The following is a 137,194-nucleotide window of genomic DNA, read 5'->3' as shown; positions in this document are numbered from 1 at the left end:
AGCCACCTTTTGCTTTGATGACAGCTTTGCACACTCTTGGCAAAGTGTGTCTAAACTTTTGACTGGTACTGTATATACATATATATTGCGTGCTTGATATCCTTCTCTATAACCTACCTGCATAAATAAAGGTCATAAATACATAATGTAATACCCGTTTTACAATATTGTCTGAACCACACCATATATGGATATTCTTTTTTCACATGTCCTTCCAGCGCAGTTCCAGCAACTATGGTGGAATGTGTAACGAGGCCTGCGCTGTACAGTTTGGCCTGGCTCCGCTTGGCTCAGTTCAGTAGTGTGAACAGGCCATAAGGGAGAAGGACACTGGTCAGGGGGGTGGTAGTTAAGGTCTCACAGGGAACAGTACACACAGGTCTCTGCGTGGGGGATGAATGTGTCTGATGTCACATCCTGTTCTCAGGGACCCAGACGGGTGAGTCAGTGACAGTGGCGCGTGGGAGTCTGGAGTCTAAACAAGCAGGAAAGACCCCCGTCCATCCGACTCTCTCCTTCACTACTCATTGTTTCCTATATTAGCAGGAGACGGGCCTAGACAACGTCCAAGTTGTTGTCTACCATTAATTGTTGACAGACCATAGTTGGGACTAGTCTGCAGTATGGCTCTAACCTAAAGCAGCTGATCTCCTCTCTTTTCACATGAACTTCTTCACTTTCCGGATGTGTGTGTGTGTGTGTGGGTGTGTGTGTGGGTGTGTGTGCGTGTGTGTGTGTGTGCGTGTGGGTGTGTGTGTGCGTGTGTGTGTGTGTGCGTGTGTGTGTGTGTGCGTGTGGGTGTGTGTGTGTGTGTCCTACCCAGCATGTGAATGGTAGACCGAGAGTCAGACAGTGACTCACCTGTGTGGGAAGACTGGACGCTGTAGAACCTGGTCTTGAGGGACGGGGGTGTGGTGGCGGTGGGTGGTGGGCAGTGGCGGTAGGCGGAGGCCTGAGGGGATTTCACAACTCTTCTCTCCGTGTGGTCTGATATCGGTTCCGGAAGGCTCTGAAGGCTGATTGTACCTTAGACATGGTCTGGCAGACAAGGAGGTGCAAAAGGGGGGGCGGGGGCGAAAGGGGGCAAAACACCCTGCCTCTTTGACCTGCTACTCACAAAATGCCCTCCTGGAAGGGGGGGGTGGGGGGTGGGTTCACAACCACAACCCCCCCCCCACGCTGTGCCCTTTTTCGGAAAATGCACCTGCCCTTTCATAAGTCTGTGCACGTCCTTGATCACAGAGGTGGACTTGAGGACGTGGTCTTGTAGGTGTGAATCATTATGGTCTGATCCTATTATTCTCCCTACGGTATTTTTTCATACGTGAATGCCTATGAATGAACGAATAAATGACTCTTATCATCTGTTAAGAGGAAAGTCTCTCCCATCTTAATTCCAAACATATAATAAATAACAAACATACCCTTGTTGATTTAGATAAATAGTTTGTTTTTGACTTTGATCCAGAAACGGCCGTGGAAAATGTCTAGTAAAGTCCGCGTAAACGAAACCAATGTCTCCGGCCACAGATCTGATATGGAGGATGTTTGTTCCTCTATGGCTCGAGTTGTTATGAAAAGACGCGGTGGTTTAATGTTTGCACAGCAAACCCCCATAGAGGATTGTTGAAACAGTCCGGCAGTTTCGGTCACCTTATTGAGTTTCTACGTCTAGCCGAGTGTAATCCCTGTCAAAGACTCACCCTCTCCTGGGTTGGGAAAGATGATGTCATGGTTCATATGTTGAGGTAAGGTAACTCTGTGGTGAGGGGTGGGGGGCTGGGGAGCTGAATTACAAGCAGCTTTTGTTACTTCAGAACCCACAATTGAGCTGTAAAATGGGTTGTTATCCTGACAATTGAAGCCATGGCTGTTTTTCAGATCATGTTTCCAACCACACGTGAATCACACACAAGTAATTTAACTGCAATACCTGTAAAGACTTCAGAAAATAGAAAAAATGTACACAGGTCTGTTCTTCCTACTCTGCTCCTCTATACTCTGGATTTATATTAAAATTGATTTCTCAGTCAAAAAGTGAGCTGGCCATTCATCTTCCTCTGAGCTATCATTAATGTTTGATCTTCAAGAATGGGATGGGCAATCTGGTGATAGCGCCACATGATGATATCCTACAATTGAGCCATGGTCACTTAGCAGAGAGGGTGGTCGCATATGCAACCAGACAATGGCGCAGCAACACAGAACATTAAACAGATTTTCTGTCTGAAAATTATGGAAATAATGTGACTTATATCGATAGATCATATCCAAACGCGCTGTTTTACTCTTTTGTTTGCTTTTCGCTTTTCGCACACAATGGGGGAATTCTGCTGAGTCTGAAAAATCGTCTGGAGGTCAGAAAACCTTGGATTACATCATCGCCCATGATGTCATCCCTCCGAGGTGACTTTGGCACGTGTAACGGATGAAAAAATTAAATAATGTGTGAGTGATTGAGTGAAGTAATTTTTTACTCTCAACTCACTGCTGATATTGATGCCTCTGATCACTGCTTTCTTTCTTTCTTTCTTTCTTTCTTTCTTTCTTTTTTTCTTTCTTTCTTTCTTTCTTTCTTTCTTTCTTTCCCTCAGTCTTTTTTTTGTCTCTTTTTATATCTTTTTCTTTCTTTTCTCCTCTCTGTACAGAGAGCTGTCCGAGAAATGGCATCTCTGCTTTCAGAAGTGAGGAAGCGTGTGGAGGCTTCTTGTGTATTCTCTGGAGGGACATAATAATGATGTGATTTATAACCCAGTGATAGTCATTTGATCAACCGCATACTCCAAACCCTCAGGCCTCTCTCACTCTCCTTCACTCACTCTCCTTCTCCCACTCCCCTCTCACTCCCCCTCTCTACTCCCTCTCCCTCCAACACCTCCTTTCTCTCTCTCTCTCTCTCTCTCTCTCTCTCGCTCTCTCTCTCTTTCTATCTCTCTCCCTCTCTTTCCCTTTCCCTTACATCCTCCGCATCTCTCCCCTCCTACCCCGTCCTCACTCTCTCCCCTCTCTCCCTTACATCCCCCACTCCCAACACCCCCCCTCCCCCCCCTTCTCTCTCTCATTTCCCTCTCCCTCTCCCTCTCCCTCTGTGTGGAGAGTGATCTGGCTGTAGCTGGAGGGTAGTAAGGACAGTGCAGTCTGTAGACGTTTAGGAAGGAATCACATTCAGCATCATTAGGGTCTGATCATGTCAGATGGAGGCGGATGGAGCACGGGCCAAACCTATAAAAACCCAAACTGCCTCCGAGGCATTACCTCATACAGATCAGCTCATACACATCAGAGCCACCTTCTCTTATTGAGAGGAAACAAAAATGGCCATCAATTGAGGCTTCATTTAGCATAGCAGAGACATATGGCCAATCAAGTAGAACGCAATTTGTACAACCCAGGGACCAATCATGAGGACACACCACCAGTAGGTCCCGACCCTAACATTTGAGAACCTCTCTGCACTACAATGGCTGTCACATACAGCGCAACCCTCTGATCAACGTGATTAATGGTCGTCTATACCAATTGTCCTGAGTGGGTCATTCAGCAGATTAAGACCAATCAGGGAGATGATCAATTACAGCTGCATCAGTCACGCAGACCCAGTGGTGATGTCACCCGGTACTGTATAGAGTGGGCCAGTGGAAGATAGACCTGAGTCATCACATTAGCTGCCTTTGACTCATGTCTCAGTTCCCTCCCTGGGGTTTAGAGTTTGAAGCGTGGGGTTCATGTGATACGGTGCTGGGCAACCCCTACAACAAAGATCAACGTGGTGGCCATGTGGTAAGAATGGACAAATTAGTCTACTTTTTTAACCCCCTCGAGAGTCTATGAATTATTGAGCCCCGCTGGGGATATCATACCACTCCCCTCTCTCCATATAAACAGGTAAACATAAACGTATATATATATATATATGTCTGAAGTCTGCGACCCATTGACCCCACCAGACGCTGGGTATCTGGTAATGCTCTGCCAGGCCTGTTCTGCAGTTCTTCAGTTGTATCAGGAGGTTTTGCCTTGAGTCTCCTCTACAGAAAATTAAATGCATGTTCAATAGGATTTAAGTCTGGAGTTTGACTTGGCCAGTCAACAACTTTCCACTTTTTGGCGCTGAAAAACTCCCTAGTCACTATGACGGTCGGTTTTGGGTCACTGTCCTGCTGTATCCAATGAGTTTGGAGGCATTTGCTTGTACTTGGATGTAAGATGTTTCTGTACACTTCAGAATTCATCCTGCTGCTGCCTCAGCAGTTACATCATCAATGAAGACAAGTGAGTCATTTACATTTACATTTACATTTATGGCATTTAGCCGATATCCAAAGCGACTTACAACAGATACATTTGTTTAAGTAAGTGAATCATCTATCCATCAGTCATCATAAGACAAAGTAGTCAATGCTCAGACCAGGGGCCATAGGCAGTCACAATGCTAGAATGTGTTTTTATTAACAGGAGAGAAACTTGTACAGGGGGGTAGTGGGGGTGAAGAGGTCTTTAGGAGGCAAGAATAAGTCATTCTCCCCGTTGGGGAATTGAACCAGTCTCCTGCGTGACAGGCAGGGATACTCACCACTATACTAACGAGACAAGTCAGTTCCAGCAGAAGCCATACATGCCCAACACACCACGTTTCACAGGTGAGGTGGCGTGCTCTGGATATTGGGCTCATGATTATGTTAATCATTGTCTCATCTGTCCACAAGACAATTTTTCCAGAACTCTGCAGGCTCTTTTAAGTACTTTTTAGCAAACCGTAACCTGGCCATCATGTTTTTGTGTCTAACTAGTGGTTGTGTGTAGCCTTGTAGTTCAGCTGGTGAAGTCTTCTGCGGGTGGTGGACTCTGACACATTCACACCTACCTCCTGGAGAGTGTTCCTGAACTGAGGGACAGTTGTTTTGGGGGTTTTCTTAATCATGGTGAGCATTCTTCGGTCATCCACTGTAGAAGTGTTCCTTGGCCTACCAGGCCGTTTGCGATTTCTGAGCACACCAGTGCTTTCTTTCCTTTTAATGATGTTCCAAACTGTTGATGTTGGTAGGTTTAGGGTTTTGTATGTTTCTGATAGATTCCTTTCTGAAATTTCAGCCTCTAAATGGCCTCCCTGACTTTCATTGACATCTCTTTGGTCCTTATGTTGACAGACACCAATAGCAGACTTCAAAGGCAAACACGAAGCCAAGAATCAATACTAGACATTGAGAGCTCTCTTATGACTGCACAAAGGAACACACTTGACGAACCAGATACATCTGTCAAGGCAATTGTCCCTTTTATGCATGGGGACTATGCATAAAAGGTGTTGTAATTTCTTAATGTTGAAACCAATAAGTACACAAATGCCATCAAATAAAAGCTGAGAATCTCTACTTTAACCTCGCAGTAATTGTTTGATTTTAAATCCAAACTTTTGTGTAGCACCAAAAGGATGCTCAGACATTTACAGTGCAGTATGTACCTCAGAGAGAAGTGAGATTAAGATTACGATAACCATGGTAACTAACTACTCTTGTGAGAAATTCCAGGGATGCTTTGCAGCTCTGTGTCACCCCACAAGGAGCAGTAATTGTTCCGAATGACCTCATCGGAATGCTGAGGTGATTGTTTTCCCGTATTAAACTAAAATAGAACGGGGGATTCCAGTTAGGAACGTGAGACATTTGGTAATGGATTCCAAAGACGGATTGAGGAATTTGAGGCTCGAAGACCCCAGACTGAGATATGAGACAGAGAGGGAACAGCAGGATATGGGTAATGTCTTGTTAGACTTATGGTCTTTGTGTTTGTGTGTAATGCTTTAACAGCAATCCCCTTAGGTGAATCACTGAGTAACCCCGCGCCACACACACCCACTCCCTCTCTCTCTCTCTCTCTCTCTCTCTCTCTATCACACACACACACACACACACACACACACACACACACACACACACCCACTCCCTCTCTCTCTCTCTCTCTCTCTCTCTCTCTCTATCACACACACACACACACACACGCACACACACACACACATACACACACACACACACACACACACACACACACACACACACACACATTTTAGACAGGGATAGGGGTTATATTGTCACCAACAACTGATAGTCACGCAGATGACAGAGGGAGACTTTCGTGACATGCTGTGCTATAAAGGTGACCATGCCAGACATCTAAACCGAGACAAAGTGGCTGTGCGGCGACACACTAAGGTGGTGTGTGTGTGTGTGTGTGTGTGTGTGTGTGTGTGTGTGTGACACGGGTAACGAGTTTTTCAAGAGGCCAGAACACAAACAGATTTGCTTTGATATGTGGCTGTTTGTTAACGGTGTCATATTCTAGGTCTCTAATTTTTTAGTGCCGCTTTCCCCCCAGGGGCATTCTGGATCGGTTTGCTGGCAGAAGTAATTGCGGTTAGAACAGGCTATGCACTGAAACAGGAGACAGGGAAGATGTTGTTGAAAACAATAATTAGCAAGCCAGTTTGTGAGATGTAGTGTGAGACTGTTCATCTAACGAGATTCATCTTTTATGATGTGCCCTGCTTAAACGCTAAGGAACCGAGAAAGCGGTCATCTTCTGAAGCCTTTAGGATGGCTGCTCAGGGCCTGTGCTCAGGGTGCGTGAGCTTTCATTCAGATTTTTTTTTTCACATGTTTGGGCCTATTTTTCTCAAAGGAATCCTAAAAGGCACACGGAATATTGTACTATACACCAGGTACACTGAGGTTAGGTCTATCTCTGGCAACGGTGATTGTGATTGTTAAAATATTTATCAATGATACTTCTCATATACTCCTCATCTACTCTCACTCTCACTTTCAAACAAGGAAAGAATGAGAATTCTTTCAAGAGGTTACACATAAACATTTACTTTAAACTGGGCGATACACAGAGCAGGCTATGAGCATGTGAGTGAGAATTCCTCAGATGATTTGGAGAATGCCAGACGTTCCTTTCACGTTTTCCACTGATTTCCTGGCAGAATTGTTAGGGCTGCATTAGATACTGGCCCGTCGTCTAAGCAACAGAGGATCCTGTTTTAAATTCTTTCCTAAAACTGGGCCTTCTGACTCATGCCCATATTTGGAGGAGTGAAGAAAGGAATCCCCGGCTATGACATCATGTGTTTATCATGGCAAAGAGGATCTTACAATCTGGGGGATGTCTTTAATGGATTAGATTCATTGATTATTAAATGGGCTGTCCTGGAAATCTCTGCAATGGTTTTACTTTGATATTGTTATGAGATGTTATGTTGTGCTATGAAGTGTGTGATAACACAGTAAATACAATGCAACAAGCCATGTAATTACTCACTGTAATTACTCACTGTTAGGCCCACAAGCCATAAGCTCATGTCCTTAACTTCAGACTCCCGGTTTTAAAAGATGGCTCCTTCTAAAAGTAACCCAGGGTTTTTTTTTAAGCTCTGACTGGGCAGACCACCTCCACCCTTCAGAGCTCCCTCTGTAAACCTTGGTGGGCTTGAAAACAAACAGACAGTAAAACCAAAGATTATAATCAGGGCAGATTTTGAGTAGACGAGGACACAGAGCCACTCTTGTTTTTTCCACTCTTTGGCCAGGCCCAGTCCCAGAGGCCCGGGGCTCTTTTGTTGTGTTACGATTGTGTGTGTGTGTGTGTGTGCGTGTGTGTGTGTGTGTGTGTGTGTCTGTGTGTGTGTGTGGTTGGGGAGGGTGTCTACAGAATCTGTAACTGTATTTAATTCCAGAAAGTTGTCCACTACCCTCTGCTCACTTTTACTGCAGTGTGTTTCAGACCTGACAACTGGATATATGAACATCTGCTCGCCGTCACTGACACCTTCCACTGCCTCTGATCTGCTAATGGGAGTGAAGTAAATGAGGGCAGAAAGGGAGTGGGCGACTTAGTGGAATGAGACTGGGCCTTGGGCTCCTCTGTTGGAAGCAGAGAGGCAGGCCTGTTATTTCCTTGGCGCCCACAGGGCTGGGCAGTGTTAGAGAGGGAGGGACGGAGGGAGGAAGGGAAGGAGGGAACAACGTCTGTCCTTTAATTAACTTCTCCTACTCCACAACGGGAAGGAGGCAGGCTCCCTGGATGCCCAGACCAACACACTGCGTTGTAGTGTGTACTGAGGAGAATACATGGAGCTCTGTGCTTCGCACCACATCGGCTCTCGGAAATCCATGCTTACATTGTTGACTACTATGCATCACTATAATCCACTTATTTATGAAAATATACTTATAATTCTATGGTTTTATCTGTGCTGCATGAGAGGTGCTACACGTCTATCTTACTCTCTACTACACTCCTCTTATATGCAACAGCAAATTCTATTGGTCCAGAGACAAGCACCTATAACACTCATGTGAGCGCTGTTTTTTGTTGTTGTTGTTACGAACCAAGTTCGATTGTTCTGCCATATTGCTTTCAGCGCATATTGGGTGGACCATTCAAAGTCATGTGGTAGAAGAGAGCGTCTGTTCTATACATTCAGTTTCTATGATCGGAGCTTGGCAGGCCTTCCTGTGAATTCAGGGTCAAACCAAGGCCTAAATGTAGTGGAGTCACTGTCTGTTTGTTTGCATGCTAACGAGATCCCCTCAGCTGGGTCTGCTGCCTCTCGGACTCAAACCAACTCTCAGCAGAAAGACCTCCTTTGTTCTCACACAGGCAAAGAGAGTGAGAAGTGTTTTTAGAGGAATATAAAAGGCTCTCAGACAGCCTCCGTCCATCTGCAAATCCCCAACTTTCTCTCAAGATGAAGACATCTGCAAGCTTGATCAACAACGCAGTTTTGATACATGGAATATTTATTTGTAATGTTTACCTCTTGCTTTTAGCACATCGAACTACAAAGTAACTATTCTGTAATTAATTTCTATTATGTTTTATGTATTTTATCTGCAGTAACCTTGTACAACTAAGTCATTCACTTTTGTTTACCAATGCCCCATGTATCGTGTGTGTGTGTGTGTGTGTGTGTGTGTGTGTGTGTGTGTGTGTGTGTGTTTACTTTCACAAGGCAGCCATATATTTCATGTTTGTAGACAAACACAGTGCAGACCAGACAGAAGTCAAATAGTGTCCTGTTCTCTGTTCTATAGGTCACTATTCACTTCGGCTTGTGAATGCAACAGCAATAAAGAAATGTATGCAGCTGTCGATGTCAAGCGGACATGGGTTAGAAACAAGAGAGACAGAAGGAAAACAGGGTGACATTAGTCAAATCAAAACAAATCAAAGTGTATTTATCATATGCAGAGGATACAGCAGTAAACAGTACAATGAAATGCTATTGACGAGCAACCTCTCAACAGTGCAGTGAAACACAAGGATACGAATAAAATATAAGAGTAATAACAATACAAAACACAATATACAATCATGAGTAATAACAGTGAGACAATAAGTGTGTGTGTGTGTGGGTGGGTGTGTGTGTGTGTGTATGGGTGTGTGTGTATGTGTTTGTGTGAGTGTGTGTGTGTGTATGTGTCTGTATGTGTGTGTGTGTGTGTGTGTGTGTGTGTGTGTGTGTGTGTGTGTGTGTGTGTGTGTGTGTGTGTGTGTTCCCCCGCACTGTAGGCTGTCTACAACAGTGGTGTCATCAGCAAACTTGGTGATAGAATTGGAGTTGGTCACGCAGTTGTGTGTGAACAGGGGGTACAGGAGGGGATTGAGCACACAGCCCTGGGGGGCCCCTGTGTAGAGAGTCAGTGTGGAGGAGGAGTCTGATATGAGTAAAGGGATACTGCAGTAGAGAATCTTCAAGTGGAGAGAGAGAGAGTGGGAATGTTCCCCCTACACATACTGTAAATGTTTCCACTTGGCTTTTGTGGTGTGAATAGCTTGTGTGGGATACTGCATTGAAAGGACTTCGAAGCTTTATTGAGAGCACGGGTGTCTTGAGGAGAACAAGCTAATTACTGGGCCAATCAGCTTTTTAGAAGCAGATGAGTGCTGTGTTGTAGTGTGTAGATTCATACAGTAGTACAGTGGTTTACAAATGGTCAGGGCTTTGAGTGCTGTGTTGTAGTGTGTAGATTCATACAGTAGTACAGTGGTTTACAAATGGTCAGGGCTTTGACCCACCAGGGAGGGTGGGGATGACACTGCAAGATGAGGTCATCTACCATGACATCATTGTCTGGGCAGCAGCCAGGAGAGAGCAGGCTTTCAACTCCTCAGACAACTTGAACATGCTTATCTCTCTCTCTCTCTCTCTCTCTCTCTCTCTCTCTCTCTCTCTGTCTCTCTCTGTCTCTCTCTCTCTTTCTTCCTCTCTCTCTCTTCCTCTCTCTCTCTCTCTCTCTCTCTTCCTCTCTCTTCCTCTCTCTATCTCTTCCTCTCTCTCTCTCTCTTCCTCTCTATCTCTCTTCCTCTCTCTCTCTCTCTCTCTCTCTCTCTCTCTCTCTGTCATACCTATTTATTTAGTATCTTTGCACTGCTTCCTCCCAAAAATATATACATATGAAATGCCAATATGAGATGAAACATTGTGTGAATAGTTTTTCATGATTTAGTATTTTAAATAACAGCTTTTGTGTGTACCTATTTTTACCCTGGCCAGGAATCCGGCGGTGTGGCCTTGTTCAATAGCTAAGTTAGCTAGTAGCCTACTTAGATGGTAGCATCAACAACAATACACATGTAAATGTATCTAGCTAGCTAGCAAGCTACTTTACCTAGTAAATCTGGCCACCTTGAGCAAATCAGAGACATTTTATTGAAACCAACAATGAGGTGATGTCAACCATTTGTTTCAGATGCAAGCTTGATGTTACATTGTTACTTGCACTGTTTCTCACATTTTGCTACTGCAACAAATACAAGAACGGTTGGAGTCAACAACATGTTTTAAGTATGATTTGTCAGAATATGAGCTTTTAAAACTATGGTTTTCAGTGCACAGATACTTTACCTCTTTCTCTCTCTCTCACACACACACACACTCTCTCTCTCTCTTCCTCTATCAAACACACCAACCACACACTCACACACACACACACACACACACACACACACACACACACACACACACACACACACACACACACACTGTCTCTTCCTCAATCGAACATACCAACCACACACTCACACACACTGTCTCTTCCTCAATCGAACATACCAACCACACACACACACACACACACACACTGTCTCTTCCTCTATTGAACATACCAACCACACACACACACACACACACACACACACACACTGAATGACAAAGCGAAAACAGGTTTTTAGAAATTTCAGTAAATGTATTGAAATTGAAATACAGAAATACCTCATGTACATAAGTATTCAGACCCTTTGCTATGACACTCTTAAAATTAGCTAAAACAAATCACTCAATAAGTTGAATTGAGTCCATCTTAATGCAAGGATAATAGTTCATGTCATTTTGGAATTAATATCTTTGTTTTTATAGGGTCTCTGATTTGCATAGGAATCAATTACACACTGTGTGGATCAGGTTGTCATTACAAACTGAGCAAATGGAGAGGAACAAAACTGCTCAGGAATGCAACCCTGAGGCCTGGGGAGACTTACAAAAATCTACAAAGTTGAATGGTGGAGAGGAAAAAGCACAGTCGATGGGACAACATCATCTCAGTCACTCTACAAAATTGGTCTGTAACCAAGTGGCCAAAAAGAATCCCTTTATGGAAAATAATCTCATATCCATAATTGTGTTTGCAACAATGAATTCAAGTGATACAACAAAGAAAGTGGCTGGAAATGTGTTTATTTGGTTTTACTACAAAGCATTAGGTTTGCTGCAAATCCAGCACATGCAATGCAGTTTCCGCACCATCACTCGTGTGAAGAATAGTGGTAGCTGCATCAAGTTATGGGTATGTTTGTCACTGGCAGGGACTGGGGAGTTTGTCATGATCAAGAGAAAATTATGAAATTGAGTTGGTAGTGACATCCTAATCTACACAGTGTGTAATTGATTCATATGCAAATCAGAGACCCTATAAAAAGAAAGATATTAATTCCAAAATTACATGAACTATTATCCTTGCATTAAGATGGACTCAATTCAACTTATTGAGTGATTTGTTGATGACATTTTTGCATTTTAGCTAATAAGAGTGTCATAGCAAAGGGTCTGAATACTTATGTACATGAGGTATTTCTGTATTTCAATTGTAATAAATGTACTGAAATTAAAAAAAAAAAATATTTTCACTTTATCATTCTGGGGTATTGTGTGTGGATTGATGGCAAATTCTTTTAATTGAATCCATTTTAAATTTAGTCTATAACACAACAAAATGTGGAAAAGGTGAAGGGGTCTGAATACTTTCCGAAGGCCCTGTATATTGATCAATAATACCATTACAAGCCTCCTCTCACTGTTGTATATACGGTCACAGCCTTGTAGATAGTTTTTACCATACCATGTTACAAGTCACATGTTACAAAATACAGTCAGGAAAATAAAAATATTTGTTGGTTCTCTTGTCAGTGGTCAGTCTTCCTCTTTTTGAATCCAAATAGTGATGTACTGAAAATCACAGGGCTTTGCTCAGGCAGCAGTTACTGCTGTAGCTGACACACAGAGACACAGTGTTGGAAAAATGACTTCATTCATCAGAATGTAGGGAAACCCCTGGTTCCCTGATAGAGTTAGAATTAGTAGAACACACACTCGTAACCCATAAGCTCTAACACTAACCCTAGCTCCAGTCCTAACCCTAGTTCCAGTCCTAACCCTAGCTCCAGCCCTAACCCTAGCTCCAGCCCTAACCCTAGCTCCAGTCGTGACCTGAGCTCCAGCCCTAACCCTAGCTCCAGCCCTTTACGTGATATTGGAAACGGTGTGATGAAAGTGATAGGTTCTGTTTGCCTGATGCTTACTTAGGGTAACGTAGGTTACAATCTGTTCCAGCGCAAATGACTCCAATGCCACCAACGCATGCCCAAACTTGCGCCACGCGTCACATTAACAGGGTGGAGCTCAATGGCTGAACGAGGGAATATTTCAGAAGTCAGAATTTCAGGTATTCGCTGTCGTTTGCTGCGGCAGCTTGGTTATGCAGGGAGAAAGCAGCTGCTGCTGCTGTTTCTAACACTGTGGGGGTCTGTCTGTGTGTCTGTCTCCCTGTATGTCTCTCTCTCTATCTGTCTGTCTCTCTGTTCGTCTGTCTTCCTGTCTTTCTGTGAGCCCTACACACAGCTGTCCCTCCCTACCAACAAGCTGTAAGGCACTAACCAACCGTTCCCATTCAGGGAGTAGGTTGTAATTATCTGTAGACACTGATCTTAGATCAGCTGTGTGTTTTACCTGCAACATGGTTAAAGTTAGATTTGGGGGAGGGTAAGCTGATCCAAGATCTGTGGTTAAGGGCAGCCTTTATGCAGATCAATGGAGTGATAGGGCAAAGGAAATCAGGCTCAACACAGCCAAGAGAGCAGAGTTGTGGTCCTTATAGGGAAGATCTTGGTTCCATTTAAAAGAACTTGCTATTTCACTTCATACATATTTTCATACATATTTTCACAAGAGAACGTAGACATAACAAAAGGCTTATTCAAACATAAATATGTAGATTGACTGCAACATCGGTTGCACCTGCTCCATTCAATAACTATCTCTGAGTATGTTCCTACCGCTGTTTGGAATCGACTACTGTACATAGATACCAAAGACTACTATTAAAACCTAACAATGTCGATCTCAACACACACAGACACACATTTTCCCACATTGACTGCCACAGTCACACCACTCTGCTGTGCATTCCCCAGATTTAAGAGTTAAGACCTGATGACAACTTGTTCTGGTTTTATTTCTGAACATCGTGTCGTCCATATTTGTTTATGCTGGGGTGTCCAATGCACACAGCCCCACTGGATCTAGATCTATATCCTGTTGCGTTTTGCACTGACGAGTCAAGCTGCATGGATACAGTTGAGCCAAGTCTGAAAACAGTTCTAGCTTCATTGCCCTAACACCTTAGTGTCTGCAGATCTGAGGGCATCGACATGTACAGTACAACCAACATGACGGAAGTCCCCCTACGTCCATTGGAGAGCAAAGTGGAGCCATAGACATATTGCTTACACCTATCTGGTCCCCTGAGATCTGCAATCTCAAAAGGGGAAGGGGTTAAGGCTAGGAGGACTTTTTTCAGACATGGTCGTATGGGAAGGGATGAAGACTGGTGTAATCGAAGAGGGTAGCAACTAGTGTTTTATAAATAGGTGGGAAGCGAACGCACATGGAATGATTGCTCAGAAATGCAGACAAACATTTAACTTGATGGGACATGAAGAAAGATAAAAATAGAGTGGGAAAGGACGGGGCAGGAGACAGGGGGACATCAGACACTTTTCACTCCTCTGTTGTCTCCATAGATTTTATTCCTTTCCCTCACCAGTTCAGTTGCCATGAAGCTATCACAGAAATTAGCTAAATATCAGATCGTTTTTCTTATCTGTTAATCATTTATTCTAGTCATTACAGGTGACCACATTAAGATTTAAAACTTATTCTGTCATGAGACACCTGTTGTAATATGATAACAAACACTTGTTGACACAATTATGGTATCCAGAGTCTATTGTAAACCTAACCCTAGATAAAATTACATATTACTATCATATTCTTAATGTGTTTCATGATGAATATTAATTTTGATTCAGAACATGCATGTATTCTGTATCCAATAGCTATATAGTCTATCAAAACGTTTCTCTCTCAACAGAAAAACAGTCAACACACTGGTAGCAACGACTATGGATAATAATGACTCAGACACACACTAAAACCAAACAATATCGACTTGCAGTTGTCAGTGTTAAGGGGAAAAAAGAGTAGGCCTACTACTTGTCAAAAGTAGGTCGAAGTTCAGTGTCTAGCTGTCGCGCGAGGACGGCTGATGAACTTGTGAACATGCGGTGATTTTATTTTGTGTTCTTTAGCAAACACCTATCAACAGATCACTTATCCATAATATGTTATCCACTCGTATTCATATGCAGAAAATTATGTGCTAATTATATTGTACGGAAGGCCTTTACTATAGCCGAAAAGAGTAATCGACCCAGGTCGGTCCGATAGCCTACCCAAAAGCGTTCGAAAAAAAAAATCACATTTTGATAAAGACATAGGCTATTTATCACTTCGTTGTTTGACTATCGTTATTATAAGTCTATATAGTAGGGTTTTAGGCCTCGCTCTAACTAACTTATTTTAGATGCTCATTCAAGTTGCAATTGAAAGTATCGGCAATTATAGGCAAATCCACACTGAAACACTAAAAGCCAACGTTGAACGTACACGAAAAATAAATCTTAAAATTTGTTTTTGGCCGAATATTGGATCCAATAATGCCTTCAAATATTCAAAGTTGGCCTAATATTACATCGTGAACTAAACTGTCCATTCCAATGTGTATTTTGTATCTACCCTATTTCAATGGTCATCATGATTTAGGCAAAATAAAATATATACGAGTATATGCTATAGGTCTATATCTTAAAATGTGTATTTGGCCGAATATTAAATCCAAAAATGTTTTCAAAGATTGAAAGTAATGTTATGAACTAAGCTGTCCATTTCAATGTGTCTTTTGCGAAACCTTCTTACCTAATTGTTTTGTCGCACTCGATCCAGTGAGACGATGCTCTCCTTCTCTCATTTATCACGAACGAAATTTTAGGTTACAACTATAGGCTATTTGATATACACTACCCTATATACAAAATCGTTTTAAAAAAGCTGTGTTTTCATCAATCAGTTAATGATTCATAGGCCTATGCCTATTCTATTTAAGACTGAAAATGAATCACATCATGTTTGAAAAATGTTTACCATCATTGTTCTCCAAGATCCGTTAACCAGGACAAATTATGCTGATTAATTCAAATCCATAAACATTCGACCTTCATACCCCTCGAAATCGAAATATGATTGAAATATGATGATTACACCATTGCGACAGTAAACACATCTTGTTTGGCATTTCTAAAATGGGTGCGGATATCAAGTTATGATATTCAAACTACTTTGGTAACAAATTACCGGCTGGGCATATTTCTATTAGGCCTATGTCACTGAGGCCTTGAGTAGGTCTATAGCTTGTTGGCACTTAATGGACGTATTGCTGGAGATATTAACTCGATTTTGGCTTCATCAACATATGACCATTTGATTTCCTAGATATTGAAGTGGTCCTGAAGTATGGCTAAACTTATTGGCCTAGCCTATAACTGAAAAGTGAAGAGTTTATGAGCCTTTAGACAGATAAACACATTTTTGACACAATATCAGGAAAACACAGTACGTGAAATCGACAAAAGTCGCCTAGATTATTGGGAACAATACAAAATATTTCATTTTCCTTGAATCTATGTCTTATAAGTAACTCTCTATCTCTCTATCTATCTATTTCAGCTCTCATGCACGGGCAGCATTTAGTTAAATGGTCGAAGTGCATGAGTGAGAGAAGTTTCCCTCATAACCAATATGAGGCTAATGCGTATCCAAAGACACACTGAAATGTTCATAAATTACTAGGCTCCCTCTGACTTCTATCATCTATGTATCTGTAAGTAGGCTACTCCATCTTCGTGCTTATCTCCTCTTATTTCTCCTCTCCTGAACATCGAGAGCGCTCGCCCGGTGGCGGCGTGGCGCGTGTCTCCAGGATGTGCGGTATGGACCGTAAGCTACAGAGAGAACTTTGATCGCTTGTTCCAACGCACGTGTTACACCGTGGATATGAGATCCATCCTACTGTATATGAGTGTGTATCGATGGGCGGACCTCCTATTGTGCACTCAAGGTCGTGTGCTTGCCTGTTTCCCTCCAAGTAATAGGCTATACCGCTCCGCCTCCCTCTCTCGCAACTGTGGCGCAATGTAGTCTATAAATACCAGGCTACTGTGACAAAAGGACAACTTCCTTGAACCACGATGTCACTGCAATACTAGCAGACGATATCGTTATTGACAGACTGATTGAAGGCGTGCGTTAAACTCGCTGGGATATAAATTGTCCTTCCGTGCGTATTCGGTTGGGCTACCGTCTCCAGGTTTCGTACAGAGAGAGTAAGTAGCTTTTCATTTGTCCTGTCAGTACATTTTTTTTGCATCAAGCCATTCAGCAAGTGTTTTGATGTGTATGGGATGGTTATTCTAAGTCTATTTAGGGAATGGAGCTGGGTATCGAGGTCCGATAGCAGCCCAATCTAGAAGATTGAAGTTGCCTTGACCGGTTCTCATGCGAGTGACTGGCAGTAGCCTACCAATCTTCAAATCAAAATATTTTCATAACACTTAGCCTACTGTTGTAACATATACGTCTATGATTGTAACCCATATCATTTGTTATGCCACCGCTTTAATAGCCCAAATGTAAACAAAATAGGCTGTAATAAAAATCGAATTAATGAACTACATCCACTCTGCACATTTAGATCAAATTTGTAGGCTACAATAGATATATGACAGCTATTTGATCAACTTCGTCTAAATGTTGTTTGGTGAACAAAGAGAGCCTGCCGTAGAAAGGGCGACTGTTTACTATAGGCCACTGTAACAATGACGTCGAATAACAGACAGCGGTTTCAACCACCAGAAACAAGTTTTGAGCCATCAACATAACCATGAATTTGGAAACGGGTTACATCATCGACTGTAACCAATAAGAGGCGGGATTTCCGTTTCAGCGGAGCCCAGACTATCAACCCAGCGATCAACTCTTGAATTTTCAATCTACTATGAAACATCAGACATTTGAGGGATGGAAAACAACTGGAAACATTTTCCAACTATAGCTATGTGTTAATTCATGAATGAATTGTTTATGAATGCAGTGGCTGGACTTTCCTGGAATTAGAGTATAAGTAACCTAATAGCCCATGATAAAATATCAGCTTTTACATCACTTGAATAATGCACAGTGGTGGAGTATTTCCAGTTAAAAAGCTTTAAAAATGCCCTCTGCTGATGTATTGTTATTAGATGCATATGCACTGGAAGATGTTGACACATTGTGTTGACACATTAAGCATAGTTTTTTTTTCCATGACCAGTACCATCCCAAACTTATTAGCCTATTTCTTCTTGATTTTATTTCAGATTAAGAAGAACTTTGGCCACCCTTCATCCCAGACGTGTGTGTGTGTGTGTGTGTGTGTGTGTGTGTGTGTAGCCTTGCGGTGCTATAGCAGCACAGAATGGTTTGTGGGTTATAAGGGGATGCAGGCCATACTGTGCTGTTGCAGTAACGCCTGGAGAAAGATGAAACGATGGAGATAAGGATCGGGTTACTCTAAGCATCATGTGTCTAATGCTTGGGATGAGTTCAGACTGGGTACACAAAAGATTGTGTGTGTGTGTGTCTGTCTACCATAATCTGTGACTGGCTGCCTTGCTGTAGCAGCACGTAAATATTGGAGTTACACCACTGCTGAAGCCTCCAGTATTGACGGTGCTGTTGAAGCAAAGTGTTGCCATTTGACATCTTCTGAGCCCTTGGTCCTCAAGTGCAGATTGTTGCCTGTCACCCTATGCATGACTGCTGTACAAGGACACATCCAGCTGGGATGTGAGGAGCCGATCAGAAAAGGAGTGAAGAGTGTGATTGGTGTGTGTTTTAGGCAGGTCCATAGATAAATAATCTCGGGTTGCATCTCAATAGTGAAGTGACTTCCTCACCTCCATTCAAAATTGTTGAAAGCAATATGGCATCAGTCTAGTGAAGATTTGGTTTCGCTCGGTCACGTCTTTCAGATCGGTGTGGGTGAATGAAAGGAGACAAAGAGAGGAAGCCACTTTGGGTTATTGAAATGCAGCATAAACATCTATGACTGCATCAACAATACACGCAGGGATTCATTGTGAAGTCAAGTGTGAAGTTTACATACAATCAAATGTTTGTCAGACCATATGACATAATCATGTTATGATTTGTGATTATTGCTTGTTATTGTGATTTTGTAAATATGGTGTATATGTGGCACCAGGACACATTGAATTAATAAAGTATAATTTAAATAGAATAAGAGATTCATGCCTTTGCATAATTGATCAATTTACAAGTTAGTGAGGTGAGCAAAAACACATGTGATATTTAGGTTTGTCAATACAGTATGTTTTGTAATGATTAGCCTGATCAACATATCAGAATTTGACAGATATTCTACTTCAACAGAGATACAGTAGTCAGATAAAAAAAATATTGGGCCGGTTTGACTGACAAGGCTTAAACCTAGCTCTGGACTAATTCACACGTTCAATGGCAAATTGCCAATGAGGATGCTTTTTAGTCTAGGACTAGGCTTCAGCTTTGTCTGTGAAACCAGCTCTTAAAGTCCCTTCCCACATGTCCTACTATTTGTCGCCCTCTGTTGGGCAACTTGTGTCTATCTTTTTCTCACAGAGAAACTGCATCTAATCTCAATCTAGAGTGGCTTCCTCTCCTCATTCCCTTTCTCCATCTGCACTGTCATTACAGAACTGGAGAGGTAGGCATCCTCCATCTTGTTTTCACATTGTGTTTTTTTTTTTTTTTTTAATTTACTGATCTGTTGACATCAAGGAAAGGAGACAAGCAGAAGAAGCCAACTCAGACTATTGAAATGCACCTGACAAGTGGGATTCACTTCTTTCTGTTTCCTTTACTCTTCTTGCTGCTTTGTGCTACCACCGTGACATCTGTTGTAGGATGATCGGTACTGGGTGTTTCATTTAGTGCAACAATTTGGGTATTCTTTCTCCTCTCGAACGTGTAGCACTCAATCTTCTCCTCTGTAGAAACGGTCCTTGTGCTTATCAGACGGAATCCATCCCTCAAAAGGGTGTCCACGAGCAATCCAAGAACGTTGGTGCTATTCAGGAGTTTTCTGTCATCAGGCTCAATACTTACAAATCTATAAAGTGTAAAACAATGCATGGTTTGTTCACGTCACATATTGTTAATCTTGTGTAACCATGTTTTATAAAGGCAAAATGTAACAGTGAAAATTACTGTCCATTCCTAAATTCAGAAATATACTGTAGCCTACTTGAACAACATAATATACATAGGAAAATGTCCCTAATTTGTATAAGATTGGATATTTTATTTGGTAGCAACCCAGTCAGCCATGTATGGCCTTTATGGTTTTGCATCTGAATATACATAAAACAAGATGTAAGGCAAGATATGCCTCTAGTTCTATAGCCGTAGATAGATTTGAATTGGTTTCTATAGAAACTTTTGGTATCAGCTGCCCTGGAGGCCTCTCTCCCTGCCTTTGAGGAGAGCAGGGGGAAACACAACTGAGATAAGGGACCTCCCCTCACCTGGCTGAGAAGTCGTCCCTGGCAAAGTGGTCGGTCCCACAGTAGAAGACCAGGTCGTGGTGAGAGGGCCGTTGGGCAGGTACAGGTGCTGTGGAACTCTGAGGCAGGTGTGGGAAACTCCCTCTAAGATTTGGATGTTCAACATAAACTGATATTCTTGTGGCCAAAGCCTCCAGAGTTTTGTTGTTTGAGCAGAATATTCTGAAGAAGCCATGAGTGTCCTGGACAGAGAAGCGCACCTCCAGGACCTCAGCTCTGGAGCGACAGCAATTTATAACAGAATGAACCAGTGCATGCAAGCCATAGAATTCAGCCTCTTGGGCCAAACCATTGTAGTCACAGAATTCTGCTGATAGTGTGATTTGACCAGTCCTCATGTAATCCAGGATAAATTTAAAGAGAGTCCAATCTCTATCTATGAATACTTGTCCATTCACCACCTTATGATATGGGTCTTTGCCATCCAATATCTTTGCTAGTCTTGAGTCTGGGTGTCTTCTGAGAGTTGACAAAGTGGTTGTAAATTTTTTATCCCCAACATTAAATATTATTAAATCCTGGGCACTCATGTCTAGTTGGCTGACAGTCCAGAGTGTTTCAGATTAGAATGGTGTCTAGGGGAGGAGTAATGTTCAGTTGATTTATCCTGGCAACAAACTGTAAACAAAACAAAACTCATTTTGGTTGTTAACCGCTTAGGGGAGCAGAGCAGAATAAAGTTAGCCAATAGCAAGCTTCAAAATATGATTTATCAATGAAGTAGGATATGTAATAAATGATTTATTAATAAATGGTTAACCCACTAACCTATTAGCAGTAAATATGGTGGAATGTCAGTTTGGGATATTGAGGTCAATACAAAATTATATCATAAGGGTAATTTAGATCGAAATTTGAAAAGAGGAATCCTCTTTGATAAAACGTGGAGAGTTCTGCACATGTCGATGCCCATCCATCAATCAATCAATCAATCAATCAATCAATCAATCAATCAAGGAAGGATGTAACCAGATAAAAGAATGGTATTGGGCACTCACCTGTAACAAGAGGATAAAGCAACAAGGTGGCTAACCCATCAATCAAACAATCAATCAATCAATCGATCAATCAATCAATACATAACTTAATTTTCCCAGTCGGGAAATTCCTTGTGCAGCTAGGAGTTACTTAACGGGGTTACAATCATTTGTAAAAAAAAGTATTGCCAACATAGTGCAACTTTGTTCCAAGGTGTAACATACATTAAATGTTGCAAGGTACTCTATCGAGAGAGGGCACGCACGCCTGTTTACTCCCGTAAATCTATGGTTACTCCCCCAATTGACTGACAGACCCCTCCTTCTCTACGGGATTATACCTAGCGCTGTATCACGTCTCTTCTACCACCCTTCAGCTCAACGGCAGTACGATTTCCCGTTTTCCCCACCGGAGCTCCAAGCGCAGGACTAGCTTGCTAAACATCACGAAACACACAGCCATGGCAGAAAACGCCGGCTTGGATAACCACCGAATCAAGAGCTTCAAAAACAAGGGGCGCGATGTCGAGGTAAGAATATTAGCTAGCTGGCTAACGAGCTAACTTTAGCAACGCTGCTTGTTAGCGAATCGTCAGCGCCGTTGGCAACGGCTATCCTCCGGTATGGTGTTGCTGATTCTGGTACGCGGATCACGAAACACCCTCCGCCTACACAAGCTAGCAGGCGCGGCCTTTTCTAACACACGGGAAGGCCTGGCCGTGATAAGGGTCTCTCGCAACTAGTAAGAAAGATATTAGATCGGTAGCTAGCCATCTATAAATAATGTTCGATCTCTTGTTCATGGCCTGCCTGACGTCTCTCTGAAATGTTACAAATCAGCCTGTTGTCCAACCAGCATGATGATGCATGTAAGGTTAGCTTCCTGACTTAGCTGGCTATCCATGTTCTCTGATGTTACCCATGAGAGCTAACTTGGTAGCTAACACAGCTGAAGTGAGCTGCGATGATGAAAAATATTGTAGCTAGCTCTGACAGCTAGATTGTCTATCAACCGTACCCATATTTATTTAGAGATTGTGTAGCTAGCTAGCCAAGTATGTTTTATTTTTATTTTTTTACATCCAATCTTTTTTTTTTTACATACAATTAATTCATAATGGTAAACTTGCAAACTTGTAACGTTACTTCACCCTAAGTGATAGGGTTGCTGTCAGACGTGAGTCACAGCAGATGCACCATGAAACACAGACTCTGACAGAGAGAAATGCTGTCACTGTCTGGAGTGCAGAGTCAGTTAACCTCAAATGATCTGACATGTTGTCTATTGTGGACACCCTCCTTCTTGAATTAGGTAATGAAAGTTGTGGCTAGTGTACAGGCTATCATGCAGCTCATTGCTGCAAGTATGGTCAATATACCTTCAAAGTTACAGCCAATCCAATTATAGCTTTGTCATCAACATCCTTACATGTTTGTCTATAAGAGAGGCCTACACGATCTATTTTGTTTCTCGGTTCACACTTGGAAGAGATGACAGATTACACTTTGGTGTCTGTGCTGGCAGAGGAAACAGAAGTGCATGGTGCTTTTTTTTGGGGCCCAGCTCCAGTGTGACTTGCACATGTCTGTGGGGCATGTGTGTAGTCAGACAAGTTAAGAGCACCACTGCAGCTATGCTGGGAATGCAGGATCATAGAGCACTCAGTTTAGCATCAGAGATGTAGGCTGTGTCCCAATATTTTAAAATAGCCTCCCATCCATGCCTCATTTCCCTCCAGATCACTGATCTGACTGGACATGACAGGTGAAGGTAGTGTTTTGGAAACCTATCCATTTGATTCATCTATCAGTGGTCCTGAAGACAGGGAAAGGAGATGAAGTACAACCAAGCCTTTATGTATTCAGATGCACATGGGCAATGTGAACTGTTATGGTGGCTTTTGTAAATGGCAAGGAGGGGGGGTGTCATCATTGGACACTTTGGGTACATGGAGTGTGGCAGTAACTCAGACAGGTCCAGTAGACCGAGACTAAGTAAATATATATGTATGTATGTGTGTATATATATATGTGTGTATATATATATGTGTGTATATATATATGTGTGTGTATATATGTTTTTTTAGGGCATTTCCGCTTTATTGGGAAAGAAACTGTAGAGGTTGACAGGAAGGGTGGGTGAGAGAGAGGAGGGATGACATGCAGGATATGTTGAGGGTCGGAATCGAACCAGGAACCTTGCGGTCAAATGGTATGTGCTTATTGTGCTGTGCCACTAAGCACCCTAAGAGACTTTGTTTTAAGCTAAATATGACGCACCTCTACACGGCCCTGTTCCCAGCGTGCGCTCACTCCCAGACTTCAATGACATTTGTGTTTACAGACTTTACGGAATGTCAGGAGTAGGTTACCAAAATTAATCCCTTTCACAAGTTCCAGCATCTGCTACCAGCCTGCCCCTAAGGGGGCCACAGTTACCTTTGCGAATTATGGTTTTAAAATCAAAACCCAGTAAGGCTACAGGCCAAAACGTATTGGTTTTAACAAGGAAGAATCATTTTAAATCCAGTTGTCCATTGTCCTCCAAGCGTTGCTGGATTTCCTCTTCTCTTCAGTATGGTCCTCAATTCATGCACTTGGTTGTGGAGTGAGAGGTTACACTGCATTATGAATTATTCCTGTTACACTGAATTATGGTTTTAGCCAAAGCCTTAACACCCAGTTGGACAACATAGGCATTCAACATCAACAAAACAAACATGTACACTAGCCTAACTAAAGTTCCAAACAATTTACAGTAAACGGGAGATTCAATAGCCGTGTGTGTCGACCCAGGCTCTCTCTATCCTCTTCATTTGATGCAGTAATCTCAATGCTCTCTCTAGCCCTGGGCTCACACCCCGGGCTGTCAGGATTAGCATAAACTAAGGCAGCTAGCTCTCTCTCTCTCTCTCTCTCTCTCAAGGGATGAGTGTCTAGAGATTTGCATGGAATTCCAAATATTTGATTGATTGAGTTTCAGAGGGGTCACTTCCTCCCTCCTCCCAGCAACTCTCTGACTGGCCTCTTCCTACCAATTGTAAAGCCAGGCGAACACTGTGGGGCTTCAGCCACGAATTTGCTTCAAGCCACATCTTCACGACATAATATAGGCCTACGTATCTGCTGTGAACGCAGGTCCTCTGCGGTGCACACGACACCTTTACTCGCAACAGTGTGAGTAGGTAGACAACAGGAAGAGAAGACACATTCACGCCCAATTTGAATTTTGACATGTCTCTATTTTAGGGTCATGGATCTAAAAACAGCCTACATAATTTATTGTCCTGTTTTGTAAATTGTTTTGCTTTTTGTTTATATATTGTTGTTTTGTCCTATGCACCAACCTCACCAAGTCAATTTACTGTGTGCAAATATAAATAAAACAAATAATTCTAATTCTGATTCTACTCGTGAAGTGTGAGAGGTGTTATAAGGCATTATAAGACAACAATCCAAAGGGACTCCACACTGTAAACAATGGCAGCGCACAAGACCTCCACACAACACTGTGTTTAGAAATGGAATATTTCAGAATACATTCTGATTCTATGTTTGGGTCCATTCCATGGAGGGAAGAACTTGTGGACCTCTGGCAGGACCACAGCTGCGTTTTTGACACGCAGTATCTAGAGAAAATTATCATGATCTTTACTAATTCCCCTTCTTTCTGAAGAATGGACCGCCCCTGTGGTCTGCACCTGGCTAGTCAATTGCATGTCATGTCTTGAGTTGATTGGCCTTTTCTCGGTGCATAGGCAGGCTTTGGCTACAGCTGCAATTTGTTGCTCCTTCGTTGCCAGCACCTTTTCGGCCGTTCCCCTGCCAACGTACAAACACTGAAGGAGAGGGTGAGAGGGGGCTTGGTCGCTTAAACAATCGCCTCGTGGGATTTCCTAGTGCAGTCAAGACATCGCATCAAGACAATGTGACGTGGAGTATTTATCTTGCAGTATGAGACTCTCATCAGTTGGGCTTGTCTGCGATTTATAAAAGTCCATGGCTTTAGGTCTCATTCACACCATCCACATTCAATTCATTGCGTGCAAAATATGTATTTCAGTCTAGAATGCTGCAGCTGGTTTAAGCTCAATTGAAAAATGGATCACACCTGAGTGGCAGGTCTTGACGTGTTCTAACACTGTCACAATGCAAATAGAACCGTCGCTTACGTAAGTGAGGTCTGATGTGATCCTCTGCTGTCACAACCATACAGTATACACTCTAATTCTAATTCTTGATACCACTGTGATGGATAGGGGTTTAGGTAGGTCAGTATTTAATCTGGTGGCCAATGGCAAACATTGACTTTATGTTTTATTCCTCAGTGCATACTGTGTTGTGATAAGGTACGTTGTGAAACTCCTTCAGTGACTAACCAGCGCTCTCTTTTCTTTCCAGACTATGCGAAGACATCGCAACGATGTGACGGTAGAGCTTAGAAAGGTGAGTGGAGAGACCCCGGCGACTGCCTGCCTGTTGACAAAGGGACGACATCTTCTCAGATAGTATCAGATATTTACGTATTTACATGCTATGCTAATATTCACTTTCTGCAATGGGCCCAACATTCACTCTTTCCTGACCCCCTATAGACTGAAAGAAGATCCCCCCCCCCCCCCCACACACACACACACACCCTTTACACCCTTCTTTCCCACCTCCCCCCTCTCTCCTCCCCTCTTCCCCTCTCTCTGTTTGTACCCTGGTTGGCCCCTCCACAGATGCCATTCCAGTCTGGCCCTGTCACATGCCTCTTATTTTGGTAACTGTGAGCATTGCTCTTTTACAGCTCTGCTTCACACTGCAACCACCCTCTCTGCTATCTCATCAGTTACACGACAATGTGTAGTTCTAGGCCTGTGTGTGTGTGTGAGTGTGTGTGAGTGAGTGTGTGTGAGTGTGTGTGAGTGTGTGTGAGTGTGTGTGAGTGTGTGTGAGCGTGTGTGAGCGTGTGAGCGTGTGTGTGTGAGCGTGTGTGTGTGAGCGTGTGTGTGTGAGCGTGTGTGTGTGAGCGTGTGTGTGTGAGCGTGTGCGCTTTAGGAAGTTGCTAGATACCCACAACCTCACCGCCTCAAGTTGGTTGTTGTTGATGAGTCAGGATGCCCGAGCTGTATTTGGGTCAACCCCCCCCCCCCTCCCTCTCCTCAGAGGGGGCTTCTCGCCCTCCCTGGGGGAGGATTTCCCTTTCTCTGGCCAACGGAGGGCTTTGGCCAGAGACCAAGTAGTAGGTGCATCGGCTGGTAGCACATTCCCATGGACGTGTGGCTCAAGCCGGATACTGGTTGCCACTTGTTCCAGTCCAGTTCAAGGCTATAGCTCCAAGGTTAAGAATAGACCACTGTTGTAAGATAAGTGACACAGCACACTGTGGGTGGGCCTGTCCAGAAGCAGCCCCTACTCCCGAGCCTCTTGTGTAGGCTAGATCTGCAAGGGTTGGATAGGTATAAACCATACAATGACAATTCCACCTGGACTATCAGAGGGCCACATGGAGTGACTACGATCCTGCTGAGCCGATACTTTTGCAGTCTTTTCAGATCTACACAAGGGTCTGAGGAGAGGGGAGTAAGGGGCCTCGGGGAGTAAGGGGCCTCGGGGAGTAGAGGGTCGGACAGATGCATTCCTCCCATGCGGTATTGGTCACTAACGTCACTCAGGGGTTATGGGAGCATTCTTTACCCTCTGGAATGAAGCAGGGAATCTCCTCTGTGTGTGCGTGCACGTCTGTGTGTTGCCAGAGCTAGTGGATTAGTTAGGGGTATAACATTGCTTTGTCCTCCTTACACAGCAAATAGTTTGAAGCTGACTCAATCCCACCCGTGTGTGTGTCTCTGGTTTGGTTTCACAAAGCTCACCGCATAATGGTTGCATCTCAATAGTCTGAAATGGCTTCCTCTTCATTTGAAACCTGATCGAAAAGATGGTCCAGTTCAATCACACCAGGGCAGGAGAAGGACATGAGATTAGACGATAGGAAGCCACTTTCTATTACTATTCTGATATGTACCACTGGTTCAACACAGCAGGTTGCGTCTTCTTGGCTTCTTCCGGAATACTCCAGTGTTCCAGTGTTCTTCCAGAATGCTCCAGTGTTCACTTTCTGATTCCGTTTCCCTCAGAACAAACGAGATGAGCACCTACTGAAGAAAAGGAATGTCCCTCAAGAGGAGAGCCTGGAAGACTCTGATGTAGACTCTGATTTTAAAGGGGTGAGTTGGTTTACAAGCAGAAAATAATAACCTGTTATTGTATTTATTGATGCATTATGAATAATTGATCCTTTATTTATTTTATTTTATTATAATATATATATATATATATATATTTTTTTTTTTTTTTTTTTTAAATCAAAGCACTCTGTTGCAACCGTAACCATGACTTAAAATCTGACCTGACTCTCTCATTTTTCTTTCTAGCAAAATGTAACGCTAGACTCCATCTTACAGGTGAGCCTGAGTTCTGAAGGTTGTTGCTACATGGTCTGACTGTGGTTGTGTAGACGATGGGCAGAGGAGTGTGCTATCCCCGGCAAATGTTCATTTTTCTCCCATCTAAACTATATTTATCCTGTCTCTCGACAGCAGTCAGATCTGATGCCATTTTGTTATTTTCCTCTCTCTCCTTTCAGAATGCTATCAGTGACAACGGACTCGTCCAGCTCAGTGCTGTGCAGGCAGCCAGGTAGGAATGCTGACCTACTGGACCACGGCTCTGACCCTCTGGAGAAGCTGTTTGTATATGTAGTAACTGTAGTTAGGATCTGGAACTATTGAACTACTTCCTTCCCTCCTTCCTTGTTAGCAAATTCCTCTGATGTGACTGAATAAGTGGGTGAGGGAGTGTTGGCCACCATAACGCTTTCATTCTGCTCAGTGTCATGGAAGGAGGTGTGTAATTTGCCCCCCCTCCCCCCTTTCCTCCCATGCAGAAAACTCCTCTCCAGCGACAGAAACCCCCCCATTGACGACTTGATAAAGTCCGGAATCCTGCCCATCCTGGTCAAATGCCTAGAGAGGGACGACAAGTAAGTCTGGCTTACAGGGTGGTGAGAGGGGGAGGGGGGAGGAGAGAGGGAGAGCGAGACAGGCAAAGAGTCTGTGTGAACTGGAGCGTGAGTGAGTAGGCTAGCCCTGTAGGTGCCGCCCCCCCCCCCCCCCCCCCACTCTCTCTGTCTCTCCTGCTCAGTGGCTGCTGGTAAGCCCTCCCCCCTCGTCTACATGGCTGGGCTAATGTGAGCACTGTAGCAGGCTGCAGACACAAAGTGTGAGTGTGCATGCGCATGTGTGCTCTGCCCTGGCTCTCCACTCGGGGGAGTGGTGGGAGGGGAGATTAGGGAGGCTCTCACGTACAGACTAGTGACATGAGAGGTGGGATTATGTGTTGTAGACAGTGGAGAGTAATAATGTGTGTGAGGTTTGTTGAGATGTGTGTTTGGGGGGTTGGGGAGCTATATACTGGGGATGGGCGGGGGGGGGGGGGGGGGCGGGGGTAGAGACAGGGTCAGGCCTAATGGCTTGAGGGAGATTTATGTATTGAGGAGGCAGGTTAGTAAGGCAGGGCAATGGGGATTTGGGCTACTGATGTTCAGTTGCCCCGGGGCTATCATTTGTGTGTGGACAGCCAGAATCTGACCCCTCTTTCCCCCCATCCCTCTATCTCTCTCTCTATCTCTCCCCTCCAGTCCTTCTCTGCAGTTTGAGGCTGCCTGGGCGTTGACCAACATTGCATCGGGGACGTCTGCACAGACTCAGGCAGTAGTCAAATCCAGTGAGTTGAGATTGTCGTAGTTTCTCATTGGACCACTACCTCTCGACAACCAGACTTCCACTCCGCACGTTCTCTCCTGGTCTGCTCTCATCTGTGCCTCCTGCCAGACCTTCTGCCTGTGTTTGTCTGTCTCTAACAGGCTCTCTCTCTCTCTCTCTCTCTCTCTCTCTTTCTATCTCTGTTTGACCAGATGCTGTTCCCTTGTTTCTTCGGCTGCTACACTCTTCTCATCAGAATGTGTGTGAACAAGCCGTTTGGGCACTAGGCAACATCATTGGTGAGTTATGGCACACACACACACACACTCATGCAGCCTCTCAGAGAAGAGAGAGAGACACACACACACACACACACACAAACTCTCACTCTCACTCAAGCCTATCCAAGCCTATTAGATATTAACACATTTTTGTCCCTGCAGGCGACGGGCCTCAGTGCAGAGATTACGTCATCTCTCTGGGCGTAGTCAAGCCCCTGCTGTCCTTCATCAACCCCTCCATCCCCATCACCTTTCTCCGCAATGTCACCTGGGTCATCGTCAACCTCTGCCGCAATAAGGACCCACCACCACCTATGGAGACAGTACAAGAGGTGAGAGGTGTGTGTGTGTGTGTGTGTGTGTGTGTCCTGTGCCCCCCCCCCCCATGGAGACACTACAGGAGGTGGGAGTGTTTGTTTATAGATGGAAGCGTCAAGCCTCTGTGTACTCCTACGCTGATTGACTTCCACTTGTCTCCTTCTCTTTCAGATTCTACCAGCCCTTTGCGTGTTGATATACCACACTGATATAAATGTATGTATGACCCCAATAACACAACAACATGAATGCACACACACTCCCTCCATATGTCAACACACTGGTTGTGACCCCACTCCCTCCCTTCCCCTGTGTGTGGTCAGATCCTAGTGGACACAGTCTGGGCCTTGTCCTACCTCACAGACGGAGGCAATGAACAGATCCAGATGGTCATCGACTCAGGGGTCGTCCCCTTCCTCGTCCCACTGCTCAGCCACCAAGAGGTCAAAGTTCAGGTAGATGTCTGTCTGTCTGTCTGTCTGTCTGCTTCCTATGCCCTGATCCCCAAACCCTATTGGTTTAGGTAGGATGGAGTTGCAGAGGGAGAGATCCTGTGATATCACTGACTTCCTATGTTGTCATTTCCTTCCTGTGTTGTCCCGTCCTGCAGACGGCTGCTCTGAGGGCCGTGGGCAACATTGTGACGGGGACGGACGAACAGACTCAGGTGGTGCTCAACTGTGATGTCCTCTCACACTTCCCCAACCTGCTCACACACCCAAAGGAGAAGATCAACAAGGTAACCACCTCACACACACACACAATCCTTTACACTTACCCCTCTCACACACACACACAACCTATATGATTATAGGTTTATCTCAATACATTTGTGTGATGGCTTCAGTTCAACTCATATGGTCCATGGTGTGCGTGTGTGGGTCTCAGCTGAATGGCTTCCTGTGTGTGTGTACGTGTCCCTCCTACCCACTAGGAGGCAGTGTGGTTCCTGTCGAACATCACAGCAGGCAACCAGCAGCAGGTGCAGGCTGTTATAGATGCAGGCCTGCTGCCCATGATCATCCAACAGCTGGCTAAGGTGAGAGCTCTCTCTTTCTCTCTCTCGCTCGCTTTCTTTCTTTCTTCTTCTTCTTCTTCCTTCAGGTGGCGTCATTCCTATGAGAAGCTATCTAGTTTCTCCCTCCACTGACAGTGCATTTCAAGTCTCACTATTTGACAAGAGAACGTTCTTTGAGGGCAAATATTAGCATGCGCTTCACGCCCCCAACATCGCCTCTCTATGTCTGTGTACAGAGCTAGGAGTGAAAGAAGCCTCCTGCGGAGGTTTGCACTGTACACATCAGACAACTGACTTCGCTGTCTTATCTCTGCAGGGAGACTTTGGCACACAGAAAGAGGCAGCCTGGGCGATCAGCAACTTGACAATAAGTGGAAGGAAAGACCAGGTAGGTTTCCTCGCCATATACAACCTTATACACAAAAAGGTGACTGAAAGAGAGAGAAAAAAGGAGAGTGCCGATTGGCTGAAGTGGTTTTACCTGTCCATAGGTGGAGTACCTGGTAGAACAGAACGTGATCCCGCCCTTCTGCAGCCTGCTGTCCGTCAAAGACTCCCAGGTAGTGCAGGTGGTCCTGGATGGGCTGAAGAACGTCCTGATCATGGCCGGAGATGAGGCCAGCACCATCGCTGAGATCATAGAGGAGTGTGGAGGTAGCCATACGTAGGAGTCTGCTTTCAAATGTCCACAACCAAATGTAGATCATGGAGAGGAGGAGTGGAGAGCACTATTGAGATGCATCCAAGAGCCTCTGTTTAAAAACGTGGAATTGCATTTCTCAGTAATGTCCTAAAGCTGATAATATTACTACTAATATTGATACTGTCAAATAACTATATATTACAGTGATAACACTAATGTTGGTGCTGTGTATCTGTATTGGGTTTCTTCCATTGACTTCCATGTTTATATCACTCTCAGGTCTTGAGAAAATAGAGAACCTTCAGCAGCATGAAAATGAGGACATCTACAAACTAGCCTTTGAGATCATCGACCAGTACTTCTCAGGAGATGATGTGAGTGCCTCTGCTTGAATAAAGCTGCATCGTCCTGAGTAAACGGTCTATGAAATGGAACCACTGATCCATACTTTCTTGTTTACTTTTCCTGTGACCCCCTTTTTAGATTGATGAGGATCCTAGTCTGATTCCCGAAGCCACTCAGGGTGGAACCTTCAACTTTGACCCCGCCACCAACCTGCAAACCAAGGAGTTCAAGTTTTAAAGTCCCAACTCCCATTTACTGGGTCTCCCAGCTGCTGTGCACCTCCTGTCCCCTTCCGAACGTCACCCAGACACAGACTCACCAAGCAGACCTACACACAACCAACAAGCACTGAAGGAAGGAAGGAAGGAAGGAAGGAAGGATCATCAGACTTTTTTGAGCATCTATCAGCAATGCTTCTTAATGTCACAGAAAATGAAAAAAAGCGTTGTCCGACATTCTGCAGTTGCCAAAAAGTTGCTCTTATTCTCTCTTTCTCACACACACACACTCACACACACTCTCTCACACACACACACACACACACACACACACACACACACACACACAGAGACTGAAGTAATATGAGTGCATGGACCTATGAACCTGTTATACCAATCATAATACCAATCATCATATCAGCGAAGATTTATTTTCTGTTATTTGAAGGCAGGGACTTTTGTTTAGGCGTTTGTTCTCTGGAGCCGAGCTGGTTTTACCAGAAGGGATCAGAGCACGTTGGATCCCCATCTGAGGACCCTTCAGCCTCAGTCAACCCTTTGAGGAGTACGGGCAGCACAAGCTGTCTTCTGTTGAACATTCTAACTGATTCTAATTGATGACATCACAAAGGGCTGCTGATTCAGTCCTAAATGAACTGTAGTATTCCGAAATGGAACACTTGAGAACAACAATCTTAAAACTCCCTCCTCAAAGGGGTTCGTTCAAGTATGGAGAATCCCTACTAATGTGGAGCACTGAGCAAACAAATGCCGAAGTGGACTGTCAATTCAACCGGGCCACCACTTACTACTCATTTTCCTTTTTATTCGTGAAATCATCATGACATTTATGAACATACAAAAAAAAAATGAAAATCGTACAAAAACTAAGACAATGAACAGGAAAATTCTGAAATGTACAAGAAGGAATACTTTGTAGCATTGATCTACCGATTGCTCATGGAAAGTGAGAAACCTGGGTAAAGAACTGTGCAAGGGACGTGGTTGGAGAGGAGGGGGGGGGGGGGACCGCTAAACTGGATTCTGGATCAGTCACTCTAAGAAGTCCTCACTAAGTTCTCCTCTGAAATGAAGAAACTCCTCAAAACAAAACGAGCCTTAAACTACTGGGCTTTCCAACAAAAATATTGTCTTTTCTGTTGGAGGGGGAAGACATGAATTAATGACTCATGAATTTGAGGCAGCATTTGGGAAATGTATCGGGTAGAGAAGAAGAAAAAAAGACAATGTAACACTGATCTCATCCGTTTTGATTCCACATCTGCAGTTTCTATCCAGTCTTATGCACACTTCCAGGTCGTACCTCTGCTTACTGTGCGTGGAAAGCAATGTTTGCTTCAATAAGTCAAGCTATGGATGCAGTGGTTCATTGACTATACAGTTGTGCATACATATTTTTCTCTTGTTCAATATGCTACAAATCTAATCATACAATGTAAAAGTATTCTCCCAACACTCTGACGTTGGATCTGTAAAAAGCAGCTGCGTTTTGCTAGCCATCGATTTGGTCACCGCGGAGCTGTACCATTGTATTTACTGTTAAAGATTAACAGGGAGTTTTGTTTTTAACTTGTAACGTGATGATCGATTATGACACAATTGAAAATGGGCTTTCCGGCTCTTGTGGACTGGACTTTTGTCTTGGTTTTCCCAAGCATGTATTTGTGAAGGGAAATGGAAACAAAAATTACATTTGGACTAATGTAGTTATGTTTTTGGCTGCTAACTACTGAGGAGGAATGGGGGATTTGTGGTGAGGAGCCCATGCCTTTTTGGATTAGCCGTTCATAATCAATGAACAAAAGTCTAGCAGAGGTGTACAGTCATGGGTCTAGGCACCAAGATAGAGCCACTTTAAAAGAATGGAATTTTAGTCTTGTATCAGAAACTGATACAAGTTTCAGCTTTTTTGCAAGATTTTTACTTGCTGACGAAACGTATACTAAAGAAGAAAAAGCAACAGATGGCATTTTTGGCCTCTGATTGTCTTACTTTTTATACATTTTAGAATCCATTTCTCTTTAAGGTGGCTCACAATGTTTTATTCAACTCAACGCATATTAAAGAAAATTATGAGTTGAAATTCATGTGGCCTTTTTCATTTGTGAAACAAGTCTTTACCTTGCTCATGTATTTTACAAATTAATTTGATTTGAGAGCACATTTTCATAAACTTTCCCATCACTGACATGTAGGGCCACTTCTTCAAGACAGAGGAACACTGTTTGATTCAACTTGTATTGATCTAAGTTAACAATGTTACAGATAAAAATGCAACGTTAAAAATGTATTAGATTTTCTCTTCTACATTACACAGGCAGACTATGTAACTTCTAAAAACGTAGCATCCTCTTAAAGAGGCAGTGTTGTAGTCAAGACCACCTAAATCGAGACTGATTCAAAACCAAGACCAGAGTTAATCGAGTCTAAGTCGAGACCAAGACTGGGGTCAAGACAGCATTCAGCCAATCAGGTTGCCCAAAAATAAAATGTATGAATGTTCCAAATAAAAGCGAAGCTTACTGAACAAGGGGCCAACAACTCAAAAACACTAAACAACTACTTGTTTAGTAAGTAATTTTATTTTGAAATAAGCTGCAGTGGACCTGGGACAACCTGATATTTTCATATTTTCGTTCATATTTTCTCCAGCTGATCACTTTTATAATTAGTAAGGAGGAATCCGACGCCTTTACTGCCTTAGTGGACCATTTTTAAGGTAGGCTAACTCAAGGGCAGAATGGATGTATGAGCCAGAACACTTGCAGAGTTCGGACGTTAGTGAGTACGTCAAAAGACCGGGATGAAACAGCATCCACTAACAGCTGTGCGGCCTAGAAACACCTAGTTGTATTCACGAGCGGGAGCCAGTCAGTGAGCACCAAAGCAAAAGCAATATTAATATTTATGAACGGTTGACAGTGTCGTGCCAACAGGCACAACTCCCAATATAAAAAATGTCTCAAAGCAGTAGCGACGCGACGTCCTTGCTAACTCATACAGTACCTTCTAACAACCTAGGCATTGGTAAAGTGCAAGTGGCTTAGCTAAACCCAATTTTATTAATGAACAATAACAAATGTGTTATGATCAAGTGCGACACTGTGCCATAGTCTTCCACTCATAAAACACCCGGGGAGGGAGAACAGGCGGAGTTGCGTCTCCCTTCGTAAGTCCTTCACTGTCGGCTGGAGTGGAGAGATTTCCACGACAGCCAATGATAGAGAGTTATCACGGCCTGACAGGGGCGGGGTATAACACTAGCAAATCGAGAATGGACTATTCACAAGTTCAAAGTAAGTGGTTTCCATGTATTGAGTATAGTCGTACAGTTCATTGTCGTGGTTTGCACGGTCCCGTAATGGAGGCAGAAAAGGCACCGACTCTGTTTACACCAGTGACTTTTTATTCTCTGCTCGCGTGCGCAGCCCAATTTGCTGTGGGTTACATACTTGCGCAGTTATGGGGTAGAAAATGTTCCGGTACTGACAGATGGGTCCTTGTGTGGCTTTTCTACGATGCAATTGTTCACATTACTTTGGTGAGTGAATGAGTGAGTGAGTGGGAGCTGCATCTTATCAGGAGTCGAGTCTCTATCAACTATTCATTCACTTGTTTTTTTTCTGTTACAGGAGGGTCCCTTTGTTTACATGTCACTTGTTGGAACAGTTGCAACTTCTGACAGTATTCTTGCTGAACTTTGTAAGTGTGCAACTGTGCATGGAATGCATGTTCTCCATCTCTTAAATGTGTGTGAGAACAATATACGTACACTATGTATCCTCAGTTAGTCATGTGTGACGATGGATGAAATCAACCTGGTTATCGAGCGACATCTAGCGAATATAATTGTTGCCGCAGAGATTAAACTGACAGTGTCAATGAAAGAAAGGTTCGGTATTGATATGCACCCTAGCCAGAGAATTTTACTCCCTGCACTTGTGTATGAGACGTAACAATAAACTTGCAATTTGAAAGGGATATAGTTAACCAAAATCCTGGTTAAAGGATTTGTCTAACGTTTCCATGCCTGAAAAATGTTTTCCACATTCTACACCATATTTGTTGTGTAGCTATCGTGTCTCTTATGTATTAGATGCATCATATCTAATGTGTGACAGCCTTTATTCTGTGCACAATACCCCGATGTTACCCCCTCATTGTCTCCTTTCCTTCATTGCAAATATAGGTAAATATAATGTTAGGAATGCTCCATATTGCTTTCACCTGCCTAGCCTGTATCCTTCAGATCAGGGACAATTAAGGAGAGGGAAACACTACAGTATTGATATGCACCCTCTGTTCTTCTGGCCACAGGGAAGGAGTATGGAAAGGCAGACGTGCGTTGGCTTCACTCGGATCCCACTATCGTCTCCCTTGAGCTGCTAACGGTGGTCCTGGATGGGTTCCTGGCTCTGGTGCTCGTCTACGCCATTGTCAAGGATAAACACTACAGGTGTTACTACGAATACTATTTAATACGACGGGATTATATGTACTCAGTGTATAAAAGCTAAGCTTATACTGTTCATAACCATGATGATATTCTCTATTCTGAATTCAGTAAGCTACTTAAAAAAATCGACTAACCTATTGGTCTGTTTTTTCAGGCACTTTGTCCAGATTACTCTGTGTGTGTGCGAGTTGTACGGAGGCTGGATGACATTCTGCCCTGACTGGCTGCTAGGCAGTCCCAGCCTCAACACCAGCAACTGGCTCTACCTGTGGGTCTACCTGGTCTTCTTTAATGGCGTCTGGGTGGTGGTGCCAGGACTGTTGCTATGGCAATCATGGCTATCACTCAGAAGACTTCACCCGTCCAACCAAGCCTTTTCTCAGAGGAAACAAAAATAGACTTTGTGGAGTTTAATTACATTCCATTGTGGATGACGATTTAATTTCTGTCTTCCGTAGATGTTTTTGTTTTTGTGGTCCTCTGTGGCTCAGTTGGTAGAGCATGGCGCTAACAACGCTTAGGTTGTGGGTTTGATTCCCACTGGGACCATATATACTGAAATGTATGCACTCACTGCAATGTAAGTCGCTTTGGATAAAAGCGTCAGCTAAATGGCATATGATGTTTTAGACCAATGTTTTTGCCTCAAAATTGCCTTAGAGATACAGTAACCATGAAATGTTTTGCAGCAGAGGAGCGATTTCAACAGAGGTACTATGGTAATAAATACCTGTGTAAATGTGGCTCAAACCTGTTTAGGCATGCAAAACCACTACTGGTTTTGCATGCCTAAACAGGTACTGAACATACCTGCATCATGTAGGAATGTAAACAGGAAACAGGCAATGAGTAATATCAAGTTATGTAACAAAAGCTTACAATCTTTAGTTTTCTGTCAGTTCATTGAACACAGGAGCCACACCCACTACACAGAATAGCCTAGTTGTGCAAATAGACCGACTGAGTATCAGTTAGGATTGGAACTCTCAGTTTGGTGTAGTATTTTTATTTAAGGTGCTATGCTGTCAGTGGGCAGTTATTTAGTTGCAAACAATCTATTTGTATACCATACCATATCCATTGTGTAAAAAATGAAATCACAGTGACAAGAACAAACCATATTAAAATACATTTACCAAAATGCCCTAATTTTTGAAAATTACAGTTTACAGTTGATTAAACTAGTTCAGTATCAAAGTTCCTGCAATGAATTGAGAATCCCAGTGCTTCCATAACCATTATTCCATTGGTGTACTGATCACTATATACAACTTGTCATGTGTCTCATAGTCATGTCTCCACTGACCCTCTTCTCAGCTCTTCTTGATGAGTTTGGCCACAGAGAGGAAGGCTTGTTGTAGTCCCAGGCCTTTAAGGGCACTACAGGCCTGGATCTCCCAGGCTCGGTCCTTGTAGCTGGGCAGCTCCAGCAGGTTGGACACCTCTCTTATCGTCAACGAGTTGGGGAGGTCCTTCTTGTTGGCCAGCACCATCAGAGGAACACCCTTCATGTTCTCGTCCCCCAGGACCTTCTTTAAAGCCTTCTGGGCCTCTGGCATACGGGCCCGTTCACTGCTGTCCACCACGAACACCATTGCCTTGCAGCCCTCCAGGTAGTACCTGATAATACAACATCTTTAGCGTAGTGCTCCACAATCATTGTCCTGGAGTTTTGCTCTAGAGCCTAAAATGCCTGGTTCAACTAATCAAGAACATGATGAGAAGTTGAAGCAGGTGTGTTCATTATTGGTAGAACACTGAATTTGAACACATACAGAATACTAGAAGCATTCTAGAACATACATACATTCATACATACTAGAAGCCACTTTCAGTTAACACAGAGGAACATCACAGCCATGTTTTTAATCAAACTCACAACCTTTATCCTACTAGCATCATGCTCCAACCAACCGAGCAAGAGGAACCACAGGTTTATTACCTCCAGTTGGGCCTCATCTCGCCCTGCCCGCCCACGTCCCACACGGTCAGAGCAGTCTTCTTGTCCAGCTCCAGAGTCCCCACGTTAAAGCCCACGGTGGGGGAAGTCTCCATGAACATCCCTGTCTGGAGCCGGGAGAGAAGGGTGGATTTTCCTGCAGAGTCCAGGCCCATCAGAACCACCTGGACTGGCTTGTTGATGTTCCCCTTGGATAAGCCGAGTCCCATTATGGACACTCCAGACTAGGCTGAGGCTTGTTGGAAAAACAAATCCTGCAGTCCCTCCACTGCTCCTCTTGAACGATGAATGTTAGTTAGTTCCTGATCTGTTTATGCTTTGCATTGACAGCAGGAAAGACCGACATAGAGTGTATAATCCTCTGGTTGTATTTAAAACAAACGCCATGCCATTCTGAAAAATAGATCACGCCAGCTAGCGTGAGTGAAGACTGCCAGGTGTACTCACTCACTCCCTTAAAGTGAGCGCAGGGACCCACAGAAGCCTTTCACCAATCAAACATGACCATGTGATTAAAAACCAGTTCTTCCAGATTTTTGTGTGGGAGTGCCTTCTTTTGGGTTTGTTGCTACTAGCTACATAAAGCCCAGTTGAAGGGCTTTATGTACTCTTGTCATTTATCTGATAACACACAGATCAGTGACCAGCTAAAGATTTGGTGGGAAGGAGGATGCATTTATCAAGGCCTTTCCAAGGTCACTACAGGACAAGCACCTGGTTAACCCAACACACACACGCACACACCCAAGTGTTGAAATGGAAGTGATTGATTGGAACTCACTGACATGAAAAGGTCATTTGAGTGCAGCTTAAACATTGACCAATCTGATTTAGGTGCATGTGATTTGACCTTAAAACTACAAATGATGCTCTTAGCGAAGCAAAAGCAAAGTTGTACTGCTCAACAGAAAAATCAATCTGTGTAAGACTAAAGCTTTCTTTAGGGGTTCAATTTATCAGAGGATTGTTTCATGTCACTATCCATAGGTTTAACAACAACCTGTAACAACATGAACGTCCGGCAAACACCCGGTGAGAACATGATACAACTGGAAAACACTGTAAGTCTTGTTCTTATCATATATTGTTCTTTTTGGGTTAACACAATGGGTTAACGGGTTAATCTTTTGTCTTTAGCTGTTATAATGACAATGTTAATATAATCTATTCTTTACACTGTTTCTGAACATTTCCTGCATGTCCTTAGATTTGGTAATCATAATGTATGATCAAATATTTGTTGTGACTTTAACTGTAGTATAGATTCTGTTTTCTAAACACAACTTTTCACCACATAAATAGGAATTGAACAATAGAAATATAAAATATAAAGTCTATTTTCTTTTTCTTTTCATTTTCTAAAAATAGTTTAATATGGTATTATTCTGATGAGTCACTTGGCCGGTCAGAATTTGGTGAAATTAATTTTTGTCCACCGGAAGCCGCACATGAGCCGGTGACGTCAGTCTGTTTCCATTGAGAGCGCAAGAAGCAACTTGCCTTTTTCACAACGTTGTCTACGAATTGACATCTTTATTCCGGTAATTTTGTTCCCAAATCTGATTAATTTGAGGTAGGCAATAATCTGGTCATTTAATCTGTCTTTCTTGTTTTCTCCTCTCAGTTTACTTGATGCTATGATGATGGAGACAAGTTTTAGGTACGGGTAGCAAGTGAAGCTAGCTTTTTTTTTGCTAGTTACTTGGCGCTGAGTCTGATTTGTTGTTGGCTTGTTAGAAGGATAACCTGCATTTACCTTTCCTGAATCAATGCTATGTGCTGCTCAAGTAGAGTGCAAAGTATGCTGATGTAGTTGATGTACGTAGTAGTTAACTATAACCGTAAGATTGCTGGGAAGGTAAACAAGCTAGCTTGCCTGACAGGATGCTATGTTATAATGTCGCATTACTGCTGCTGGATAAATCGACTGAAGCACCGGTGTCATGTCATGCATACTGCAATGTTTCTGATGGGTTAGACAACTTCCACTTGCATGTTGTCATATGCATGGCCAACTAATCTTTGTGTGTTTTATTGAGTTATTGTAGGTAAGTAGGCAATGTTAATGCCCCATTCCACAAGCCTTTGTGAGGTTGACAACCTTTTTCTGTCAACAGCTTATTTTAAACCAGGATATCCCAGCATATGAACAAAAGTATAAACAAGGATATCCTATTGAGATCTTGTCATTGTAGATCTGACATTTGTATCCCTGTGTCAGATATACAAAGATTAAACGTCACTTTTTTGTTGGTTATTTTGTCTGGTCCTATCAAGTGGTGTCAGTGGTAGCCTCACATCCTCTGCTCCTGCCATCCCTCCTGCCACTGTTCCTGCCCACACCCCCTGTCCTACCCCTCCACCACGGCGAGGGAGGGTGAGGTACCCAGCCATGGTGGACATGACCAAGTGGCCCCTCTTCACTCTGCTGGGGGCTCCAGAGGTCTCCACCATCCGACAGGCCTGCGTCTATGGCAGCTCTGCCAACGAGGCCATTTACATCACCCACAGCGACGAGGTGAGACTGAGTGTGTGTCCAGAAGCAGTCGGCTTCACAAGACTTTAGTTAAAACCAGTTTGAATGAACATCCTCTGTCCAAAACCCCTGCCTTATTTGTGTTTACAGATCTGACAGGGCCGGGAACGGAAATGTATAAATGTCTGTCCATGATTATTTTCCAGACAGTGTTTTAAATTATGCTGTCTTTGACCGTGGCAGGTGTTTGTGTTTGGGCTGAACTGCAGTAACTGCCTGGGTACAGGGGACAGCCAGAGCACCATCGTACCAAAGAAACTAGACTTCCTTAAGGGGAAGAAGGTGGTCAGTCTGAGCTACGGCAGTGGACCACATGTCTTACTCGCTACAGAGGGTATGTCCACCCTCCCTGCATGTCCACCCGTCCTGTGTGTCCACCCGTCCTGTGTGTCCACCCGTCCTGTGTGTCCGCCCTTCCTGCGTGTCCGCCCTTCCTGCCCCAGCTTTAGAAAGTGACAAAATCCAAAGACTTTGTTATACGCTGCTACCAATTCTCAGTGGTACAGTTCAAGTTGTGTTACCTGTGAAAACAGAGTGCTGCGGGTTTGATATCAGGAAGAAACGGCTGTGAGTGACCCCCAAATGTGTGACCCTCTGCTTGGCTTTCCAGGTTCATGACAAACTGTACAAGTGGTTGAATGTTGATTGGTGGAGGTGAAATGTGTTCCTTGTACTGTGTGTATGGTAAATTAAACCATTATGTTGTTATGCTGTATCGTGAAGCTTGCCCAAAAAGCTCTTTGTTCATTTGGCCTGTGGGTGTGGGTGTGTGTGTGTGTGTGGGTGTGTGTTTCTTACAGAGGGGGAGTTGTTTGCTTGGGGGCACAACGGATACAGCCAGCTGGGAAACGGGAGCACAAACCAGGGAGTGTCGCCTATCCTGGTGTCAGCTAGCCTGCAGAACAAGAAAGTGACTGAGGTGGCCTGTGGCTCGCATCACTCCCTGGCACTGACACATGACGGAGAGGTGAGCGGAGTCTGGCATAACACTGACGCACACCGGAAGCCCTCTTGAAACATTTCAATCCATTTCAAGTAGTCGAGGTGGGAGGTCAGGAAGACCAGATCTGTAGAGTGGAGATCATGTCCACAAGTTGGTTTGAGCCAGACACTACAGCTTTTTGCTAATCTTCCCAGGATAAGCTTCTGTTAATCCGTAGTCGTTCAGAATAAACAATCATGGGAGCTCTGTACTCTACGTTTCCATCTGCAACAACCTAAATGTTGCCGATGAATAATTCCCTGCACTGCTCACTACTTGGCTGTCTCTTTAACACTAATCAGGTTATTTTTAGCTCAGCAGGGGTATTATCTTTGGCCAGGCTAGCTGGATCTAACCTTCAGCCCAGTCAGACAGAGGTGGAAGTGGAAAGAGTTGATATGAAATTGAATGTACTGACATCCAATTACTTTATACTACATTGGTTACCCACAGTCAAGCTGGCAAAGCTACAGATAATTTATTATTATTATTGTTATTATTTTTCGGGGGTTTGTCAACGACGTACGACTGTTGTCACTCGCATGGCACGGTCAGAAGGGGTTGTGTTCACACCGTGTTGGTTCCTCTAGCTCTCCTTTTGTTCTACACATACATGTTCCGTTGTATCCTTATTCTTGAGGCAGCACGTTTGCCAATCCCCCCCTCCCCTCCCCCAACAGATCTCTTAGCTGCTTAGCAAGCTAAGGGAAGAACGCTGATTGTGTACCCTCAGGTTTTGACTGGGTCTGGTTGTCTGCTTCCTATTGATGCCCTGATTCACAACCATGTTTATTTACGTAGGATAAAGTTGCCCCTAGATGTTGATCAAAGGTCAGTTTGTGCATTCTGGGCTAGTGGTTAAGGTTAGGATTGGGGAAGAGTGAGGTGTGTGTGTGTGTGTGTGTGTGTGTGTAATGGCAAGTTAACATATCTGTGTGTGTGTGTGTGTCCTACTTCAGGTTTTTGCCTGGGGCTATAACAACTGTGGCCAGGTGGGGTCGGGGTCCACGGCCAACCAGCCCACCCCCCGCAGAGTGGCCAGCTGTCTGCAGGGCAAAAATGTGACGGGCATCGCCTGTGGGCAGACCTCCTCCATGGCTGTCGTGGATAATGGAGAGGTGAGTTACAGCCCCTCCTCGCTCTGATTTACAACGGTGAGGAGAGGGATTGAAGGAGCTAATCAGAAACCGAGGATGATGAGGAAAACGTTCTCAATCTGCTGTAGTACTGTGTGACAAAGGAACATAATGAAACACAATGAAAACATACTCCTATGTCTTCTGTGTTCCAGGTGTTTGGCTGGGGATATAACGGGAATGGGCAGCTGGGAGTGGGTAACAACGGTAACCAGCTGACCCCCTGCCGCCTCGCAGGGCTGCAGGGCCTCTGTGTGCTCCAGGTAAGGAAGGAGGACCTGTCCCCCCGTCTACCCCCTGAGTGGTCTACCCAGGACCCACTACTCAAACACTGACACCTCTGGGCTTAACCCCATTAGCACACACACTGATACAGCCAGTTATTTTCTCCACCCCTAACCGTTGTTAGGGTGAGGGGCACAGCGTGCTGATGTCGGAGCTGTATCTTCTACTTCAAGCTCTCACCCGAAAAGCTTGAGGTAGAAAAATGCACAAATGGAATAGAGCCCTGTCCGTTTTCTGTGAAGTCCCGCTGTGGGAGTCCTGCCTGTGTCCTCGACTTTCAGATAGCGTCTGGCTACGCACACTCACTGGCACTAACAGACGAGGGCTTGCTGTATGCCTGGGGAGCTAACACCTACGGCCAGCTGGGCACGGGCAACAAGAGCAACCAGATGAGTCCTGTCCAGATCATGGCCGAGAAGGAGAGGTAAGAGAGAGCTATAGAGTTCGTCCTAATAGTCTACACTCCTCCCTTCTTCTTCACCTGTGCTGCTCTGAGGTCACCAGAGAGATGTTGCTACATGGAACATCAATAAGAACCCGTAGATGGATCAACTACCATAGAGCCATGACTATTTTCTCTCTCCTATTTGTTTTCCCAAAGCATACTATGTGTATGTCTGCGTACTATAGCACAGCAGTGGTCCATAGACTGGACCAATCTGCTGTCACAGTAGTTCGTTCATATTGTCTCTGTTACAATGGATCTGAGTTAGAATGGAGAGGGGAGAGACGGAGTAATACATTATTTTAGGGACAGGGGTACAAATGTTTTTTTTTAGTTTTTTTTTAATCCTTTCCATCTCACACAGGGCTTTTTCTAAAGCCATGACAGATTGTTGTCCAGTATGTAAGGTTTAAAGGGTGCAATTTAATTAATCATTTCTTTCATTCTACCTGTTATAACTGTTTTCTGTCCCTGTCTCTGAATGTTCTTTGACGTAGCACCCCCCTGAATAAACCCTAGGTTGGCGTTCCCAACAAGCTGCTGGAGAAAGAGTGCCATGCAAGCAGGCCTCTGTGTAACACCACATTGTCCTTGACAACAGACAAAGAACACGAGACATTTGTCCTGTTAGCAGTTTCCTGTCACACTTCCCGCTTGTTGTGTTTCTTTCCCCCCCATCTTAAAGGGGAGTTTCTTTTCCCCCCATCTTAAAGGGGAGTTCAGAGAGAAGCTCCCTCCCAGTAGGCAGGGTTCCTTGAGACCTATTGTTGCTCTATGCTCAGCCCAGGAAGTGAACTAAGAATAGCTTGGATGTAAAAGCAGGACAAAGAGACATGTGGCACGGAGAGGTTTTGCCTGCACACACCCTTTAGTCTGTACAGTATAATGTAACAGTGCATACACGTTTGTGCCTGTGTTTGTAAAACACTGACACCCCCCCCCCCCCCCACCCTGGCACCCCCCCCACCCCTTTCTTTCCCAGCAGGATAGTGGAGATTGCTGCGTGCCACTCCACACACACGTCTGCAGCCAAGACCCAGAGCGGCCAGGTGTACATGTGGGGTCAGTGCAGGGGTCAGTCCATCATCCTGCCTCACCTCACACACTTCTCCGCTACTGACGATGTCTTCGCCTGCTTCGCCACCCCCGCCGTCATGTGGAGGCTGCTCGCCACGGGTGAGGTGAAGGGAGGCTCACAGTTCAGTGGTCCTCTGTGGCTCAGGTGGCTCAGCTGGTAGAGCGCTAACAACGCTTAGGTTGTGGGTTCGATTCCCGCTGGGACCATATATATATATATATATATATATATATATATATATATATATATATATATATATATATACTAAAAAAAATACACTCACTGCGGTGTAAGTCGCTTTGGGTAAAAGTGTCAGCTAAATGGCAGATATTATTATTATTATATTTTATATTATATTATTATATAGTTCAACATGCCCCCGACCTCGTGACATAGGATCTGATCATTTTCATGCTGCTAATGATAAAAAGGTGAAGCATGTAGTTTTGCGTCTTTTAGAAAGCGCTTTTCAGGACCAAAAAAAACACTGATTGTAAAATGAAACTTTTCTTTCAAGGGATCTCATTGCCTGATCGCTACCGCTTTAAACATGATCATTACAACCATTTAAAAAAAGCTTGAATGTTTTAACATATTGGACCTTTTTCAGGTTAGGATCTGGAGGTTCGGGTAACGTAGCTCTAGATGATCTTTCCCCCCCTAATCCTAACGTGATTGATCAGTAACATGGCAAACCTCTGAGCCTGTATGAGTGTTCTGGAGCGTGTGGTTATAACCCTAAGGAAGCCTGTCTGGTGTTCTGGAGCGTGTGGTTATAACCCTAAGGAAGCCTGTCTGGTGTTCTGTCCTAGAGCATGATGATTTCCTCACCGTGGCCCAGTCCCTGAGGAAAGAGTTCGACAGCCCAGAGACGGCCGACCTCAAGTTCAGTGTCGACGGGAAATTCATCCACGTCCACAAGGCGGTGCTCAAGATCAGGTGATCTGACTGGAGGAGCTCTTCTGCTGTGTAACCCCCCCCTAGGGTGCATCTGAATAGTCTAAAGTGGCTTCTTTTCCTCGTCTTCTCCGCTCCATTTGCGTTGAAAAGACAGAATAAGTCAAAGTGGTATGGCAATATTTCCCTCTCTGCCATTTAGTTCCTTAGGTCTTTAGTACAGGTTATAGGAAAGAGACAATGAGAATTAGCCACTTTAAATGATTAGTATTTCCCAGGTTCAGGTTAGGGTTAGGTTTAGTTGCAATCTAAAACATTTGTCGTCGTTCCTGGCAGATGTGAACACTTCCGCTCCATGTTCCAGTCCCACTGGACGGAGGACATGAAGGAGGTGATAGAGATAGACCAGTTCTCCTACCCTGTCTACCGCTCCTTCCTGGAGTTCCTCTACACGGACCACGTAGACCTGCCTCCGGAGGACGCCATTGGTGAGTTCTAGTGTTGTAGTGTTATCCTGAGCTACTTCAACTGACGTGGCTAAAGGCACAATCTTTAAAGTACACACACACACTCGTAACGCCACGAAGTGGTTGTTGCTTAACACTGTCATACCGTGTGTGTGTGTGTGTGTGTGTGTGTGTGTGTGTGTGTGTGTGTGTGTGTGTGTGTGTGTGTGTGTGTGTGGGGCAGGGCTGTTGGACCTGGCAACGTCCTACTGTGAGAACCGTCTGAAGCGGCTGTGCCAGCACATCATCAAGAGGGGCATCACTGTGGAGAACGCCTTCTCTCTGCTGTCCGCTGCCGTCAGATACGACGCTGAGGTGAGAGACCGGAGCAGACAGACACGCCTGTGTCACAACAGAGGCCGCAAGGCTCTCAGAGCAGTTTCCAGAAAGCCTCATGGCACTAAGCAAAGACATATTTCATCCATCGCCTAGATTATCTTATTGCTACAAAGCTTTTTGGGAGACTCACCCCTAGATCCTGTCATACCTGTCTGAATATACCTGTGCTTGTACAGCTCAGTATACAGCCATGTCATACAACATGTCTGTTTATCTCTCCCCTGCTAGGACCTGGAGGAGTTTTGCTTTAAGTTCTGTGTGAACCACCTGACAGAGGTGACCCGGACCGCAGCCTTCTGGCAGATCGACGGGAACATGCTCAAAGAGTTCATCTGTCGAGCCAGCCGCTGCGGCGCCTTCAAGAACTGACAACAAACAGCCCAGTCAGAGGCCGTGTGAGGGAGGCCCGACGAACACGTCCTAAACCAAGACAAGACAGCGCGGGCACTCTTCCATCAGATCCGATGACGTCGACACTTGTCCATTGTAGCTTGGCATTGACCCAATGTGCCGGGTCATCTAGTGATCACCGGCCACTTTCTGTTACAAAGCCAGAGGAGGAGGTCAAAGCAGAGGGTCCAGTCTGCCACGGCACCTGCTCCTCCACACTGACCGGCAGCGCTTTGGGGAGGGGAGGAGCAGCCATCACATCAGCGGCCATCATCAGTCACTGCATATATATATATTCATTGTTTATGGCTGGCAGATGTTTGATTGGTTTGACTCTATTTAGCTAGAGATGGGCTCTGTTACAGAACTGAACTCCTACTGTCTTTGGTACTGGGCTGCACCAATATCTTTACAGGTCACAGGTCACACATTGATCTGTATGGGTATTATTACCGATACTTCTGCACATGAAAGTTTTGTACTCCTCTATTTAAGGTCAGATTTTAGAAAGAGAGAGATGTAACAGAGAGGTTGAGCTTGTGATGGTTCAGAGCCTGTGACTGAGTTGATTAAATTGTGGTTTGTATATTGTGTGTGTGATGCAGTGGATTAACAGTGGATGAGCATTTGACACAGTTAGACCCTGAATATGAACTTGTTTTGTCAAATTCAAAGGGCTTAGGGGTTTTGTGGGTATGAGATTAGTGGCACAAAGCATGCCATGACCAAACGGAGTCTGTCAACATGTATTCAAACAGGAGGGTGTTATGTAATGCAAAACTGAGCAGGAACTTGGTTTCAAACCTTTCCTATCTTTTTTCCTTTTGGGTAAAAATGTAGCATATACAGTACAACTTGTTCCTGTACTTTTGTGTTGTCTTGAAACTGTTTTATGATTTTTTTTTATAGTTAACCTTTCGTTTAGCATTTTGTACTTTTATTTGCTGTATTCCTGAGGTTGACATTTTGGTTGAGTATGTCCAACAATATTTTGCTTAAGTTGCTCTTGTAATATAACATTCTGTGAAATGTTTTTCATGGTTGAATTTGTGAGCGACCAAATAATAATTCCAAAGTGAGGATTTATATGACAGTATTGAGTTTAATGCCTTTTAGAAAATTCTTTTAGAAGTCATTTGCTGCTGTGATTGACTGTTTCTTTGTAACTACAGCAGTGTAGTCAGCTTTATTTGCAATGTAAGGATGTGCAATGAATTTGCCACAATTTTTCAAGTTATTGGAAACAACCACTTTTGAATAAATGTATGTACTCATGCCTAAAAGGTGACTTTTTCGATTTCTGGGTGATAGTTTAAACTATAATTTTGAAAACAATGTTAAGGTATTCTATATGAAAATAAAGAATGCACATTAATTGAATCAAGAAAAGAACTTGATTAAACTCAGTTTTGGGATTAGTTGATGCACAGAGAATTTGAATGGTTTGCTTGAACCCTCTTTGTGCACCAGAGACAGTCTATTGACACCTTCCAGGTACATTTGGTCTTTATTTTCAGATTCCAGGGGTGCGTTCGGATTGTCTAGAATTTCCTTCCTTCCTTTTCTTTGTAACTGTAACTTGATCTCGCAAGCAAAAGTCTGAGCGAGGTCAAGGAGAGGTTATAAGGAAAGGAAAAGGGTGAATTTTCCAAAAGCAAACCTCGTATCAGTAAGAATCGATGATGTCATACACATAATTTTGTTGCTGTCTAAAGGCAATCGAGATTTATTTAAAATGTGAAATCTGCAGCGTTCAGTATTGTAGGGCGCGCCTGTGGCTTTGCGTATGTGGTTTAGTTTATCATTTTCATTAGAGTCATATCCCTGACCTGGGCCCAGTATTTCCGGATTATGCTCCGGATTAGTTTTTGCTATCCAGGATCAGATCGATCCAGCCAGATGATTTGCTCCTGGATAGCAAAAAAGAATCTGAATCATTCTGACCCAGATTAAAAGTTTTGAAATACTGGGACCTGATGACTGCAGACCAGTGATAACAAAAAAAGAAAGACATACATTTTCATGTGTTCCGTGAACAATAATAGGCAACAAGTTCCAACATTAAGACTTCCGGTTTAGTTTTCGCGACTTCAAAATAAAAGCGCGAGGTAAGATATCAATGGAAAATGATGGGATCACAATATTTTATCATATTTCATGAAATAAGGAAATATTACTTAACATAAAGTATATACAATTTCAAAGAATAAATGTTCGTCATAATTTGTGCAACTACATGTCATTGTACATAGGGCACATGTAATGAACTGTACACAAATATTTTTCCAAGCCTAAACATGATATTTAGTATCAATGTACTCCAATCTAACCCAAGTGAGTTTCAACCATGAACTGTATCATATAAGGTGTTGATGACTTTTTACTGGGGTCATACAGCTAACAATGCCCTACCTGGATTGCATAGCGAACATACACACATATTTTTTCCAAGACTAAATTTGAGTACAAATCTACTCAGCAACACTTCTACAACGTAGATCAGGTGAGTTGAGTCTAAAGCGGCGTCTTACCAAATGTTGCTTACTTTTTACTGCTGTTATTTCTTTTGGGGGTACTGTCCAGGGCCCTGAAATCATCTAGTTTGTATGTCATATAAATGTAATTTTCCTGACCAAAGATGACAAAAACAGATAATAGAATACAAAGGAATATAATTTATTTAGTGGAAACAACATCTTATTACTGCATCGGTACTACATATTTGTATACAATCCATTGTATGTGCCCTACACAGTCCAGTCGTCTTTCATCAGGGTAATTAGGATATTCGAAGAATTACAAACCCTTAAAACAGAAATTATATGTATATATATATATTTTATCCATATTTACAATTTTAAAAATGCTTGAACAACTTTAACGTGGGCCTTTATATTTTGAAGAAATCCTCATTTATATACACTCGGAGTAGGTGGACGGAGTTCAACAATTATCTTTTACAGAACAGATCATTTTATTAAAGGTCGACCAGTGACAGTGCGAGTGGGTTGGTCGGACAGGATTGATCCGCCCATTTTCTACGTCAGAAGAAACAGGAAAAAGCTTAGATGGAGCAACATTAATATCTTACGAATTGTCGGAGTAGCGTTGTTCGGCGACATTCACCGCTATTTGTGTTTTGACTGATTGAATGGCAACAGCAAGTACCGCACAGACAAATGAAGATTTGGATTGTGCCGCTTCATGTAATTGTAGGGGAGGTCGCGATGTAAGGGAGGCCAGTACACAAACAGACGCTAAACTCCAAGGTGAGTGATCAGCTGACTGTAAGTTGACAGTACATGACAGCTTGTCAATATCACCGCGCAGTATGTTTTCATCTTTGGATACGTGTTGCCGTGTAGCTACATTGAAACACGCAACGTCCCGCCGTAGATGCATGCATGTTAGACGGGGTGGCTTCATAAGTTTGACATACAGTTATAGTCGATGACATAATTACTTATGACTAAAAATGCAACTGTAAAATGTGCCAGCCTGTGGGCAAGCCTGTTGAACCAGACCGGCTTGTTTTATGAGGCTATAATTATGGCACTTTCTCTAGAACATCAGGTCGTAGCCACAGTTGGATGGATTCAGTTCAGCAGTTGGTTGTGCGGTTTCTATTTCAGTGAAACGAAAGTGACTCAACTCAATTTTGCTGCTCCATCGCAAGATTATGTTCTTATCTGTGCCAATTCTGTATATGTGTGTAATCCCTCCCCTTTATATGGTTTCATATTCCAGGCCATGGACCCAGGCTGTCCAAGGTTAACCTCTTCACGCTGCTGAGTCTATGGATGGAACTGTTCCCCAAAGAGGAGCCAGAACAGAGAAATGGCAATCAGTTTGTACGTGTGACCCACACTAGGCCACATGGCCTTATTTGTGTTAAGCCTTACACTTTGTTGTAGTCAGTATCATTGTGGAGAAGTGAAGTGCAAGTAAAACTGTGTATGACTAGTGTGATTAGAAAGCCCAGAAAGGCATCAAAGATAATATGTGATTTCCTCTTGTTGGTGACTGTGTCTCAGACGCGAGGTACAGGTCTGGTGGTGGTGCGGGAGCACAGGGTGGTGGGTCTTCACTGCTCAGGCCCAGAGCTGCATGCTGGCCAGATAGCTGTGATCAGACATGGGTCCAGGCTGGCCTCCTGTGAGCTCTACTTCTCCAGGAGACCCTGTGCCTCCTGCCTCAAGATGATAATCAACGGTGAGGCCAGCCAGATATACAAACCTCCCACCCGTCAAATGGCAAAACAGATTGAAGCCTTTTAGTCTTGGCCCCTAAAAGAATAGGTAGGAAAATCACTTATTAGTTACACCTATCCTGTCCCTTCAGATTTGTGTGAACACTGAAGAGGTAGGGGAAGGGAAGGGAAGGGGCTGTGAGGTATTTTTTAGAGCATGCACTCTGAGGGCAGTTTTATTCATCCCTCCAAATTGAACACCCTCTTGTCATCTTCAGCTGGGGTTAGCCGCATCTCCTTCTGGCCTGGTGATCCCGAGATCAGTCTGCTGGTGGGTGGCTGTAACAGGACTGACTCCATTACCCAGGAGGCCATTTTCGATGCCAGTGCAGCCGAGAAGCTCAAGTCCAACAGCGGCCCACAGATCTGTGTCCTCCTGCAGCCCCTGGCCCCCGGCCTGCAGCAGTTTGTGGAGGAGACCTCCAGGAGGTGTGACTTCATGGAGAGGGTGAAGAGGGACGACCCTGGGCTGGACACAGGGGACCTCTTCAGGGCCCACCGGAGACGGGACTCTGACACCTTCTCCAGAGAGTTCCTTATCCTGCCCGAACAGCGGCACCGTGATGTTCTGACTCAGATTGGCCTGGAGAACTTCTGCATGGAACCCTACTTCTCGAGCCTACGTCAGAACATGAGGGAGCTGGTGGAGCTTCTGGCCTCAGTGACTGCTAGTGTGTCGCCTGGCCAGTACGGCTTCTACAGGAAGGAAACTTCCAGGTAGTGTACTGAATGCACATCCAGCAGAATGCACATACACAGGGTGTGTGAAGTATCATGTGAAATCAAAGCAGAATAGCCGACCGAACACAGAGAAAGGTCTCACAGTCGTTGAAAGACATAGTAGTGGTTGAAATTGAAACTAGGAGCATCTAAACAGTGTCCTCTTTTCTTTCTTACAGGAAGGACCCTCAGCCTGCTACCTTGGAACTGGCCCAGACCCAGGGGGTGTCCCAGGACATTGCCAGACACTGTATTGTACAGGCCAATCTGTTGGCCTATAGAACAGGTCTTGATCATCTTTTTATTAATATTAATCCAGATAGCCAAATAAAATAAGTGTAAATATATTAACACTTGCCTGGAGGAGTGTCTGGTGTCAGAAGACAGTCCAGAGTACATTCTAGCCTCACAATGCTACACATGTTTTGGACAATCTGTCCTTGGAGAATGTAACATGCTGTACAGTAACTATTTTATTCCAGTCTGAAAGGTCTAAAGATAATTGTGGGGCATTCTTTTGAAATGGTCTGTGTCTTCATGTGTCGTCTTTTGTTCTCTTTCAAGAGGACCATAAGGTGGGGGTTGGTGCTGTCATTTGGGCAGAAGGGAAATCTGTGAGTAAAATATGAAGCTATTTGTTTTCAGTACAATGCTGAGTCTGTTCATGAATATTCACTGTATGATTTGTATTTTGTGTTTTTGTTTCGTACTACTTAGCGAGGAACAGCACCCAGACAAAAAGGGTCACTTATACTTGCACTTACATGTCAATCCCACTGGGTTTAGCCTGTGTGTGTTGTGTATTCTGCATCAAGCTTGTATGTACACTTGTAATGCTTTCCCCTCGGCCTGTTCTGCTGCAGGGTCGTTGTGATGGCACAGGGAGGTTGTATCTGGTAGGGTGCGGCTACAATGCTTACCCAGTGGGCTCTGAGTACGCCGAATACCCCCAGATGGACAACAAGCAGCAGGACCGCCAGAGACGGAAATACAGATACATTGTCCACGCTGAGCAGAATGCCCTCACTTTCAGGTCAGGAGTCTCCTTCTAAGTCGAGTGTCTTCATGCAGTGGAAGATGCATGTAATCATGCTTTAGTTCTTCCTGTGAAACCTTCTACAGTCTACATGTCCCCTGAGGGGATGAATAAACTCGTTGTTGTTGTTGTTGTTGTTGTTGTTGTTAATATTATTGTTGTTGTGTAGGAGTGCTGAGATCAGAGAGGAGGACAACACCATGCTGTTTGTGACCAAATGTCCCTGTGATGAGTGTGTGCCACTGATAGGAGGAGCAGGGATCAAACAGATCTACACCACTGACCTGGACAGTGGCAAGGACAAGGGAGACATCTCCTACCTCAGATTCAACAGTCTCCAAGGGGTCCAGAAGTTTATTGTGAGTATCAAGACTGACAGATGAATAGTTCTCTATGGGGTGCATCTCAATAGTCAATACTCAATAGTGGCTTCCTCTCCCTCTGTACCTTCACCCCTCTTCTAGGCTGATGTTTGAGAAGCAGACTAGTGAACGTAGGTGCCTTGTAGGTGTTTTCCATTCAAGCTATGACTTTCACTGTTGTGTGTTTTCAAATCAGTGCCTCTGGAGGAGAGGAAATGAGGATTCAAACCACATTAGACTATTGAAATACACTACCCTGTATAAATAGCTCTTGCTTTGGATTTCTTTTACTTAGAAGTGTATAACATCTTTATATTACATATTTATAACTTTTATTACATTCTACATATTTATAACATATTTATAATTTTTTTGTCATAGTGGCAGAAGTCCTCTTCAGCTGTTTCTGTGAATTCTAGTCCCCATCTCGCAAGTGAGTTTTCCATCTCTGCCTGCCTGGCTGTTTATGTTTATGTATTAAACAATGCTACATTGTTGCCTTTCTCCAGTAGACTAAAATAAGTTGACTCAAGCTAAAACAGACTTCGCTGCACCATGGCTAATATTTTGGCACTTTACAGACAGCGACACAGTCTTTGAAACCGTCTTGTTTTGATTTCAGATGGATGCACAGGAAGCATGGAAGACAGGCGGAAGAGGAATTTCAGTGCAATAAGAGACTACGGCCAGAAAGGCCTTGTTGAACAGTTAAAAAGGCACAGAGACTGAGTCTGAATACCGGACACAAGGAAGGAAGGTTGGAATGATGGAAGGAAGGAAGGAAAGAAAGAGAGAAAGAAAGAAAGAAAGGAAGGAAGGGAGGAAGGAAAGAAGGAAGGAAGGAAGGAAGGAAACAAACAAACAAACAAACAAACAAACAAACAAACAAACAAACAAACTAACTCTGCCTTCACTTCCAATCAGATTCAGTGATTACTTCCAAAGAAGCAGGAGAGGATGAAGGTACTGGATGGACCCTGTGATTGAGGCAGTTTTAAGGCGTTAACTCAAGGTTATGAAAGGGATTCTATATTCAAAGGTAATGGTACTACATAGTTCTTATGTACAGTAGATATATTCATATAATTTTAATGTTATTGAAAGGCTTCATGTAAACGTCAACGTTTCTTGATTGCTTGAGCACATTTCTTGAAACAGTTTACAACTTATCGAAACACAGATCTTCTAACCATGTTTGCCACAATACCACCTTTATTTAGCAAATTGCACTACAACTCTCACAACGTAGAATACAAAAGCAAATCATTGCACAAAACAGTATAATTTGTCATCAAATAAAATATTAATTCTACCATTCATTTCACAATGACAAACTATATAGTAACTATAACCATCAATATGCATATCTATGCTTGCTATAAATATAAATCAAATTCATCTAGAATATTACAAATCAAGCAGGTTGTTACAACAACAAAATAAGCATTACTGATTATCAGTTGAACTGTTGAGCAATCATAGTTTACATATGAGAAGAGATTCACTATAATGGGAAAAATAGTTATGCTCTATGAGAATAATTTTCAATTGATGTGTGTGTCTTATGTAGATAGTTGTGTTAAGCATCTTTTTGCAAAACAGTTAACATTTGAATTGTGTGAAAGCAATGAGAAATGACTTAACTGTTTTGCTGAAAATGCTACTGTTGTGCTTGTGTGCGTGTGTTATTGTGGTGGGCATGTGAACTGCAGTTTCATACAAATTTCATACAAAAATGTAAGCGATTGAGAAACTGTAAGTGTGTGTGATTTAATTGTATGTCTGAGAACATGTTATAAAGTTATAAAGGCTATGATTGACTGTAGCCTTAGGTGAACTGCAACATTTCAAGCAGTGGAGAATTCCAGGTAGTGCATGTGACCTCTGCAGTCTCTCAGTTTGGACACCTCAGTGGTAGACATCACGGACCCCGTCTTTTGCCAGTTGCATTGTCAGAGCATGGCATGTTATAACTGTTGCTACTACTGTAATTACAGGGGCTGCACTGAAGATAACTTGTCACAATCAGACATACTTCCAAAATGTTTAAAATGGCAAGGGGGGGTGTTGGCCTTCCTAAAAATGGCTTTTTAAAATGTTTCCTCTTTTTTTTAATAATAATCAGAACTTTCTAAAAGGTCCAGAGCACATGTGTACAGTGGAGCACATTTGGTTATGATTCCAGCTGGCCAACAAGAACACACTAGAAATAACAATATGGATCACACAAACACAACAAAGCAGGAATGCATTTCTATCCTTTATTGGTGAAGTGGTACAGCAGAATTGATGCGGAAAACACATGGTTGGTTGTTTTTACCAAATGTTGCTTTTATTTAGTACAGAACAGAGGATACCCAAAGTAGAGTGAATTGAATTGAAATAGGCTCTGGTGATACAATAGGTTACTATTGATACAGACTGAATCTTGACCTCTTGTTTTTAAGTCTCTTGTATGTAATTTGAATCATAGTAATATAATACTGTCACAGCTTATGCCATCGGGAATGGCTTTCATTTTCATCAAAAAGACCAGGGCATGATTGACACAAATTGCGTTTTTCTTTCGTGCCATTCCATCCTCAATTTATCCCCAGAGTAAGGACTTAGCAATTATGAGAACAATCGCTTGTTATTCACTGGTGGTGTCTTCAAATTTGTTTCATATTGATTTGTTCATGTTTATTCAAGTGTTCAAACTTGTGCATCCAATAAATTTACTGGATGTATCGTTGCAATTATTTGGTTTGATTTTTCACATTTACGTAAGGTCCTTAGCTACATGTACTGTCATGGCACCACATAATCAAGTATTTTGTTACTGGTCAACTTTCCTAGACAGATTTTGGCCTCCTTGTCCTTGTTTGATGCAATCAATGAACAGCAACAACAGTTTAAAAGTAAAATATTTCTTCAACAGCATAACTCAGGTATAGTGAGTTAGAGGTTCATTGCTTAATCACAACAAATATGTTCAACCGGAACATATTTTTCAAATAATAACTAAGCTCCCCTAAAAATGTATTTAAAATACAAAAAGAGGAAGGGTAAACACAAAAACAAAAAGGCCTCTGAGTGTTCGTCCCCAACCGTTAATGTGTCCCTTAACATTACTCTCCTCTCCATGCCTTGTATCTAAATAAGGACGAAAAAGCTAAAGAAATCACTTTAGTACAGAAAAAAACTGCAGTGAAAAAAAAGTCTCCCGGCAACCACCTCCGTTAACTGAGGTCAACTAAAAGTGCCTACATGGGTTCTTCTGTCACTCACAATGGCACTCACCAAATCCAGCTTTTATACACATGAAATACACTAAAATACACTATTAAAAAGTAAAAATAATCATGATCGAGCCCTGTTGAACAAGAAAGTACATCAGCTTAAGATAAAGAAAAAGAATGAATCGTACAGAAAGTGCTGTCAGCCACCTGTGAAGAGAACCAATGATCAAAATAAAATCAGTGATATATATGAAATCACAGTTATCATTTCGTATATTCAAAATGACCCCCCTTTCAGAAATGAAAAAACATGTTTCGGTGCATTTGTCTGACCTTCAGTGTACTGGATTGCAAGGGCAGGTTGTGGTTTGGCTTTGCCTTCTTAAAGCAGGTTAATGACATGACCATGACACGTGCAATCTCATACTTTCCTTGTAAGAGCAAATTTAGAGTTCTTACATGTCAGAGGACCTACAGATTCCAAACACAATTGAAGTGTAAATACCACCATAGGAGTAAGAACAGAAGGGAATGACAGTCCAAAGAGGAATTCCACACTTACACAAATCAAAGCATTAGTGTCTCTACAGTGTTAGGAGAATTATAGAATATTACTACCTTTTTCTAGAATTGGAACAATTCAGACTACTATTTGGATCCTCTACTAATGATATAAAAGAGCAATTTCACCACTATTTTGTTTTAATTGTGGATACTTCAGTTGTACTGCATTGAGATTAGGAGTGTATGAGAAGTACTGATCTAAACTAGCTAGCTCATGCCCGCAAATACAGTAGCAATGAAAAGAAAAAAAAAAAATGACAGTGAGGACCCCTCTGGTCCCCCTGTCGCACGCAGCCATTGGCCTTGAGGTCTTAACCATTGGTTCTCCCAAGAGAGGGAATCGACCGCCTCAAACGTCCGGTTGTGGCCCTACACACCAATGCTAAACAGGGTTCATGAAAACAAACGGAGAACATCAGTGATTGAGAACTACTACTTCTTTGCAAGTTTAAGGAACCAAGAAAAGACAAAATAATGTCTTCAAGATTTTAAATATAATTATTATTATTATTGTTGTTAATGTATTTTTGTATTTTCTTTGTCAATAAAAAGTTAATGTTAAGGGGTGGGTTGAGGGTTGGTTTAAGAGGCAGGTTTCTTCAGGTCTCGGATCTGTTTGATTAGATAGGTCTTCTCATCGTTGAACTGCTCGTCGTCCGTGCGATCCTTCTGGAAGTTGCTAAGGAAGTCGATGAGTTTGGTCTGGTTCTTCAGCAGGATGTCCACAATGGGCTGCGTCTTGTTGGGGTTGGCCACAAACACCTGGGGATGGGAGTTACAGTAGGGATTTGAAATTAAAATGGGTGCCCTGTTGCACCAAAACGTACCAAGACAACAACATTCTAGTTAGAATCCAAATTTAAATGTGATTGACCTATAGAAAAATCTGCACACCTTTAGGTCATATTACTGACCTAAAATGTTTAGTGCTAACAAACATGGAGGATAGTTTGTCAAACTTGTGTGTGTGTGTGGCTCTGGAAAAGGCTGTCGAGTGCTGTACCTTGAAGACATGGAAGGCCTCAAACTGGATGTTAGGGCTCTTGTCTCTCAGCAGGTTCATCATCAGCTTCAGGTTCTCAGGCTTGCTGATGTACCGGGTCATCACCGTGAAGTTATGCCTGTCCAACAGCAGCTCTCCCAACAGCTGTCAAACACAAACGTCACAAAGCGTTGTGTCACGCATATCTTAATACAGTAGGATATGGACAGACAATCCACAGTGGAAGAACTACACACCTTTAATGACTGTCTCTTCGTCACGTAGTTCTCAGAGTGCAGCAGCTTCTCGTATTCTGCAAAGACCTGCAGTGACACAAGAGCACACGGTGAGAAGAGAGATTCCACTTGACATACTGTAGGGTGTTGCTGTATGAGGTGGTGTTCAGGTTGCGTCTGTGTGAGGCCTGAAAGGTGGCATTCTGTGGAGGGGAGTGACAAGCAGACTACAGTGTAGTCTCTAGTGTAGGGGCTGTAACCCGAGGAGCTTTCAAGGCTAGCTTCTTGCTTGACTCTGGGCTCTTCAACGAGCTCTGCACCTCAACCAACACACAAGGTGGTCTTATCCACACGAGCCTGACCAATCAGGAGAGACGCTCCCAGGGGTGGTGTGTTGTAAATACATTCATTCATCACAGAGGATGCTATGACAACGAAAACACTTTTTGTTTACACTTCCATACCGCACTCATCTGGTAAATGACATGTTGAAAGACGTGGCATGTACGATGTTCTCGGTACGTTCACACAAAACAAACCAGTTTGTAAACTGGTTAAATGATGGATGGTGCAACAGCTAAACAATTTTCTTTTTACTCCTATCCATCTGGTAAATGTTAGTCGCTGCTGAGGCACAAGAATGTTTAAAAAATAAACTGCCACTTACCGCATCATAGTTCTGTTCTAGATATTCAGCCACCAGGACCTTGTGTCTCGTGAGCAGGTCCTGTGAAGGAGGAAGAGGAAACCATGTCAACTAACTGCTAAATTCAAAATGTAAAAAATGAACATTGAATTACACATTCAGAGTGACGTTGTCCCTTGAGCTCATTTCTGCTAGATAATCCATATACGTACGTAGACACATTAGCATTGGTTGTCTGACCTTGAAGGTGGCGAAGGCGTCTGAGGCGATGTCGAAGGTGGACATCTCCACGTAGCTGAAGAAGTCCTGGAAGTGTTCAGAGTGCAGGACCACCTTGGCCAGGGGCTCGTGTCTGATACACTCCCGCAGCATGATCCCACAGTTCAACGCCACCTGGGAGGTTTCGTACCTGCCGGGAACAAACAAACAAACAAACAAACACACATCAGAAAACACACAATTACCATCTCAAGTCATGTCACACCTCTCCTCTGCACTCTACTCTGGTGCATCATATACAAGACCCTGGTGCTTGCCTACAGGGAAACTAAGGAAACAGCTCCTCCCTATCTCCAGGCTGTTGGTCTGTCCCGATACCCCAGCACGAGCAAGTTGGTGCTAATTAATCTGCAATCAAACAGCAATATTGACCTTCCCTTTATTTTACTACTTTAATATCCTTAACCAAGACTTACTAATAGGCTTGTGTTCAAGTCAATAAAGAAGCACTACAGTGGCATCTTTTCATTTGCAGAGGGTCTGGGTGGAGGGTCTGGGAGTCCTCTCCCAGGAAAATGTGGTCTTCTGAAAGCACATTTCATGCAATTCTACATAGTTTTCAGCAGCATTTTTAAGCAGCAGTTTGCTTGCTACTGATCCACAACACTGGGAAACCCCCCGCTATCCTGCATCAATAAGTGCCATGTATCAATGGCACATACTGTATTTGACATTGAGTGAGCAGTCAGTGTCGCACACACAAGATTCTCATTGAGCATGTGTTGAATGTGCCTCATTGAGTAAGCATATAGGCACTGTTGTACAAATGAACCTCCCCACGGATTGCTTCAGTGAAGGCTGCATAGCCTTTTCCCCACACGGAATTACAATAAAATAAGCAGGCCTAATGGGCTACACAACAGAACCGATAGAAACAGGGATTTTCCAAAACGCTGTTTTTTTTTTGTGTAGGCCTATAAAATCACCAAACTTTACGCAATTAGGCTTAACGTAGTTCCGAACACACCAACCCTCTTGCCATGGACTGAACTGCTTGACTTACTTTGACAAGTATTTAGAATCCTTGATCCTGCCCTCCATTTACTGGTAGGTAACCTCTGTATGCTGGTAAACAACCAGTTGTGGTATCTGCAATTGCGCTGATCCAATAGGCTACCCGACATTTCAGACAACCATAGCCTACCAGCAGGGGGGCGAGTAGCCATACAAATTGTCTTACTTCTCACTACATCACAGTCTCCGTCCTCAACCAGTTGAAGAACTGAGCGCGCGGTCAGAAAGCAGTGCGGTGAATGATGCCTTCGGCCTGCACTTCTGAACAGACCTTCCCTGGACTCTGCCACCGCACGCAGAAACAAGCTATGCCCAAACACGTTTTTAATTGATGCATGTTTATTCGATAGATTTATTATGGCTGAGAGAAACAGTGAAGACTACAGTATGTATTTGTAACCCTATTTAATTTTTTCCATGACCCTGCAAAGTTTCAGGGCATTTTGTTTTCTTTCTTATTTCCGTATGTTTTCCAGACCAGTTTTTAATTTGAAAGTGTTCTAGGACACGTGGGAACTCTTGCCAAGATTGGCAATTAACCAGTCTCACATGAGCTTGCTTGCTCTGCGATGGGAGGGGTGGCATTATGAGGTGTGTTCTTAAAAAAAATGCACCAAAGTACCATTTAAGACGCGTCAAAATCACCTCTAAATCGCAAATGCAGCTGTTCATGCCTCGTTTATTAATGCTCTAGCCAACAAATCCAGTATTAGCCTGTGTGAACATCAGAAATCCTCAACGAGAACATTATGTTCATTATCGCAAATGCAAGCCTATTGCTTATGAGATACGTGGCCCCATACAGTATTAAGTCTAGAGATCGTGTGCCTAATTACTGTCACATTGCATTGTCCACAATTGCTGAGATCAACAATTGTGTTTGGGTTGTTAAAATAGAGCCCCATCTGTCTATATGACCTCAATTATATCATATTGTTTAATTGTGGCTCAAAATAAAGCATTGAATTGTGTGTGTGTGTGTGTGTGTGTGTGTGCTCACCCCTTGAGCAGCACAAACAGCACCTCCTGGTGTGAGCAGAAGTACTCCACGGTGGGACTGCGGGTGCCAATCTGCCTCCTCAGGATGTTGTTGAAGATCTGACACACGTCCTTCTTCCCCTGTGGACAGACACAGCAGCAACCACAGAATCATCACCAGTAGAACAGATATTCCAATTCAAAGCTGTGTTCCGTGGTCCTATAGTATGGTGTGCCACGTGGAATGCGCAGTAATTGCTGGGCACTGGTGTGAATAGACTGCTTCTGTGAATCATGAATACACTGGTCCTCCACACTTGTTAAGCCCTGTCCCTCTCCTTACCTCACTCCTCTGATGCTCTACCATAGACAGAGGTCCAGTGTTTGAACAATGCTTCTCCCCTCCCCTCCTCCCCTGTAATCACTGATCTAATAAGACTGGATAAGTGAAAGCTGAACGTTAGGAAGTTTGCTGTTGCCAGGGACCTGAGGAAGGCAGGAAAGAGCATTACTGACTGTTTCAATGAAGCCCTGGTGGCCAGGCTGTCAGGCTCACCTCAAAGTCGATGACCTGCAGGTTCTCCACCAGTGAGATGAGCAGGCCGCTGTTGTACAGCTCCTGAGCCAGCTGGGCCACCGTCTCTGTGTGAGGCTCTTTGTCATTGGTCCCATACAGGATCTCCTTCATGGCCACCAGACACTTGGACACCTCCTCCGACGCCTGGAAGAGCGAGGGAGGGAGACACGGACACATTTAGTGATTGTACTTGGGTTCACCACCAGGGGGGGACACTGTGACTGCATTACTCTGTACTGAGCACTGTAGACATGGTTTGGATCAGTCTTGGGCAGACACCTTGGCTAACGCTAACCCTTGGCTGTGCTCCAATTCTCCACAAGAACCTCCTCTTCTAGTCTCTTTTCCTTGTTGACCCCTGATAGGTGATGGGACAGGATAGGTTTCCATAGTGTTGTCCATCAAGCCCTTTAAAGTCACTTATAGAACTTCCGACCTATGGGGAGCTTTTGAGCTCGGTCCCCTAATTAGACTCAATGTTGTCAAGAAATTACCTGATTGGACAGACATGGGGCACACCTCCCCACACCCATGAGTAAAAGCTTATTTTGCTTAAGTTTGTTAGCCTTAAACCGAATTCTCAGGTCAGGACACTTAAACGACATAAATCGATTAACATTACATCATGAACCATACAGTCAACATTCAAGCCAACACTGGATGTCAAGAATTAGTGACAACAGTTCTGTATTGTGTCTTTAAGATCAGTGGTCATTTGCAAAGAGAAGACTGAGAAGAATCTCTAAGATGGTGGAGGTTCTGTTTGGTAGCTAGCATGGCTAAAGCAGGCCGAGGCCTGGTTACTGTGGGGTTTGGCTGGACGGCCTTAGAGTAACAGGAGTATGGTGGAGAGTGCCTTTACAGTGGGGTGTCAATGGATGACAAGCCAGGCAGTGGTGCTACTTTAACAGCCCAGTGTCAGGTAGGGGCACTGGGCAATAACTACACTAACTGGACCTGGTGGACCTGACGAGGCCCCCCCAACTGCCCTACTGCTACCTAGCTATTCACACACACCTTCTGAAATAACACGACTGGACAACTGAGGACTAAAACCCCACACAAGGGGAAAGATACAAATCAATGTCCAGTTCTGAGTTGTCAGGAAAAGTAATAAACCAAACCTTTTTGTGAACCTGTCATCAATGTTTTGTTCCCAGTATTCCCAGTATGAGACCTTGTCTCGCCTACCTTCTCTGTTTTCTTGTCCTGCTTGACCAGGATACCCATGTTCTCTTTTAGTGTCCTGACGATGTCCGCAGGACTCTTGTGGGATTTTCCGAACAGCGGCATACTGGCAGGACCTCTCCTCAGAGTGTCTCCTCAGAACCTGAAACACACACACACAATCATCATTTCCCGCAACTGAACTTGAATGCAGTCTAACAGTTGTGAGGCCCATTGCAATGTATGCAAGTGAAGTTGTCGCCACATTGTTTCGACCTAGGGATGGACCGATCAAACTCAAGCCAAAGCAGAATCGGACGATTTTCATGCTAAATATGAGATTGGTGATTGGGTATTAATACAATGGAGTAATATCCTGAGGAGTCTCAAGCAGATCGCATGGAAGCGAGAGGCAGAGAGCACTATTTTCCCCTCAGCTGTGAGAGGACACGAGGTGGAGGGGCTGCACTCACACACGTCTCACACACACACACACACACACGGAGGGGGGGAGAGAAGCGATATCTGTTCCTATTTTTCCTGTTGTTTATTAATTCACTTCTCTTTATAGACCTTCACAGTGTGACGTTCCACAGTGGCCACAACCCTCTACTGGGGTACGGAAGTGCTGTTTCCAATGAGTTTCCCAGTGGGGTACAACTGTCTTTTAACTATATAGTTAAAATGCAGGTGATTAATGGTGATGACAGCGAACTATTTCGACAATGACACCCCAAATCCATGAAAAAGGATTTTGTTTATTGTTTATTGAAACATGAAAAATGACAGCGAATGTCGAAAGTGGCCTACAGTAAGCTATCTGCAGTGGGGAAAACTCTCACTTCTGTATCCCAGTTGAGGGCCGTGCCTTCAGATTTCCAGGATTTTAAAGCTTCCGACGTGAGACCTAGGGATAATAAAGTTTGGTGATGGAACAAAGCCTTTTTTTGCCGAGATAAAACCTGTCACGGTCTCCAGCCAACATTGACCTATTACTAGCAAACATGGGCAGTTGTTTTCTCCAGGGAGACGGACTGGCTAAGCCATCCAGCTTGTGTTCCAAACCGTCCAACATTTTACAACATGTTAAAAGTTTGTTTTGTCTCTGCTGTTGATCTAAACAGCTATAGCTCAATCATTGACTGTGTTAACTGAGTGGTTTGATAAGATTCTCAATAATTAGCTTGACTAACAATTACTGTCAGAGCTCATTTTAAACAGTTATCAATTCAGTTCAGCATTATTTTGTTTTTGTTTGTCAAAAACAGTCACAAATCATCCTGGACAGGAAGCAAGCCATAAAGATACTTAATTTCCACTGCACTCAAAACAAACCCCCACCGAAAGATATCGGTATCTTCATCAGCCGATACTGCGGAAAAAAACAGATTGGTGCATTCCTACCTATCAAGCTTATTCAGATGTGCAGAGGAAGGTGCTAGGAGTTGTTTTTGGGCTGGGCATTAGAAAGAGACAGCTCCCTTCCTGGGACCCAGTGATTCATAAAAGAGCATTACCCGCATTCTCCTGAGTCAGACTGCTCTCTGCACACCTCACTGCATTCAGCCAGCATGGTTGTCATGACAACAAAACAAAAGGGAGCCAGACTACAGCTCATTCAGGTGTGTGTGTGTGTGTGTGTGTGTGTGCGTGTGTACCTTTGGTTTCATCATTCAAGATAGTACCACGTTTCAAAAATAACAAGCAGGGGAACTAAAATACTTGTATGTGTACCAAGTTTTTAAGAGGGAAAATAAACTGAAAAGAAAGGTAAAACAATGAACTGTCATCAATATTTTGTGAAAACAGTTGCATACGTTTACTAGCCTAAACCTGTGCCTTAGATTAGCCTAGGGGGTTCTCGCTAGATTGAAAAGGTCCTGGAAATGTTGGTGCCAACGTGTTCAAATTCTAAATCTCAAATGTCATTGTCATGGAGCATTTGGTGCCAACATGGAGGTAGTTTGTTGTGTAGAGGTGGTACAACTTGTGACTGATAATCCTCTGCTCTGAGCGTGAGGGTATTACCTCCATTCCTCCCTCCCTCCCTCCCTCCCTCCCACCCACCCACAGCAGACCGCCACTGCCGATGCCAGGAGCTTGTCACTTTGATCACAGGCCTCATCAGGGCCTAGTCAATGGACTGCAACCTTCGCACAGAGTTGCAGATATAAATGGCAACGTATAGTGTAGACGCTGTTATTTTATCTGCATGACAGCACATTTCTACCTGAACATTTGGTAAAAAGGCACCCCCTCAGAAAGTAACGCCCCTGCACTTAACTCAGGAGGCTGACCCAAGAATCCCTTCTACTCCTTCCCCTCCCAGCCTTGACCATGGAAGGGAGGGGGAGACCCTCCCCCTACCCTCCTCCTTCCTTCCACTATTCACAGAGCTCATAGGGCTGCATTTCCCATGAGGCCATGGGATTAACAGGCTGTAATGCAACTTTAATAAGCACCTAACAGTCATACGTGGCCGCAGTATGTGTCCGTAATGGAGAGGATAATCCACATTCAGACACGCCGCGACTTGAAACAAGGAAATAGGAAAGCACCAGGCATCTAACTACTGTGTGATTCAGGTTACATAGGCTAGTTTTAACCTGTTGAAGAAGAGTACGTTTCTTCAAAGTTCTTAACTGGTTGGTTAATGTTACCAAATTCACCTGCAGCTCTTTGTGTCGTCATCAAACGGAATCAATTTGTGGAATGTTCATGGACAGCATTTATTAGCTAGCCCTTCACACACACCTCAAAGGCAAGGCAGTCATAAATGCCTGACTGGAGTTGACAATCCCACTTGACCTTAGGTAAAGGACTAGGGCTTATGTAGCCTAGTATTTTACACATAAGAAGATTTTTCCTGGATTATCTGTAACAGTGACCTCTGATATGACATGGTCTAATGTAAAAGGAGTTATGTAAATCATATCCTACATCTACAACGTAACCGATCCAACCTATAGCCAAAATCCAACCTCTGTACAGTTCCTCTACTGTTAATAATGCAAAAAATAGGGGGGCGCCTAGTGGCGTAGCACACTAATGCGCTTACCACATAATCGCAAGGTTCCTGGTTCGATTCCGACCCTCGACCTATCTTGCATATCATCCCTCCTCTCTCTCCCATCCTTCCTGTCAATCTCTACTGTCTCTATCCCAATAAAGCAGAAATGCCCTAAAAACATATTTTAAAAAAATAAAAAAATAATGCAAAAAATAAAAAGTAATCCTTCCTTCTTCTAGCATTGTGACTTCCAATGGCACCTGGTCCTAGCATAGATTTTTGCTTATGATGACTGACATATAGATGATTCACTTAATTTAGACAAATGCACTTGTAAGTCGCTTTGGATAAAAGCGTCTGCTAAATGTCAAATTGTTTTTTTTAAAATTGTATTTATGTCTACAGCCTGCCAGGCAGGCTTAGGCCTACACCCCAAACACCGTCCTTATCTATCCCACTTCAGTAGTGACGCTACTCCAGGATTAAAGATAACGTTACATGTCATATCTTCCTCTAAGCCAAAACTACCTGTTAAATATGTTGTACTAGGCCTAGGGCTATCAGTGTCAGAGAGTGTGCCGAGGTGCAAGCCTATTGGTATTTTACTGGAGTAGACCTCAGACCCCAGGGAGTCATTTATAAATCATGAGTAGCAGTCCCAACACTGAGGCAAGGCGGAGGAGGTCCTGCCCTTCACGAGGACTGACATCATTCAATCTCCATCAGTTAAGATGGAGACATGTCCCCGGGCACCATGAGCAAACAAATGGAACCTCATCTATGCTACATCACACTGCAATGTAGGGCCAGACGGAACAGACTACCATTAGAACTGTCATTCTAATTCCATTTCACGTTGCTCAACAACCTATTGGGGCGTTCCATTAGTTCCATAGTTGACATCAGTAAGACAAACAATGCATACAATTACTCAGACCCACTTGAGACACACTCGATGTGTGTACACCTGACACAGAGCACGTCCAGCCAAAGTTTGATCGTTTTTCATACGAGGTCTAAATTAGGCTAGTCCAGTTTTGTGATCAGCCTGATGTCTAATGGTGGAAGACCCACAACGCAGCATTAAACCGCACATCACACAATACTGTAGATGGTTAGGCGACATGATGTCAGGCCTTAACAAGGAACGAAACTTACATTTGACATGATGTTAGGACAAATATTTGAATGTCTTGAAATAAAGTCTCTGCCATTTATAGGACGAAAGTTTGATTTCCATTAAGTCGCACACTCGCTAGACTGTGAGAAGGCCAGACAATGACAGCTGCTGAGACTAGTGGCCTATCCAGGATAATGCATTGGCCTCTCTCTGTTCACTGTTAATTGGCGTTGCCAGTGCACGGAAAGCACCGCGAAAGCAAAAGAACAAAACAAATACAAAACACAAAGCCAGACTTCAAACAATCGATGCGTGACAACTGCACCCTACTTGGGTGATGCTGCTGTCTGTGTTGAGCAAAATGACCATAAAACATGTTTAGGGAGGCGCGTTCTCCGGATGAAGGCTACCAACATGTAAATTAACATGGGCACGCGGATATAAACAATCAGAATATTAGCGAATGTTAAGGATAGGCTACCCGTCTGATTAACGTTCCAGTGACAGATTAGCATGTCACACGCGTACATGCGGATCGTATGCAGAACTACCGTTTATGTTACAGAAAAACAATCCAAAGAAATGATGGCTACATTAGCAAGAATGTGTCTATTCAAGTTTGAAACAATGTCAAAGGCGACATCAGGTTGAAAACCCAGCGTGCGCTAAAATGGCTTAGCTATTTTGATTGTATCTTAGTTTATGGTTGACGGATACTTACAGTGCAAGAGTATATTTTGTATCTTTTCCCTCGGATATCTTGACTGCTGTCCCGATTCTCCAATGTAAGCGAGCTGCTTTTTCTGGTCACGCCAGACCCGCTGAGTACGTACGCTGGGCAAAACGTCAGAGGAATGTGTGTATGTGCGGAATCTTTTAAGAAGGCAGTGCAGAATTCCATTTGGTCTGATTCGAGATGAGATGCAGTATCTGTGCTCCGCCCACCTACTTCCGTGGTATGTAAATGACAATTTCTTCTAAATAAAAGCGCCCGCGTTAAACCTGTTTAAGCATTTAAAAATACTAAATTTGAATAAGGAACCAGAAATGATGTTAAACTTATCTCTGGAAATAAACATTTAAGCCTTAAGCCTCTCAATGTATTATTTGTGTTTTAAGTGACTACCAATCTACTCTTCAACACTTCTAGAATCTAACTCAAGTGTGTTTCAACCATGAGCTCTGTCATACAAAATGTTGATGCCTTTTTACTGTGCCCCAACAGCTTAAAGTGCCCTATTTCCAAGTCGATTGTTAGTACCAATATATTCAGCCACACCCCTATGTGAAAATATTGTGATCCCATTACTTTCCATTAATCTCTTACATCGCGCTTTTATTTTGAAGTCGTGAAAACGAAACCAGAAGTCGTAATGTTGGAACTTCTTGCTTAACGGTGTTCACGGAAAACAGATAGATACACCCCACACCAATGGTGCACACACCAAAGAGACTATAAGACTATAAGAGAGGGATATGCGAAGACCTTTGGTAATACCAAAGAAACTGTACAGTTAGCATTTTCGGGTTAACTTTGCTAACGGCTAATATCGGAGTGCATTGTGGTATACAAGGAGACAATGGTTCTCAGTAGGACAATGAAAGTGAATGATAAATGTCCAGCAAATGGTTCTCCAAGGGACTTTTGTAAAGAAACTGCTTGACAACTACACGAGTTGTCTTAATTATATCATAAAACAAATTTGTTACATGTGTCCCAGGTAGTCTCTTTGGTATTACTAAGAGGTCCAGAAACTGCATTTCCAATAGAAATCCCCAATCACGCTTGTAAGCCCTGTCATGGCGGACGATAGCCAATAGCATCCAAGGCAGAATGACGTGGTGTCAAGTATCAGATCAGCAGAAAACTGTACGTGTGCAGTAAAGCAAAAGTGAGGCCACTCCCTTGAAACAAAGTTGTTTTTCACAAGAATGGAAATGTGTCAGTTCGTCATTTTGGTTATATGTAGTCATGACATAGCAATTTACCTTAACCAGTGGCTGAATGTACAAAACATGTCTTTGATTCCAAGAAACAATAACAAATGTGGAAGAATTTGCCACTCTCCCGTTCATATCAATACACCCAAACCCCAGTCTTATCTGCTAAGTCAGCTGCGTCAGGAAATAATGGTCAGTTGGACTGGGTTTAAGACTGTGACACGGCTGAATTTAAAGGAGCTAAACTTACAATTAGAAAACTGAAATTACAGTTTTGGCCACAAGTAGAAACTGAAATTACAACGAGCTTTATTTACACTAGCCGTTAGTACTAGGGTAGGTAGCTTCCATCACGAAATCGGAAAAGACCCAACATGTCATGTCAGCATGTCAAGTAAACAAATATTAGATTTTGTGGCACAATGGGCCTTTGAGAGACTATACACACATTCAAGTGGAGACTGAAGAATATTTCAGACTTTATTAAAGCCGCTTTACAATACACTTAAAAATAAATATTTACACATATACACAGATATGTATGCATATCTTTAATTATAAGATCTGTATATCAATACTCATAGGAAAATAAAGACGAATGCAGCAATGTGCTGCATAAAGTGACACACAATAACAACAGTTTCCTCTCACCAGATGCAAATCAAAATGACACAGTATAATAGTTTTCATAACAATAACGAAAAACAGTTTAAAATCTTTATTGAGAGGGTTGAAAGATGGGCAACCAAAATTTTGTGTTGATGAACTTCCAACACAGTGTCTCTTCATATTCTAAGATCAAACAGGACTCACAGACAAATTAATGGTCTTTGATGAGGATATTTGCATCTTTCTCATGGGGGTGTGGAGACATGGCCCTGAAAACAATGCCAGAAAGTCAATAAAATCTCTGTGATACACGAAAAGACAGGTGACCCACAAAAAAACCATATGGTCTTTATACACAATATTCAATGAAAAATAGGAGGTTACGGTAATATCTGTACAAATGTAATTTTCTCAAATAAGTTAAGCTATACACATTGATGCCAAATGTACAAATAAAGCAATTTAAGTTTATATACTCTCTGGTACAGTTCACAGTTATTTCAACATCAAAAGACCTGACTTTATCTTTTTTTGTATGGGATGGAATCTTAATCTCCACCTTACGTGTAGTACATCTGAGCCTGTGTGAAAGAACATGTCTGAGCACTGTTGTTAAAATTGGTCCGGCTATGAAAGACCAGCGGGCTGAAACCTTGGGCAATGTAGTACAAAGTCGTGAGCAATTCAGATAGTAATGCAATGAATAGAGCTGAAACAATTACCCATTCTACACAACAGGGAATCATTTCAGCTCTACACGATAGAGATCTCTCGAGTGTCCTGTAATGTTGCCCTCTCCACAATAAGCACCTGGTGTTTTGAACCATAGCTCTCTCAGCTTCCTGGGAGCACGGCCAAGAGTTCAGGTCTAATGCCTCTAAATGCAGGTGGTGAACAGAGGGGAGGGAGAAAGACTGGAATTGTACCGGTCTGGCTCTGACCACAGCCATAGATAGACACAGTTTATCTGTTCAGCAAATATTCCATGACAAGGACATTCCAATTTGAATTCTTCCTAAAATTGAACTGACTTGACACTTTTGGTGCAAAATGCAGACCCGGTGACATGTTGACTATCAAACCATATTAATGTAAATCTATGGCTCTGGCTTTGACAATACAATTTAGCCTATGGATTGCTTCTTAGTTTGCCTCTCAAGTGGGAATGAGTGAATTTATGCTTACAACAGTGCGTCTCGGGAAATAGAAACACATGATATATATATATTGTCTTTAAAAAAACAAAAACAATATCCCCTCATCATGAGAGGACCATGGACATTCTGAGACTCACAGTCTGACACAGAGCAAATTACAATACAACTGGTTACTGAGGTGCCTGTCTGTCTGAGTGTTGTGTACAGTAGTGGCTCCCGATCACGTCACCTTGCTAGAGTGGGGGCGGTATCACACACAACACAACAAAGCCTGGTGTTGTTTGAGTGGCACTGGTCCAGGGCAGGTCATTGGAGAGTGGATGTGTCCATGTGTGTCTCACAGGTGGGGAGGGGAGAGACCCAGGTCTCCTGGTCTCAGTATGAGTCACCACCTCCACATTCTCTCCCTAGGAGGTTTCTCCCCCCCCACCACCTCTCTCGCCCCAACTTGGACCAGCCCTCACTCAAAGAGAAGCAACATACATACCCCTGAGAGCAAAGTTCAGACAACAGCAGTTATATCACCTTTCACACTGACAGGTTGGTAAGCCGCCTTTTAGTCGGCTTTTCGCTACATTCCAAGCTGCCTCCACTGTGTTGTGAAAGGGTGGGTAACAAAGTGCAGATTGTTTCTATAACAACCAACCACCAGGTGGCACTGTTGCTGTAGCACAAGGCTCGGAGAGGTGGGACTTCACGGCTTGATATCAGAGAAGCTTGTGTAGGTTTCACTGCAGCTGGAGGAGGTGCTGAGGTTGCCAGACACACTGCCCTCTAAAACAAAAACCCAAAGACATTATTTCAATTAGGAGAAATACTGTAACTTAAAAAACATTAAAAGGCTAGTGAAAATCCAGAGGGAGAGAGAGAGAGAGAGAGAGAGAGAGAAAGACAAATACAGAGAACGGGGGTAGAGAGAGAGAGAGAGAAAGAAAGAAAGAAAGAAAGAGTGTACCTGAGCTGCTGAGGGACTGGGAGGACTTGGACTCTGTGATCAGCGTGAGGAGGTTAGCTGCTGCTACCCAGCCTTCCCTGCTACTCCGGAGGTTCCTCACAAACCTGGGGCCATTCAACAACACACAGACTTTATCCAAAGCCTACAATACACTGCATTGAACACAAAAGCCAAATAATCTGTGACATAACAAGACAAACATGGTGTGGGATTAGGGTATACAGTATCTCTAAAACACTGTAAATGTCATCGTTATATCTCTGATGTCAGTGTTATTACATAATGTACAGCATCCGTGTTCAATCAATTTATTTTTTAAATGTGCTTCTAAAGAAATGTATACTGCAAATACCACTACTTCTACTACAACTACTTCTACACCATAGTTAATAAAACGAGAGGTGAATGTTTACCACTGTCCGTCCTCTCCCTCCTTAATGACCTGCACCATGTCTCCACTCTTCACTGAGAGCTCCTGAGGCCCTCCCTGCTCATAGTCCGCCATGACAGTATACTTACCTGGGGCCTGGGGGTCACAGGGCAGAGGTCAAGGGTGATAATGAGGATCAGACTGAATCTTACACACCGATACAATTAACACAGTTAATTTGAAATACAAAGTAACTGTGGTATTAAAAGGGATAGTCAATTCAAGAGTAAACTTTTGTCAGCTGGTTTCATAAGTGGTCAAAAATGTAGTCATTCAAATCTAAACACGTCTTTTGTTTTAAAAGTTTCTGTCCAAAATGCAATCAATCAACACTAACATGGTATCGGTAAAAAATACATATTTTTGACTAAATTATTTTAGTCAGATGCGAATGTGACTGTGTGACTCACAAGTTTCCTCCCACCCTCATCCTCAGGGTCAGAGTTCATTGGCTCCTCAGCACTGGAGTACCCATCATGCTCCTCTGATGCATCCATGGAAAGGGAGGCCTTGTTCCAGCCTGGGGAGAGAGGGTGAGAGGGGGAGAGGGTGAGAGGGAGAGAGGGTGAGAGGGAGAGAGGGTGAGAGGGTGAGAGGGGGAGAGGGGGAGACAGGTAAGAAATAGCATGGTGTTACTATCACCAGAGCCATAGATACAGAGAGTTTGGCAAACTTGGTTCGGAAGCCTAACGAAAATCCTGTTGGCACAACATGTAGTAGTTAGAATAAATTTAAATTGGAATTAGGATCAGCAGTTGGAATAACTTTGATACCAGCATGAAGAGCAGTTGGACAAACTACAGTATATACAGTGCATTTGGAAAGTATTCAGACCTCTTCACGTTTTCCACATTTTGTTAAGTTACAGCCTTATTCTAAAATGGATTAAAATTCAGAATTAGAATAAGGCTGTAACATAATATGTGGAAAAAGTGAAGGGGTCTGAATACTTTCAGAATGCACTGTATGTATGGCTCTGGATCCCATGTAGCTGAACAGAGAAAGAGAGTGACAATCAAAGGGACAGGAGGGATGAAGGGATGAAGATAGAGGGAAAGTGTGAGGTCACACCACACCCATACACATCGAAATTAGTGCTGTCAGACTTCCCCAGAACTGTAATGCTCATTGGGGGGAGGGGGGGGGGGAGTCCAGAATGTGTCATGCTGAGGGAGTGCATTCTTGAGAGATCAGTCATATACAGTAGAACCATGGAAACCCGATTAGAATCCAAAAGAACGTGATTCAAGAATCTTGTGCCAGAGTAATTGGGATCAATCAGAGAACGCCACACAACACCACACCACACCACACAGTGCAGAGCGGTACCGTTACTATACCTTTCCTCTTGGCCTGTAAGAGACTAGAGGTGCTGAGCCATTTGACCCTGCTCAGAGTGACGTGAGGACTGGGCTCTGGGGGGGAGAAGCAGCAGCTGTCAGTCAACCAGTCATATCTGGCTCACTCTCTCTTTTTGCTTTCTTTCTTTCTTTGTACTGAACAGTCCAGACAAAAGTCCTTGTCTGGCTGGCCTTGTTTGCTGAAGGTCTGTGGTTGTTGAGTTTAGCTGAATCAGCCATTGATGCATAAGCATGTTTTTTCATTGTTGTGTGTGTGAATAATTGCTTTTTTTTTCCCTCAATGTAGAGGCTCTAGTCTCTAGCTCTGTCAACCACTCCATTCTGACGAGTCCCCATCAAGATCTAGATGAGTCCAAAGGCATATTCATTGCTCAAATGACAAGTGGAGTTCACAACGTCAAGCCCTTAACCCTAGAGCTCATCTCTTTGTCTACCGAGTAGCCTCGCTTGCTCTGACCTCACAGGATTCATTTAAACTGCCTCAAACAACAGTCACTCAAATTACGTTAACATGTTCATCGCACTGAATGGAGCTGAAGAATTGAGCTTTGTTGAAGGCAGGTCTACACAGAGAGAGGGATCATGATGGAAGATGACCACGCCACGGAATGAGAAGGGAAATGAACTAGGCATGGGAGTAGAATACCTTTAAACCCGAAGGGAGTTGGGTCACTCTTAACCTGGTGGCGTTTGGTTTTGTGGTCAGGGCTAAGAGGAGATCCTGGCCACGGTTGAAAGGGAAAGAGAGAAAAGAGGGGAGAAGAAGACATACGATAAAGGGAACGAGAGAGAAGAGAAGAAAATCAGCTGAGAGAGAGAGAGAGAGAGAGAGAACACCTCATCACCTTTAACAAACTAAAATAAGGCAGACACTTTTTCTAAAAACTCTTGGACACTTCTAAATAGAGTAGAGAGAGATGGGGATACTAAAATGGAAACTATAGGGACTTATTCCTCTTTGGGCAATGTTATTATTAGGCTAGTTAGGTTAGTATAGTGTACCTGGTGGACTACCCAGGCAGAGATGCATCGTGGGTAATGTTAGACTTTTATCATCAAGGGGCAAAAGGTCTGCAAGGGAAAACATGCAATATTCACCTCACAATCCTACAACAGAATACAGTAGATTACTGGACAAGATAAGTACTCCTCCCTCCTGGTTCTGGTAGTGGGGGGGGGGGATGCATAATTTTAACCAATCTGGTAATCATGGAGACCTTGATTTTGAAGTTCAAATCAGGTGTGTGAGTGGAACAGAAACCTGCACACACTGCAGTGTCCAGGGGTCGAAGGTTACCTTTCTGGCTCTTCAGATTGCTGAAACCCTGTAGGGTAAAACGTTTTTTAGCCACTGATGCCCTGTCAGTTGTAGGACTGGTGACTGCCTCATCTGCAACCACGGTGAGAGGGAGGGAGAGTGTGAGACAGAGAGAGAGAGAGAGAGAGAAAGAATGCAGGAGTGAAAGAGAAAAAGAGAAAAAGAAAGAAAGAAAGAAAGAAAGAAATGAAAGTGGTTGAAGGGAAACAAAGACAAATTAAACTCAGATTACTTGTGCTCAGTGACGTAAAGTAGGAAGCAAAAGAAGGCTCTGAGACACAGAATAGAATAGCCATAGAGTCAGCAAGAGAATCAGCAATAGAATAAGAGGTAGAATACTATACTACTATATCTAAATGGAGAAAACCATCTGACAGGTGTGGTCAGGTTGACCAGTGGGAGATATATCGTAAACAGTTTCTGGGAAGTCAAAAAGAACATTATTCTTGCGCTGTAGAAATACAAGTACTCAACAAAATAACGTTTACGGTGTGAAACAAGGAGGGACTCAATGGCACCAGAATTCAAAGATGTTTAGAATGGAGCCTGTATTTTCTCACTACTCACAGGAATACAAGAGCCATACTGGTGTCTCTTCAGAGGGGAAACAGGTGTACATTGTGCTACGCACCTTTTTGTTTGGGTGAGGAAGAGGAGTTTGGGTCAGAGGTGGCTGGGTCCGTCTTCTTCTCTTCCTGCTTTTTCAGGATCTTCTGGTTGTTTCTCAATGGACTGCTGTATAAGAGGAAAACACATGTGAAAACAACATCCTTCCACTCCTGTTGTCTTTATCTCTAACTCGCTCACACCATGGCAACCACTTAGGATAGTGATATTGCTGTTTTCCAAGGAAGACGTGTGTGTGTGTGTGTGTGTGTGTGTGTGTGACTGACCTGAGAGAGACAGGTGCATTATTACTGGTTGGACTCGGAGACATTGGTTCAGATGTCTTCTGCTGGCTGGCTTCTAAAGCAAATCATTGAATGACGGTTATCAAAAGATCATTGATACAACTAAAATACATTTTAGCATTTAGATTGGCAGTGTCAGTTCTCTGTGTGTTTGTGTGTGTGTGTGTGTGTGTGTGTGTGTGTCAAATAAAATCCCCCTCGTACTTCTGCAGGCTTTCAGCTGGCCAGTCAGAACCTTCCGGATCTCGTTCACCCACGAGGTTTTGATCTCAGCTGTTGGAGCCTGGAAATGAAAACATCACATGATTACAGAGAACAATGCTTGGTTGTTATCTTCATAAGCCTTTTACCATCACATTATTGAATATCATATTTGAGGGAATTGAGGGGCAATGATATAATTCGGGTCAAACAATCAAATAAAACCAAATCAACAAATCCATTCGTCAACTACACCTGGACAATGAACACTTCTTCTCTCGAGTTGCACCAGATCTCAAACTTCTTGTTGTCACCCTTCGCGTTCTCTGTGATGCCCACTACACTCATCTGTGTGAGGGAGGGAGCAAGGGAGGGATGGAGGGAGGGAATCCAGCCATTACACATCTGCAAACCACTATTGCACCGTTTCACCATACCACCTAATCATGGTACAGAGCTATTGCTTATTCCTTACACAACACTGAACTCGCAGTGATCTACATAAGGGTGTGCGATACACCTAGTTCAATTTCCATTCCTAGACCCTTTCCCAGGTTCTCCTGGTTCCATTTGCTGCTCGCTGATCTGGATCATGGAGTGACTTGGAGGGCTTAGCGGACTCACGTTGAGGGAGTGTTTGAAGCTGTAGGAGGGGGCTTTCTCATAGCCCTCCCCATTCTCCTCTCTCCTCTTACAGAAGAGCAGGGCTTTCTCATGCAGGAACAGGTGCCTCTGCATGGGCTTGAAGCGGGCCAGGTCCTTGACCTTGGCGTGACCTTTCTTGTGTTCAGTCCACACACTGAACGAGCCCTGCATCAGCAGCCGGCCTAGGTCAGACAGGTTCCCCTGGTAGAGGAGGAGAGAGAGGGTCATTGATTTGAGCACTGTTCCAGTGTCCCAAAGTAGTGACGTTGTCAGTGTCAGAATTGTGACTCTGAATGTGACAGTGTGCTGACCTCATATCCTGTTATGGCGATGAGGTGCATGGAGTCGTTGACGGCCTTCAAAATCCCCAGGATGGAGGACAGCGCCTCCTGGAGGTCCTCAGCACCATCGCAGGTTTTACTGTACTTCAATAACTCCTAGCAATACATGACAGAGTCATATCATGCACATACATGCACACACACAAGCACAAGTGCAAACACCATAAATAAACGTCGAATTGAAATGACTCTGTCACTCACCTTGAGTATGAGCTGATACTTTGTTATCCTCTGCACAGGTTTAAGGAGGTACGAGTCCAGCCCTAGTTTGTGTTCCAGCTTTTTCTGGCACTCCTTTAAGAAATAAAAAATATGTGTAAAAATGAACATTCCCCCTGCAAGATTAGGCGGTCAGTGCCCTATTCAACCAACACAACTCAATAATACTGACAATCATTATGTGGCATCTAGACCCAAGCCCAACGTCGCTCAGTCATTGATTGTCGCCCTGAGGGAGGGTCAAGTCGAGATGAAAGGTTACCTGGAAGAAAGCACAGTCTGAGCACTGCCTCCACAGGCTCTCAGAGCGTGGTTTGTTCTGACAGTACTTCTCATAGATCTGCAGATCATTCATCTGAGAGAGAGAGAGAGAGAGAGAGAGACGTCAGCACATGACATGTTCACTTTCATAGTGTGTTCTATTCTGCTCAGTTCATTTAGACCAACCCACCCTCTCCAAGAAGCATCGTCCAACCAGCTCAGGGAAGTCTGTGTAGGTCTCCAGCTCCCTGAGAAAAGTCCTGAGGCAGAGGAACACAAACAACGGGAACACACGTTAGCACTGCTCTTCAGTTCTATTCCGAGACATTTCATAACATGGATGCTACAGCGGAGTGGAGTGGAGGTCACCTCCTGTGGAAGTGGTATATCTCCGGCATGTTGCCAAATAAGACGTCCTTCTTATTGAGGAGAGTGCTGGGGATGAGGTGGGCCATGGCAGGGTTGTCCATCTCTGCAGCGTAACCCTGAAACACCAGACCAGGTATCAGAAGAACAGGAGCATTTGGCAACTGACGTTTAGATCAGAACATGTTCAGGAGAGACATATTCACAAAGATATATACTAGTCAATTACTTACAAGCCACTTAGAACGGTTGATGTTCACAAGCAAGCATAAACTAAAGTTTGAAAATGGCAGCTTAAAGAACAGTGCAGTAATGGTGGCCTCTAGTGGACAGAGGGTGCAGTGACACTCACCTGCAGTACACAGAGTAGCTCTTCTACGTACACTCTCTCTGTCTCCAACAGCTCGTTCATCACATGCCTACAGGTACAAAGCAACAGAAACGCGTTCCCTTTATCAACGACATTCAAAGTATTGTCTGCATTTATCCTTCAGATGAGATATTAGACAAATCCTGATTCTCAGGAGGAGGCATCCTAATCCTCCTTCGCTTCCAATTGGCTCATTCAACTGCCTCTCTTTTCCAATGCATGACGAAATCTCTGATCATCTCACTGGACGATATGTTATGTATATTGTATGACTGGCAAGCATCACATTGATTAACTTTGAACTCTTGGCCCCTGACCCCTCCCCCCATGCCTTACCGTCTTAGGACAGCCAAGTTCTCCTCCTCCTCAGAGAGAGAGGCTTGTCTGCTGCTGTCGTTCTGCAGATGAGCGTCTACCTGCGGACACACAGACACACACACACACACACACACACACACACACACACACACACACACACACAAATGTACTGTATGGAGCCTCGTAAGAGTTACTTCTCAAGCTCTCCCACAGAGCTGTGTCTCATTCACACTCTTTCAACTTAAACACTTGTAGTCTCCAATACCAAGAGCTACTATCACATGTACTGTAGGCTTCATCATATACAGTGGCTTGCAATATGTCACGTTCCAAATTCAAACACTTAGAGACTTTACAAGAAAAACTGTCAAAGATCAGAGAAAGGGACAAAGGAGCATCTAAGAGGCTTTAGGGGAGAGAGGGCTTACTTTTATGCAGCTGCCTCCATTCAGGATATCTTCCTCATCACATGTTATCTCTGTACTTGTATGAGCTAAAATAGATAAGAATGGAGAATGGGGAATAAGCACTTCTCATCTGAAAACAAAACAACAACACAAGCAAAATATGCACTTATGTCATTTAGAGGTAGTCATTATTATATGGCCATGTTATAAAGGACAGAGGAGTACAATCCAGTCAGAAATGGTGAACAAGTTGTTCATAAACAAAGATTAGGGTTCAAGGAGACAGTTAGTGGTTGAAAATCACATTTATGTTTAGGGAGTGCTAGCTACACTTCCATCCATTCTAGCACCCAGAATGGTCAGATAGTGACTCGAGCACCAGTGTGATGATGAGTGCTGACTCACTAGGGGAGGACTGAGGGGATTTGATGGCTTCGGGCCTGGGGGCCACAGGCTGGACGGGCCTGGGCTGTTTGGCTGCCAGCTTCTTCAGACTGACCCTCCTCTTCTCAAACATCTCCTGCATGGACACCTGCTTCTGGAACACCTTCTCTACCTGCTCCTGTTACACAGAGAGAGAGGGGGGGGAGAGAGAGAAATGAGTTAATAAAAAGTATTTCCACTGCTACATACTGGTACTACTTTATTTTGATTATACAGTAATTATACAGCACTGAACCACAACCCTGTTTAATCCTAGTCATGCAGTACCTACTCCTTGGCCACAGGGGCCGCCACTCACTCACCCTAAGTTGTAGGTTGAGCACTGAGTCGTAGTCTCTCCAGATGGCGTGGAGGTCTGTGAGGGTGTGCTCTGCCGCTGTGTCCAGGTAGCGCTCCAGCTCCTGCAGGGCCGCCTCGGCCCCATCCTGAGACTGACACTTGTCTACAGGCTGGGACGCCAGGAGGTAGATGCCCTCCTCACACCACCTCGACGCCTGGGGGAGGACAGAGGCTTAGCTACAGTATGTAAACCACAGGACAGAGGCAGACACAGATATCTGACCTAGGGACCTGCATACTGATAGATAGATAGATAGACAGACAGAGACAGATAGACTCCAGGGATGTTTACCTTCTCCAGGCAGTGGTGCAGCTCCATGGCCCTATGGAGCATAGCCTTCTTGGCCTTGAGGATGGAGGTGACCTCCTCACTCACAGACCTCAGCTCACAGCACTTAGGCTTGATTGAGTCCTCAGCGTAGTGGGCACTCTCGATAAGTCCATCCCCCTCACCAGCCAGGGACAGGGCCTGGTCCAGTATGTCCTACACGCAGAGGTGCACACACACACGCACACGCACACGCGATTACATTATGCACAATGCACCACTGCAGAACCTTGCTCCTAATTCTGCAACACCATCAAAAGAATAAATAAAACAGGTGCAGCATGTGATGACGATGCAGCATGAGGGAGCCCACAGTAGTGTGACCCTCCCCCTCCTCTCACTCCCTCTCTAAGACATTCCCCGGCATTCCCCAGAGGCCAATGAAGTACAAGCAGAGGACAAATAGAGATAGAGCTTTTCCGTCATCCCTCTCCGGTTCTACTTGAAATATCATTTACTATTGTAAACCAGGGTTAGGGCCAATTTAGAATCGTACATTCCCTCAATGCAAGGAAGGAATAAAAATGAGTGATTAGAAAATGGTCCATTGTTTTCAAGAGGATATCTTAATTCAATCATTGCCTTGAGTGAATCAATATTTGAATTGACCCGCAGGTTTATGGAAAATCTGTATGTGTGTGCCTCCGTGTTCTACTGTGTCAGTAGGTGTGTGTGTGTGTGTGTGTGTGTGTGTGTGTGTATATATATATATAAGTTATATAAGTCCTCTTACACAGGCTCTCTCCTCACGGCTGTTGAGTTCTCGTAGGACGTGTTCTGCATGGGCAGGGCTGATGCCAACTTCAGAGAAAGCTACCAGCCGCTCTGCAACCACATCCAGCTGGGCACGCACCTACACACACACACAGACAGACAGGTAGACTCACAAAGTGAGGAGTGACAAATGTTGAGGCAGTACACACAAATGTTGAGGCAGTACACACACTCACTCTCACCCTCACGCTCACCCTCTTCACCCATGATTCTACTGACCTCACGAAAGTGGTGCTCAAAATGGCGGAGCTGCAGACACTGCTCCAGCTTGGTCTGATGTCTCTCCCAGAAGTCATCGAATGCTGTCTCTGTCTCATCCAGCTGACCCATCAATCTGTGGATGGATGGAGTAAAAAAAGAGGGAGAGAAGAAAACAATGGAGGGAGGGAGAGAGAAAGGAGGCAATGGAGGGAGAGAGAGAGAGAGAGAGAGAGATGGAGGGAGGGATTGGCAGGTGAGAGACGTGGAGGGGGAGACCATGGAAAGAAAGAATGAAAGGGTTTAGTTCAGTTGAACTATTGCCCCAGATCACTGGGCGTCAGCAGTGAATCAGATGGGTTACATCGGTGACATACGGATCTCCATTTCTGGGTTGTGCTGCTCAGCTGGTGTGAGAGGTGGGCGCCATGTTGAGCCACACCATGCTTTTCATAGAGATCTGCCACTCCACTAGACTCCTGCCATTCTTTTTCAGATCTCAGGATACCTCCCCTCCTCCCTCCTGTCTCTGACACTCCTATACTGTGCAGTACTGGCTAGAGGTCCCTAACAGAAAACGGTTAATTTCTCCCATAACGGCGTTGTCTTTGCGACAGATACTCGCGACTCCCTTACACTGGCGAAGCAGGGGTCAGGCGAAGCAGGGGTCGTGCTGCAATGACGACACCTGACATAAGACAGTGCCATAATGGTGGTTGAGTGAAGGTTAGGTTTGGGAGACTATAAGCTGATCCAAGATCTGTGTCTAGCCATCATAATGATATGATGAATGTACAGGCTCAGTACAGCCAGGTCTGGGGAGATAGGAGCCCTGACCCCTAACATCTGACCTCCGCACGGTGGCCAGGTTCTCCCGCTCGTCGTGGTTCATGCTGTAGTCAGGCTCTCTCTGCAGGGGTTCGTTGATGCTCTCCAGCAGCAGCCCTCCCTGGCCAAGGGCCACGTGTAGGTCCTCCTGGGAGACACACACACACACACACACACACACACACACACACACACACACACACACACACACACACACACACACACACACACAGACACAGACAGACACACACACACACACAGACACACACACACACACACGACACGTCAGGAAACTGAACATGGACCGAACCTGGATCTTCACTAATCCCAAAACACAGGTTGGTATTAGTATTCACCATCGGTATTCCTTCACATCAGTGCAGATAAGGGGAAATGACATGAGGAGAGAAAGCCACATCAGACCCTCTAGTGGGAGACCCTACCTTCATCAGACCCTCTAGTGGGAGACCCTACCTTCATCAGACCCTCTAGTGGGAGACCCTACCTTCATCAGACCCTCTAGTGGGAGACCCTACCTTCATCAGCTCCTTCTTCTCTGTGTGCGTGGCCAGCAGGTGGGAGGTGGCCAGGGCATCGTTGGGCAGCTCCGTCTCGGCCAGCTCCGTGCCAAAAGACTGCAGGGTCTGAGCCGTGGTCTTAACCATCAGGGCAAAGGCCTCGATGGCCTGAGGGGACACACACAACAAGCCTAGTCAACAACACACTGACTGAGGGGACACACACAACAAGCCTAGTAAACAACACACTGACTGAGGACACACACACAACAAGCCTAGTCAACAACACACTGACTGAGGGGACACACACAACAAGCCTAGTAAACAACACACTGACTGAGGGGACACACACAACAAGCCTAGTCAACAACACACTGACTGAGGGGACACACACACAACAATCCTAGTAAACAACACACTGACTGAGGGGACACACACAACAAGCCTAGTAAACAACACACTGACTTAGGGGGCACACACAACAAGCCTAGTCAACAACACACTGACTGAGGACACACACACAACAAGCCTAGTCAACAACACACTGACTGAGGGGACACACACAACAAGCCTAGTCAACAACACACTGACTGAGGGGGCACACACAACAAGCCTAGTCAACAACACACTGACTGAGGGGACACACACAACAAGCCTAGTAAACAACACACTGACTGAGGACACACACACAACAAGCCTAGTCAACAACACGCTGACTGAGGGGGCACACACAACAAGCCTAGTCAACAACACACTGACTGAGGGGACACACACAACAAGCCTAGTCAACAACACACTGACTGAGGGGACTGACTCACAAAGAGAGACAAATCATTCTTCACTGCAGTGTATTTCACTGATATATATTTAGCCTGTTCAGGATTAGGGTAAATGTACCATTTAGTAACCCTTTTTTTCCCCTAAAGTACTGGGTAAAAAACATCACTACTTCATAATAAATGGTTCCCTAATTTAACATCCTAATTTGATATGCATGAATATGAAGCGGGTTGGGCCCTGGGGTAGGCAGTACTGACGGTGCGGTGGGAGATCCAGGTCTCGTGGCAGTACTCCTGGGTGCCCCCCAGCTCTTGGGTCAGCTGGGTCCGGTCTATGTAGGAGTGGAGCTCAGTCACAGAGCTCAGCATCACCACCTGACACAGGGACAGGGATGGGGGACGGGGGGCGACACGTTAGCTACAGTACACACATAGCGAGCAAGAGAGAGAGAGGCAGAGAGACAGAGAGATAGACACAGACAGAGAGAGAGAGAGAGAGAGAAGACAGAGAGAGAGACAGACAGAGACAGAGGTTAGGTACATACCGGCACCTTCATCTTGAACTCATCCTTGTTGAACTTGAAGAAAATGTCTGAGAGGGTCCGCTGCAATAAGGTGGTGGGTCGCAAGACCAGGACCAGCTGCAAGTTCCCTGGGAATGAACCCTGTGGAACACACACACACACACACACACACACACACCAGGAATAAGTTATAAAGTCCAATCTGGCTTTGTGAGTTGTGTGAATTGTTTTGCTCCACTTAAATCAACACCACAGGACTGACTAGGTCAATCTCTCCCACTCTGAGGCGCAGTACAGAGAAACTACTATTCACAGCTTCCTTTAAACCCAGCACACTCCAACCACCCTCCTACTGCAGCTCAGCCACAAATACCAGCTCAGTGGGCAGAACAGAGAAGGAGGCAGAGCTTTTACCAATACAGGTCGAGGTACAGTACTGCACAGAAACTCTTTCTTTTCATAACCGGCTCTTTGACTGATTTCTTTAGTTTTTTTTTTTTTTTATGTTTACAGGTTACAGACATTAACGTGATGTCACCCACTATGGCATTTAAAGAAAGCCCTGAAACCACACAATAACACAATGTGCACATCGTCTGTCAGTAACATTCCCAGTTCATTCCGCATCATGAGATTCTCTCGGAGTGGTATGATGTCATCACATATGCTGTGAAGCTCCGTGTGTTGTGCCATCATCTAGCCGCCAATGGAAGTCATCCATGACAACCCACATGACGTTGTCATGGAAACTACACTCCTCGGGAGAATGGAGATTCCGTGCAGCAGTGATGGCTGTCTGTAGTCTCTCTCAGAGGCAAACCTATTTCCAAATCAATAAACTCAGTACATACAAGGTTCTGGATGAGTCTCTGTGAAGGAGAACATGTCAACAGGACACACACTGTTATAGACTTATTCTCCTCTTCATTAAGCATCTCTATGTCTCTAGAGTCTAGAGGGTGTTTTAAATATCTCATTCATTATTCATTCTATAAATCAATAAACTAGGAGAGGGTGTCCTTGTCCCTATCCGGTACATGCACTCAACAATAGACCAATAGGTCTCATGTCCAGTATCCACTCCAATTCCAATCCATGTCTCTTTCTCCTGTGAAAGGCTTTTTGATTTGTTTTCACTCTCACAAACAGCTAGCATGGGCCATGGGCATCCACTGTATATCTGATTAATTGGAGTGCTACTTAGCTTAACCTACTGTGTCCTGGGAGTGCTTTAACTGACTGACACATGGTATTGAGTGATGTGTGTGTGTGTGTCTGTGTTTAACCCAGTATTGTCTCACTATGACATTCAGTTTTTTTTTGTTAATTGTTATCCTTTGTTAATGTAAAATGTAAATGTACATTCCCATTCATTACACCATTATGTTTCACATGAACTTATTGGGATAGGATTCGCAAAACAGTGACAGGTCCTGCCTGGTGGCCCAAGGTGGCCCAGCAGGAAGCAACCCTGCCATGAATGGGAACGGCTGTTTTCTTCTTTTTTTAAAAACATCCCTATGTAAATGCTTTGCCCTCTTGACTACAAATCAGTAAAAACAACTATATTTTTGGAGAGCTTGTCCTATGCTCAATCTAAGATAACAAGACTACTCTAAAAGCAGGCTGCCTGCTATTAAAAAAACATTTCAGGAGTAATATGGGGGAGGGGCTGCCTCTGCCATTTTGACCTGTCATTTACATAACAATATCATTCTATTCAGTCTATCCCATGACAGTTTGCACTGAATGTGCTCAACATATAATATCACGTGGAAAAATTATTGAAAAGCACTTCTCAGGGGTCCAAGTGTTCTTCAACATCCCTTCCACCACCAATGTGTGGCACCCAACTGGGAGACACACGGCAGCCATGTTGTACCAGAACACTCACATCACCTCACCTCAGCTGTCACAGGGTTAGGGTTAGGGTTACTATGGGTTAGGGTTAGGGTTACTATGAGTTAGGGTTAGGGTTACTATGGGTTAGGGTTACGGTTACTATGGGTTAGGGTTCGGGACTATAACAAAACAACAACTATCCGTTGGCTTTTTTTCCCCAAACACATTTGATCTACAAGATCATGATTCTTATACAAGTAGCACATAGAGAGGAAAGAGATAACCTTGACTTATCGGCAGTAAAGGAAGATACACGGTCTTGAGGCTCCATAATGGGAGGTGCATCCAGCACATCCCCTCGGCATAAAACACACGTGCACATTCACAAGGTCATCACAAACACACAGCCTCCTGTCACTGGGAGAGACCCTTGAAAAGACAAAGCATCCACACGCGTGTGCGCGCGCACACACACACACACACACACACACGCCCCCATTTACATTAATTCAGCAGCTGCTAGTGCAAAGTATCTGAGACCTACTATCTCTTCCCCATGCTGTTCTTCTCTTCAGTAGTGGGCTTCATCCCTCCCTCTCACACACACACACACACACACGCCCCCTCCTCCACTACTCTGTACCCTGCCTGGGGGTGAGAAATGACACCAGCCCCCCACTCCTCACACTGCCTGCTCACCTGGGACCAAGCCAAATATCACACACACATACACACACACACACACACGAAAAGGGGGAGAATAAAGCAATCAGATTATTTATAATGATAATAATTCCTGGAGGATGACTTAAGGCATGCAGTGCTCTGCGTGTGTGTGAGTGCATGTGGGTGAGAGAGAGAGAGCCGTGTGTGTGCATGCATGAATGTGTGTGCCAGAGAAAGTGTGTGCGTGTGTGTGTGTGTGTGTGTGAGCCAGTCCCCAGGGAGTTGCTGACACCAGGCTCATACTCTCCTCTACTAATCAGCTGGCTTCCATCACCCCCGACGACACTAGAATCACTGCAGAGAAATCAATTATCACATCATCAAACCGGAGGGATATAAACGCAACAGAACACCAGGGAATAGAATAAACAAACAAAGGAATACAAGCCACTGGAATGTTAACAGCTCATCTCCCCTTCCAGGCGACATGGACAGACCCAATGGTCTGGAACAGGCCATTATGACTGGGACAGCCTATAGTGTGACCCGGGCCATATTGGGCTGAGTGATGGTGCAGAGACTATGGTTTGCTGGTGTGAGCTGACAAGGCGGTAAATGAAAAGGACAAGGCGGTAAAACAATTAGCTATTCCGGTTCACATTCTGTGACGTTTCTTGGAAATCACACGGCAATGCAGCATTGTGTGTGTTTGACGTTCATCAGTGTCCAATTTTCTTATATCAACCTGCATCTGCATACATTCTCTTATTATGTGGCGAGGAGAGAGTACATGTATCAAAGATGCCTATAAATCCCCCTGTATGAGTTAAGGTGAGCTGCTGTCCAGCGCTCCGTGAAATTGCACTGTATGTATGAGGAGATTCAAAGTTGAGGGGTTCTGTTCAATAAACTACTTTTTTAGAGGTATGCAAGGGGTGGGGGTGGAAGTGGGTCTATTGAACTACGGCAACGTGTAAACACACACACACACACTATTTCCTTCAGGTGCACAGCTGTCAAGCTCTCAGAGCCTATGGTACATGCCAGCCCTTGTTTGTATGTATGTATGTATGTATGTATGTATGTATGTATGTATGTATGTATGTATGTATGTATGTATCTATCTATCTATTGTGGCAGACGGCAGGGAGCGATGAAGGGAGTGATAATTGAAGGGAGGTATCTTTCAGCCCACTGGCTCCGCCCCCCGAGCCTTATATGGATGTCCTGCCCCACGAGGCAACCCTTATAGGAACTTCCTGCCCCAATGAGGCAAACCTGTGGATCATTAAGCCACCAGGGTTTGGGGGATGAAAGAGGGAGCTGGCTGCCCAAAAGGGAGGAAAAGTATGTGGGTGATTACCCCCCACTGTGTAACAAACTGTTTTGGCTGAGGACCCGCTTTTGGACTACCCCTAGATAACGGACAAAGGACTTTGAGTAAGGATTGTAGACTTTGAATAGATAGCTGACTTCCTCCTCCCCCCCTGGATGTAAATAACCCAACTTCCCAATTGCATTCGAATTGTACTTTGTGTGTGTGTTTGTTATCAAACTTGGTGGTGTGGAAACTCCACACCCTTGAGCTTGCTACTGTATGTATGTATGTATGTATGTATGTATGTATGTATGTATGTATGTATGTCTTTCACTCCTCTTGATTTCCCTCTCTCTAGGTCTCTCTTTCGCTCTGAAAGAAACGGAGAGATGCTCAAAATGCTAATCATAGTCTTTGAAACAGCCTGCTCTAGGCAGAGAAATCCTTCCCCCTCTTTCCTGCGGTCAGACTTCAGACTGAGAGGATGTTCCATCTGAGCTGGAAGAAGATGCTGCTCCACAGCTATAGAACGAAGCCAGCAGGAGAGCAGCCACAGGATCACCACAGAAACAGGCCTGACAGACCCATCCTTCAGATGAGTGACAGTCATAGCAACGTCTTCAAGTTGTGCTTGTCTGCAGGCAATAACAAACACCAGAGGCTGTTTCTCTGCTTGTTATGACATACGGTATCCGGGTGATGACACCTGTCATTTGGCCAGCTGCCATTAATCCACAGTACTCAAGCATATCACATACTGTAGGCAGGCATCCACCCACTCCAACGCTTCGATTTCTAACACTACCGCTCACTTCTAAGTTGCAAGCTCGACAAATGTGGGAACACAGAAACATAGTCCCCCACCCACACAAACACTCACCGCGATGCGTAGCAGGGTCCCCTTCACGGCGGCCCATCTGTCCTGCCGGCGGTCGATGATCAAGATGAAGCCCACTCCAGAAGCCGACACACTGCAGGAGGAAAACCTTGTTATCACCACGGCAACAGGGACTCTAGTGTGTGTGTGTGTGTGTGTGTGTGTATGTGGGGGGTTTCTGCTCCTTCATCAAAAAGGCAATACCATACAAGAAGCCCTCTCAACCTGTGTGTGTGTCCTGCTTGCGGGGAAATATTACGAAACACAAGCATTACCATACGAGCCGGAAGGAAAGCATTTGTGTTGTTTATACAGTCAGGGAGTCATTTAACAGATGCTCGTAAGCACACACACAGAGTAATGTCACTGAGCCAATATGAGAGCCCTGCTGAAATAGTCCATCTGTACATCAACTCAGCCAGGAGTCAAATACCCGATCCATCACTCCGCTGCCGCCTCCTCAAACTGACGGACGGACGGACACACACACACAAACACGGACACACACACACAAACAAACAAACAAACAACACACAATACACACCACCCAAAGCCTGCTGCCTCTCCTCAGGTCAATCCCATTGATGTTACAGTCAAATGACATAAAACAGCTGGTATTCCAAAGATGAGGTATTATTCCCAGACGTCCTCAGGGAAGTACATGTTATTCCTTTCCTTTGTTTTCCTGGTTTCCCCACATGGTTATTCCTCTACAGGGCTGGTGTGACATGGAGCAGTGGAGTGTTTACAGCTCACATAGAACATGAGCCAAGCGCAGAGACCCTGAGAACAAGCTCTCCTCTGCCTGCCCGCTTCTCCCAACAGCCAATACACACTCAGCCCTGCATCTTCTGCTCCCCCCACAGCCAATAACAGCCCAGTGTAAGGTGATTGACAGCCTAGGCAACAGTGGGCTTGAATGGCTCATGTGGAAAGGGGGGCAGGATGGAGAATGGGATGGAGTCCGCCCCTTAAGATGGTGAGGTGAGGAGCCGCAAAATCCTCATAAATTAAATTGCGGCCATGACAGTGTGTGTGTGCGCATGCGTGCGTGCGTACGTACACACACACCTCTTCTTACCCTCTACCCCTCCCTCTCCTTCCATCTCATTCTCCTTCTTCACCCTTCCCTTCACCCCCTCCTTCTCACTACTCAGCATGCGTGTGTGTGTGTGTGTGTGTGTGTGTGTGTGGGGGGGGGGGTGTCGAAACGGAAGAATGAGAGAGAGAGAGAATTTTGAATTAATGAATGAATGGCTATTCAAATACAGCCAAGCCTCTTCTTCTCACTAAGGTTTAGAAAGCACGCGTAGCCAACCTACCAGGACAGGAGGGACAGCCAGAGGGGGACCTCTGTCCACGCTGACTAATCAGGACCCTGCACGGGGTTGAACTGGCAGAATGATTTATGCTCCTCAATAGGCAGCATGAAATACATAGATCTGATTGCGAGGTAAACCTAGAGTAATTAACCTCCCCCCTTTGCCTTCCCCCACTGTACCTCTTTCCATTGCCTCCTTCATCTCCAGTGAATCCCCTCTCTCCTGACCCCTCTCTCCTGACCCCTCTCTCCTGTCCGAGGTACAGGCAGGAGCCACAGGAGAGTTACCTTATGAAGGCTCTCTATATTCAAACAGACACATGGGGGTAGGCTACAGATTCTACACCCAGAATACTCTACCCGACCATCACACCTCAGAATTCACTGAATTAATACGTCATTTAGGTATAACACCTTGATTCTGCATTTGCATACACGTAATAGTAATAATAGTGATATCTGTTACAATGGAGAGCACAATGGTGTTGAATGATGCCTCCATTTGTAAAAAATAATTCATTGTCCTTGTTCATGACATAATACCTTGTGCTTCCATATGAGAGCCCTGGGGCCTGTTCTGTTCCCTGACCGCAGAGGACACCAGAGGACACCAGAGGCCCCAGAGGACACCAGAGGACACCAGAGGCCCCTGAGGCTCATTATTAACAGCCTGGGGTCTCATCCAGCTCACCACCATCTGGCCAACCCCCACAGGGCACACAGGGGGGTAAAGGCCAAAGGTTCAGCAGTATGGGCAAATGGGCATGAGGCTTTCCCTATAATCTATCTATCTATTATCTATCTATCCCTGTAGTATCCCTTAAGAAATAATATTGTATTTTCTGAGGACCTAGCCAGAACTGCAGAACAGAAGTTCACAATCTAACTACAGTAGTATAGTATATATGTCATTTAATCCAACACTCCCCTGGAGACTTGACTGCTCCAACAAAGACCCTTTGAAAATAGCTCTACACTGACATCTGCTGGTACTACCGTACCAATGCAGTGAAACAATTGGATGAATTGAAAATGATGTTAAGTACAACCAAATGAGTCATATGACAAGTCATATGTTTTATTTGTGTGTGTGTGTGTGTGTGTGTGAGACAAAAGAAAAAAAGGGTGTATTTGTGTACGTACTGCAAGCATGTGTGAGTGAGTGTGTGTGTGTGTGTGTGTGTGTGTCTGCACGTGTCTCACCTGGGAACACTGGTCAGGTAGGTCAGCACATTGAGAAACTCCTCCTCCTGGAGTTCACTGAACGCAGGGAACTCTGGGAACATGATGATGGGGCTGCCATTCTCCCCTCGGCCGCCTGGGGAAGCAGAGGTCACACAAAGGTCATACAACAATAAAGGGGCAATCAGGGATTCCAACAACAACAAAACAAAACGGCTCCCCGCCCCAGGACACCCTTGAATAAAGGAGACACGAGCAATGACTTTGGAATCCTTCCATTTCATGTCTTGTAATCACCATCTCTGTCCTACTGTTCTTGGATATGGCCACAGAGAGGATTACACTGATCATATCAGAGAGGGGGAAGGGAGGAGAGGGAGATATCTGCTCTGACTGAGTAAGCCTGCTGGTGGCTCTCCTACTGGGACTCTATGGCACTGTACCCGCCAGATAGCGACCAACAGTGGATATAGAGGACTTTATACAGTAAACTAATACATGGAATCTCATCCTAGTGCCTCTGGAGCACTGGGATCCATCTGGTGCCATCTGTCTGTGTGTGTGTGTGTGTGTGTGCGTGCGATTGTCAGACAGTTGCATGGTTGAGACACAGACCACTAAAGGTTAATGGCTAGCACTAGCCTGGAGTGGGATCTGACAGACACATATATATAGATACACACACACACAAACACACACACACACACACACAAACACACACACACACACACACACACACACACACACACACACACACACACACACACGAAGAGTAAGGCTATAATGTGACTGTGGGAAACTAAAATAATCTGAACTAATGTGAACTCATTTTAGCCTGAGAGAAAGATCTACTGTGGTAGTTGATGTTTTCCTCAGTGTATCATGCATATATTAAAATAAGAATGTAAAGAATTGCTCTTATTGTGTGTTCTGCCACCTCCAGCACACTGAGTCATACCAGTGGGGTAACCAGGGTTGTAGTGGAGAAGTCGACTTTATAAATAGGCCACATCTCATCATATGACTCGGCAATGTGCTCATATGATTCCCCTTCCTCAGGTCTGACATGAATCATCCCTGACAACCGTTAACTTCAGTCATAATCACACAGGGACCAGACCACAGAGATTACAGAAGACAAACAGCTGACACTGAACACAACCACAGGAACAGGCTCCAGGGAAGACCGCAAACAAAAACTAGTCCACATGGTGCTGTAGTGGTTGAAACTCAAAAACAACCACAAACATAAACTCATGGCAACACTTGGTCAATAATAATAAACAACAAAAAGCTGCAGCTTGGGTGTGTGAATGTGAGATTATGTCAGATGAGCACACATGCACGCGCACACAAGCACACACACACGCACACACACACACACACACACACACAGGTTCAGCTGCCAATCACAGCAGTGCACAGTGCCACACACACTTGGCCCCTCCATCCATTGGCGGGTCAGGTTGCCAAGTGGTTCACTATGGCGATTAATTATTCACGGGCCGTCTCCGTGCAGGCATTGTTGGGGGTAACCCGACGCGGGGCCCTATCTGGGTCGAGACCGCCGTAGTGACGGATGGAAACGCAGCTTTCCTGGCAATGGTTCAGGTTCTCCATAGATGCAGCCTGGCTAACTAACAATAATTGTTATTATACTATAATAATAACAACATACAGTACATGTAAACAACGGAAAAAGGGGTACACGCGAAAGGTCAAAAACTGAAATTAATCAATCTCCACTCCAATGATCAAAAATAAATAGGCCTTTACAGGCATCACAAAACCCCTGGCATCACAAGGCCTTACCTTAGACATCAGCAACATCACTATTAACACTGAGGGGAACACATTCTGCTAGTGACTTAAGTCACTAGTGTCCGCTAGTGTCCGTTTGTCAGTTATTTATGACAGTTTGGAGGACTTTTAACAGTCTGTTTGTCCGTTTAGACAATTAAACAAGGAAGCGTTGTTGGGTTGCTGAGTGTTCCGTTTCAAATGTCACGCCCCAAATTCCACGGATCAAATCAGATAGTGACTCCATGCTTATACATGTTTGTTTTCTGACAGATTAATGTGGCCTGGGCCTTAGGAGGACTTGCAGAGGGGCACTTACTCTGGTGGAACAGAGCACTTACTCTGGTGGAAAGATAAGCCACCTTGAAAGCAGCGATTTGTTTTTGAATCCTATTATTATTATTGAGAGGGAGGGAGGGAGGGAGGGAGGGAGGGAGGGAGAAGGGATCCAACTGACCTGAGAGGAAGGCAAACTGTTTTGTGAGATCAGGCCTGATGTCTGCAGCACACAGAGGACCACTCTCCTGCTGCATGATCTCATCTGGTGGAGAGGGGGAGAGAGAACACACATCAATCACAGTTACATTAACACACAGTTTCACACTGTTTCCCCTTTATTCATTCAGCTGTGGCGCTCCGCCACTGCAAAAATCATTGAACATAACATAACACTTCTGCTAAAACGGTTTTTCAAACAAATAACTTTGAAAATCAGTCGCGCTGGTGTGAGCTGCAAGCTGCCAGCTGTCTCCAAAACATTGTTTTGCAGTCAAGTGCCATTTTATTTCCCTAGAGGTAAGTTGACAGAGTTTCCCACGTTCCCCAAAGTACCCCGTACCCCCAACACCGCTAGAACAAATCCTAGGGAAAACACTGAGTAACATACACACAGTATGTGGTGGAGCGAACACACACACACACACACACACACACACACAGCCCAGTGCTGACACCAAATGGCCAGAGACCCTTACCCAAACACTACTGACCCACTTCTCAAGATATTGGCCTCAGACAAAATACACCCCCCTCCCAAACAGTAGGGAGAGGGGGGAGGGAGAGGAGAGAGGGGAGAGGGGGCCTCATACAAAATATACCCCCCTCCCAAACAGTATGGAGAGGAGGGAGGGAGAGGGGAGAGGGGGCAGGGAAGTAAACAATCTTAATTTCCTTCTCTCTATGCTGCGAATGGATTAGGCTAATCTGTTTGGGGCCCGGACCCCTGTGTATGTGTGTGTGTGTACGCGCGGGCGTGCGTGCGTAGTATTCAGGGTTAGAAGGTTGGCAGGGAGTTCTGTGTTGGTGAGAGGGGAAGGTGGTAGAGATCAGGGTGGTGATGTGATGATAGGACAGATACTGAGTGTTAAACAAACAAACATACAGTCCCATCATTTGTGTTAACTCCAGTTCTTTGGGATAAGCTGCAATAACAACTGGAAACAGAACCCAACATGTTCAGAAAGAACTGCCATTTATGAACCATTATGAACAGGATTAAGCTTGCGCACACACACACACACACACACACACACACACACACACACACACACACACACACACACACACACACACACACACACACACACACACACACACACACACACACACACACACACACACACACCTTTTCATTGGCCCCACTGTTTCTCACACCACAGCAGATGAAACAAGTGTGTTTCTTTATTACAATCATCTATGATGCTTCACAATGTCCTCTACAGAAATCCTTCTACATACTGTTGCTGAAAGGCTGGCACCATCATATCAGTATGGTGACTGTACAGTAATCTACCTTCAAATCACGCCTCCTTTGGAGGTCTGAAGAACTTCTTATTAGCGGATTCTGTTTCAATGGAACGCGGGCTGCGAGCGGTCAGATTTTGATTGGCTATGAGCAGATGTTTGTAGTGATGTTTCAAGAACAACAGCCCCCGCCCCTTTTTCATTACTCTTGAAAAGAGCTAATTGGTCTAAATGGTGTTAGCCAATCAACTTATCTAGCATAGGGTTCAAGCCTAATGTTGGTGTCTAGGGTTTATATCTAGAGTTCAAGTCTAGGGTTCAAGCCTAGTGTTGGTGTCTAGCGTTCAAGTCTAGGGTTCAAGCCTAGTGTTGGTGTCTAGGACTCAAGCTGTTGTCAAGACATGTTAGCTAGCTATTCATATTTAATTAACTGACTTGAAGAAAAGACTTGTGAAGACATCTATCCAAGACAGAACTGTGTTGTACTTCTCCATTTCTAATCATGAGGTAAGTGTGCCACATTAACATAGACAAGTAAAAGCTAGACAAGCATACAAGGTATTAGCATAGGTGCTAGCATACCCATTAGCTTAGGTTAGGGATTGAGTTTACACATTGTGCTTTGATGCTAGTTGGAATTTTGACACTGTCCACCCTCCATAAACTGTACAGTAGGAGAGACAGTAGAGTACAGTAGGAGAGACAGTAGAGTACAGTAGAGAGACAGTAGAGTACAGTAGAGAGAGACAGTAGAGTACAGTAGAAGAGACAGTAGAGTACAGTAGAGAGAGACAGTAGAGTACAGTAGAGAGACAGTAGAGTACAGTAGGAGAGACAGTAGAGTACAGTAGAGAGACAGTAGAGTACAGTAGGAGAGACAGTAGAGTACAGTAGGAGAGACAGTAGAGTACAGTAGAGAGACAGTAGAGTACAGTAGAGAGAGACAGTAGAGTACAGTAGAGAGAGACAGTAGAGTACAGTAGAGAACAGTAGGAGAGACAGTAGAGTACAGTAGGAGAGACAGTAGAGTACAGTAGGAGAGACAGTAGAGTACAGTAGAGAGAGGGCTGGTCAGTCTCTGACCTAGTTCTACTGAGCACTGGACTCAAGATCTCTATCGTTAAAATACCTGAGCCATCTAGCCATCTGAAACTTTGAAGAAACTGAATACTGTGTGTGGCTGTGTGTGTGTGTGGCTGTGTGTGTGTGTGTGTGTGTGTGTGTGTGTGTGTGGCTGTGTGTGTGTGTGCGCGCGCACGTGTAGCAGCCTAGCATCCTTGATGTCTTACTCCTATGAACTAACTAGTTCAACCTTTTCCCTTTTCAGCTTTTTTGTTTAGTCTTTTCTGCAAAGAAAACAAAATCAGGGTAGTTTGCACTAATGCAAATGCTTAGTCAAATCTGACGGGTTGTGTTGTAGAATGCCCACAGACCCGCCCTTCACAGCTGAAGTACACCTCACAGCTGAAGTACACCTCACAGCTGAAGTACACCTCACAGCTGAAGTACACCTCACATCCACTCCAGTCAATACTGGTGTTTAGAGGAGCCACCAACAACAGGACTGGAAACAGTGAGGGATCTCTTCACCCCCCCTACCCCCCTCGATGGGGGGCAAAGAATGTCCCCCACCCCCTCCCCCTCGCAACCCCTCGCCACTCATTCAACCCCAGAGCTGGGGCTTATCCAATGGGGTCCCACGTTTGGAAAAATGCAGATAGAAATGGACTGTATAGAACCGACTGAATTCCCTTTTCTACAAGGCAAAACAGCACTGCCAGCTCTATACCAAACATTTCTGAGTGTTTTGCAAATGTTGAACCCCACTGAATAAGCCCCACGTTTGGCGAGGTGAAAGCATACAGAGAACAGGGGAGGGAGGGAGGGAGGGAGGGAGGGAGGGATGCTTGGGTAAATGGGATTGAATGGAGGACAGGGCTCTTTTACAAATGCCTACATATTTAATCAGGAGACTTGGGTCTGGTTTAAGGTGTGGAGAGGCAGGCAACAATGCAGCTCTTGTCTCCAAAGCAGGAGAGATGCTACAGGCAATGCAAAATATATAAAACACTAAATGTCTAAATGTTCTTCTGTCTTGCCATTCTTTTCCATCCAAACAGGTTGAATAACAGATTTGATTAATATCACATTCTGTAAACAGACAACATGTTATCTCATCTCCGTTCTCCGTCTTATACAAGGACTGACTGTGTGATGTGGTTACGCTGACCTTAACTACGTTATGTGATTTCAGTAACCCTAAATGTGTGTACCGTAAGTCATTTGGTCAAACCGTTTTTTGGGACACACAAGTTGAAACTAAGTTCACCCCCATATTTCTACACATGCACCTCCTGGTAGTTAACATGCCTGTGTGTGTGTGTGTGTGTGTGTGTGGTACAAAACCGTAGTATTGCACCCTGGCCGGAACACTCCCCTCCAGTCCCATGCAACTGAACATGTTGAGTCTTTGTTCTCTTGTCATGTTTCTACAGGCCACAGTCAGTTAAACACACGTCGTTGCCGCCCTCTGAAGACCTCCTTGTCCCTCTCCTGCCTTTACATGTCCAGAGTACAGAGTCAGCTCCACAGGTGGTGCTTCCTTTGATGTCACCCAGACAATACAACAGCCCAGTCCCAAACCAACCCCTCGCTAGACCCCTGCCCCTCTACCCGACTCATCCACTCCTCAAATTAACCCCTACTGTTAACCCCTTCATTTGCTGATGCTGGTATGCGGAGGAGGGGCAAGGCTGTGTTGGAATGTAGACTGGGAGGCAGCATATGGGTGAGGATGTGGACATGGGTGTGTAGGATGGGGAGTCGGGCCGTGTTGGTATGAGCTGAAGGACCAACTGTTGGTGGTGGTCTGGTAGATGGGCAGCTGTGTGTGTGTGGGCAAGCAACGGACTGAGCAGCCACTCTCCATGTGTTCATGTTGGGGGGGGGGGGCGGGATCCAGGCTCTATTATCTGGTATTACAGTCAGGGTTTACCAGGGCTCCATCTGCCAACACACACGCACACATACACACACACAGACACATGCACACACACACACACATACACACACACACAGCTGCACCAGGCGTGGGGGTGGAGGGCGACAGACCAGGCACAAATGTTGCCCTGGCATGTGAGCCCACTGCCCAATCCCATCACCAAACTCATTGAAGTGGATTGTTTTGGGTCAGTAGCTAGAATAACTGAACATGGTCATTTACCGTGTGAAATGTATGTATGAAATACACCGCTACTCTGTCAAATACATTGTTTTGGCCTCTCCATCTCAAACACTATGGGTACTACAAAGCACTGCTCACTGGGTAGGCTAAATACAGTATAGCGTTCTGAATCAACGTGTCCACAGGCAGGGCCCACTAGAGCCATAGACATACTGTTTGCAGTTGAAGGAAAATTTGAATATTATAGACATGGAATGTCTTTGAGCCAACATGGAGGATTGTTTACCCCAATCTACTGTATTTGTCTGTGTTTCTGGCCATCTCCGGAGACACAGTTGGAAATGTAGCACAATGGCTTAATGCTTGACCAATGGGCCCCTCTCTGTGTTGGCAAGCATCTCTCTCTTACTGAATGAAAATGACTATTACAGCGAGAGGCAAACAACACTCCACTGTCTCCCACTTTCAAACGTCTCGCACTGTTGACACACACATACACGGAAAAACTCTCTCTTTTTGACGCCTCTGGTCATACTTCCTCACAAAAGAAGAGCTCATGACAAAGCGCCAGTAAAAGATTCCAACCAAGGATGTGTTTTCACTTGTACTCTTACTGTAGGCTATGTACTGTCGGCTATGTACTGTCGGCTATGTACTGTCGGCTATGCCCAATGGGGAAAAACTTCATAGTTCATCTTATGTTCAAGGCAAGATGCCATAGCTGACAAAATCTGCTGAAGCTTCATTTCCTTTAAGCCCCCAGAAAGACTAATGAGATAATGAAAATAAAATCAATTCTAATCAAACTAAATACCACAAGACAGTGTTCAGGTTAGTATGTAAAGTGATGTGAAGATTGAAAAAGTATTAAGACTCTTCCTCAACTCTCAATCTGTGACATGGTAGATGATGGCAGGCGGACGCCTTGGCTGCCAACTGCCAGGGGGCAGGGGGACAGAGGAGACTCTAAACCCCATTTATGCCAACGCCTGCCAGGGGAGAAATAGAGACCTACAGGACCGATACTCACTCACTGGGATAGGGGTGGGACGGAGCATGCCAACTGGCACACAATATGCACCAAAAAATCAAAAAGGGTCTAGGAGGGGAGGTGTTTACGTTCAAATGTTATATACATCCATCCCAAAAAAACAAGTGATCCAAAAGTATGGGAACGCATGCATATACAATGGTGAAACTTTGGCATCTTTATGAAAAGTGACAATTGCAGTCAGTCAGTATCACTCACACTCACACACACACACACACACACACACACACACACACAAATACCTGTCATGATCTTGAGGTGCAGCCACATCCTGGTGATATCGTGGCAAAGTAGGGAGACTCTGTTCAGGGCCATCCTGTCCCCCTGTTTTGCACTTCCAGAGAGCACACACACACACACACACACTCACACTCTGTCTCTCAGAGTAAACACCGGTTGATGCGAAAGCTATCCATTCCTCCACAGCCTGAGTGCTGAGCCTTCAGCCATACACTAAACTCCCTGACGCTGCGCAGCACACACACACACACATCGCTGCCTCCTCTCCTCCCCTCCCCCCTCCATACACACACATACACACGGCAGGCGGAGAGGCAAGCAATCAGCCTGACTGCCCCCAGTTTCAGGTTACTCCTTCCCAAGAGGTCTCACAGGTACAGAGAGAGAGAGAGAGCGCAGCTGGATGTAATTCCTTCAGATCCTACACACACACACACGCACAAACACAGACACACTAATCAGCGTGTGTAAGCAGCCTTGGGATCAGGTGGGGTGAGGGGTGGGGTGTGCGATGACAGTGGGAGTGGCCAAAGCCATCGTCCTTCACACAGCCCCCTTTAATATCAGGTATCCAATCGGGATGCAGGTGCCAGGAGTGGATGATGTCACAGAGCAGCTGTCTGCACTGGGACCACTTCCAGATCCACAACACCTATGACATTTACTGGTCTCTTCCACAGACACAGATATACAGCAGGAGGAAGCTACCCCTAGACACACACACACACACACACACAGCAGTACAAGGGAACCATATAGCACACACAACCAGACAGACAGAATAGGGGCATTCAATAGAAAGGAGCTCCCGAGGAATTCCACAGAACTGACTACTGGGACTGAATAGACCCTGGCTGCTGTATTCAGAGTCTGGGAAAAACACACACATATGCATTTCTAAAGTCTCTTTCACACACAAACACACAAGCTCAGATGCATAGCCTGACACAATTTCAAGCAAGGCAAGCCCAGACTACTGCATGGGGCTCTACTGGGGCTTGAAAAGCACACAGGAGGGAGAGAAACAGAAGGAGGAAAGGAGGAGGAGGAGGAGGACGAGGGGATGCAGGCAAAATAGGATTTCTGTTGCAGGAAACAAATGAAAACAGGAAAATTGATGATTGACGCAAAATAATGACAAATGCAGTGTGAGGTGTTACCAAAGCATCCATCTACCATAGCTCAAAACCCAATATGGAGCTCCTCCACTTTCTATCGGCTAGAACAGAGAAAGTTGATCTTGACCCATGACATTGACCCCTCTGGGCTGTGTGTGTGTGTGTGTGTGTGTGTGTGTGTGTGTGTGTGTGTGTGTGTGTGTGTGTGTGTGTAGTTAGCAGACGTGACAGCCTCATCATCATATTCGGTCTACCAACCTGCACATGCAAATCAGACGATGACATTGACCCCTCTGGGCTGTGTGTGTGTGTGTGTGTGTGTGTGTGTGTGTGTGTGTGTGTGTGTGTGTGTGTGTGTGTGTGTGTGTGTAGTTAGCAGACGTGACAGCCTCATCATCATATTCGGTCTACCAACCTGCACATGCAAATCAGACGATGACATTGTGTCAACCTAAAACAAGCATCTTCAACTGACGCTGATCTTAAACAATAACTATTACTAGCCACCAGCCTATAGTGGCAATAGCCAATCAAACATCGCAAGTCACTGTTTTAGTCTTAACATGGAGCAAGAGTTAATAATAATAAAAATAATAATTCATAAATTAAGCCTCAGCAAAGACAACTTAAAAAACAACTTATTCGTTTATGAAACATTGTATTATGGTTAACCTATTTAAAAAAAATAAATAATAATGTTTTTACTTCAATAGCACTCTGCATATAGAGATCTCTGGTTTAAATGAGAACTTCATTTAAACCAGAGACACACAGTATCAAAGTTGCACATTCAAGGTTGCACCATGAATTTAAATGAAATTAAATTATCTCTAAAATTAAATAGCATAAACCGCATAATAGAATGATCTAAAACCAAATTAATTCAAACCAGAGACGCACTGGCAAGGTTTTACAGCCTTTGTTTTAAAATAAAAAAAGCTTCTATGAATTTTTATAAATTGTTCTTTTCTTTAAAACTCAATAGCATAAACCTCATGATAGAATGATCTAAAACCAACTTCATTCAAACCAGACACATGCTATTGAATTTTAAAATCACTTGACTTTGTGTATTAACATAAATGTCTCTTCTATGGTGGAAATGGGGGGGAACCCACAGCAACCGGGTTCTGGTAATTAACGTGGTTGCTGTTAACTACTATCATTTCAGCATTCGATTCATTTCAGCATTCGATTCACTTCAGCATTCGATTCACTTCAGCATTCGATTCATTTCAGCATTCGATTCATTCCATGTTCACCCCTGACCCTCTACTAGCTGGTTCCATGTTCACCCCTGACCCTCTCCTAGCTGGTTCCATGTTGACCCCTGACCCTCTACCAGCTGGTTCCATGTTCACCCCTGACCCTCTACCAGCTGGTTCCATGTTGACCCCTGACCCTCTACTAGCTGGTTTCATGTTCACCCCTGACCCTCTCCTAGCTGGTTCCATGTTGACCCCTGACCCTCTCCTAGCTGGTTCCATGTTGACCCCTGACCCTCTACTAGCTGGTTCCATGTTGACCCCTGACCCTCTCCTAGCTGGTTCCATGTTGACCCCTGACCCTCTCCTAGCTGGTTCCATGTTGACCCCTGACCCTCTACTAGCTGGTTCCATGTTCACCCCTGACCCTCTCCTAGCTGGTTCCATGTTGACCCCTGACCCTCTACTAGCTGGTTCCATGTTCACCCCTGACCCTCTACTAGCTGGTTCCATGTTGACCCCTGACCCTCTCCTAGCTGGTTCCATGTTGACCCCTGACCCTCTACTAGCTGGTTCCATGTTCACTCCTGAAGACCTACAGCGTCATACTGGTGCCGACCCCTCATGTCACATGACAATCTGATAACTTCATAGACATAATAACAATAACCATAGAACGCCATTTGGGCGGTTGTTGTGAATCAATATGAATACGATATACATGGCACTAAAGGGTACAGACAGGAGTTTGGGCCTTATGAGTAAACAACATCTGATGATGTCACGTCAAGTAGAATGGTGATGTAGGGATCTGGTCTAAACACATCTGTCTGGACTAAATCCTTCCACATTGTCCTCAGAGGGATGAAAATAGTCCCTGGTTATTTAGCCCTGGTAATGAAAGTCCCAGGAAGCAGATGGTGATTGTGCCTGTCACATCCAGACTGAACTGGGCTCTATAGGAAGAACAAGTACAGTTATGGGGTGGCTGAGAGACATCCTGCCATACTGTAGTCTGGGCTTCTGTCCATCCACTAGGATGTTTAGGGAGTAATGGTCGCTGATAATATCATTGTAGTCCTCAAGAGAGATGTCCAATCGCATGCATGCATACAGCGCGCACACACACACACACACACACACACACACACACACACACACACACACACACACACACACACACACACACACACCACCCCCTCATCATCCTTAGGAGCTCTATCATCCTTTTAGTATTTGGGTGGTCAAGGCTCAGTTTCACAATTAGCACAAAGAAATGTGTGTGAGTGTGTGTGTGTGAGTGTGTGTGTGTGTGTGTGTGTGTGAATTCCGTCAGATCTTGATGATACAGCAGGCTGACTCTAGGAAATGGGAGTTTATAATAGCCCGTTTCCTGGAGCTGGCGAGCTGCTTTTGGACATGTGACGTGAGGCCTCGGCTCACAGGACTCAAGACAATAGAAATGTCAGCAGTTCTAAGAAAAAGAAACCAAAATTACTCTAAGAGTTAGAAACTGACAACTGGAAAGAGTTCTGCTGACCTGACAGAGGCTTGCGTGAGGATTACTGTACCTGTTCATAGAACTAGGGCCTAGTTGATACCAGCTGTTGTGTGTATGAATGTGGTCCCATAAATAAACACAAAGGAAAGGATGGTAAACTCTGATCTATAAATACAAGTTTCGACGACATTACTAATCAATTATAATACCTTCTGAAAGTAAAAAGGAGTCTTAATTCACACTCAAACTGACAAATACTGCACATGTGGAAATGCTCTACATTGTGAACATCAACTGAACAGTTAATATCAACTTTGAATTTCGAACTATTAAAACTAAGAAATTAAAGGAGATGAGCCGTACCAGCCGTTAGCAGACTTGTTCAGTTGAAGGAGGTAGCCTTCTGCTACAGAAGTTGATAACAGATAAACAGTTAGAGACAGGGGGACACTGGGTCCTCAGACATTGGGCCCTGAGATCAAACAGTGTGTATCAGCCCTGCATGTCGTAATGCTGGGAGGAGTGTGTCTCGGACACATTGGAGACTGAGGCTAGACTAACTGCTGCAATGTTTGTTTATCCTGGGGCTTATAAGGCTCATGTTCAAACGCCATTTTGTTCCCTGCCGCCCATAAAATAAACAGGAAGAGCCAGTGAGGTTGTGAGCTAAAGCCTGAAGTGGACCATGAGTGGCGCAGGAGAGCACCCAGGTCAGGTGATCTGAGCAAAGCAGAGGGGGATTCCTGGACCATACTGAAACAAATAGGAATCCTAAGACAAGAGTCATACTGTGGTGTAATTTACTACATAAGGTGATAAACACAACAGAGACAATTGCACAAGTGCTTTCAGTAATTAAGTTGTCAAGGCCGTTGACAGGAAAACACCCAAAGTCCCCTATCACGTTATTTTGGGGAAAGTTATTCATAGAAAAGTACCAGTCCAGCAACCTGAACAACAACATGATCTTTGGCTGGCACTGTAAGCTTATTTTATCAAGAAAATTGTACAATCAACGTTCCTATCAGTCCTCAACTATGGGGACATCATTTATATGCATGCAAATAAGTTTCGTACTCATCACTGTCCTTTCTATCAGGCAATGGAGTGGCCGTCTCTAACCACTAGAAGGACCCAACACTGGCTCTTGTATGTATATAAAAGGAATTCTCCATAAACTCCAATACTATCTTACATCCCTTATCACCTGAAGACCTAGCACTTATCAGACATGATCTCAAGATTGGTTAGTCCTCAAGGTCCCACGTGTCTCCTCTGAGCTGGGTAAAACTGCCTTTAGTCATTGTGCTCCTCGGGCATGGAATGAGCCTTGCTGCTTTAGTATCATTGGGCCATTTTAGGAACCTGATTAAGAATTCGTCAGTGGAGAAGTGCTGTTGTTATAATTGATTGTTCTCTGTAAAAAGAAAATGGTATTGCCTGTGTAAATTGTGTCCTTTTAAAATCTTGATGTAAATAATAGCGATGTGTGTACATATATGTTGTAATCAGGGCACCCTTGAAAAAGAGACCTTGGCCTCAAAGGGACTTCCCTGAATAAAAAATAAAATAAACATAAAAAATAAAATAAGATAAATAATTTGTTTACCAAACGGGAGGAGCTGCTTTCTCTGTCTCTCTCTTTTTCAGTTACTGCATCTCTTTCGCTCTCTCTGTACACACAGCTGAAGATGACACACTGATGACGCCAACTGGGTGGTTCCACGGGCAACCTGGGTAGTACCGTGTGTGTGTATATATGTGTGTGTGTGCACTTTATTAGGAACACTATACTAATACTGGGTAGGGCCTCCCTTTATTAGGAACACTATACTAATACTGGGTAGGGCCTCCCTTTATTAGGAACACTATACTAATACTGGGTAGGGCCTCCCTTTATTAGGAACACTATACTAATACTGGGTAGGGCCTCCCTTTATTAGGAACACTATACTAATACTGGGTAGGGCCTCCCTTTATTAGGAACACTATACTAATACTGGGTAGGGCCTCCCTTTATTAGGAACACTATACTAATACTGGGTAGGGCCTCTCTTTGCTCTCAAAACAGCCTCAATTCTTCGTGGCATTGATTCCACAAGATGTTGGAAACATTCCTTTGAGATTCTGATCCATGATGACATGATTGCATCACGTAATTCCTGCAGATATTTCAGGTGCACTTTCAAGCTGTGAATCTCCTGTTCTACCACATCCCAAAGGTGTTCTATTGGATTCAGATCCGGTGACTGGGAAGGCCACTGAAGAACACTGGACTCATTGTCATGTTCATGAAACCAGTTTGAGACGACTTTTGCTTTGTGACATGGTGCATTATCATGCTGGAAGTAGCCATTAGAAGAGGGGTAAATTGTGGCCATGAAGGGATGCACATGGTCAGCAACAATAGGCTGTGGCATTCAAGCGATGATTGATTGGTATTAACGGGCCCAAAGTGTGTCAAGAAAACATTCCCTACACCATGAGAAGGTGTACAGATGTTCCTAATAAACTTTATTAGGAACATCTGTACACCTTCTCATGGTGTAGGGAATGTTTTTAAAAAAGTGTTCGGTGAGTGTATGTATGTGTACATTGTGTGTGTGTGTGTGTGTGTGTGTTTGTATATATATATGTGGGTCTCTGCCACAGGGTGTGGACTATATGCAGCCCAGACACCCCTACTGTAGTGCCCAGACAGGGGTCACCCTCCAACTCTCCCCCAGCAGCACCGTCATGCCACTGAGACAGTTTGGCATCATTCCATCTGGTCACAGCGCAGTGTTCCTTGACAGACAAGCAGTACATGGGTATCAACTAACGGTGAATCTGAAGTAACCAGCCAGGGAAATTCCAATACAGCACAATGCAGTACAAGGCAGTAATTTGTTTTGTACAGTGTGACACATTGTGCAAGTATGTTGAGATGACAGAAGACGCAAAAACCCACGGCACAACGTTTGTCATGCAGCCCTATATATAGCCCAATAAAAGATATAATTAGCAGCTGAGAGACGAGAGCGTAGCAGGAAGACAAGAGGACCTGAGAGAAGAGCGGTAGAGGAACAGATGGTAGATAGCGGAGAACAAGGATGAAGAAAGAGGAACGAGGGAGGGAAAAGCAAACAGAAAGACGAGTACAAGACAGACGTCAAAACTAAACCAACAACAAGCCTCAATGACAGGCGATCATTTGTCTGATCTGAATACTTCACAGACCATCCATACATCTCATGTACAATAACAGCTACTGTGCACATATACAGTGGGCCTCACTGTAGTTACACTTCGAAAATGACCAGTGTCCACCACAACAAACACATTTGAAATTTGAAAATAAGAATTCCATTCTACTTCATTTCATAATGACTGCTTTAATCTTACCATTAGGTGGTAGTGAAAGCCTCTCCATGATCCTCTCCAGTAGCTGCTAAGTCAAGAACATGTCCTCTCTCCCAAGCCACACTAGGCGGTATGACGGACCAAGCAGCCTACAGTACTGTACAGTGAACTTGAGTAACATGGCAACAGGAACGGGACAGGAAGGGTTCTGGGGCTGGGGCTGGGGCTGGGGCTGGGCAGCTGAGAGGCTAGCTGACGCTGACGATGCAGAGAGGAACTACAGAGGGGTCAGGGAGGGGGGTCAGGGGTCAGGGAAAGCTGACAGCTGGGGTGAGGAAACTGAAATCGACACTCGCACAGCAGAGGATGTTCTATATTGCTGAGAGGAAAGTGTGATAACTCAGTTCCCCCTGATGCATCTAGCAGCATCTAAACAAACAGACATGGTGGAAGATGGGTTTGGACTGTCGATCATCTTTGAGGTATGAACACATGACAGACGTAATTTTTTGTGGGGTGACCTGCCGATTCATCCCTTTAAAACAGCCTCCATTTCCTGACGACATCACACAGCAGTTCTAATCCCAAGAGGTACAGGAAACACTACTAATTCTAAATACAGATTTAAGATCAAAGGGCACTCAATATGATAAGAGTTAATAGTCACAGGCAGCATACTCCATGTCAAAAATCCTCTGGCAAATATGCCCACTCAATAATATTGTTTTAGCTCGGATTTGCAGGTGCCTCCCTTTGTACTACATGCAGATTGAGAAACACCTTGAGCAAATAAGGATATGCCTTTTGCTGCCACTACAATGGGATTTTACGATTAATTCCCAGACACAAAGTTTGTCTTGTGCAATATCTGACTGCAGTGGATAGAAACAAAAGTTCAAAACACAGACTGCAGAACAACACATTAAAGTCATGCAAATACAGAAATAAGCCTCCAAATGATAATACATTGACAATGCTCAAATCTGTCTTAGTAGTGTCACACAATGTGTACAGCATCATTACAATGATTGATGTCTAAAGCCCATGAAGAATCCACAACACAACGGACACACACACACACACACACACACACTCACTCACTGTGTAGTTGAAGACAGCACTGTGTAAATCTGTAGTATCTCTCCACTTCCTCAAGAGAGATGCGGACATATGCGTCTCCACGTTCCCTGGGCTGCAAACATACCTCCATCACGTCCTTCTTTCTAACCCGCTCATCCCCCTTTCTCACCCCCTCATCCCTCTCTCCCATCTTCACTCCCACCTGCTGACACACAGGTGTGAACAAGTACAGCACCCCCATTCCTCTCTTCACACCTCTACCTCCTGCCTGTCCTTCCCTCTCCTCTCACCGGTCTCAATACCTGTGTGAATGACTGTTCTCTCCGCCCCTCTCCTTCCCTCTCGGTTTCTCCAACATTGCTCTAACAATCCACCCAACAGTTTAGGCCAATCAAGCAGCATGAAGGGGTTGTATGTGTGTTTTTCTCTCTCTCTCTCAGGGGTGATGATGAATGGTTTGGGTCAACCCATAACGGTAATTTCCTTGGCATCCTAGAACTGCTATCACAATTTGACCCATTCTTAGCTGAACATATTAAAAACGGCAGACACACACACACACACACACACACACACACACACACACACACACACACACACACACACACACACACACACACACACACACACACACACACACACACACACACACACACACACACACACACACACACACACACACACACACACCTAACCTGCGCAGTCCCAGTAGTAGGTCTTGCGTCTGCTGCTGCTGTTGAATGGTGCTCCTTGGGCCAGCACAGAGACACTGAGAGATAGGCTGTGTAGGAGCTGACTCAGTCTGGACAGCAGACGAGATGGATCCCCCTGCCCCTCACGCACAAACTCTGCCAGAGACATGAGCACTGTGTGTGTGTGTGTGTGTGTGTGCGAGAATGTGTTTCAGTCCTCTGCATCCCAACCGAACCGAACTGAGGCAAGTCCGAACCAAACCCAGCTGAGAGTGTGTGTGTATCTGTCAGCGTGTGAGTGTGTGGGGTGTTCCCGTCTCTCCAGGCAGTGTGGAGTCCAGTCTCTTCAAGTTGAACCGGACCCTCGTCACTTACTCCTCATCCACCCTCCGCAGGAGCCCGTCTGTGTGACTTTGGAGAACATCTTTGTGGCGGTTGCGGTTTGACTGGCGACACATCCGGTGGCCAGGGCAGAGGAAGAGAGGGGCCGGACGCAGAGGAGCGCTGTGCTGTCTGCCGTTTAAACACAAATCCCCTTGGGCTGGGCTAATTATACTAGTACTGCTCTAATCTGTGTGTACTGTGTGTGTGTGTGTGTGTGTGTGTGTGTGTGTGTGTGTATGCACAAATATGCTGGTGCCTGTATATGCCAGTGGCCTCTGAGCACTGCACGCACGCACTCACACATACAGTGAACAATGACATTCTCCACACATTACAGGTGTGTCTGTTCACTCAATTACACTGACCCTGCTTGCCACTTCCAACATGTGTGTGTGTGTGTGTGTGTGTGTGTGTGTGTGTGTGTGTGTTAGCATGACCAGTATCTAAAGGGAGGATTCAGGCAGAAGAGAGTGGGTTACCCATCAAAAGAGTCCAATTAACACAAATTAACAAGAAACGTATGGGGACCGATTGCCTAGAACCATTTTTCCAGGGTAGTCAGGACCCGACATGCCCAAGGCTCTCTAACGGATCTCTTTCACAAGCATCCAAGGTGTGGTATTCCAACTGGGAACACTTTAATAAGCACACAGCAGAGCATCACATCTCTCCAGAGAGGGACAGCCGTGGTATTTGTTTACCACTCGTTCTGATTACCTGATCAGCCTAACATCCTTAACCAACTCCCCAGCTCACCTATTCTTCCACTGTGAAGCCACAGGCAACTTCCCATATTGGATGGACAATAATGTTTTTTCCTATTCTAGTCTATTATGGTAAAAGTCCAGCCAAGTGCTATTGGAGGGCTTGGTGGAGGCATGAATATAGTATCTTACTCCTTGTGTCTGGGTTGTATTGAGGGCAGGCATCTGTCTGGCTCCTCTCTGGGGCACACTTGACCCAAGGGCAGACAGCTGCCTTTAACACCAGGCAGGCCACCAGCTGTACCCTCAGATATCAACCTCCACCCCCCTCTACACCCTCACCCCCTGCTACACCCCCCCTCCAGGACATTTCCTCCGAAGCCCTGAGATCAGCATGGCTACATTCCACTGAGCCACACACACACACTCACACACTCTTCACTGTACGACACCCTGTCAACAAGTAGGTAAACATGAAGTGTAAACTACATACAGTACACAGCAGGGTTTGGGTCAATTCAATTATGTCAAGTTATTCAATTCACAGACTAAACTGATATTACTGTACAATTTATAGAATTAAAATCGTCAAATGCAATTTTCTATTCCTGAATTGGAATCTAATTTCGACTGAATAGGTGACTACTGTTACTGTTATATAGCACTCAACCCATGTGACAATGCCTTCACCTCAGCTCTAAATAAAGAGTGAGTCAACTAATCCTAGAAAGCTAGCCTAATACATACATACATACAAACACCTCTATCTAAAGCCAAAGCACCTCCCCTGACTCACGTCCATTAGTGAAAGAAGGTCAGCGTTGAGGAACAGAACAAATATTATACATCGAAGACATGGGTCTTTAGACTCAAAACAGACTGATTCTAATGCACACAATAATCATTTACAACCACAGTTACAGAACAGGGATAGCCATTGTAAATCTTTTTTTTTTTTTATTGTAGTCTCATTAGTTATGTGATGGCATATGGGCAATAAATGTAATATATAATATTATTAGGTAACCTCCAGAAAACAAACACAGATCCAGCATCTGTGGTAACATCTCAGAGCAGGATCAATAATTCAACCAACTTTAATAAAACAGTAATATATGGCTGCAACTTCTCTGGTTGATAGAGAGACATTAGTTTGACTTGGGATTACAGAAGTCAACGTTCCCATTTCAAGTTCCTCTTTGTGGGAAAAGCACCAGTAAAAAGAAAAGAACCACGAGTAAGGCAGGATTGACTGGCTGTGTGTTCACTTATAGCGGGAAATACAAAGAACACATTCACCATAGCTTACAATGTACATCAAACTGAGAGGAAAAAGACTGTGAGAGATCAAATCTGGACATGGGCTTGATCTCAGAGTCAACAAATCATTTTTCTGAAAGACCGCCGTAGGGCTAAACACCACAATTAGAACACAGCCCTGACCTACTTCTGAACATTTGGTGTTCACACTGAATGTGAAACACCGTAACAGTGCTCTTAAATAGACCGTAACTACAGGGAACTAGGACACGATAAGACACAGCTTTGATGAGACACAAACTAGTAAAGAAGAATGGGTACTGCGTTCAGTGGCATAATAATAAGATCCAGTACATGAGAACAACTTTGGGATCATCATTTCTGACAGAAATATATATATATATATATACACATGGAACAATAATCTGGTACAGTATATCAATAGCATGCATGAGTTATATACTGTAGGCCATACAGTACCATTGAAGAGAATCATATCACCACATTACCATACTGTCCCACACACACAGACACACACACACACGCACACACACACACGCATGCACACACACGCATGCACACACACAGACATAGACACACAGACACACACAGACATAGACACACAGACACACACACACAGACACACGGTATTAAAAGTTCAAAACGAAGTCATACTCTTCCTGTTGTATTCAATTGTGTTAAATTCAATAAGACTTAATTTATCCCACATTCTGCTGGACAAAGCGGGGAGAATCACAGTGGTATTGAAGTGCCACATCTTACAAATAAAATGGATGAAGTGAGTTAGGTTCACTGCATAATCCATTAATCAGATAGTTCACTCACGTGAACAGAGAGGTACACTTCACATCACAAGACAGACAGGACAGACATACAGTAAGACAGCTCCTACCAATAATATTGGAAACCGCATTCAGTCTCTGGACCAGCTGCGCCGGGGCAAGCTCTCCCATCCTGGTCCGCAGCAGCGTTAGTTCTCAGAGGTAGAAAATAAGCTGACCAGGCGGCCACACAGAGACTGCACGCTACTCAGCTTACCAGCACAGCACAGGAGGGATAAGGAAGCAGGAATATTGGCGCAGACACTACGCACAGAGCTGGGTGGACACACACACACACACACACACACGCACACGCACACGCACACGCACGCACACGCACACGCACACGCACACGCACACGCACACGCACACACGCACACACGCACGCACGCACGCACACGCACACACGTACACGTACACGTACCCAGACACCCTGCCATCCAGATGATGAGTGAGTGTTGATGGTGCAGGTAGGTTTGTATTCAATCAGCTTCATTTATCACTCCCCCTGAGTGAGTTAGCCAGGGTAGTCATCTCTAGTCTCCAGCCATTCTATGACGTCCCAGGGCTGGACTAGGACAAGGACAACACAAGCCAGAGACCACAGTGCCTGTGTGACTTCAGTCCCCTGTGAGCTAAGTACTTATTGAATTGATGCCCAGAGGGATAAATTAGGTTTGCCATCAGCAGACACAGAGAGGTAAAAGAGTACAGACTCACACAGGCATACAGAACAGAACACAGAGATCTTGATATTATTATGTCTGATGCCTGATGGAACAAAGCAAGCTAATGGCTATTAGTCTCCAAACAGAAGCACCATCTCAACAGAGGAAAATTAGGTCAGGGAGAAAGGTCTTGTGACCTGTCCAGTTATATAAAGTCAGGCTGCAGCACTCTACCCTACCAGGCACAGTAGTACATGATAGATCTATCTTACAGACCACAAATGAGCAAGAACAGAATTCCACAGTGGTCCTTTTTGTAGAGTTTCAACATTGATTATGATCATCTGAGTAACTCAAACAGTCAACTCAATCAATTGAAATGACAACTTACCCAACCTTCATTGATCTGTTAGGACAAGGAAGTGAAGTTGTTTCAGGACAAGCTCACATACATCAGGTGAGCAGTGCCACTTGAACATGAAAGATGAAAAGAAGTCAATGATATTCTCGAATTTACTGAGCTGCACTGCCACCACCTGGCTAAATAGGTTTTTGCAACGCAACACTGTCCTTCAATCATGTCAGAGAAATCTCTTGCAAGTGGCAACATCCTCTAATTTCAGATCATGACAGACAGTCGTGAATCGAATTGATTCAAGAAAGCGACCATTTGTGAATCACAAGTCAGTTACCGCTACAGGTATATGTTCTATCGTCTCTGAAACCCTAAGGTGCATTGTTTAGAAACTTTTCTGACACACCTGTGTAAAGTTTAAAGCACTGATAGGGTGTAAACGAGATGGAAACTCACCTGAGCGTTTAATCCGTGAAAATCAAGTGTTTTGTTGCCATCGATTGTTTCTCCAGCCACTCAGGTTCACTTTGCTCATGTTCTAAAAAAAACCTCATGCACAGCGATGTCCAGTCACATGAGTCCGTCAAACCAATAGGGAAAAAAAATGCGCCGAGCGAGAACTGAAGACCACAACTAGCCTAAATCCGTCCCAATTTGTATGAAATGTGATTTGAGAGCCTCAAATGAAGTGAGGGCGTGTTTCAGTGAAGAGAATGCACTCAATAGATGACAAATAACATGACAAGACTTTGTTAAAAAAGTTTATTTAATAAAGAGGTGACAAGATGTTTGCTTCCATAGTATTTACTATACATGTGTGCTATACAATGGACAGGATTTACAGAGAGAAGGCTTCATAAGCCTACTCTCCTGACAAGCCCTTGTAAGGACTTGAAGTGGGATGAGAGAGGAGAGTCTGCTTGGATGGGTAAATACACAAGGGGTGCACCTTGATAGTCTAAAGTAGCTTCCTCTCCTAATTTCCTCACCCGATCTGCACTAAAGAGCAAACGAGGAGTGAAAGCCAATTCCAGGTAGGGACCTACCTTCTTGCTTTCACCTCCTAGCCTATGTTCTCTGATCACTAGAGGCGACTGAGGAGAGAAAGTCACTTACGGCGATGACTGTAGGGTGCACCCAACTACTAAACTCTATCACATGAAGGTACTGGAGGGCCACCATGCCTGAGATGTCGCCATGAACTGTTTTCTGCAATGACAAAGGTGTCAGGTTGTAGTGAGTCTTGTCAGGAACAGAAGTAGAGCATTTGGGTGCAAAACGTTTAAATTACGGAGTTGAATCACCTAAACATGTAAATGTCTAATTCAGTGGAGGCCACAGTCTGTGAAAAAACAAAGAAAACCACTTAAATAACACAAAACGCAGACAACAACATCCTTTGTTGTTGTGGGAGGATGTTCTCAGTGTCTACAGGGACAGGTGGCCTGTGTAGAGTTGGGGCCTTACTGCCTTCATAAAATTGGCATAAACAATGTGTCTGTGGTCTCTCCGACACAGATTAAGCCTAGTCCTGGACTTTATTGCATTGTCAATGAAGACCCTTCATTGGAGACGCTTTTTAGCCCAAGATAAGGTTACTCTGCACCCTGGAAACCACCCCTTACAGACACAACGCTTACTTTAAGACACTGGTATGAAGAAAATAATTAACATTAGTAAAAAAAAGAAAAAAAGCAAATATTCACAGTAAACAAACAAACCAAAATGTATTCAACAAATCATCAAATGTACAATGTAAACAGATCTGTGACCTTGCACTACTAAAAATGACACACTTCTAAAACCTTATTTTGAGGAGGGAACTGCAAAAGAGTTGGTGAAGTGTACAGTGCGTGTGTGTGTTTAGGGGTAATTTGGCAAAGATGAAAGGGATAAGGCCTTTTCTTTTCTAATTCTATTTCATAAATTTATTTCAGAGTGAAAGGAATCCCATATAGCCCTATTTGACTTGTAAAGGTAAAAACACAAGGCCAGACAGAATCCACAGGGATGGGACCACGTCTTGTGTTTGTAGCAGTTTTTGGTTTGTCTTGATCTAAAATTGCATTATTTTGGATTTCAATTCATTTCTGCAGGCTCATGGACACCGTCAATGCAGAACAAATGGTCATATTGGTATGTCATCATGTCAAGAGTGGGGAAATTCTAGCCCCACCGATTCCGTCTGGCTCTATGGTGATGTCATCATGTCATCAGTTCTATCCGCGGAGGTGCCGTCTGGCCCTATTGTGATGTCATCAGTTCTATCCGCGGAGGTCCCGTCTGGCCCTATTGTGATGTCAACACTTTAGAGAGGTTGGGAATGACTATTCCGTCTGACTCTATTGTGATGTCATCACGTCATAAATTCTATCCCCCCCCCCCCACCCCCCAAGGTTCTGTCTGGCCCTATTGTGACATCCTGTTGGTTGGTTTCAGATGTTAGAGGCGCGTCGCCCCCTGGTGGCTCCCAGTGAGGCGCGCAGGCGGGGGTCCCTGGCCTTGTAGTGCTCGTTGAAGTCCAGTCTGAAGCTAAGGAAGCGCAGGCTCTCGTCCGTGCTGGTCATCAGCAGCACCAGGAACTGTTGCACTATGTCCTGTGAGGAAGAGAGAGACAGAATGTGTGTTTTACATCGTCTCGTTTCATCTGAAATGTACATCTGAGTATTTATTCATAAAACAACATGAACACCAACATAGGCAACAATACTGTACTGCTGAGACACACGAAAACAGATCACATGCATGAAAACCCCGTACCTGGTAGAAGTGCGTTAATATTCGTAGCTGAGAGCGCATTTTTGGTATCGTCTCCTGGAATTCTTGGATTCTCTTGTTTTCTTCAGCCTCTAGTTCAGCGGTGACACCCCACTCACCCTGAATCGACACAAACATGCCAAACGTAAGACAACATTTGGCCTACAGAGTGTCTAGTATCTACGGTATGTGTCACACGTGGGTGAATGCGTCAATTGACTGGTGTGTAATGGGGTCACTGGTAACCTCTGGTAAAACAGAAAAACACAGGGCTCTCACTGTGGAAACATGACACTACTCTACTCCACACCACACTACTCATGCATCTCCTATTTACCAGACACCAACCATCCCTCAAGTTCACAACCTAATTACAAATTCACAACCTAAACATATTCCTCTCGGACCAACAGCCTTCGGTCACCTGAAAACCTTTTATCCAGGAATTCTGTAAATGATTTACAAAAACATTAGAAGCAGAAGAAAAAACTTGGCAGAGGCTGCGTGTTGTTTGTTTTTTATAACACTTTGAGATGTCCTCGCTGACGCTGACAATCGATTGGCTGAAAACAACACCAGGGCCATAAAAGGGGAGGCGAGTTAGCTCATGACTCAGTTTCCGTCTCTCTCACACGCACACGCACACGCACACGCACAGTAAAGTACCTCCTTCTCCCTCTGCCTCTTCTTGTCCTCAAACAGCACCCTCAGCTTGAGCTCCTCCAGGGCAGAGCGGTACAGAGAGTCCTGTGCGTTCTGGAACTCAATGATCTGATCAAAGATGGCTCTCAGCTGGTTCAACAAGGACTAGAGGAGGAGAGAGAGAGAGAGAATCATTAGTCAGTGGACAGTAGTGGCTTTTGTCTGTGCGAGTGTATGTCTTACCCCACTTTTAAGGTCATTTATTTGCCCTTATTATGACAATTTCAGGGACATTTAAGGAACTTTTGTTGGCATTGAGCCATGTTAAATTCTGACCCTGGGTGTGTGTGTTTGTGTGTATGTAGAGTGTGTGTTTGTTTGTGTGTATGTAGAGTGTGTGTTTGTTTGTGTGTATGTAGTGTGTGTGTGTGTGTTACCCTGTTGTTGGTGTCCAGCAGGCAGCGGGAGATGACAGACTCTAAGAAGACTTCATGGGCGGCGATGATGTGATCCAGGTCCTGGGCCTGCTGTACCTTATTCCACAACTCATCCCAGGAGCACTCCAGCACCTACAAACACACACACAGCATTTAGCAATCAGTATATTGATTGCTAATGAATCTGATATAGAGAAGAAGTCAAAAGGTTTCATGTAGGTTTCAAGGCATGGCTCCCTGACCTCGAAAGTGATGTAGTACTGCATCTGGTGGATGAAGTGGACCATTTCCGAGGCCAAGAGGTGGCACTGATGCAGCACACCAGACAGCTCTGCGACACAACAGGACAACACACAACCTTTCAGTTCCTCAGCTGCTATGGCAGGCAGAAACCATGCTGACATCAAAGGTTCCAAGGTAATTGTAAGAATGAAGATCACGACATGGTTTAAAATAGTCCAAGACTTTCACTAATCAGCATTTAATAAATCTGATTTCCAGGGCTTAAATTAGACCTTGACGGAGGTAGGTTTAACTTCAGATTAGTGCAATGTTGACAACGGCAATGTTGACAACTGACCCATGATCAGCACAGAGGGCAACCATTTTAGACGTGCAATCAAGTCCAGGACCTAAAAAAAGACCCAAAAAACCTAAAAGGCTTTTTTTTGTGTGTGTGCTTTTTCATTTGTGTTGAATTCATGCAAACTGTAGTTCAGGTTTTATTTGAACCTATTCTATTGCAGAATCATGCAGATTGTTCTCAATAATGGCGTGTCTCTATGGTCTGGGGGGGTCCAGTGGTCTAGCACCACGGCCTACAGAGCACACATGAGCCCATGTTGGCATGGGTTCGAATCAGACTCATGCCCTGCTGACATACCCTCTCCTTCTTACTTTCCTGTCATTCTTCACTATCTCTATCCTATCTCTATCTCTATCTGCATGACTTAATTTATGCTCCGCTTGTGAGACCACCCCAATGTGTCATGTTACAGGTGGTTCCAGTGCTTTCCATGACAAACAATTGCAATTTGTGTTTCATCCCATGTTTTTGAAGCAACCTCACACTGCCATACTTATTTTAGTTAGGGACTTCATAGTCCAGAACTAAGTAATCAGAAGCGCTGTTTCAGAAATACTTAAAAAAAAAAAAAAAGAAAACTCTGGATTAATTTAAGTAGAAGTAGGGTAGTCCTAACTTTAAACTCTGCCCAGGAAACCAGCCCTGTATGTCTATCTTCATCTATCTAGGTCAATAGACGGCTACACCATACGAAAGAGGATGATCCTACTTACTCTCTTTGGCTATACTTAACGCATGGGGTCCTGCCATTGACACCCAGCAAAGATAGCCCAAACTCATCCTCACTGTTATCTTAAACATGATACTAATGGGTTTTTCCCTCATTTGCCTACTATGTTGTTATATGCCATATAGGTAATTATATGCCAATCTGTCTGTGTGTGTGTGTGTGTGTGTGGAACAACCTGGCCTATGCTATCCCTGTGTGTGTGTGTGTGTGTGTGTGTGTGTGGAACAACCTGGCCTATGCTATCCCTGTGTGTGTGTGTGTGTGTGTGTGTGTGTGTGTGTGTGTGTGGAACAACCTGGCCTATGCTATCCGTGTGTGTGTGTGTGTGTGTGTGTATGTGTGTGTACTCGTGCCTCACCTGGCATGCTCTTGGTCAGCTTGGCATTGCACATCTGGCCCTTCCAGATATCCGTGAGGATGTACTCCATGCGCTTGGCCCGCCACAAGAAGTTGAACACCCGCAGGTAGTGGCTCATGCACTCCCGAGTGAACACCTGTCACAGGATATTACAGCACACGCTTTTAGTTGTCACCTCAGAACCCAGCAGAGAAGCCGGATCTTGACTTCATCTGGCACAGTTCACTGGCCGTGAACAATCAAGCAAAACAAATTAAAAAAAAAGCTTGTGATGCTCAAGGTAGAATCTTATGATTGAATGAAAACAAAAGCAAAAAAAAAAAAACATATACTGATACATAAACATAAACTATTCTTTGTTTGACAGATATGTTTGAGAGAGAGAGAAGGAGAAAGAAAGAGAGAGAGAGAGAGAGAGAAAGAAAGAGAGAGAGAGAGAGAAAGAAAGAAAGAGAGAGAGAGAAAGAGAGAGAGAGATAAACATTAAGGGCTGGTTTTCCCCAGACACTGATTAAGCCGATCCCTCGACTAAAAAGCACCCTCAATTGAGATTCTCTATTGAAAGTGTGATTTAGTCCAGCACAGGGCTATAACTGTGCCTGGGAAAACAACCCCAAATGAGGAGGGACTGTGTTGTGGTTACCGTGGCGATGGGGCCCTCCACATGGTAGTCTAAACTGAAGACGTCCCAGCCCGTGTCTCCAGGCGACACCTAGAGGAGCAGCACAGAGCAGTTGTCAAGGAAACTCACTGGTCAATGGCACCCAACCCTTGAGATCACCTCCAACTTCTCCATAACACACACTTACAGCTCTGCTACACCATACAAAGTACATACATATGCATAAACACCATACAAAGTGGCTGAAAAAGTAGGTTAGGGTTTTTGGACACTTAAAAACGTATTCACTCAGCTTCATAGCTAATGGTAATGTAGGTAATGTAACAGAAACATAGATAATAGTGGTACATACATACAATACACTGGTAAAGTGATTGCATCACAATCAAAGAATACCATGACTACGAAAATACCTGGAGACTAACATAGCAAGCGTGTATTGAAAGCTCCACAGCAGACTGTAAATATAGCTACTTTAGCTAAAGTAGTACTAAACTATAGACCAGGCTTGTAAAAGAGTGGCTGAGTGAAGCCAGAGGCTGCAGTACCTCCAGCAGGCGGACGTCCAGCCTCTTGAGGATCTCAGGGCTGTCGTACTGGGCGTTGGTGGCCCTCACCGCCGTCTCCAGGATTCCTGTCAGGTTGTGTTGGTACAGAGTGTTGGCCTGCCGCTCCAGCTCAGGCCTGAGGAACACACACACAGACACTGTTTTAGGGCAGAGCTTCATCTAGTTAGGTGGTGCCAGCTGGTGTGCGTGTGCCCGCATATTTGTGTGAGTATAGGTATGTGTGTGTGTTTTTCTGTAAGAACAGGTGCGTGTGTTTGTGTGTCTGTGCTCACTTGAGCAGGTCCATGAGGTGGCGTATGAAGTCTCCCTGGCCCAGGAGCAGGTATCGCCTCATGGCCTGTAGGTGCTCCAGCAGCAGGTAGTTCTGGTTCAGGACATTCAGAAGGTACTTGCTGGTGTCAAAGTAGGCCGCGTCTATCTTCCCCTGGAACGCCCCCTCAAGGTCTGTCAACAGCTCCGCAGCTACACAATAACCACAAGAGGGAGGCAGAGAGGGAGGGGCCAAAGTCAGGGTTACCCTACTTCACAACCCTGTCTTTGCTGGATATACATGATATTCACTCATAACTCAGGTGGTCACAACGTACTTGCTGGAAATAATCCACCTAGGGGACTTTGAAATGAAGTGTGACCAAGACCAGACCCATACAAAGAGTCTATTTAATATGACACATAAATATGGCAAGTGTCTGATAACAATACACCCTCTCCTGTCCATCTAAACCAGTAAAGAAAGAAGAAAGAGCGGAGAGACTAGAGAGAGAGAGAGAGAGAGAGAGAGAAAGAGAGAGAGAGAGACTAGAGAGAGAGAGAGAGAGAAGAGAGAGAGAGAGACTAGAGAGAAGAGAGAGAGAGACTAGAGAGAGAGAGACTAGAGAGAAGAGAGAGAGAGAGACTAGAGAGTAGAGAGAGAGAAGAGAGAGAGAGAGACTAGAGAGAGAGAGAGAGAGAGAGAGAGAGACTAGAGAGAGAGAGAGAGAGAGAGAGAGAGACTAGAGAGAGAGAGAGAGAGAGAAGAGAGAGAGACTAGAGAGAGAGAGAGAGAGACTAGAGAGAGAGAGAGAGAGAGAGAGAGAGAGACTAGAGAGAGACTAGAGAGAGAGAGAGAGAGAGAGAGAGACTAGAGAGAGAGAGAGAGAGAGAGAGACTAGAGAAGAGAGAGAGAGAGAGAGAGAGAGAGAGAGAGAGAGAGAGAGAGAGAGAGAGTGTACCATCTTTCGGGGAGTCTGCAGATTTTGAGGCTGGGGTGATTTTTCCTGGCGGAGTTCTATCTTGGCACACCTGATGCAGGAAGTTGATGGATTTCCCAATAAGTAGAACCTTTAGAGAAAACAGATCAACACAGAGAGAGAAAGAGAAACAGACAATGCTGTTGTCAATATATACATATAGTACAACGATTATATATATATATATATATATATATGTAGGTGCTCCAGCAGCAGGTAGTTCTGGTTCAGGACATTCAGAAGGTACTTGCTGGTGTCAAAGTAGGCCGAGAGAGAGAGAGAGACTAGAGAGAGAGAGAGAGAGAGAGAGAGAGAGAGAGAGAGAGAGAGAGAGAGAGAGAGAGAGAGAGAGCAGCAGTACCTTGCAGGCCTGGTCCATGGTGATGAAGGTAGGGATCATGGACTTCCTCAGAGAGTATTTATCATGCCACAGCCTGTCTGTCTTCACCGTGGGGTCTGACGCTACAAAGAACTGCAGGGAGAAGAAAGCACACACACCACGCTTGGTTACCAGTCGTCAACGAGCCAATGTTTTTTTTTTTTGCCCGTGGGTAAAACTCTAAAGTCTTCCATCGATTCCTTGTCTCCTCTATCCTCGACTCCATATCGGAATACGGATCGGTGGAGAAGATCTGGAGGTGTCTCCTCTTGGGCCATCTCCTCCAGCGAGACAGCAAGGAGACAGGATGTGAGGAGGACTCAAGACTTTTGAGAGTCTCTGACTCAACAACATGGCTGGCATTTCCTACAGCATGGCAGAACCACAGATATCCTACCTCTAATTGCTTACTCTAAATTGTGTTTTTCCATTTCTAGGTACCGTCCGCAGTGTTTGCGTATTCCCACAGCGGACAGGAGACAGCGGTGCTCATCATGGACGTCACTTCCCCACACCCTTGCATGTGAAAAGGTGCCTGAACTCACCTCTGCTGGGAACAAGTCCATAACTATCACTTAGGCCTTGTACAGAGAGGGGGGGGGGGTCAATAAAGCATGCTTAAAGAAAGCGTGCGCTTTGATGCGTTCTGCCATCTGAGAATAGCCCAGCGTTTGAGGTCGAAGGCTGCTACAACTCTCCTGTGTTCTGCCAGTCAGCACTTAGTGCTCAGCCTCCATGTGGGCGCTGCAGACACATTAGGAGTTTGATTCACAGCCCCCTCCCATACAGAGGCTGGCGAGGAGACAGGGAGATGGATGAAGGACATGGAGTGAGAGATAAGAGAGAGGAAAGGGGAGAGAAAGAGAAAGAGAGAGATGAGCCAATCATTCACTTCCCCATTAACTCTCTCTCATCCATTGTCATTTCATGTGCAGCCGCCGCCGCCGCTGTGCCCCCCCTCCCCCTCCGCTGGGAAATAAACCTGTCTGAAAGGCCACTTCAGCCTGAGCTCAGCTACTACTGTACATGCCTGCCTTTGACCTTGACTAACACAATGCATGAGGAAGAAATATGAAAAGAAATATGAAAGGTCACAGGGAACCGTTTCTAGAATTTTCAATTTTGATATCTGTTATTATGTTACATTTGTTAATATTTCACTTTGTGATGTGTTTTCCCATGCCGCCCGACCTAGTCAGTATACGCATAGCATGCATGAGTCTTTATATTAGTCTGGAAAATTTCGAATAATTGATAAATCGCTTTTAACGACAATTATATCAACTAATCAATTGTGAAAAAATTTAGTTGGACCCATTCCTAGTGTGTGTGTGTGTGTGTGTGTGTGTATGTGTGTGTTTGTGTGTGTGTCACACCTCGTGGTAGGTGTCCTCCAGCTCTCCGTCGTAGATCCAGCGGTAGAGGAAGTTGAGGATGGGGTGGGACACCAGGCTGAGGATGTGTTGGACCAGGGCTCTCATCTGGGGGTCCCCAGTCTTCCCATAAGCATGCACCACAGAGGCCAGCTCACCACCCTTCCTCTCTAGGGGCAGAGGTGGGAGGACAAGACTCACTTACAACAACAGCTACAGACACACTGCAGACAACAGTCTTTTTGTTTGAAATCCCAAGACAATAGAATTGCAGTTGGAATCCAAGCATGTTAAACACAGACACGCACCTTGGCAGAAGTCTACGAGGGCTGCCAGGGTTTTGAGGCGTACTTTAGGGTCGTAGGTCCAGACCAGCAGGCGTCTGAGAGTCAAACTGCTCTCTAACCCCAGGTTTACTCCCTGGTCATCCTCCACCTGCAACTGTCAGGAGAGCAGACTCATAACACATGATGATCATGTGTAACAGACGTATACACTCACGGAGCACTTTATTAGGAACACCTGCACACCTTCTCATGGTGGAGCTGGTGTAATGGTGTGGGGAATGTTTTCTTGGCACACTTTGGGCCCGTTAATACCAATCAATCATCGCTTGAATGCCACAGCCTATTTGAGTATTGTTGCTGACCATGTGCATCCCTTCATGGCCACAATTTACCCATCTTCTAATGGCTACTTGCAGCATGATAATGCACCATGTCACAAAGCAAAAGTCGTCTCAAACTGGTTTCATGAACATGACATTGAGCAACCCTAACCAGTCACCGGATCTGAATCCAATAGAACACCTTTGGGATGTGGTAGAACGGGAGATTCACAGCTTGAAAGTGCACCTGAAAATCTGATTCTTGTGGAATCAATGCCACAAAGAATTGAGGGTGTTTTAAGAGCAAAGGGAAGCCCTACCCAGTATTAGTATAGTGTTCCTAATAAAGTGCTCAGAGAGTGTTTTAGTATTATACAGTACAGGAATGACAGAGTTGGACAGTGAGTGTTACCTGTGAGTGGAGAACGGAGAGAAGTCTGTAGTACTCCTTCAGCTCCTGATGCAGGGAGGCACAAAAGCTCTGTAGGGAGAGGGAAACCATCACATTATCAGAGGCAGGTGCATAGTAGTGATGTGTGGGGTTGACTCAACTGTGGTTGGTACTTACCTGGCCCACCAGGCCAAAGGCTCGGTCCAGGCTTCGGGAGTCTGTGTATTTCCTGACCTTGTTGTGGAGCCAGCCCAGCTCAGCCAACCTGCTACAGGTGTCCCTCAGGGACTTACACAGTGCCACCTAGGGACAGACACCATGCATTACTACCATGACTGCTCTATCAATTCTGGTGATGCTATAATGAGAACAATAATGTTCTGTAATTTTGTTTGTTTGTAGTGTCCAATATGTGTGTATTTCTATACACAACATTTACAGGCATGGCCATGTTTATGCAAGTTGTTTTGATTGAACAGGATCTCTATTGTGGGTCATGTCTTCACAGCTGGCTCAGGTGGAGGACAGAGTGATCATGTACATTTGTATTTCTACAAAAATAAATAAATAAATAAATAAATAAATAACTTTTCCTTTAAAAGGCTGAGGACAGAGTGATAGAGGATCCTTGACTGTAAGAATGGCATGAGTCTGAATACTTCTCCAATACTAAGGCACCAGCACATTAACAACAGGCTATATTTAGTGCTAAGAGGATGTGTAGACTATAATTTGTAGGAATATTAGAATGAAGGCCTGTTCCCAATCCCCAGTGGGAAAGGAAGAGAGGATGGCCATCGATGTGGAGCCCAGCCAAAGAGCTGCTTATCGATCTGTTGCTCTTTTTACCCCTTTTAAAGCACATCATCAGCCTTGATGTCAGCACTGCTGAATCTGAAAGGCACTATGACAACAGCAGCCACACTGAGCACAGCGAACAGAAGAGGGCTAAGCTAGAATGGACAGAAGTATAGTGCTTTGTAACCACAAAAAAATAAAAAATCCACTTAGCTTAACTTTAGCCTAACTCGAGGTAAGCCAAAGCCACTGTCTATCGGTCCATAAATGCTTATAGCAGTGATACTCAATTGGTGGCCCGGTGATTTTGAGTGGGGGTAAAAAATAAAAAGTTACAAAAACTATTCCTTTGGGGTTGTAAAAAGGGTTGTGAAAGTGGTGTAAATGATTGTGGAACCATTTAATTTGTTGCTATGTTTTATTTTGTATTCTATATTTTGAGATTGGTGGGATTCAACATTGGACACATTTCAATTTGGCCTTCAACTGCTTAGGTTCAGGGGCGTACAGTAGGTTCCATTAAGCATGAGTGGAACATGCCCCACTTCCTTTCTGAAAAAGCCATTTTTGTCTGCTATTATTAAACTGCTATTATTACTCAATTTAACGACGATATGAGCTAGAAGGAAGCTTTTAATCACGTATGAGTGTCATTTTATTGTAGTCAGTTTGTAGTAAATGTTTGATACCAAAGCAGTGGCCTTCTGACCAACCGCTCAGGCGAAAAAATGCCCCCCAGCTTAAAGTAATTGAGTACCCCTGGCCTACTGGGTCACCTTGGAGTCGATCTTGTAACAGTTCTCCAGGATGCTCATCTTGATGAACTTGCCATCGATGCCCTGGAACACGTACAGGATGTCTCTGACCAACGCCGCTTCGCCAACCTCCACTGGGGAAGAATAAGAACAAGGGAATCATAAAAATGACAGAAAGTAAAGGACACGACTTATCATAAAAGCCATAAAAAAATTAATCTGTGTATATCTATTCCAGTCAGCTGAGCTGTCAGCGCTGCGCTGCGCTGCTGCTGGGGCAGATTACATCTTAAACACCCCGGGAGCACTACAGTCTGATGAAATGAGGTTATGGGAGGGACCCGCGGCTGAACAGGAACATTTCATTCCCCTCCAAAATAGTCCCTCTCTGTACCGAGCAGTTAAGTCAGTTTGCTGTGCCACTGAACATGAAGAGCAGTGTCGTCCACGCCCCTACCATTAACAAGCCTCGGTGGGCTCCTCTGTTGAGCACTGTCGGCCCCCTAACTCCATCGTTTTACTCTGAGGTGAATTGAAGTGTTGTTTGCCGCCTTGACTGCAGCTTCAGGGGTATAAGCACCCGCAAAAGATAAACTAACTAGAAGGAGAACTAGAGTGCTTACAGCAGGACAATTAGGACTGACCGTACTGCCTATTCAGCCACTTTCCAAATGAGAAAAAGATTAACAGGAACACTCCTGTCCTGTCAGAAAACTAGCTGAAGGTGTTTGCAAGGTGACCCCCGTTGTCAACCGAAACCTGAACAAATTAATTCTACTGTTTAATGACATCTTTGAGGACCAAGTTATTCTTCAACAATGTTTCGACAACTTTTGGGTCAACACACAACATACAAACTGAACAGGTGTGCATTGCCACACAACATGAACCAGTAACTCCCAAACAGTTTACCCCTCCCCCCCCCCAATGCCAACTCACCATTGGCATCCCCATCACGGCGTGGCCTGTTGGTCCTGGTGGAGGGGGCTGGGGGTGCGAGGGGGGCCCGTGAGGTAGGTGCCAGAGCAGCGGGGCACGATGTGATGGGGAGGGCCCATGCCAGCCGAGAGCCCAACTGCTGCCCCATTGACTGAGGAGGGTGCCTGTCAGGACCCCACACACACACACACACACACACACACACACACACACACACACACACACACACACACACACACACACACACACAATGACATACAGCACTTCCTAGCATAACTCACAATTCAATTATTGAATCTAAAAGCGGTTAATTCTAATTCTAGATATTCTATTCCCTTTTGACCCACAATCACAGCACCAGTGATGATACAACGCTGTCCATTGAAAAAGCACCCTCCTCTCTACATGCTTCCCTAATGCAAACTCACTTCTGGAGCCATTACCAAACCCTGGGGACAAGGCAAATTGAGCGTTAACGGGATCTCTGCTTTAAACAACACAGGATGGCCGTTGAATCATTACACTGGAACGACGCCTCGGGCTCCAAATGACTTTTACAGTGTTTACGATCCACTCTCCCCAACAATCAAATAACTGGCATTAGAGAAAAGCGATGCTCCAAAAAACCTGTCCCTGCGAGATATGGAGGGCCATGCATATGATCCCAATGTTTTGTCTGTCCTCCTTCAGTACCCATTCAGAGGCCCAGCATTTTGCCCTAACGGTATGTGTAGTTGACTTTGGAGTGCTGGATGCTGACAACCAGGGTTGGATACCAGTGAACCCCATGGTCTTACCCGGCCAACAGGGACTGAGGAATGGGCGTGGGCCCGTTGAGGGTGTAGACTCCCAGGCTGCTGATGCCACTGGTGCCCATGCTGGTGGAGATCTGGCCCGCTCCTGAACCCGAACGCTCAGGGTAGCTCAGGGGCAGGCTCAGGGGACGGGCGCAGTAGAACGGGGTGGAGTGGGCATCCCTGGGGAGGGCCTGGGCAAACAGCGCCCCATAGCTGCCAACCTGAGAACGAGACATACAATCAGTGAACAGGTAGAGTATGTGATTGGCTCAACATGGACAAATCAGGGGGAAAACAAATACAAAGATATAATAATATACCTGATACTCAATGAAACAAAATGTGTTTGCGTGCGTGTATTGAGAACTCCATGATGTAATGGATATTAGTATACCCTGCTGGATGGTTTCCTGGGGTCCTCACAGAGGCTGAGGAGAAGGTACAAGATGGACCACCTGTGTTTCAGCACCCCCTGTTTTTGGAAAGTAAACAGATTCACAATTAGTTCACACATTCAGTATGCATGTATGCATTCTTATTTAAGTAAACCCAGTGAGTGAGTCCATACGACGAGGCTGCTTAGTTTTCATTTCTCCTGTTTCTTCAGGTGAGCAAAAGTGTATCTACACAGGTATGCAGAGCAGAGTACTGACCTGAGTTTGCAGCTTTCTGTGGAGCTCAGAGAACAGGGCTGCATCCCCCTCTCTCCTCTGCTTCAGCACTGGAAAAGGGACAACAAGAACTGAGCAGGAGTGTCCACTTCAGGGGGACTGTTCACTTCACTACGGCTAGACCTAAGTGGTGTTCTTTTTTGTGTTTATTTGTTTTACTACGCTTGGATCAATATATGGCTATTAATGGAGTAACTCAGACTACAAACAAAACCTATTGAGATTTACTATCATGGACACTCTTAACTTATTTAAGTGAGAATTGCTCTGCTGGGAAAAACACATACCAAAAGTGCAAATGAATAAGACATACATTTCAGGTGACAAAGAGGGCAGACCTGGCTAGTTACTTTGCTTATAGGGCACATAGGCATAGCAATACATGCTTCTGAGAAGGCTGCATTTCAATAGTCTATGGTAGCTTTATCTCATTGTCTCCTGGCTTTGCATCATTATGCAGTGAGCGATATAAAATACATGTGATTCAAGGTGAAAGCAAAGATCCCAGTGGGAGCCTACTGGCTTTCACTACCAGGAGTAGCTTACACCTTTGAACTATCTAAGGTAAAAACGTCCACACAGGTCACTCACGTTCTTTTCTGATCTTCTCTGAGACCAGGAACTCATCCCGCTCTATGGTGGAAGCATAGTTACTCCCAATGACTCTCACAGCATACTGGAACTGGTGGGCTACTTCAGCTGAAATGTGGAACAGAGGTAGGTTGGAGTACTGGATCTTTATTTATAGTGGATAGTGCAGTCATCCTGTGTAAGCATACTACGGCTTCTGCCGAGACTCGCAAGAGACCTGAACAATTATACCACACGTACGTTCGCCCTCATCACAGGGCTGCTGATTCAAGGCCCACTCGGGATGCCCCTACTTCGGCTGCCCGCACCCCACAATCGCTACACTACTCACTAGCAGAGCAACGCTAAGAGACGGTTAGTTGTGAAGCTAGCTGGCTACTGAGCAAACCAGGCTACACAACAAGCTGCTTGATGCGTGGCTGTAACTAACATGGCTCGCTGACACAAAAGTGACAGTTGTCAGTGCTAACTTGGGTAGCTATATTCTAGCTGGCTAGTTGGGGTAGCCAAGCTAGCTACTGGCTAAGCTTTGGTAGTTATGGTTATGAATGACATGGTTGTGACAGTCAATTCAACTAACAAGACAGAAGTCATTAGGACTTCAAAATTAAATAAAGCTGGCGAAATAATCTCTGAGGCCCATAATGTTGATACTACTAGCTAACATTAGCAAACAAGCTAGACAGATACAGGTTCATATATTCATCTAGCTAGCTAACAAGCTATTACTAACGCGGGCTAATGCTGGCTGTGTGTGTCATCATAGGTTTGCTAGCTGAAACTACATACAATGCTGCCTAGAACAAGCTAGCTACTCGCTAGCAGCAAGTGGTGTAGGGAACAGTCAAAGGCTGGCTGGGTACGGGGATGTTGGCTGGCTGGCTAGCTAGCTAGCTAATAACGTAGCATAGCTAGCTGGCTAGGTACCTTCGCTCTTGTCAGTGATCCTGCAGCACAGACTTTGGAGAAGAACGTTGGGTGACTTTTGGTCCAGGGCAGCCATAGCGGTGATGTGTCGTTTCCTTACAAGATACTAAATGCCGCTCGTGCGGTTACTCTTCTCCCTGGGTTCCCTCTCTCAACAGCGCCATTTCAACAGAACCCGCCGAAAGCGTCCTGAGCGGAGGCGTTGCTAGCAGACATGGAGGACAAATGAATGAAAATATTGCCCTCCGCTCGAAGGGATTAGGCCGAAGGTTCCTACATAAATAGTTCCTACCCCACATGGATTGAGACGAATTAGACCCAGTGTTTATTTTAAGAGCGACTTCCTTTGTTCATTTTTCTATGCAATTTATTTATCAAAAGGAATGATGGCGTTATTGTCCACATTTAGGCTACGTAGGCCTAAATGCCAGCCGAGCATCATTCAGCACCATGGGGGTGGACAGCGCCCGTCCAGACATTGGGGTACAACGAACTTCTCGTTTCCCTTTCATAACTCCAATGTTTGACAGCTCTCTCTCTCTCTCTCTCTCTCTCTCTCTCTCTCTCTCTCTCTCTGTATTGTGGATAGTACAGTATGTACTGTGTAATAACTAATTAATAGTATATTAATAGTATATAAATAGTATATATAATAATAGTATATATAATAATAGTATATATATATATATATATATATATATATATATATATATATATATATATATATATATATATATATATATATATATATATATATATATACACTATTAATTAGTTATTAGTTACACAGTACATACTGTACTATCCACAATACATTATATATATTAAATCATTCAGCATATATTAATATATATTAATACATGCCATGTTTAACATGTTTAAGTATGCCGATGTAACAAATGTCATTCTGTGTTTATGAAGTATTGTCTCATACCTGCTTCCCCTGTATTTCCAACACCCGTTACACACACCGTTACACTGCTACACTCAGCCCTCTAAACTCACACGACAGCGACCCCAGCCGTTGAGTTTAGCGCATTTGCGGATCTGGGTCAACAGGCACAACTGCGTCTGTGTCTGTGCAGTATTTCTTCTCTGTGTGCACAGTATTTCTTCTGTGTATATACAGTATTGCTTTCTCGCACGTGAGCTGACACAAGGAGTAAGTTTATTACCATTTTCAACGTGGTTACACAGGGAATTATGCAAAAACAGCCACAAGGCATTCTGTGGTTTGAAGAATTATGCAGTTTTCTAAATATTACCAGTGGGGCGTAACTATTTGATAGATGTAAAGATGTAAAGTTACACAAGAGGTGTCTTTTTAGATTATTTACTAATGTGAACTACTATCACTACAAATCATTCATATCCATCATGATTCATGATACAACTTTGTTCATAATGTGATTGTATATATATTTTTTGAAACAGGACAATTAAGATATTCACCCTTAACATGAACAGCAACATTAACAGCTTTGTGTGTTAATGAAATGCTTTAGAAGGGAGACTTAATCTTGTACTAGGCTATTAACTAACATGAACTATCATTATTATAAATAATTTATGAATATATTTGTTGATAGCTTAGTAAATATAATTAATAAATACTTAATATATGCATTCATAAATAATTAATTCATGTTCATTAATGCATTAACTAATGTTGATTAATGTACCCTTATTGTAACGTGTTATCCCTATTTCCCTTATTTTGTCGTATTTTGTAAGGAAGTCAAGAGAGCATATGAACAAAAATGCTCTCCATCGAGATGACAACTTATTTATCTCATAATCACTATATAACAAAACTTGTTTTGTCGAGATCAGGAGATAATATTCTTGCGATCACCACATAACAAAAGTTGTTTTGTCAAGATCACGATATAAACTCGAAATAGGAGTGGACTATTTATCGTGATATACCTATACATAATTGGTTACAACGCATGAGGTTGATGTCCGAAGGAAACTGCAAAATTCCCCTAGGCAAGTGTGTGACACTAGAGTGCGCAAGCGCTTACGGCTGCCGTGACGTATGATGAAAGAAAAGCTCATTTGCCACAGCGGAGAGCCAAGGAGATTACAGGCGCGGGGAAGGTAAGAGGGAGCAGGGAGGAGAGGAAAAGGAGGCGAGGTACTTCACTAGGAAGAAGTAGGCGACTGTGCCTCTGAAACATTGAAATAACCTCTGGAGAAAGTGGACGAGGACAGAAAGAAGACATTGAATGCTGATTTATAGCTTGATATGCCAGTATAGTATCCAAAACCAAAAACTATGAAAAAACGTGGGCATTTGCTTGTTACCTTTTCAAGAGCCCTATAGGTGACAGGGAGATAGTATTACTATAGTCGGGAAGACTGCAGGCAACTTCTCACGTAGAAAAGGGGACCGTCCGAAAGACATGGAGCATAGAGCAGAAATAAAGATTAGCTAGCGTCAAACCATTAAAACAAGACACCAAACAAGAAATTGCTTGGACCAACTTGAACCTGAGAAAAAATGGATTTTAGTACACTTCGGAACCTCATCAGCAGATATGTAAGTATTGCACTAATACTTTGAATGGAATTTTGCTGCGCTGCTGCCAACAACTTGTTGGTCCGGCGGTTGCTTTGAAGCCTATTATGAGAATTGAGGGCTTCTCATTATACAACAAATACATTGTGTTTGTCAGTTTATTGTTCTTGAATTGCGAAATGACAGACCATTTATGTATGGTAGGCCATGAAGTCTAGGGCTTCATTTTTTCTTTTGAAAGAGCGAGTCAGCCGACAATGACATGACTAGGCTTCTACAAGCTATGCATTTTTCTTGTTTAAATTGAGAGAAATATTAATATTATCATTTTAAAGTTTAAATGACGACATTTATTATATTACCAACATGTTAATATCACCATGCATGGGGATTTTAAAACATCTACGAACCACTGCTGAGGAATGAATCACCTCATGTTTTATTCATGAAAGAAATAACGACGTAAGTGGTCCTTAGTTGACAGAGTAGCATACAGTCTAATTGATGTACGCACATACCGACATAAAGGGGCAATCTGGGATAGGTACATCCATTTTTGGACTTTTAATAACTAACTATATAGCCATTGATTCTTGAAGAATATAACTTGACAATGCCTCATCGGCTTAGTTCAACTGTCATCAGAACCCAACATATAGGCTACAGTAAGCTTGTTTTAGGGTTTACTCTATTGTTTGTAAACAATGTAATTATAAACAAACACTGTAGCTTCAAAACTATATTGTTGATCTCATTGACGGCCAGACCTTACACCCGTAGCTCTGTCTATGCATTTGAGTATGGTGACACATCTCCATCCCCATCAGGCAGCTTATCAAAAATCGTGGCGGGGTGACCGCTTTGTTGTTGTCGCTTGAATCACAGAATACCCCTTTAATTGACAGAGTGCGCCAATTGATGAATTCGATTCAACCAGAATAATTATTGGAATGCAATTTTGGAAGGAATTGAACTCACAAGCTTTAGAAGCCAGAGTAAAGGAAGAGAAAATGAAACTACCTGAACAAAATCCTGTGAACCATGATAGATAAATTCAAGTATCCTGTCTTGCATTACTTAGAAATTAGACAATGGTGTGACAAGAATTCCATAGTCGATAGCATATTATAGCACCACTTACATTGCCATGATGAGTGAAATGAGCATAAAACTGGAAGATAATCATATAGGGACACGCAACCAGTAGAGAACATAAATGCAAGTATTTGCATGAAAACGTTACATAACTCTGTAATTTTATGACTGAGTCTGCTGTTAAAATCAATAAGTTACAGCAGACCCTATGGCCTGTGTGTTACAGTAGGCTACACTTGTGTGTTTGGCAGTAGTCCAGAACACTGCTCACATGAGCACACAAGTTCCCAGGGGGGCTTATGAGCGTATTTCCTCCTGCAGTAAATGGCTGTATAAAGTAGAGATATCGCCATCCTCTCAGGTAAATGAATGTATAGATTGTGTGCACACCTGTTCTGCTAGCAAACAAACAAATAGTAAGAGTAACACCTAAATTGCGCGGCATCTTTGGCTCTCGAAACATACAGAGCCTCGTTGCTCAATGGGCTACTAGACATTCACCACGTCACCATTGAAGACCATGAGTTGAGCGCGTTGAGACCTGTGTTTGTCAGCCTTTGGTAAACACTCTGGTCGGTTGACAGATGGCCTACGGCTCTGATTCATTTGCAGCTACAGTAGCCTTGTTCTGGTGATGGGAACTCAACAACAGCCAATGATGACATAATGATGATACTAACAGCCATCACCTACTGTACCATGCCTCTCAAACGTCGTTTGTACAAATGGTGGAAGTCCATCTGGTTTTATCTATGTTTTTTCAAAACAATTATCTGTTGATAACCTATTGATTCATTTGGATGGCTCAAGACCCATAAGGGTACCATCATTTGATTTAAATCAATATACATGTAATTATAACTCAATATAATGTAATTATAATGCTATCTACTGTGTTATTCGCCATTAGAGAAAGCATTCAATTGTCAGTGAGTGGAGTGAGAGTGATAAGCCAGTGGGTAGAGTAGGCGCTGGGTTAGTTTGTTACATGACAAACTAACCCGTGAGAAATGCTGGGTTAGTTTGTCACATGACAAACTAACCCGTGAGAAATGCTGGGTTAGTTTGTCACATGAGGGGACAGCGAAGAGAGAATAATGTGGAACGAAAAGCTTGGTCCACACTGAACTCTGATCTAATGCGTGGTAATGCTGGCTGGCGTGATGAGAGGAGAGGAGAGGAGAGGAGAGGAGAGGAGAGGAGAGGAGGGGAGAGGAGAGGAGAGGAGAGGAGAGGAGAGGAGAGGAGAGGAGAGGAGGGGAGAGGAGAGGAGAGGAGAGGAGAGGAGAGGAGAGGAGAGGAGAGGAGAGGAGAGGAGAGGAGGGGAGAGGAGAGGAGAGGAGAGGAGAGGAGAGGAGAGGAGAGGAGAGGAGGGGAGAGGAGAGGAGAGGAGAGGAGGGGAGAGGAGAGGAGAGGAGAGGAGAGGAAGGGAGAGGAGGAGATGAGAGCAACTATGGAGAGAGCAGGAAATGGATCCTATGCTGTCTTGGGCAGACATGGAGGGAGATGACAGGAGATTGCTCTGACTGGAACATCACCGTTCAGGGTTCACTGTGGCCAGTATCTGAATGCTCATACTGTAAGAAGAATTTGCTCCTTGGAGGAGAATAAAGCATTCTATTCTATTCAATTATATTCTAGAGTGTTCTCACCGTGATTTGAATCATGATAGGGCACCGCACTCCAGTCATAAGAATCACAGATCAACCAACGAAAACTCTATTGGTTTAGAATCACTTTCTATATAGTTACTCATGAATTATGGTCAATATACAGTATTTGTATATTGATTATAACTGATTTTCAACTGTACATTTCACCTGAAACCTCTCAGTAACAAAGCCTCTATGGTAAGCCAGCCATTTGACATTTTTTGTACCTGAATGAGTAAGAATATAATCTTTTGTTGCACCTTAAGAAATGAGACAGTTTAGCAATGCATCTGGCCTCAAAATGTAGTTTTACGGCAATCTTAAGCCGATAGGGAAGTAACATGGCTGCCTATGCTGTTGGCATCATTCTCTCTGCTCTGCTCAGTTCAAGAGCAGAGGTGGACAAGTGCACAGACCTCACCAAGTAAATCTTCTCTGGGCGACAGAGAGGCTGTGAAATGTGCGTGAGAGCAGGAATGTGCACAAGAAAATACACTGATGCCCGATCGGGGGGTAATATTCAGTTATCAAACAGTTTGTTGCGTAATTCATCTTTTATTTTTTTTCATGACAAATTCATATTCCTGTGGTTAAGAATAGATAGGAGAATTAACTATTTGTTTTGCGTGAGGACATTCTTCCCGCCCTGCGACGATTCGACCAAACAATATGCAGCCGACCAAGGCTCTACTGACCAACCAATCGACTATTTCGGGGGCAGTCCTACTAATTTCCCTTAATCTGTAAGCCCGAGTGAAATACCAGTTATTAATCATAATGTGGTTCATGATTCAGTTTGCTCCTAGTTCTTTGTGTGGCTCCTTGTTTATGTCCTCTTCCCTGCCATGTCATTAAGGTTATTGAGAAATGCGTGATTCTGTTGGAGTTATTCCCTTGACTCATTTGGAAGGTTAGGGTTAGGGTCCCCTTGGGGAGGTGGCCTGCCACTGCAACTTCAGCACTACCAGGGGAAATCAACCAGGACACCGGGGTCACCCCATCATGCCGTAATCAATAATCTTTACCATTTCAAACATGGCTTGCCAATGTAAAGAAATAATGCCCTGTTATAGGTTAGGTTATAAGTTCATTTTCTGCTCATAATAACTGATTAGGTGATTGGTCGGTCCCTCTGTGACATCCACTCATGAGGCAGGAAGCATGGTGCCGTGCACCACAGCGCCGCCACCCCAAGGCTGTTTACTTACTCTGTCATCATGGCTGTACATTGTTGTGTCTTTCTGGTTGCTATGGTCGGTGTGTCTTTCTGGTTGCTATGGTTGGTGTGTCTTTCTTGTCTGCCTTTTATGTGTTTTGATGTTTGTTTGAACTGGCATTTAAAATGTTTTTAAACACCTGCCCAGGGACTACAGTTGAAAATTAGCCAATTGGCTAAAACTGGCACATTTACACTAATGTTAATGAATGTGCAGTGTCCCTGTAAAACTAAACTTAATAAAATAAATTAAAGTAAAGTGGAAGAATAGACACTACACCGGGACTTCTTCTACTTCTGACTAATCTCTAACCCTGGGCAGGAAGCTGCTACCGATGGCTTCCTGTCTCTTGGGGATTATAAGGCCATTTGAACTCTGTCCAGACAGATAATCCCATTTGTACAGTTGTCCGAGGGTTAGGGTGGACCTATAGTACACAGGGAGATATGTATGAAAACAGTGAAACCTACTGTGTTGTGACTAGTTTAGCTTCAATTCTACCACTTAGTTTTTAAACCCAGTGTTGCATAGCAGACTAAACAGACAACACCGGGGTTTGGGTGTGTTGATGTGAATGTGAGAGTGGAAAGATTCATCCACATTCGTTATTGTTTCTTGGAATAAGAGGTGTTTCATACGTTCTGCCATGTTTTTCGGTAAATTAATATGTCATTATTACATGTACTCAAAATGACAAACTGACAGATTTTCATTCTTGTGAAAAACTACTTTGTTCACGGGAGTGCCTCACTTTTACTAACCTTTGCTGTACTGCAGAAACACATTTTCCTGAAACTTGACATCGCCATATAATTTCCCCATGGATGCTATTGGCTAGAGCATGCCACGACACAGACTGCAAGCATGATTGGGGACTTCTATTGGAAATGCAGTTTCTGGACCTCTTAGTAATACTCACTTTGATTCTAAATCAAAAGGCCTACCATGGCGCCTACCATGTTGTGACTAGTTCGGCTAACATTCCGCATTGCGCCTACTGCCTTGTGGCGGAGACAGCAGCCGTGTTTCTACGGACGAGGGTTGGATTGGGATTAGCAGGATCGAAGCTAAAAGGATAACGACCCGACTCTCTTCAGGGCCGTGACACTGGTTCTCAGTGGTTATAGTAAGGAGGTCACGGGGGGCTTTAGAGTGCCGGCAAACCTGATGTCAGTTTCCCAAAAGCTTTGTAGCTTAAGTAGTTGATAATTTCTCCTGACAACCCGGCGCTGTTTACAGGTCGGCCTTCTCTGCGTGAGCTAACAAAGTTCGTTAAAGGAAGAACTTTGCTGGTCCAGGAGAGGCGTGGGCTTGGATAAAAACAAAGGAAGAAAAAGTACTACTTAAGATGCAAAGCTTTCGGGAAACTGGGCCCTATTCTCTTAAAAGAAAAAGAAAAAGAGGTGGCCCGCCCACAGCTGTGCCTCGTTGTCAAGGTGCTGGCGGTGCCGTGGCCCTTGAAGTTTGTATTTCTTGTGTTGACTTACCTTTAGCCAGTTTTAATATGAGTATTATTACTGTTTGAGCTGTGGACTGTAATTATGATGTTAATACCACTTCAATGCATCCTATTGCACCCTCTCTGGCTGTGCAGGGTCTCTCAGCCATGTGCTAATGACTTAACATCCTCATACTGTTTGTCTTATGTGGACTGGTCAACTTCTCAAACAAACTCTGCCTTAATCCAGTTGCTCTTGTTTTTCCCCTTCGAGCATGGCTGTGCTCACTCGTGTCTCTTGACTTCACTCTATATCACATATAGTGAATAACGCAACCTTGTATTTTCATTGGCCACTTTATTGTGACATAATATTATTTTCTATAGTACACAGAATGTACACAATAGTAAGCAGAGTCGTGAAACCTAATATTGAAGCCTAATATCAGACATGTTATTATGGGCAAAGTAGAAAGGTTGCTGCCAGCATTACCCCTCAAAATTCTAATGTCTGAATATCTGTAGCTGTGCCTATTACTGCTGTGGTGATAAAGCAGCAGTTTTAACCGTGGTGTGTACATTATTACACAGAGCCCGGTAGAACAAGAGGCACATGATGGATTGCACTGAATTAATGAAGCATAAAAGGCCACATCAGGAGAGCCAGCCCAGAGAGCGTTTGAACTTTGTAATGTTTCTCTTTGGTTACGGGCCCTTGGATAAGAACAGTCAGACTGCTGAGGAGGGCAGAACTCCTAATGCCCTCTCTCTCAGAGAATGACCCCTGCCTTCACACCCCATTCACTATGGCCTATGGGTCACACAGAGAGACGGGGATATGTCTTCTCTCCTTGTCTCCTTTCATTCATCTACCTTTCTAATTTGACGATCTGAATACAGTCACTGCACTCTTGAGAGTCCCATTTTACTTTTGTTGATCCCTTTCTCCTCTCCCATTTCCGCTCTTTCCTGCTCTAGAATATTTATTGTGCACTCTGAGGTATTGATTATTGACTTCTGGTGGGCTAGGTTGTGATAATGTGTGTTGTAAAACCTTAGTTTAGGTTTGATCGCTCTGCAAATACCACCTCTCAGTTTTGGTGCACCATAGAGTATTTGGTT

At 44.3% G+C, this 137,194-nt stretch overlaps 10 protein-coding genes across 23 annotated transcripts in view; 5 read left to right on the top strand and 5 right to left on the bottom strand.

Annotated features, from left to right (window-relative positions):
- Window positions 1–19,606: 19,606 nt before the first annotated feature.
- Window positions 19,607–20,861, bottom strand: LOC310814712 (putative potassium channel regulatory protein; the record flags this gene model as incomplete). Its single annotated transcript, XM_083684212.1, has 2 exons — window positions 19,607–19,877; window positions 20,293–20,861. The coding sequence occupies 2 exons, from the start codon at window positions 20,859–20,861 to the stop codon at window positions 19,607–19,609; spliced, it is 840 nt and encodes a 279-aa protein (XP_083540338.1).
- Window positions 20,862–21,690: 829 nt separating this feature from the next.
- Window positions 21,691–32,766, top strand: kpna3 (karyopherin alpha 3 (importin alpha 4)). The gene is made up of 17 exons (XM_083684642.1): window positions 21,691–21,838; window positions 25,710–25,754; window positions 27,431–27,520; window positions 27,728–27,757; window positions 27,940–27,992; window positions 28,240–28,335; window positions 28,993–29,078; window positions 29,269–29,355; window positions 29,500–29,669; window positions 29,827–29,871; window positions 29,979–30,110; window positions 30,266–30,394; window positions 30,590–30,694; window positions 30,990–31,061; window positions 31,165–31,327; window positions 31,596–31,690; window positions 31,800–32,766. Exons 1-17 carry the CDS (start codon window positions 21,770–21,772, stop codon window positions 31,896–31,898), a joined length of 1,566 nt encoding a protein of 521 aa, XP_083540768.1. The 5' UTR covers window positions 21,691–21,769; the 3' UTR covers window positions 31,899–32,766.
- Window positions 32,767–35,227: 2,461 nt separating this feature from the next.
- On the top strand, window positions 35,228–37,148 carry ebpl (EBP like). Its single transcript, XM_083685343.1, has 4 exons — window positions 35,228–35,441; window positions 35,533–35,602; window positions 36,218–36,356; window positions 36,511–37,148. The coding sequence occupies exons 1-4, from the start codon at window positions 35,262–35,264 to the stop codon at window positions 36,752–36,754; spliced, it is 633 nt and encodes a 210-aa protein (XP_083541469.1). The 5' UTR covers window positions 35,228–35,261; the 3' UTR covers window positions 36,755–37,148.
- Window positions 37,149–37,346: 198 nt separating this feature from the next.
- Window positions 37,347–38,767, bottom strand: arl11 (ADP-ribosylation factor-like 11). Its single transcript, XM_083685345.1, has 2 exons — window positions 38,299–38,767; window positions 37,347–37,976 (listed from the first exon to the last, which is right to left on the bottom strand). Exons 1-2 carry the CDS (start codon window positions 38,523–38,525, stop codon window positions 37,670–37,672), a joined length of 534 nt encoding a protein of 177 aa, XP_083541471.1. The 5' UTR covers window positions 38,526–38,767; the 3' UTR covers window positions 37,347–37,669.
- Window positions 38,768–39,787: 1,020 nt separating this feature from the next.
- On the top strand, window positions 39,788–48,263 carry rcbtb1 (regulator of chromosome condensation (RCC1) and BTB (POZ) domain containing protein 1). Of its 4 annotated transcripts, none has more exons than XM_083685403.1 (12): window positions 39,788–39,889; window positions 40,594–40,834; window positions 41,036–41,186; window positions 41,653–41,819; window positions 42,794–42,952; window positions 43,126–43,233; window positions 43,537–43,679; window positions 44,686–44,876; window positions 45,591–45,717; window positions 46,012–46,163; window positions 46,366–46,496; window positions 46,749–48,263. In XM_083685403.1, the coding sequence occupies exons 2-12, from the start codon at window positions 40,709–40,711 to the stop codon at window positions 46,887–46,889; spliced, it is 1,596 nt and encodes a 531-aa protein (XP_083541529.1). In that variant the 5' UTR covers window positions 39,788–39,889; window positions 40,594–40,708; the 3' UTR covers window positions 46,890–48,263. The 4 variants fall into 4 exon arrangements, with proteins under 4 accessions (XP_083541529.1, XP_083541527.1, XP_083541528.1 ...); XM_083685401.1 differs by having other exon boundaries at window positions 44,683–44,876; XM_083685402.1 differs by having other exon boundaries at window positions 39,798–39,857; window positions 44,683–44,876.
- A 1,703-nt stretch (window positions 48,264–49,966) lies between these two features.
- On the top strand, window positions 49,967–56,676 carry cdadc1 (cytidine and dCMP deaminase domain containing 1). The gene is made up of 10 exons (XM_083684314.1): window positions 49,967–50,179; window positions 50,658–50,761; window positions 50,945–51,122; window positions 51,378–51,876; window positions 52,059–52,165; window positions 52,444–52,493; window positions 52,743–52,912; window positions 53,085–53,274; window positions 53,659–53,710; window positions 53,900–56,676. Exons 1-10 carry the CDS (start codon window positions 50,062–50,064, stop codon window positions 54,004–54,006), a joined length of 1,575 nt encoding a protein of 524 aa, XP_083540440.1. The 5' UTR covers window positions 49,967–50,061; the 3' UTR covers window positions 54,007–56,676.
- cab39l (calcium binding protein 39-like) lies at window positions 56,298–67,911 on the bottom strand. Its single transcript, XM_083684315.1, has 9 exons — window positions 67,793–67,911; window positions 62,966–63,104; window positions 61,754–61,918; window positions 61,220–61,338; window positions 59,167–59,335; window positions 58,948–59,007; window positions 58,302–58,367; window positions 58,066–58,209; window positions 56,298–57,824 (listed from the first exon to the last, which is right to left on the bottom strand). The coding sequence occupies exons 2-9, from the start codon at window positions 63,065–63,067 to the stop codon at window positions 57,645–57,647; spliced, it is 1,005 nt and encodes a 334-aa protein (XP_083540441.1). The 5' UTR covers window positions 63,068–63,104; window positions 67,793–67,911; the 3' UTR covers window positions 56,298–57,644.
- A 1,568-nt stretch (window positions 67,912–69,479) lies between these two features.
- Window positions 69,480–107,238, bottom strand: mcf2la (mcf.2 cell line derived transforming sequence-like a). Of its 8 annotated transcripts, none has more exons than XM_083684966.1 (31): window positions 107,105–107,238; window positions 93,077–93,160; window positions 90,841–90,955; window positions 88,320–88,410; window positions 83,635–83,754; window positions 83,348–83,464; window positions 82,329–82,478; window positions 81,816–81,940; window positions 80,986–81,100; window positions 80,726–80,845; window positions 79,957–80,148; window positions 79,628–79,819; window positions 79,287–79,443; window positions 78,903–78,967; window positions 78,493–78,572; window positions 78,139–78,205; window positions 77,790–77,905; window positions 77,611–77,680; window positions 77,422–77,514; window positions 77,142–77,234; window positions 76,911–77,036; window positions 76,579–76,800; window positions 76,210–76,302; window positions 75,958–76,036; window positions 75,736–75,808; window positions 75,474–75,577; window positions 73,504–73,578; window positions 72,574–72,683; window positions 72,147–72,259; window positions 71,734–71,837; window positions 69,480–71,552 (listed from the first exon to the last, which is right to left on the bottom strand). In XM_083684966.1, the coding sequence occupies exons 1-31, from the start codon at window positions 107,211–107,213 to the stop codon at window positions 71,473–71,475; spliced, it is 3,450 nt and encodes a 1,149-aa protein (XP_083541092.1). In that variant the 5' UTR covers window positions 107,214–107,238; the 3' UTR covers window positions 69,480–71,472. The 8 variants fall into 8 exon arrangements, 7 of the variants coding, with proteins under 7 accessions (XP_083541092.1, XP_083541093.1, XP_083541094.1 ...); XM_083684967.1 differs by having other exon boundaries at window positions 75,474–75,574; XM_083684968.1 differs by having other exon boundaries at window positions 75,736–75,805.
- A 5,498-nt stretch (window positions 107,239–112,736) lies between these two features.
- On the bottom strand, window positions 112,737–128,320 carry tubgcp3 (tubulin gamma complex component 3). 2 transcript variants are annotated; one of them, XM_083684703.1, is made up of 22 exons: window positions 128,147–128,320; window positions 127,220–127,327; window positions 126,611–126,678; window positions 126,352–126,429; window positions 125,958–126,178; window positions 125,161–125,324; window positions 124,243–124,355; window positions 122,846–122,971; window positions 122,690–122,758; window positions 121,979–122,111; window positions 121,674–121,840; window positions 120,280–120,390; window positions 119,901–120,009; window positions 118,962–119,151; window positions 118,669–118,804; window positions 118,142–118,210; window positions 117,499–117,634; window positions 116,067–116,155; window positions 115,825–115,956; window positions 115,412–115,552; window positions 114,749–114,865; window positions 112,737–114,585 (listed from the first exon to the last, which is right to left on the bottom strand). In XM_083684703.1, exons 1-22 carry the CDS (start codon window positions 128,220–128,222, stop codon window positions 114,424–114,426), a joined length of 2,715 nt encoding a protein of 904 aa, XP_083540829.1. In that variant the 5' UTR covers window positions 128,223–128,320; the 3' UTR covers window positions 112,737–114,423. The 2 variants fall into 2 exon arrangements, with proteins under 2 accessions (XP_083540829.1, XP_083540830.1); XM_083684704.1 differs by having other exon boundaries at window positions 121,979–122,105.
- A 1,950-nt stretch (window positions 128,321–130,270) lies between these two features.
- atp11a (ATPase phospholipid transporting 11A) overlaps window positions 130,271–137,194 on the top strand; it is a 50,059-nt gene continuing 43,135 nt past the window's right edge. For all 3 annotated transcript variants that reach the window (XM_083684753.1, XM_083684755.1, XM_083684754.1), the window contains exon 1: window positions 130,271–130,691. In XM_083684753.1, coding sequence (XP_083540879.1) covers window positions 130,653–130,691 — 39 coding nt within the window. In that variant the 5' untranslated portion in view covers window positions 130,271–130,652. The remainder of the gene's footprint in view (window positions 130,692–137,194) is intronic.

The sequence above is a fragment of the Argentina silus genome (genome assembly GCF_951799395.1).
Source record: "Argentina silus genome assembly, chromosome: 14".
In the NCBI taxonomy this organism is placed as follows: domain Eukaryota; kingdom Metazoa; phylum Chordata; class Actinopteri; order Argentiniformes; family Argentinidae; genus Argentina; species Argentina silus.
This window is presented reverse-complemented; position numbering and strand designations above follow the sequence as displayed.

Coding starts and splice junctions, on each gene's coding strand:
- kpna3 (XM_083684642.1), top strand. CDS start 21,770: ATGGCAGAAAACGCCGGCTTGGATAACCACCGAATCAAGAGCTTCAAA. Junction 30,695..30,989: donor TCATCCAACAGCTGGCTAAG/GTGAGAGCTCTC, acceptor TTATCTCTGCAG/GGAGACTTTGGCACACAGAA. Junction 31,328..31,595: donor GATCATAGAGGAGTGTGGAG/GTAGCCATACGT, acceptor TATCACTCTCAG/GTCTTGAGAAAATAGAGAAC.
- ebpl (XM_083685343.1), top strand. CDS start 35,262: ATGGAGGCAGAAAAGGCACCGACTCTGTTTACACCAGTGACTTTTTAT. Junction 35,603..36,217: donor CAGTATTCTTGCTGAACTTT/GTAAGTGTGCAA, acceptor TTCTGGCCACAG/GGAAGGAGTATGGAAAGGCA. Junction 36,357..36,510: donor GTCAAGGATAAACACTACAG/GTGTTACTACGA, acceptor CTGTTTTTTCAG/GCACTTTGTCCAGATTACTC.
- arl11 (XM_083685345.1), bottom strand. CDS start 38,525: ATGGGACTCGGCTTATCCAAGGGGAACATCAACAAGCCAGTCCAGGTG. Junction 37,977..38,298: donor GAGATGAGGCCCAACTGGAG/GTAATAAACCTG, acceptor TTGTATTATCAG/GTACTACCTGGAGGGCTGCA.
- rcbtb1 (XM_083685401.1), top strand. CDS start 40,709: ATGGTGGACATGACCAAGTGGCCCCTCTTCACTCTGCTGGGGGCTCCA. Junction 41,187..41,652: donor TGTCTTACTCGCTACAGAGG/GTATGTCCACCC, acceptor TGTTTCTTACAG/AGGGGGAGTTGTTTGCTTGG. Junction 42,953..43,125: donor CTGTCGTGGATAATGGAGAG/GTGAGTTACAGC, acceptor TCTGTGTTCCAG/GTGTTTGGCTGGGGATATAA.
- cdadc1 (XM_083684314.1), top strand. CDS start 50,062: ATGGCAACAGCAAGTACCGCACAGACAAATGAAGATTTGGATTGTGCC. Junction 50,180..50,657: donor AACAGACGCTAAACTCCAAG/GTGAGTGATCAG, acceptor TTCATATTCCAG/GCCATGGACCCAGGCTGTCC. Junction 51,123..51,377: donor CCTCAAGATGATAATCAACG/GTGAGGCCAGCC, acceptor TGTCATCTTCAG/CTGGGGTTAGCCGCATCTCC.
- cab39l (XM_083684315.1), bottom strand. CDS start 63,067: ATGCCGCTGTTCGGAAAATCCCACAAGAGTCCTGCGGACATCGTCAGG. Junction 61,339..61,753: donor TGCAGGTCATCGACTTTGAG/GTGAGCCTGACA, acceptor GTCTGTCCACAG/GGGAAGAAGGACGTGTGTCA. Junction 59,336..61,219: donor CTGTTTGTGCTGCTCAAGGG/GTGAGCACACAC, acceptor TGTTCCCGGCAG/GTACGAAACCTCCCAGGTGG.
- mcf2la (XM_083684966.1), bottom strand. CDS start 107,213: ATGGAGGTATGTTTGCAGCCCAGGGAACGTGGAGACGCATATGTCCGC. Junction 78,968..79,286: donor ATCCCCTCAGTCCTCCCCTA/GTGAGTCAGCAC, acceptor TATCTATTTTAG/CTCATACAAGTACAGAGATA. Junction 78,206..78,492: donor AACTTGGCTGTCCTAAGACG/GTAAGGCATGGG, acceptor TTGTACCTGTAG/GCATGTGATGAACGAGCTGT.
- tubgcp3 (XM_083684703.1), bottom strand. CDS start 128,222: ATGGCTGCCCTGGACCAAAAGTCACCCAACGTTCTTCTCCAAAGTCTG. Junction 122,972..124,242: donor GTTACAAGATCGACTCCAAG/GTGACCCAGTAG, acceptor GTCTGTCCCTAG/GTGGCACTGTGTAAGTCCCT. Junction 120,391..121,673: donor TGGAGGACACCTACCACGAG/GTGTGACACACA, acceptor TTCTCCCTGCAG/TTCTTTGTAGCGTCAGACCC.